General features: G+C 45.9%; 6 protein-coding genes across 7 annotated transcripts in view; 4 read left to right on the top strand and 2 right to left on the bottom strand.

Moving 5' to 3' along the window:
• Positions 1 to 19803, top strand: part of LOC119442639 (phosphatidylinositol 3-kinase catalytic subunit type 3) — a 34571-nt gene extending 14768 nt beyond the window's left edge. For both annotated transcript variants that reach the window (XM_037707583.2, XM_049662273.1), the window contains exons 9-21: positions 281 to 630; positions 2319 to 2463; positions 3393 to 3460; positions 3616 to 3721; positions 7004 to 7120; positions 9178 to 9447; positions 12630 to 12699; positions 14621 to 14770; positions 15095 to 15169; positions 16058 to 16226; positions 16911 to 17001; positions 18303 to 18428; positions 19071 to 19803. In XM_037707583.2, the coding sequence (XP_037563511.1) occupies positions 281 to 630; positions 2319 to 2463; positions 3393 to 3460; positions 3616 to 3721; positions 7004 to 7120; positions 9178 to 9447; positions 12630 to 12699; positions 14621 to 14770; positions 15095 to 15169; positions 16058 to 16226; positions 16911 to 17001; positions 18303 to 18428; positions 19071 to 19085 (1752 nt within the window). In that variant the 3' untranslated portion in view covers positions 19086 to 19803. The remainder of the gene's footprint in view (positions 1 to 280; positions 631 to 2318; positions 2464 to 3392; positions 3461 to 3615; positions 3722 to 7003; positions 7121 to 9177; positions 9448 to 12629; positions 12700 to 14620; positions 14771 to 15094; positions 15170 to 16057; positions 16227 to 16910; positions 17002 to 18302; positions 18429 to 19070) is intronic.
• A 2612-nt stretch (positions 19804 to 22415) lies between these two features.
• Positions 22416 to 30061, bottom strand: LOC119442640 (uncharacterized). The gene is made up of 4 exons (XM_037707584.2): positions 29672 to 30061; positions 29401 to 29610; positions 25224 to 25422; positions 22416 to 22752 (listed from the first exon to the last, which is right to left on the bottom strand). Exons 1-4 carry the CDS (start codon positions 29752 to 29754, stop codon positions 22684 to 22686), a joined length of 561 nt encoding a protein of 186 aa, XP_037563512.1. The 5' UTR covers positions 29755 to 30061; the 3' UTR covers positions 22416 to 22683.
• A 79-nt stretch (positions 30062 to 30140) lies between these two features.
• Positions 30141 to 38248, top strand: LOC119442638 (ribitol 5-phosphate transferase FKRP). Its single transcript, XM_037707582.2, has 2 exons — positions 30141 to 31273; positions 31593 to 38248. The coding sequence occupies exons 1-2, from the start codon at positions 30437 to 30439 to the stop codon at positions 32391 to 32393; spliced, it is 1638 nt and encodes a 545-aa protein (XP_037563510.1). The 5' UTR covers positions 30141 to 30436; the 3' UTR covers positions 32394 to 38248.
• Positions 38249 to 42220: 3972 nt separating this feature from the next.
• LOC119442637 (protein FAM219A-like) lies at positions 42221 to 51546 on the top strand. The gene is made up of 5 exons (XM_037707581.2): positions 42221 to 42821; positions 43346 to 43430; positions 46327 to 46420; positions 47764 to 47847; positions 49428 to 51546. The coding sequence occupies exons 1-5, from the start codon at positions 42672 to 42674 to the stop codon at positions 49612 to 49614; spliced, it is 600 nt and encodes a 199-aa protein (XP_037563509.1). The 5' UTR covers positions 42221 to 42671; the 3' UTR covers positions 49615 to 51546.
• Positions 51547 to 57947: 6401 nt separating this feature from the next.
• LOC119442636 (cytochrome c oxidase subunit 5A, mitochondrial) lies at positions 57948 to 62152 on the bottom strand. Its single transcript, XM_037707580.2, has 4 exons — positions 61995 to 62152; positions 61198 to 61436; positions 60386 to 60534; positions 57948 to 58052 (listed from the first exon to the last, which is right to left on the bottom strand). Exons 1-3 carry the CDS (start codon positions 62071 to 62073, stop codon positions 60388 to 60390), a joined length of 465 nt encoding a protein of 154 aa, XP_037563508.1. The 5' UTR covers positions 62074 to 62152; the 3' UTR covers positions 57948 to 58052; positions 60386 to 60387.
• Positions 62153 to 63448: 1296 nt separating this feature from the next.
• On the top strand, positions 63449 to 142098 carry LOC119442635 (uncharacterized). Its single transcript, XM_037707579.2, has 2 exons — positions 63449 to 63963; positions 141787 to 142098. Exons 1-2 carry the CDS (start codon positions 63592 to 63594, stop codon positions 142081 to 142083), a joined length of 669 nt encoding a protein of 222 aa, XP_037563507.1. The 5' UTR covers positions 63449 to 63591; the 3' UTR covers positions 142084 to 142098.
• Positions 142099 to 143349: the final 1251 nt, after the last annotated feature.

The following is a 143349-nucleotide window of genomic DNA, read 5'->3' as shown; positions in this document are numbered from 1 at the left end:
TTCACTGCTGTGTCATAGCGTGTGTCATATATGCAGTGATATGATGAAATAATAGTTTCGTGTTTGAAGACAGCCATCACAAGAGATATTCTGCTCTGCTTTCATGCTCCAGTTGTATATCTTGGATTTTTCATTTTTATTGGTTTGTTTTTAGGTGCCTTTGAGCTCACTTGGTTGATGTTTTTGTACTATTTTAATTAAAGGAAAACAAAACAGACAGCTGTTTCAGCATGACGCTGTCATCATCTACGCCACTTTGCTTTACATTGTACCTTTGCAGGCCCTTGCAAAGTTTGTAAAGTGCGTCAACTGGCAGTCCGGCCCTGAGGCACGGCAGGCTGTGGAGCTCGTGCGGACATGGCAGCCCATGGATGTGGACGATGCACTAGAGCTGCTTGGGCCTCAGTTCGGCCACCCCGCTGTACGCCGCTATGCTGTGGCTCGGCTACGACAGGCGCACTCCGACGACTTGCTGCTGTACCTGCTGCAACTTGTGCAGGCCTTGAAATACGAGCGCACGACCACCAACAGTGACCCTCATCTAATGCGTGTTTCTACAGCTGGCACTAGTGCTTTGCCAACAGTGATTGAGGCTGAGCCAGGGCCTGTGCCTGGTGAGCGAGGAGACAGGTCAGTTTGTGGTCTGCGCTATTCCTGCTCTGAAATTTGCTGCATTAGCAGTACTGTAACCTTGGAAGGGTCGCTAAGTAGAAAAACAAGTTTAGCTGTATTAGTAAATTATCCTTCTACAATACAAAAAAAAAAGCCACTCTAGCTGTGAGAGGAGGTCTGATTAGCCAAAATAAATGCAAAACGAAAGATGGGTGGCGATGCTGCAATCAAGGTTGTGTGCCAGTTTGCTCTGACGTGGATTTTCATGGTGTCTGCTTGGGCCTACGTAGTAATTTTTCATCAGTAATTATTGACAACAGTCTATGTGCCAAAGAGTGAACCTAGCAAGTTTCTAGAACGTTTATTGCATCACACCACCCCAAATAGAAAAAATAAATTGAAATTTCTGATGGGCCACTGACGTACTGGCGCTGGCATTTTGGCACCAAATTTTAAAAATGGAAGTGTGGCCTCCATTATCTCTTTTGGTGATTGGCCTCTTACCATGAAATTAAGGAAAATGGGCTTCTGAAAGAATGCTTTATCAGTGTAAATTGATATTGTGTTTCTCTTTAATGTCCCTATTTAAGAGTGTGGAAATAGGAACTTCAAAGTAAAATAGCATGAGAAGCTGTTGTGTATGAACTTTAGCAAAAAACTCATCTTAGACAGCGAGAAGCCCCATTTTTCTCACATTTCTTCCAGCATGCCCTGGCTTGTTTTTGATCCATTATAATCTAGTAGCCATCACTAAATCAACAGTGACAATAAAGAGGTAGTGGCTTGAGCACCTTACTGCTAGGCTTTCGATGTGCATCATTACATTGACATCTAGCGAGCATGGCATGACTCATAAGCACTGCCCTCAGATTGGCAGTGTGGAGTAATGCTCCATGTTCGAGATTTTGTGGGCGATGTCACAACTTGCTATACCATTTTGTGTGGCAAAGTACTAGCTGTGTGGGATTAGCTTCACAACGGAATGCTTGTCTTTCATTCAGTGGACCGAGATTTGAGTTGGGCCTGTGGTGAGGTTCCTTACTGTGACAGCAGTTAACAGGCCAAATCTGTGTTTTCATGGGACAGCTGTCCCTTCATCTGCCTGTTCTATTACGCTGCAGCATGAACTGTCGTAGTCGTTGGGTTGTTGTCACACCATTTCTTTGCCATATGGCGAGGGGATGGAGAAAAACAAGAGACTTTGTCCACTTCCACCACTGGGCATTGAATTTGTGTCAGTGGCACTTAGAAGCTGGACGTGTTAACCACTGAGCTATTTTGCAACTTTCATGCTTGGTAGTTCGTCTGGGGTTTCTAGCAGTGTGATACAGCCTCGGGAATGCTGCACATGTATTTTGGAGGTGTCGGAAAATTAACTGCTTTATTAGTGTGTAACATGTGTAGCCATGCTCCCATGTTTCAAAAGGAAACCGGGTAATGCATTACAAACATCTATTCGGTCTAAAACTGCTTGAATTGAGCAGGACACTCAAGAAAAGGTGAAAGTCACAGGATTGCTATGAATGGTGTTGCTGCTAGAAAGAGAACACAAGCTTCTGCTTCATGTGCCAGCTCCAAGCAACACATCGAATAACATTTTTCATAAATGTTTGACTAATTGCTATGCACACTGTTTGTGCGGACTTTGCAAATCTGCTTAGGGGCCTTCCAAGTTGACCAGGGAACAAAATGCTTTTCCTTGTCAGGGGAAGCTTCACAGCATCATCAGAACTGGGAGCTAGCCACTTGGACTCCTTCTCGGACAGCCTACGCAACCCGATGTCTTCCTCAGTGGCTGGTGCTGATGATGCCTTTCAGCAGGAACCTTTGCAGCCTGGCAGTGAATCTGATGTGTGTATATCTTTAACAAAATATTTACATAGTCTGATGTCTCTGCTGTTTGTCACTCTGCTCTGGCAGGATTTGGCGTTAAAGTGACGCATGCATGAACCTTGGAAGTACAGTAATCATGTTTACAGTTTATCTTTTGGCTAGAATTACTGTCGAATCAAGCTGACACATCTTTAACCCTTTATTGACGAATGTTGCCTACAGGCAGCATACCAAAAAACATTCTTTTTCTTGCCAAGTTTTGGTATTGAGTATGAAGTTTCAGGCTGGATGTCTTCTGCCAACACTGAATGACAGGCAGCAAGCATCATTTGTTGGTTTAGAGCAGGAACACGAGATGAGGAAGGAGTTTGGCATGCGACTCACTTTCTTTTGAAAGCACGGTCAGAGACAGACTGATGCAATATCTCCGGCTTCAGTGGTGTCACACACGTGATGTAAAGCAAACGAAATGTACAACGAGAGCTGTCTGTACAAATTCCAAACGAAGCCATGGGTAGCTTGGGGTGAATCCCACTTCCAGATTTCTGCTTAGTGTTTCTCCCCTATTGCTGAATATATTTATGCAAAATCTATGTATATATATATTTAAAAATTTTTTTTCGGTGATTATGCTTATTCTTGATGTGTTTTGCACATTTAAATGGAAAATAAGAAATTTTTCCGGGTATTTATATGTGCCGTTTAAAGGGTTAATAGGACTGCAAAGAAATTAGTGTGTAGCATACAGGCAATTTCTTTGCAGGAAGGGCTTAAGAGCCAGGAACTATAGGCATTGTGCTGGGGTCACTCAAGCAAGGTACAACCATGAGGGAAACAGCCTCCACGACTGTATCAGTGGCATTATGCGATATGTGACACTTTGTTGCGGGACCTGTTGAAATAAATACGGGGGAAGCTTTAACAAGTGCCTTTTTTTCTCCTTCCAGTGTGACCTAGCAACGTTCCTCATCAACAAAGCTTGCACAACTGATGCACTTGCCAACTATTTCTACTGGTATGTGCGGCTATAGTCGAGTGAATGGGATTTGAATAGCAATAACAAACTGCTGTTGTTAAGCATCATTGTACATTTGAACACTCGAACTTGGACAGCTGCGTAACAGTGCAAAGACTATTTTTGAAGCATTGATTACTGGCTTTTGCATTCAGGTACCTGTATGTGGAGACTGATGACCAGGACAGTGTGGTTAAAGACTCCAAGGTGAAGGAGATGTACACAAATGTAATGAAGAGGTTCATGCATCGCCTTCAAAAGGTTGGTTCGTCTTTTCTTTCATGCAGCGTTACATATACCTTTATTATGTGGAAGCCCAGTGCAATGATTAGAAATGACACCGATAGGTAAAGCTAGCTGAACGATAGGCACTTCTAACAGTGTTTTGTTTGAATTTGTTGAACATACTGTGTGCACTGGAGAAAAAAAGTTGACTTGGACACCAATGCATTTTGCCACCCATATTTGGACTTTAAAGTGTAATGCTATGGACAGGCATGATTTTTGCAGCGGGAAGCACCAAATTGCTGAAAGGAAAGAAAAAAAGAAAGGGCCATGAAGTTAGACCAACTCGCCCAAATCACTATTCTTGTTCTACGCACAGGATTTGTATCAATATGCGTTGTGAACTGGGTGGCTTCAATATTGCAGTTGTAATGTGCCCCTCAACATTGTTAATTAGGAGTTATTTAGTGAATAAATAAAGAGTACGTCCAGTAGCAGTTATCACAGAAATGCTAATGTTGACCCCTGTGAATTATAAGTTGCTGAAAAATTCATTTCTTAATGTTTGCTGCTCTCCATTTAATAATCAGTTCAAATCTTCCTTGGATCCCTGAAACAGCCAGTATAAGTCATTCAGATGTGTTGTAGCAGTGAGGCACAGAGATTGAATACCTAAAAATTTCACTGTACTGGTAACATTTGAAACATTGCTCAAACTGTTGGAAATGCGAGACCCTGTTGGTAGGGATGATTGCTTATTAGTCTTAATAAAATGAACTTCAAAAGGTCTTTCTTGAACTTTATGGGAGACAGGGCTGCACAGTCAGGTGCATCAAACTTTTATGCCATAGGGCGAACTATTGTAAAAAAAAAAGGAATTAAGAGTGTGTTAGTGAGAAATGAAAAGTCTTTCAATAGATGCTGACCCTCTAGAGTTAAAAAAAAAACAGTCATAGTTTATTATAAATGATGAAAGCCCCATGATGTTCTAGCAGATTTTCTGCTAGGTATAGTCGATCTTAGGCTTGCTTGTTGGAAAAGACTCACTTTTTATCGGATTTCAAGTACAGTAAAAGCTCGATGATACGAATCTCACGGGGTCACGAAAAATATTCGTATTAGCCGAAATTCGTATCATCGAAACACAATTAAAACTACTGTCAAATCTCGATAATTCGAACTCGAAGGGGCCCGAAAATTTGTTCGAATTAAAATGACTATTTTTGAAGTATTCGTGCACCATAGCACGATGCACGAACGGTGCGAGTCGTGAAATATCGCGGCGCGCAAGCGCATAGCAAGCGCGGGCCACGAAACTGCCCACGCCGGCTAACGGTCGCTTCCCAATAACGACAGAAAACGAAGCTTCAGGGAGCGAGCGGGCGGCGCCGGCACACGGGTGCGCGCGGAGACCGTCGAAGGTGAGGGAGGAGGGCGGCTGGGAAGCGGATTTGGCCGTGTCAACTCCGCCGCTTCGGTGGCTCCCCTCGCCCTCCCTCTCAACTCCCTCGTAGCTCTCTCACCTTCGACTCCGTGCGCGCCCGCCGCCGTGCTGGCGCCAGCTTATTTTAGCCGCCTCCTAAAGTTTCGTTTTCTGCCGTTATCGGGAAGCGGGCGTTTGTGGGCGTGGCAGTTTCGTTGGCCCGACTGTGCCTCCGCCGCTGCTTCCCTCTGCGCTGCTGCCGCAGCGTGCAAGGTCAACATGTGACTAGAAAATAGAGGAGAAGGGTTCACTGCCATTTTATCCGCGTGGCTGAGACGTCAGCATAAGTGTGTGCTAGAATACGGTTGTCTAGAACACTCTAGTCGGCACGTACACGCTTGTTCCGGCGCGATGCAGAAACGGCGACCTTGCAATTTGAGAGAGGGGGAAATTTCCGCCGCGGGTTATTTTTTTTCCCCCGTTCCTTCGCGCGCGGCATTGAGGGGTCTCTCCTGAGCTTTTGCTCTACGGCGGTGTCGGAGCAATGCCGGTCGGAGGCGCCGCCGCGTAATTTGGTGCGCTGCTAAGAGCATTGTCGGTGCGCGGTATGTTCGAAATAAGCGTGTTCGAATTAACGAGATTCGACTGTAGCTAAATTAAAGAGTCAGAGGTGAACTCACTCAGGCACATGTACGTAAAAAGCATTTATTTCTTGAAGCGCCACCGCTTCAAACTCTTCGCGCCCAGTCGCGGAGTCCGCGCTGTCCGGCGCCACGCCTCCGCACCAAAAGAGAAGGAGAGAAAGCGCGTGACTGCACGCTGTTCTCTTTCGCGGCCGTCGATGGGGCGGCGTTTATTCGTATCAACCGACGCAGGCTGAAAATCGATTCGTAACAACCGTTCTCTAGCACGTTGCCAAGTAATGGGGCTCGGCCGGGACCACAGAAAAATTCGTATCATCGGGAAATTCGTATTAGCCGTGATCGTATCATCGAGCTTTTACTGTAACTATGAGGGGATAATGCAACTTCAGCATGATATAAATGCTCCTAGCATTTAGTGAACTGTAAGTGCATAGATAACAATTCAGCTGAGCGACATCAATAAGCTTTCTTCAGAGGGCTCTCTGAGAGTAGTTGAAGCACTTGAAACAGCATTCTCTGATAGCAAAATGCCTTGACTCTCATACTCACGACATGAGTTTACCAACTTATTTTGATATTGAAAAGTGCCCTTGACAAAGCATAACTACACTAAGCTTCATCATTCTCTGGGTATAGGCTTTGAGAACTTGCGCACCAATAAGGCCCCGAGTTTCAAGGCTCTACTGGAATGCACTGAAGGCCGCAGACTTGCCGGGCAAAGGCCATGTGTTGCAAACGTGGCTGGTTTCTCGATGTCTAGGCCCACAAGTGCACTTGTTAATCTTTGCTAGCATAATCACTACTTGTGCTTATTAAAAATGTCTGCTTGCCATATTTTATGTTACTGCATATTGGATTCTTTGTTGTAGCAGACATTTAACGGATTCTAAATGTTGTTTCAGTGTAGCATCTATGAGAAAAGATGGCAGCACTGGATGGCATGCTGACCTATGTTAGGGAAGAGGGAGGGTAGGAAAAAGCCTCTTCGCAGAGATGCCAACCTCGTTGGCAAAAATCACACATCAATTGTGGGGCTAACATTGCCTTGTGAGTGATGGTGAAATCCAGTGAATGTTATTGAAGGGGTTGATGTGCACCAAAAGTTTGTCTCTGGTTTTGGGGACACAATATGGATGCATGAAAAAAAAAGCAATCTGAATTTGTATTTCTGTGCCTTTGTGTGCATTTGTGTTTGTTTCCTTTTATTTATTTGTCTGTTCAACGAATTATTGTTTGAATTGCTTACTTCAGGGCAACTGGGAGTATCGACAGAGACGATCCATGCTGGAAAAGCAACAGGTCTTTGTGAACCACTTAGTGAACATCATGAAGATTGTTGCCAGGGAGAATGGGAACAGGCAGAAAAAGGTGATTTACAAATATCGGCATGGCTGACATCTGCTGCTTTTTAAATACAATTGAGGACTGATCATCGTGATGAACACTGTAACATGTAAATATTGTGGAGACGCCCTACAAGATATAGCCTCACAAATCTTGTTTTAATGATAAACATGAAAATATATCAGTCAGAAAGTTTCTGAGCATTTATTTATGAAAGTTCGGGCAGACCCTAGAAAACAAAATGCAAGGAGGAGGAGGGGGGGGGGGGGGGTTGTCTCAATTAGTGCTTATGTACTCTAAAGCAGTGGTTCTCGGCCATGGATGTGTCGGGGACCCCTTGTGGACCGGTGGAAATGATGGGGGACCTCTTGCAGTGATGGGGCGGGCGGTGGTTTGATAGGTTTATTTTCCTTTTGACGAACAAAATTGGCAACGAACATTGTGACGTCTTTTATTTCTTTATTATATTGTACGGATTGCTGCCGCAGTTCCGGGAGCAGGTCCCGGAACTGGGAATAAGTCAGGGCTAAACTGGCCTCCAAAAAACGTGCAAATCTTCTTTTTTTTTTTTGCTTTTTTATTAAGGTTGTGAGAATATCAAAATTTTGGATAAGAATCAAATACAAATACTTAAGCTTCGAATATTGAATCGAGTATCGAATAATAATATGCACATGCATTTATTACCAAGTTGGATTATATTTGATATGTTGTAACATTGCAGTTAGATTTTCAGTGTTACAAAACTAGATAAGTAAGCCATTGTACTAAAACATTATGCATTTGGCTTATGTTAACTTGGAAAATTGAGTAATTCCCACTAGCTGTCTTTGCCAACCTGTGCCTTATTATACCGCATCACATGCCCGTAAACTCGGAGGCATTTGACCCTGTTCCAGTCGTCACTCATCGCACTTGCTGTCAAACAATAAGCACAGAATTGGGGGTGGCGCTGCAAAAAAAAAAAAAAAAAATTGCACCCTCGCTGTCTGCAAACCCATGCCCCTTGCTACTGAGAGGCTGGCTTTCCCGCAAAGTTTAGATGTTCAGTGGCTAAGTGTTATTTACAGGCGAAATTTCGCCAGCAGCATGAAATTGTCGTAAAATTCAGCACAACATCGCCCCAATATTCTTAGATTAGATAGAAACAAATGTTAAGAACCATGTTTGCTCCCGCACAGCCAGAAATATATTTGATTTGATTCAGATATTCGTATCCAACCGAACATTCAAACATTAAAAATATAGTATTCTATAATATTAAATCTTTTCGAATATTCGCTCCCCCCCCCCCCCCCCCTTGCTCTTTTTTTTTTTTTGCGGGGGTGGGTTTCGCGGAGTCCCAAAAATGGCTCCGCGGATCCCCATTTAAGAGCCACTGCTCTGAAGTATCTAATGTGTAAAAGGGGGTTACAATTATAAATTGAATTGACTGGTTCCGTAAAGTGTCGTAGAGAAAAAGCTAGCAAACCAAGTTTGCATCAAGGAGGCACTTGGGTGCTCATTTTAGTTCTTGTGACAGATAGTTCTTGATTCTGGCATTATCTTGTTTGACAAGTTTTTTCTTTTGTCTTAGGTGTTTATTTCTGTGGTTCTATAGCAAACAGCAAATTTTTTTAGAGATGCAGAAGTCTTTTTTTACGATCCGCCATTCTGTGTGAATCTACAGGATTGCCACAGCAAATATGAGCACGTGGTGACCTTCTGATGACCTTGTGATTAACCTGTCTGAACCTTGTGACACCACTGTGTCTTTACCCAAGTCTGGTCAGATGAATCAATCTAGGCAATACTTTGGTGATATTGATTCTGAGTGCCTGCAATAAAATAATCTCAATTGCTGGGGAGGAGCCTGTAGCAGTTATTACTGTTAAAAAAACATCATACTATTGGTGACAGGTTTGTGAGATGCCCAACATTTTATTGAATATTATTGAAGACCCCCTCGTGGCACCTTCACATGAGCCAATGTTAATGGCAGCAGCAGCGAATGCCTCACCATGCTTCACCCGATTTTCATTATGGTTCAAACGGCACTTATGTTTTCACAAGACTTGTGGTGGTGCTCTTTGAATGCACAGATGGAGAAGCTACACGCGCTGCTGTTAGAGCAGGAGTCTCAACAGCTCATCCGATTTCCGGAGCCCCTGCCTTTGCCGCTTGACCCCAGCGTGCGGGTCCGTGGCCTGGTGCCCTCCAAGGCAGCTCTTTTCAAGTCAGCCCTCATGCCCTGCCGCCTGAGCTTTCTCACCGACGACGTCGATGGTGGCGAGTACGTTGCCATCTTCAAGCATGGTGATGACCTACGCCAGGACCAGCTCATTCTGCAGACCATCACCCTTATGGACAAGGTCGGTTTGACACTTTCTCCTCTCTAGCATGTCGGCGGAGGGTCATTGGTCACAAGGTAGCCAGTTTTGCATATTACAGTAAAACCTCGTTAATTCGGATTTGACGGGACCGAAAAAAATGTCCGAATTAATCGAATGTCGAATTATTGAAGGTATCAAGAAAGCAATGAACAAATGCTTACTATGTCAACATGCTTTTATTTACTGAATGAATCGGCAAATCCCGTTTCTATTTTGCACAAAAGCAGTGTGAAAGCTGCAATTCTCGTCATCTCATGGTTGATTAGCGCTTGCAGCGGTGATAGCCTCGCGACTTCCTTCACACCACGGCCGTGGCGCGTTTCTTCATTTGAGACGCTTTTCACTACCGCGCGCACATCCCGATTATTTTTTCGACATTGCCGCCAGGTCGCTGCCTATTGCGATGTAGACGGTGCTCTTCATCCACGACAGCTTTGCACTGAGTAAAAAACGAAACTAGTGTTTGCTGCAACCGCTGTGGACGAACAGCCACTGTCAGCGCGATCATAGACAGCGACCTTGCAGTTTTGAAGGTGCGCAGCCGATGCAAGCACTCAATCAAAACGAAACTACTGTTTGCTGCAACTGCGGACAATACATCGGACGCTATTGACGCGATCATGGATGGTGACTACGCAGTTACGAATGCATGCGGCCGACGCATGTACCAAGTCAGAACGAAACTACTGTTTGCTGCAACCGCTGCGGACGAAACGGTGGCCACTTTTGACCCGATCATGGATGGTCACTATGCAGTAATGAAGGCATGCAGCCAACTCGGTGCTACGTGCTGAGGTAAACACAAGAATAAAGGATTTAAAGGCACAAATAGGCATGTAATTCACGTACCATTTCCACTGATGACTATGGTGATGCGAACTCCACCGCTTCGTTTCGGTGGACACTAACGCCATTTTTGCTCTTTTGCGGCGCACATTTGCGGCGCTCGCCGAGCTCTGAGAGTTGTTTGAATTAACCAATGTGCGGCCAAATAGGTCCGAATTAACAAGAGTTTTATTGCTTTAAATAATGCATACGCATGCCGGGACCAAGGGACTTGTCCGAATTATCTGATTTTCCAAATTAACGGGGGTCGAATTAACGAGGTTTTACTGTGCAAGTGGATGTGGGCTTGTTGGACTTGTTGGCAAACCATAGCATTGACAATAAGTGCAACAAAATAAGTGGAGGGGAGAGAAGAGTGAAAAGAGTGCCCACTTCCGTGTCTTCCACTTATTTTGATAAGAAAACGTCAAAATGGCCCATTAAGCCAAAAAATTTTGCCATTATTGGATGCCTTTCTTACTGTTTTAGTTTTTATTAGTTATTACAGTTAGCACAAGTTAAGTCGTAGGCTCGGTTTGAGCGGTGAATTAAATTTTATGCGTAAGCGTCAAATGACCCATTGAGCGAAATGCAGCTCCACCAATGTGAAACCTGGGGAAGTGCGACGCATGCAGTGATGCACCGCTAATGGGCTCATGCTGCCTTAAGCAATGGCTCATAAACCTGTAAACGCGGCCTTCCCATTACGACGACAGAAGAGAAGTGAAATTCTACGCTGGAATGATGAGCGCCAATGCAGACAGCTGTGGAAGACGACGACGAATGCGGGAGTGCTCGGCACACGCTCGGCACAAGCACGTGCTGCTTGCTTGCTGTGACGACGACGATGACAGGAGACATCGACAGCCCGAGCGCATAAGGTGCTTCGCACCTAAACACCGGCGATGTCTGTAGCAGCGAAACTTCCCATTGACTGCGATGCCACGTCATGCGCTTATGACACTGGCTCGCGCTTGCTGGCTTGGACCTCGATGGAGCAGAGCAGGCGAAAGGGCACACCCGCTGCCACGGTATTGTACGAGGGGAGAGGGCATCGCCGCTATGCCACGTGACCCTTGCTCTCACGAGCCTGTGTTATCCACGTATTCCTTGTCCACGCAAGCTCTTGCCTGCGTTCTAACTGCACCTCGCTAAGGCTAAATCAAAACGCGCCAAGTGTCTGAATGCGCTCGCTTCCCCACGAGAAGTTCATGACTCGAAGGACCGCTTTAGCGCCGTTCAATTGCACATTAATGCTTTCGCATTCACATTTCATAAGAAGTGTTTAGGTGTCTTCTTTTGTTGAGCTTATCGTCAAGACAATTATGAATGGGCTAGCTTGCATGATTATCTTCTAGGATTCCACATGCTTCTTGTAGCATTTCTCCTTCTCTGAAGCTGTTCGGAATTTGGCTGCACTTTGTGCTCTAGTTCACGTTTTGTGAGAGACATGCAGCAGTTGCCTTTCTCACGGTAATTCCATGTTGAGTGAATAAATTCAGTGAACTTTCAGTGCTGTCATCTGCTGTTAAGCCTTTATGTTGAAAGCTTACTACTATATGGCATACAGGCTATGTCATTCTGCTACTGAGCACACTGTTATCAGTTCAGTATAGGATAGCACAAATGTGCACTGATATTTCGGTGCATGTTGACGAAAATTAAAATATTTCATAGGCCCTGTGCTTCTTTTGGATGTTGAACCTAATAAATCAATCAAATAAACTGTCTCTTACATCAAGCTTGTTTCTGACGTCCTTATGTTTTAAAATCGTTTGCCCCAAGACATTAGCTTGTGAACGGTGAGAGCCTGAGTCTGAATTTATGAGACACAACAATGGACTTCATTTAGGTGCGAATTTTTTTAAAAGGGAAAGAGTGATGCTGTTCCACAGATACTGAAAATAGAAAGGCTTCGGGAGGAATGCGCTTGCGTTAAAAAAAAATTTAGTATTCAGAGTTTTTTTTTTGGGGGGGGGGGGGGGTGATTTAGTGTAGTGACTGAATTCTCACTTTTTGTGGTATGTGTAGTAACCAAGTTTTCGCTCTTTTTAATACAGTGGAATCTTGTTGATATGATTTTGCATAATACGTTTTTTGGAATAATATGTTTCTTATTCTTTTCCTGATAATACGATTTGGTTGGATAATGCGTTGCATGATACAATTTTCGGACGATATGCTTTATTTTCCGGTTCCCGTGAAGATCGTATCAACTAGATTCCACTGTAGCTTGTTCACCTGAATAGAATACTATGAATAAATATTTACATTGTCGGTGCTTCTAGTGTGTGCTTACTGATTTTTGCTTCACTACTTTTTGTTGTTTTTTTCAGTTGCTGAGGAAAGAGAATCTTGATTTAAAGTTGACTCCGTACTGTGTCCTCGCTACAAGCACGAAACACGGTACGAATGTGTATTGATCTGCTTCGTTTATTTATTTATTATTTATTTAGGAATACTGTAGCCCTCACTTGAGGGCCATTACAGGAGAGGAATTGTCAAAGAAAACATAAATATAAATATCATCACTGACACTGTGAAACACAAATTACAGGGAAAATGAACAAGGTATACACATGTGAGGACTGTTAGAAATGCAAGAAATAACAGAAAGCATGATCAATTCTTGTGTATCCCGTTGCCTGTAATACAATTCTACTTGAGTATAAAACTCTTTAACATTTTGTGCTGTTACAGTGCAGTCTGGAAGGCCATTCCATATGTTAATACTTGAGGGAAAGAACGAGTGTTGGAAACGATTAAGGCGTGTTTTATAAGGCTGTATACTGGCACTGTGGTTTAAACGCACATTGTGTTCATTGCTGTTTACATATCTAACATACTGGTGTAGTCTATTTTTGCATGTTGCAGCTGGGCAGTGCTACTATGTATGCTTAAGGATCATGTACGAAACTGATAAATGGTATAAAATTTTCTCTAGTGATATGTAGGCCATACCATAATTAATGGTGGTTATTTGTCCAACCGGTATCTTAACACAGCTAGGTTCCTCGGAAAGTTCTAAAAAATATGTTATCAGGGTCATTGCAAACATTTCTGCTGGACATATTTACAGCACTCCTTGTTTTCCGTTAAGGTTTAACGAGGTTGCAGATACTTTCGAAGAGTTTCAATCCAGCTACCTTGCACAGGAAAAACTTCTTTGCCGTGCTGGCACAGTCTGTCCATCAGGCAAGAATGGAGACTGATACAGTGGGCTTGTATAGAATGTAAGCAAAAATAGGGAAGCATGACAGAGCTCCTCCAGAAAATATTTGGTCTCACTGTGAAACAAAGTTTATCCTTGTTGCCAAGCAGGCTGTAATCTGTCGGCAAGCACAAGGAGGTGAATTTATATCAAAAGGGACAGCTGCCTGTGCATGTGTAGCTTGGAAGAAACTAGAGTGGTTCCATATAAAGCCAACAGACAACGAAGCCGAGGAAAGCATCGGGGAAATTAAGTGTAGTTGAAATTGAAATGTAGAAAATAACGAAGAAAAGGGAAATGGAAAGTGGACGAAAAGATAACTTGTCGCCGGCGGGAGCCGAACCCGCAACCTCCGCATTACGCGTGCGTTGCACTACCAATTGTGCTACAGCGACGGCCATCAATTCGTCCACTAACTTGGGTATTTATGTTTACTAGATCTAGCCCTAGGAGTGTTAGCCAGCGCCACTCAGAACCATGGTGGGCGGACGTGGAACATCCTTTTTAGCCCATTTTTGGGCTAAAAAGGACACAAAGGACAGCGATTGCAATTTGTGATTAGCGGCAGTACAAAGGACAAGGATGAAGCGAGACGTGCTTGTCGTCTAAGTTTGTCCTTGTCCTTTGTGCTGCCGCTAATCAGGCATTAACTAACAACATTTTACTGTAAAATTACAGAAAAACAAGCTAACAGAAGAGAAAGAAAATGTTACACAAGTTGCTATACTTTGCCTGTTCTTTCTTTTCTTCTTTCACAAAAAATTTTTAGCAGTACTTATGAGCACAATTGAGCATCCCAATGTGTTGTCTGTTTCTGTAATAACATGCTAGAAGTGGTTGTTGCTTTCTCATACAGAAACAAGGAGTTGTAATATTTTTGCGTGCTAGCACACAGTATTTGCTCAAGGTTTAACAATAACCAGTTGCTTTTGAGTGATGTGGGCAGTAAGAGAACACTTTTGTGCCGAGAACTTTGCCATTTCTTTCTCTCATTCTCCAACCAGTGGAAAATTTCTGTGCCTGTGTTCTCAATGTGAAAAGGTGTACCATGTAACACCAAACTGATTGTTCTCTAATGTACGTGTGTCGCTTTCTGTACCATTGTGTTCTTTGCAGGCTTTGTGCAATACATTGAATCAACATCTGTCGCCGACGTCCTCAGAACAGAGGACACCATTCAAAAGTTCTTCAGGAAACATGCTCCCTCTGACACGGGCCCATATGGCATCTCTCCAGAAGTGATGGATACATACGTCAAGTCATGTGGTGAGTCTGCAAGCTATAATCTGCAATAACATGTAAAGGATGGATACTGTTTTCGATTATTTCAATTCTGCAGCTTTAAGGACTCCCAGTCAATGCAATGTCTACTAGACTGGTATTCTCCAGTACTCTTAGGTACTGTGGTGTACTGTGGTTAGGTTTTCTAGGACACTTGGTTTGGAGAAGACTGTACCTGACTGCATGTGGGCTTGGTTAGATTGCCCTGCGTTTGAGTCACTAGTGGTTTCAGTAAGGATAGTTTAATTTGCTTTGGCCTCCCTTGCTCCATGCTTGAAATTGCTTGTTCCCACCTTCATCTTTTTGCAGCTGGTTACTGCGTCATCACATACCTGCTCAGTGTCGGTGATCGTCATCTTGACAACTTGCTTCTGACAAAGACAGGTATCGCATCATTTGACTACCTTGCTGGGAAGTAAGATTTGTGGCATCTCTGAAATGTGCAACTTACTTTTTCTTGGACAGCAGGTGCACTCGTGTGACTGCATGTGCTGACTGCACAATTCTTGTGTGTGAGCTTCACTATTAGAGAGCTTGGCATTGTTGTGTTGGCAGCAACATCGGCAGCCAGGAGGTGGGAAGGGAGGGTGGGGGTGTTGTGCGTTTGCATCTTTTGGCTCCTCGTCCTAAACACTTGCGATTTGGAGTCGTCCATATCGCTACAGCAGTTTTTGAAGCTTGTGCAACAAATTTTTCTTGTTGACTCCTTGTCCACTGATTGATGAGCTTCTTGTCCACTCTCATTGACATGTTAGCCTTTCACCATATCAGGAATTATACTAGTATAAACAGTAAGAAAAATAAAATATAAACACATTCCAAAATGAAACCAGAGGCTTGTGGCCCTGTGTGTAAATGGTTTGATTTTTAGACCCACCTTTTCTACGAAAGTTGACCATAATACAAGACAGTGTTTTGACATTATGGATGAAAAGAACGCCTTCATGAACTACATTTCAAATGTTGTGAGATGTCGCACTTTAGGGTCTGACGTGAACGTGAGAAACTTCCCCATGGCGTTACACCTGTGCATAAGCTAAAGTGACTTTTACCTGAGCAAACTTTGAGGAGACAGTCACTTTGCCCATGCATGTTGGCATGCTGTTGCTGTATGCAGATGTGACATCTGAGCAGACAATCAGTTCTTCACGTTTCTAACATACCAGATAGCGATGAAAACTGACTCGCAAGGGTCACCTGTGTCGCTGAGCTTTTGTCGGGTGGCACAGGAGGTCAAACTTAAAGTCAGAGGGCGTTGATTTTTCTCTCCAGGAAAGCTGTTCCACATCGACTTTGGCTACATCTTGGGCCGGGATCCCAAGCCACTGCCACCACCCATGAAACTGAGCAAGGAGATGGTGGAAGCCATGGGAGGCATCAATTCAGAGCACTACCAAGCGTTCCGCAAGCAGTGTTATACAGCATTTCTGCATCTACGCAGGTGAGCCAGCGCTGTGGTGGTTTCAAGTCAATGAGGTGTTAGGCTGCTGTATGCAAACTCAGTGGCTTGAGTCCAATCCACATCAGATGCATTTTGATGGGACTGGGTGTCAGTTAAAATTCTCATCTGGTTGAGTGAGAGCATGTGAAGGGTGAAGTTTTTTAATCAAACTGAATGGCACCGCAACTAATCTATAACAGTAAGTCTCATTAGCATTATTTGCTTTTGGTGCAGTGCTGTTTTGAGATGTATTACTCAGCTAAGACTGCAATAAAGGTTACTGCCTTTATATGTGAATATTTTCAGGTGGTAGTGCTTGCAGTATCTGGAGTGTAAGAAAAATAAGACCATGGTTTCGATGGTTGCTAATTAGACCATAGTGATTATGCTGACCGTGCAGTTAACACCGCTGCTGTTTTGTAGGAAATGCCAAGATGGGGCTGCTATGAAGATCCATGCAACTGTTCAGATCTTTGTATGGGACTTCTTGATTTCACTAGCAGTAAAGGTTTGAGTATAAAAAAATTTTTGTGCAGCTCAGGCTGAAGTACCTCATATAAATTTTCAGTGCAGTGAAAATTGCCCTTGGTAACATTCAAACAGTCTTTGTGATAGCTGTAACCATTTCCAACGTGGAAGGAAATAGCTGACATGCAAGCATTCAGACCCTTGTTTTGTTTTCAGGCATGCTAATCTGATCCTGAACCTGTTTTCGCTGATGGTTGATGCAAGCGTACCTGACATTGCACTTGAGCCAGACAAGACTGTGAAGAAGGTAAGGTTCTCACAAGCAACATATTCTCTTTGTAATACCAAACATTTCAGCGAAGACAAAGCAATTGTTAAAAATGCCACAGTAGAGATAAACATGTTATTTTTCTGGCAACACATTATTTGTGCTGGACGACATCAAAAATAGTCACTAATAAATTTTACTTAATTACTCTAGGGCACACTTTGTTGCAACTGCAGAATTGAGGCCACTTGTTGCTCAAGGCAAGTCTGCATGGTAGCAGTCACGAGACTAGCATTGGTTCCGAGATATTCTTGCCACAAAATACATTCGTTCTAAGCTTCGTATCTACTACCTTTCTTTTCTTTCTTCTGTAAGAAAATTTGAAATGATAGGTGTTATTAAACTTGAAAATGATTTATTAGATGTGTAAGCATTTCTATGCTTACCCAACGAGAAAAACCGACCGTCCATCCTTCCCGTAAGACAATCGCTTTCAAGATACGTGCTTGCAGCAGCGAGTGAATTCACCTTCGTGCTGCATCTTGCTTCAACGCAAACTAAGCAGTGAAATCAAATTGCTCAAGACGCTATCAGCACTCACCGCACTCTCTGCCCCCATCGCATATCGCTTTCAAGATAGTGGCATGCGCGTCTCGCTTCAACGCGATCTACCTATAAGCCAGACTAAGCGGTGAGAACACAGCGTGCATGAAGCTATCAGCATGCGCCGCACTGTGTCCCTATCTTAGATCGCTTTCAAGATAGGGGCCCGCGCGGCCACGCCAATGCCACCGAACGCCTGGTCACAGTTGAGAATGGTTTGACGCGGATGGATAAGGCGTTTAAGAGTGCTACCGGCTTATAATGATCGGAACATCATCAGTGCATCTGGTGCCGCCATCTGCAGTAGTTTACTTGCCTCATCAATTCACCTTGCGCCACTGTCCACAGCAGTTTGTCTCGTTGCAGCACTGTCATTTATACTGCTCGGATTAAGTTTCATAACATTGATAACGACACTGGGCTGCATGGAGATGAGCAAGTGACACAATGCTTACGCATCTTAGACAACTCACAGAGGAGTTCCTGCGTCAATTTTCTTTCATTGGGGTTTCACATCCCAAAACAAAACTGTGGCTGTGAGAGACAGCGTAGCAGAGGTCTGCATCACTTATGATACTACAAAGGGCATTGTAGGGCTGGCTTTTTTCTTTATACGAGATTTGTGTTATTTGTGCTAAGGTGACCTAATGTGTTCTGATCTGATAATGTCGTGTGCTACAGGTGTTTAGTTGTGAGAACTTCAATCCATTCTTCTAAAATTCCACCTTGGTGTGTAGGTGCAAGACAAATTTCGGCTGGACCTGACAGATGAAGAGGCAGTTCACTACATGCAGAATCTGATTGATGTCAGTGTCTCGGCCGTCATGCCAGCGCTAGTTGAGCAGATCCACAAGATTGCTCAGGTGAGAGCTAAAGGTTCAGCACACATTCTATGTTGGAACTTAAGCTGCAGACAATGCATTTTGAAACTTTTGCCATTTGCAAATTCATAAAGGACTCAAATGTCAATGCATTATATAGCATATTTCGGTGCATATAAGCCACACAAGCTGCGGAATATGGCATTTGGATATTCATAAAAGCAACCTCGCACAAAGCAAATGTCTATGAGCAGTCTTCTTTTATATGGTCAGTCTTCACTGTTTTTATTTCTGCTCTATGGTAAAGTGCATTGTGGCTTCACGGCAAAACAAAACACGCCTATATTGCAAATTTAGGCATCAGTTTAGTCCTCACAGCAACATGGAGTGCGTCACATTCAAGCTGCACCTTTTGCCACAAGCTATGGCATATGCAAAAATGCAGTAATTGTCTTGATTTTTACTTTTGTGTATTTTACAACACTATAAATGCTCGCAGTATGAGTGGTCCTTTATTCTTTTATTAGTGTTCCTCATTGGCCGTGAAGTGTAGAAATGACTCTGGTGTCAGCCAACATTGTGCACTTGTAGCCTGTTGAGTTTAATAGTGTAAATTTCTAAATATGTATGACTGTATTGAGAAGACTTTGAACAGCTGTGCTCATTTGTCTCTCCTGCATGCAGTACTGGAGAAGGTGACAAAGGCATCCTAGGCACAGACACCATCAGAAGAAGGCTACCAGACAACTGCCCCCAAGAGCTGCACATAAGCGGGGTGTGCATCGCTCAGAGAAACTGCTGCTGGCGTCCCAGCACTTCCATTGTACATATTTATTGCCACTGTACAAATAACAAAAAGAGTGATACCGGAGATGAATATACAGGCACTGATGTGGCCACCCTTCTTTCTCCTTCCGCGTGTCTGTATCATTTGGCCCAACCAAAGATAGCAGGTCTGCAGCCCGAATCGACTGATCTCGCTACACTTGGAGCATGTCCGCACCTGTCCTCCCGGCACTGATACCAGTAGCCCTTGCCGCTCTTCTGTTGCATTTAGGCTAAAGGCAACCTTTAGCAGAATGCTCAGGCTAGCTGCGGTGTGGGTTTGTCAATGTATTATTGTTGGTGGTGGGATGGAGTTATTTCGCCATAGGTGTGTCAGCCCGACTGTGTTCCTACTGTACAATTGTCCTATCCTACTGTCGATTTTTAATCTGACGCTGACGGAACATGCAAGGAGGGTTTGAATTAATGGAAATGTTTAACAACCGTGCATTTTTCAACATGCATGAATAAAAAGGTGGGTTGAATTAACTGACATTGACTGTACCTGCAAGGCTATTTGTTGATGCAGTTGGACTGCTAGTCTGTGTTTAGGTTTCACTGATTCTTCAATAAACAAATTGTTATGCAGTTTTATTCGTAGCAGTTGTTCACAGAATCGAGGATAGACAATGATATGCCTGATAGATTTTATTAGGACATACATTGGTTGGCCAGGCAGTATCGCTTAAGTTTAACATAAGTGAGTAGCTAATTGCACAGATTTTTTTCTTTTTTTGACCCTGAGGTACAGATAAAACATTAGTATTAACAAAATGGCTTGTGACACAACATATTTGGCTGGCAATCTACAGCCAGTCATTTGTTTTAAAACTAAATGGCCTTTCTGTGTGCAAGTCGCTTCCATAGTACTTCATTTTTCCAGACCCACTCACAACTGCCTGTGGCTGTGAAAGTGGCTTTCTGCTACCCAAAGCAGTGCCCATGGGCAACACGTTTTTAATAATGTGAAAACATCATTCACCATCCTATTGATTATTATTTTATTGTATAATTATTGAGTATGATACATGGTACACCTCCTCACAACAAAGTAATCAGGTGAACAAGAAAGCTTGATCATAAGCACTATTTTGATGACCGTGGAGAAGTTCAAACACAATTACGATGCGGGAAAGGCCATCCAGTACTCCATTAGCATTTGCTAGAAAAAATACTGCAGAGAGTGGATGGTTCATGGGCAGTGTGAAAAAACTTTTACTTGATTAAGCGAACTGTACAGGGTAGACCAGTATGAAAGAGGACATGTGAACAGTACTCCAGCAATAATTTCTGAACAAGTATTACTTCAGACCTCATGCTCTGATACTTGCTAGCTTTCCTGCAATAGAATTTACCCCAAAACATAAATTTCAGTACAAAAAACTAGGACAGATAATCTTGAAGCAGCAGGAGCTTGATGTGGGTTACTGTATTTTTCCGCATATAACCCGCACCCCCAATTACAACAGCCGGGAAAGAAAAAAATATATCTGCGCGTATAACCCGCGGTAATAACTGCATGCAACAACGCTCAAATCTTTGCAAAAACAGTCCTTTCACGGATACACGACTCGTCCACATCATCGTATCATCGGCCAGCAGCTCTGTTCCCCCCCCCCCCCCTTTCAGCGATGCTGATAAAGCTGGATTCACACGACAGACCCCATTGCGGACAAATCAGTCACGTGACACCCGACGCAAATCGGATCACTTCGCAGGCGCGGCTAGCATTCACGCGACTGAGGATAACAGTGCGGCCGGAGCAGCACTCGTATCAGCAACGGCGATTTGGTTATCAGCCGTATCACGAAGCGCTTCACGTGAACCGAGGGAGCGCCGCGGGAACGGGTGACGTACGAGTTCGCCAGCACCTCGTGCATTATTCTCTATATGCAAAATGTCAACATGTAAAATGGAGGGGAATGGACGACCATGATGGATGAGAGAAGGGATCTTTATCACGCAGTGGTGGGGAGTGGGTAGGCTTTCCTAGGAGATAGCGAAACTAAATGGCGGAGAACTTTGCCTCGAGGTGTGGTGTAGCCACCTGGCCGTGAAGCCACACCTCCAAGTAAAATTCGCGTATAACCCGCACCCCAACTTTACCGCCAACTTTTTAGAATTTTTGGTGCGGGTTATACGCGCGAAAATACAGTAGTTGGTGTAACTATACTTAAAGAAAAATAGCCCAAAATGGTTGAGACAAAAAAGACGTACAACGGACGGGTGGTATAGTGCCCGTCTATTATACCTGTCTTCTTTTTGTCTCATATATTTTGCACTATATTTCTTTAAGAATGATCTTGAAATCATTTGTTCCCTCTCATGCTGGCCCACTAAGTACCGTTTGGTGAGAATTTCCACTAAATGCCAACGGTGTCTCTGCTGTACTGCCTTTCCACACTTCATAAAGCTGTGTCCACCAATGATGCACTCTTTGCTCTGTTGCAAATATTGAATTGGCAATTCACTATATGCTGCAGCCATTTCAGTGTGTTTTTCCAGGATCAAGGCATGTTGGTGTGACATCTGGGCAACCCACTCGCAGGCCACTACACATTTTCCCCCGTCATCTTGTTAAAAACAAATGATAAGGCATCTCTACAAATCTCCTCCAAGTGAACAAGTCTTGAGCCAAAGAACATACAAAAATAGCTAAAATAAAAGGCCCAATGCATGCTTTTTAAGAACAGTTGATTAAAAAAATAAAAGGGGCTTGTGGACATGGCATCCTAAGGATTATACAGCAAGGAAAGAAGATGCTCATTAGGAAGTTGAATGTGACGTCCATGAGGGCAGTAGATGGTTTAATGAAATTGGCGCACTTGATTTATAAGGTTCATGGAAAGAGTGATCGAAGAAAGAGAACCATGGTGCTTCTGTCACTGGCTTGTTTGACAGTATTATCACAGGTCCGTTAAAACATTAGTGAAGAGCCAGACAACTTATGATACAAGCTGCAACTTGTGCTGTGCACATAAAAATATTTCCAGTGTGCGTGCCACTCGTCAGCAACACTGTTTCTGTACTGGTGTCTTTGCGGCACTTATTGCTTATGCAATGTGTTGTTAGTCTTGGACGTCTAAAAGTGGCAGTGCCCACCTTTCACCAGGTGTGGTCTTCACAATGATAAATAGCTTTTGAATGCACATACTTTGAATTAAGTGATAACTTAAGTTACTTAGACCTGTGTTGTTAGACCTGTGTTGGGAGGAGGGTTTATGAGAAGTTACATGCCTATAAATTTGTTCAGTTTTGCTAGCAGCATGGGGCACCCGTGTACAGTTTGTGGCCAAGCTTACTGTAGGGCTTTCTTTCTTTACTTAAATATCATGTGGCACGATGACATTAAAGTCCACTCTTAAGTACCAAAGATGTGCAGTAGTGCTGCATCAGTCCTAAATGCAACAATAACCACAAGCAGGATACTTGAAAAAAAGAAGAAGGCGCTAGCTTCTCGTGGCTACTTGTCTCAGGCTGTGTCGTACCATCCTTCTTCGTCAGTATCAGTATTCTTCTTCCTCGTCTTAGTCAGGTGTTGCTAAAATGAAATTCACAAACATATAACAGTGCAAAGACAATGCAAAAGCAGTTGTCATCAGTCATAATAATAATAAAAACTTAGAGGATGCATAAGCTTCGCCTTTAAGAGTGAAATGCGATAGCATTCAAAGATCCCTGGCTGCTTATCAGGCTTCCCGGCAACTCCAGCTTTTTTGTCCAACTTCGCCTCCGCGTGCGGCTGCCGAGGAGGCGAGCGCCATCTCGATGGTATTTTTGCAAGGAAGAAACCGCGGCGCGCCGCTGTATGAATTGTACAAATGCTGGAAAAGGGGTTTGTGTTTGAGTTTCCGCGTAAGAGGATTATGTTTTCTCGTATATTCAAATTGCAATCTGACGCTATCACATCTATAGGTTGTGGTTCAGTCGTACTTCATGATTTTTCGGACAAATTTTACTTCGAGAAATTCAATTTCATTCACTAACGCCTTGAGCCACACGGAGGGCCTGCACAGTCAGGGTGGTTCAGGCTGATTTTCTGAGCCAACCACACCTGCGCGCCCGCGCCGACGCTGGATTTTCTGCGACACGGGGCCCTTAACGCTCTCACGTTAATAAAGTGGTTCTGTATTCAATATCCAAATTGTGCACTAATGTCTAAGCACAATAGCCTGGTTGCTCCATGCTCGCGAGTGCATTGCCCCCCCCCCCCCCCCCCCCCCCCCACTTTAATCTGGGCACCCCATAACACCTAGAACAGACCTAACTTCGCAACAACTATCATGCCTTTGCTGCCATAAATGATGTCAGTAGTAGTGTTCAAATATAATCTGGAGTCCTAGTGGACTGATCCTAGTTTTTTGCTTCATTACCCCCTCCCTCACTTTTTTCTTTACTGTGATCTTCTGATGAATACACAGGAAGGAAGTGACCATAAACACCATAACAGAAGCAAGACTGAGAAGTCGTACTCCCAAAAAAATCTGCTGGTGAAATGCACTACAGCTCGCCTCAGCCTTCTTATCAAGCCTGCCTTGGACCCAAAAGTACAAAAGTAGAGAGGCAAGGACTGCAGGCATCATGGCGTTAACAGGGAAGGTATGCATTCGCTCTGAATGCAGTTTAAGTCTGTTTATTCCTGCTGCTCTCTTGTTGTACTTTTTGTCTCAAGGCAACCTTGGTGAGCGGGATGGTGAGGCCAGTTACACTGTTTTTTCAGTGGAATAACTTATGGATGCTCTGTTGCAGATGCTGTGGGATGCTTCTAAAGGCTAATTTTATTGTGCTGTAATGGAATGAAACTTCGAAAGGAAAATACATTCTATAGCCGGGCAAATAATCTTATCAAACCTAGTCAGTCCATCATGCAATGGGTACAATGGCGTCCTCTCGGCTGTGCACCCAACTCCATATCTTCTCTTAGCACCCCCTGCCACTTTGTAGCATAATCTAAATCAGTCTAAAAATTAAATTATATTCTGAGGTTTTATGTGACAAAACCATGACCTGATTATAATGCATGCTGTAGCAGGGGACTCCAGATTAAATTTGGACACCTGAGGTTCTTTATTGTGCACCTAAATTTAAGCACACAAGCGTTTTCCACATTTTGCCCCTAGCAAAATGCGGCCACTACGGCCCAGATTAAAACAGTCGCCTCAAGCTCATCAGCGGAATGCCATTAACACTGGTCTACTGTGGTGGGGCTCGTAAGTCAATCTGTCACAATAAAATTTTGTAGAGGAAATGAGACTATAAAACTACAGTAGTCATTCAGTCTACTGAACTGCTACTAACGTCATCTTTTGTGGCAGCAGTGAAAGTGAAACTGACTGCTAAATCTGTTTACTGGTCATGTGCATCATGTCATGTGTCAATGTGCACTGTGATCCACTGTTAAAGGCAACGCTTTAATATGTGGCTCTTGCTTAGCTGGCATTTTAGCTTCAAGTGCTAGCTGAAGCTATGTCAATGTACTGTACAGATGTGTAGAAAGTTGTCCGTGCCACTAATCACTCCACAGCTCCATAGCCGGCTGATTGTACATCTGCCAGAGGGACAAATTTGCTTGTGCCCTGCAGTCATCTGTTCCCTTTAACAGTGGACTGCAGTGCACACTCCATGCTTGCCCGTTATATCTGTACCAGCACTTCATGGAGGTAGAAGTTCGAACATGCTAGCTCCTGGATGCGCATAATGCAAAAAATGTTTGCCTCCGTACGGACTCCACCAGCAGTGCCAAACAAACACTGCGAAGTGCCGCTTATTTACCAGTTTATTGACTCTGTTGTTGACATTCTGCACAAAGAGCTCAGTGAGGCAAAAAGTTCCCTATCCATAATTTTCACTTTTACCGTTACACCAGGCAATAACTTGCAACTAATTTTAACAAGTACCTGGACCAAGAATAAAACACACTTGTATATGCTACATTGTATGTGCAGGGTCACTTCCTTAGCTTATACAATCTGAGGAAGTGACAATACTGAAATTCTATGTTGCATCACCAACCTTGTCAATCTTGGCCACCATGACATCAATTTCAGCACTGATGCTTTCCAGCTCTTTGTTCCCTTTGGCAACTTGTGCTTCTAATGAATTAGTTTTCTCTTCACATTCCTTCAGTGTGGCAGTCAGGTCTTTTAGGCACCTCTCGTATGGTTGCCGTAAATGATCTTGAACGTCCTCATCTGGATTTCCAGACGGCCGCCTTGTCAGAAAAGGGAAGCAGTGGAAACATTCACGGGTAAAAAAACTTTGTGCAGGAGCCATTGACAATGAATGTCAATGTAAGCTAATAGCCGAACGCTTCTAGAAAGCTATTCACTTTATTAAAGGAATGATGTGCTTGGCATTGTGTACTTGTTGCAGTGAGGCTATTTACGTAGCGTTTGTTGTTCAAGGTGGGGTGATGAAATTAGGAAATTAGCAGGTGGAAATTTGAATCAGCTAGTACAAGACGGGGGTAATTGGAGATCGCAGGAAGAGACCTTTGTCCTGCAGTTGACATAAAAATAGGCTGATGATGATGTTCAATTATGTATTAAGGCGAAAGCCTTATATGTCTCATGGTGAGGTCTCCGTTTCAAAGTCGTTTCAAAACCGCGTCGTTGACATGAAATGGTCCTCTTAGGATAAGAGGCGATAATGCACATAAAACCGCGATTAAGGGTGGAAGAATGATTAGGCAAGTGAACTGAAGTGATAATGGGTATACAGAGAGGTGACTTAAAAGTGAATTGATAGTGAATTAAAGGGGTTTAGTGGGTGATAGGAGTCAAACGAAAGGTAATGATGCGATAGAGTGAGCTAAGCTAATGAATAGTGAATGAAGGTGGATCAAGTGGTGATAGGGTGAATCAAGAGTGATGAAAATTGGAAATTTGGAGTAATAGAGCAAACCAAGTATGATGGAAGTAAAACCAAAATGATAGAGTGAATGAAGGTGAACCAAGCAGTGATAGGGTGAATCAAGAGTGAATCAAGTGTGAATTAAGAGTGAATCAATGAGTTATAGAGGTGGGCAGTGACTTGCAAAAAAAATATGAGATTTGAGGGTCCAAGTGAGAGTGACTCATCAAAAAAAAAAAAAGTACAGAGTCACAGTTCAAGTTTGGTGAATCATAAGAAGGGTGACTTGCAAAAACGACTGTAAATTGTGGTTTTATAGTGATGATGACTCAGCAAAAAAAGTGGTTGTGTCATTGAGTTAGCGGCGCTCGGACTTTCGCTTTCAAGTCGTCTTAGTTGTAGTATAAGGGACCACTAGTAATTTTTCCATAGAGAACAGGCATACACACTTCACAGAAGTGAAGTTAACCAGCGCATCTGCAGCAGTAGCATAGGTGGCTATACATATTATCTGATTTGCCACATGCGTATTGTCTCCAATGGCACAAGTATCGGTGTGGAAGGCGACTGCCATCCTTCTCTCCCTCAGCCACCACAGTGAAGAGAGTTCGGCGGGAGAAGAAGGCTGTCCTTTCCGTGTGCTCCACCACAGCATTTAAACCTTCAGATGCCACAAAGCTGCCTTTACTCTCCTGCTCTAGGCTGTACATGCAAGAGAGAGAAAGAAAAGGTGCGACATCAATTTTGCCAGCCTATCAGTGCCTAAAACTCAGTCTTGCATGAAGTACCTATATTTGGCACCTAAAATGCGCTTTTTTAGTAGCAAGGAAACTTGGGCTAGGTGTTGAATGTTCATACTTGACAAAACAGCACTATAACCAATGAAATGTGTGTATATATACCTTTCTTCATTTGTTTCAGCGCTTGATGAAGTCATTGTAGCACAAATGAAAACGAACATAAAGAACACAAGACTGGACACCACTTCGGTCTTGTGTTGCTTGCATTTTTTTTTTAATTAGCACTACACTGGCTTAATCAAGTATCAACGAGCTAGCCCAAAAACAAGTTATCCAAAGTTTTACCTCTGTTTTGTGAAGTATGTATGCTTCTCCATACCAATACATCCAACCTATTGCTGGGTTAGTTGGTGAAACATAGCTATTAGAACATAGCGCTCATTCTGTCTATACTTCATTTGTGTATGTAATTTGTGCCGCTCTTCTAATATCTAATCAAACTACTTACTACAATGCTAAATGGCTGTGCTGATTTCACCACATGGGAGATGTCATTCATGCATGTTTCTGTTATAAATGGCCAAAGAACACAGTGTTTGGCGCTAGTGTGTTTTGTTCATTAGGGGAATCATAGAGTGGAGCAATTTTCAAGTAGAGGGAGAACAAGATATATGTAAAGACAGGCACGATGCTGTTGCTGGCCATAGTGGTTGTGACAATGTTGAGCCAGAAAAGGCAGGCAAAGAGTGATGCAGTTGACATGGTCTGAGAATGACCAGCATCCACAGAGCTCAGCAGCAATGACAACAAAGCCCATCCACCATTCTCTTGTGGAAGAAACAGGCGGTGGCAAGGCTGATGTAAGCCAAAAGTTGTCAGACGAACTGAGTTGCGTGCAAATCCACCAGACTTGGCATCGATCTTCCGAAGGCACATCCGTATGTTTGCTGATGAGTGAGTAATTTATCGAATTGTCAATAACACATCTGACCAAACAGCTCTTCAAACTGACCTAACCAATAAACAAGACTGGTGTGATGCTGATGACTCTTAATCCTAACAAATGCAAACTTGTGTCATTTAGTCGCACTGTTAACCTCCTCCATTTTCCTCACACAATTCATAACGTCCAGGTGGATGCCGTACAGTCATTTAAGTATCTTGGTGTCATGCTATTAAATGACCTCGCTTGGAACTCCCACATTACTAACATTGTATAGTCGGCTAACAAAACACTGGGATTCTTAAAACGCCATTTACGTATGGCTCTGAAACACGTGAAGCTACTTGCCTAGAAAATGCTTATCAGACCAAAACTAGAATATGCATCATCCATCTGAAACCTGTATCAAGACTACTTTAAAAAACTGGCCACCATCCCGCCCTGCGAACATGAATGTCCAGCGAAGCTGTATCAAACACCACACATGGTCGAGCATTGTATTCACGCTGTTCTTCTGGTGTTTTTAATTTCCGTTGTCTACCCATGGCAGTCTTAGAATGAACTCAATGAGTTGCTAGATGGGTCTCCCTTTTATATATGAGAGCGTGGTGACGTCACTAAGTATATATATGCTGTATGCCTGATTGCAAAGAAAGATATGCCGTTTGCCTTCAATTGATAACCCGGTGTTTTGTGTTTACACCACGAAATTTTCCGACCAACGAGAGGTATACAGCTTCACTGTAAAACGACTTCGAATAACTTCAAAACCATACAGTCAGGTTCATTCATGCTACCTATATTCTTACGACACCAGTGTATCATCTTTGAAAGCTGAAAGAAACTTATGCGTTCTTTCTTATTGTCGTCATATTGCCAGCCTCTGTCTTTTCGTTAAGTTTTTCTACAGCTCACTGAACTTATCCCTTCTTTCTTATTGTCATCAAATTGCCAACTTCTTTTCAAGTTTTTCTACAGCTCACTGCACCAGGCACCTTACATCATCATACAAACATTATGGCACACCCGCCACCCACTTCAAGTTTAGCCCACGTTCCTGGACTACTACTTTTTAGCCTCATTTTCTTCCCCGGGCAGCATCAGACTAGAACGGCCTTCCTCACCAAGTTGTATCTATAAATTGTCCATCGATGTTCTTGCAAAGGCTAACAGAACTTGTGTTTCAATAAAACAACAACATGTAACCCGACCCCTTATGTAACACCCCTAACTGTAACATAGCAGTGACGCTACACACGGATGGTCGGTTATAAGGGTTTACAGTGTTCCCTAAAATACCCTTGCAGAACAAACAAAACATACGTAAGACGGCAAACTTGCTACACTCGAGCGAGAAAGAGAAACGACTATCCAAACGACGAGATGGCAAAAACAGTTCGCACAAGCGACGAGCAACTAAAACAAAAGCAAGAGACATCAGCAAGCAGAAGTTAGGTGCAATTAGAACATAAAATGGAGGAAAGACTAACTGGAAGTATCAAATACGTACAATCATGCAAGACATCCAACGCTACGGAAGCAGCCGGGATCGCTTTCGTTTGACGGCGCTAGTTCTCAATGGGTGCATGCTATGAGTCGGCATGTAAGACACAGCCACCAACAATGAGAGAAACACTAGTTTAATTTTTCTTACCACACAGGTGTCCCTTTGTATTTTTCTTGCTCTTCGATCAGGTGGCTCAGACTTCTGAACTTCTCGTCCAGTCTTAGGTCGTCGATAATGACTCTGCACTCCGCGCTCATGTGCGACAAAAGCTGATCTGCGAGGCTGTTAATGCACTTCTCCAACGAACTCTTCTTGATGCCATACTTTTGAACTTCAAGCGCGTTCAAGCACTGCTGCCTGAAACAAACCAACAGTGTTACACGATGGTTACGCATGCATACGCGTGGTTGTTCATCACCTGAACTTTTCGCACAGGTCTTTGGAAGCTTTGTCTACAGCACGTAGAGATTTTTCAGTACGGTTGCAGTACTGTCCATCCATAATTTTTCCGTTCTTGTTTTGCAGTTCACTCAGTTCCCTCGGTCCATTCTACAACGCCACGAACTTTACCACTTCACCTTCTATTTGCGGTTCGCGCGAAAACAGCAGCCATCAGTCGGCTGCGATTGCGGCGACCGTTGCCTTTGGCTAGAACAGTGCAACCGTGCAACTGTCCACGGCTTGGGTAAAAACGTAATTATAGATTATTGTGTTAAAGTTCACAGTTATGAAAAAAAAGAAAGAAAAATTAGACAACCAATTGCGTTTTATTATTTGATATCGTACCTAGATTAGCCAAGTCAAAACAAGTAGGGTTCGGTCGCAACCGGCGAACAGCGTCTGTTGTGAAAAGATGTGCGGTGTGGAACACGCGAAACTCGGTTGGTTTAGTGCTGTTTTGATTCTGTGTTGTCGAAGCAGTCATGATCTGAAATAATCTGCTAGCGAATGCGTGTTTATTGCCGTTTCGTAGAGTTACATCTGAATTGTCCGGCGAAATGCGTGAGTGCAGCCGACGAACTCGGTGTACTTGCTGTCAAGGGGGTAGCTATTCAACACTTTCGATTTAGGGTATCTGTGAGAATTTTAACTCGCATCTTCTGAATGAGCCTCAAGTTCGCTCATCAGTTTCGTTGAGTACGCGTTGCTCTGAGCTTCAGCCGGGACCTCTTCGTGGCCGTAAATGATGCGCCATAGGTGGTGCCGTATGTTTCTCGGTCTCATATGCGTAAACTTTTTCTCGGTGTTTATTATGTGGATATATCTCGACAGCAAGTGCCCGTGCTACGAGACATCCCGTGAAGGCGGCGACGTCAGAGCCTCCGGGGAGGCGGCCCGGCAACATCAGCGCTCGTTCGCCGTGCCTCAGGGCGATCACGACTACAGTGCCGGAGGAGCTATGAAGATGCGCAACGCGGCCCCTCTCGACGACATCTACGACCTGCCGAACTCCCTCGTTACTCTCGTGCTGCGCGAGTTCGAATTCTATGAGCACGACCTAGTGGAGACCGTTCGCTCTTTTCACACGGTGTTTCCGCGCATGCCGATCGTGCTGTTTGCAGACGACGTGCCGTATCCGCCTCTGAGGTTTCCCCGAGAGGAATTCGGCCCGAACATCACTGTCGTCCCACTCGCCAGGGATCCGGGCCGCCACGCCAACGCTACGCGCTTGGAAAACTACGTTAAGACGGACCTGGTGTTGTTCGTGCCCGATTCCGTGCGCATGACGCAGCCGGCCATCGTCACCACCATGATCAAGCGCATCTTTAAGAACCCGCGCCAGATGGTGGCCGTTCGAATTGCGGGAGAGATGCGACGCTGCCTGAACCTAGACGTCAACTTGCGCGAGTGGACGCTGGTGTACCGCAAGGCGTCGCGCACGGCCGAGTCTCATTGCGATGCGTTTGGAGGCCGGCACTTGCTCATGGTCAAGTCCGAACTGGTGCTGTCGCTCAGCGAGCCGCTGGTGCGTCCGTTCCCCGAGGCGCTGTACGTACAGACAGCGCTCAGACACGTGAAGGTAATTGATATGTTTACGTTGCTTTCATTTGTTGAGTAAGGCCGGTCGCCAAAAGTGAAACAAGACGTATAAACTGCTGGTGATCAGTTGCATTTCCTGCTTATTTCCCACACTGTCATTAAGGTATTAGTATTGTTTAGGCTGCATTACTGCAAGCTCTTACAGTCGCATCACCTTACTGCCGCTTACTGCGTGCTAGAACAATTGTGATTTTGTTTTTCGTATTCTACATTTTAAAGCAGTAAGCAGCTGCCACTCATTTCTTTCGCTCTTTTATTATACCTTTAGGTGGGCTCATTTGTATATTGTTTCCACACAGATTGAAATCGTCGACAGCCTGGTTGCCCAGAATGGCCGCACACTGTTCACAACAGAGCACAATCGGGAGAAACTGCGTGCAGCCACTACAAGTCGTCGGTCGCAGCTCTACACCAACTTTGGCGTGAAAAAAGTCCACCAGCCCGGTGGGGAAGTCACGTGGCACGGCTGCAAGCGGGAAACCTCTCGTTGCTTTGGCACTGTGGTGGATGAGACACCAGATTACCTGTACAAAGGGCGCTGGACACCACCGTGTTGCCTGGAAAACTTGCGTCGCACAGCCAGACACGTGTTTGCCATACTGGAAAGGTGCAAGACCCGTTACTGGCTAGAAGGTGGTAGCCTCCTTGGTGCTGCCAGAAATCACGACATCATTCCATGGGACTACGACATTGACATTGGTGTGTATAGCGACGATGTGCAGCGCTGTGAGTGGCTGCGGAACTCTCAAAAAGGTTCTGTGATTGATGCTGACGGCTACGTGTGGGAGAAGGCTACGGAGGGAGACTTTGTTCGCGTTCAGTACAGCACTACCAATCGAGTGCATGTGGACATCTTTCCCTTTTACTCCCGAAATGGTGTCATGACTAAAGACACGTGGTTCAAGAGCCATCCACAAGACAGGGAGTTCCCAGAGCATTTTCTGAAGCCTCTATCTAGCATCCTCTTTGTAGGAGTGTTTGCATCAGCACCCAACAATATCACTCAGTTTCTGGAGTTGAAGTTTGGGAAAGGTGTTGTAGGAAAGCCCCAGTATCCAAACCCAGCCTTGTTGGCCTATCCGAAAAGCACTGGTGCTTAGCACTGGACTAGAGCAATTAGTATGTGAATTTAAAACATGGTGATAATAGTTTCGATAGCAGTTTATTGCAGGGTTTCTGCCTAATCATCATGGAGCATAACATTGTGCATTAGTAATTTTTTTGTCCTCTTGGATTTTTGTAGGCTTCAGCAAACTCGGTGCAGTGCTTAACCTCCATAGGTGCAATGACTGAATATTAAGCATATTATCAATCTCTGATTTACTTATGCCTAGCTCACTAGTCAGCAGAATTTGTTTGTTGAACCTTTAGAATGTTTTGTAAATCTGCAACCACTGTAGAGGGAACCTTTTAAAACAGAAAATACAAATTCGAAAGGTAAAAGCTGTGACAGTGTGTTCTCATTGCTGTCATACCTATCATATATATCACCAGGCCGAAAATTTTATTTTGTTTCAAGAGAAATTGGCACTCACTGACCATGTGTAAAAATAATATCATGTTTCGAAGTCACAGCTTTGTTTTTCATTTGCTGCGTCCATGGCAATTACACAATCCTTTATGGCTTGGCATATGCTCCTGTTTGAGATACAGTTGAAATTTATTATACTGAAGTCTGATCTATATGAAAATACTTTCGTCATATCTGATATTTGTTACATGCTGATATTGGTGATAAACAATTTAGATTTCCTTTGTTATATCCAGTAATTTGGTATATGTTTTCGTTACATCAAGGCTTGACTCTATATGTTTCTGAAGTTGTGCTTTGTTTATGCCCAGTTTGTTTGTATGGTATGGTGCAACTACTACCCAGTATCCAGATAGATGATTATGCAGGCAGAGAGTCATCCTATTGGGGGTGCGGGAGGCGGGGGGTGGGGTGGGGGTTAATTGCCACATGCCATACCCCCTACCCCTCTTGTCTCTTTAGTCGCTGTCTCTTTAGTCGTTTTGTGCAGTGTGAATACAGGAAGACTTTACTTGAGTTAACTCCAATGGTTAGAAGGTACTCAAAAAAGCAGCTTGCCCACCTGAAAGCTCATCCAAGTGAAACATGAATTCGTACACTGTCTAACTGCACTGGGACATTGCACCTATTTGCCAATCTGAATAGGTCATTCAATTGATGTTAAAGCAAGTGATATTTCATAATGGTATTTGACTGGGGTGGTTCGGCCAGGTACTACGCTCACTGGCTGTGTGACCAAAATGTGTTTTTGGGACCCCTTTATTGCGGGTGAAAATAGCAGGCAAGACTATCTTACTGCATCATGTAGCAACTCACAAGCCATTTTCGCCTATCACTGCATGATTGTGTTCAGATCTATGGGTTTAGGCAGTTTATTGCAAAGCTTTGTCAGATACTGCATAATTGTGTTCAGAGCTATGGGTTTAGGCAGTTTATTGCAAAGCTTTGTCAGACACTGCATGATTGTGTTCAGAGCTATGGGTTTAGGCAGTTTATTGCAAAGCTTTGTCAGACAAGGCTCATTAGTTTAAGAGACTGAATACTTTTTATAGCGAACATTTACCTCAAGTTTCGCATTTCCATGATCAGTGCTGGAACCAGGATTAAATTCGAGGGAATTTTTTCCAGCCTGCTCATAGCCTGTTCCACTTTCTTGAGAGAGTGTTGTAAAATTTTAGGAGAAGCTATGACACTGAAACAAACTTCGTGGCTATGCCTGCTACCATGATCATGTACAGAAAACTTAAGTGCTGAGAGTTACATGTTTTCAGGCACGGCATTGTGACTAGACTAGTACATAAAACAGCTTTAATATTTTATTTATTGCATGATGTCAAAGGAGTACTGACATAGGATTTCTTACATGTCATTTCTTCTTTTCTTTTTTTTCCTTAGCTGACGGTTCAAATTCTCTAAACTTTAGTAAAAAAATACTGACCGGCATCAGAGTGCTCTAATTTAATACAATGCTTGTTTCTATGAAGCAGTTTCAGTTTTGGTGCCGAGGAGATGGATGTGTCATAATATCATGATACACCGGCTCGCTCCGTTCCGATAATCGCTGCAGCTGCAAAATGTGAGCACAGCCTGAAGCAACACACGCAGCACTCTTTTCTTTATATCAGCAACACCATCATATCTAGCCTTATTGATACACAACATCAGCAAATGTTGCTCTTTGTCACGACGTCATGGTAATGTAAGGTCTGGCATTTCAAGACAACTTAAGCATCAAATTAAAATATGCCTTCAACCTTCATACTTGCTAAATGTGGTCATTTTGTACAAGAGAAATGTGTGGCTGAGTATTTACAACTTTGAAAATATGTCAGTACTCCTATAAGCTTTCATATATTTATCTGCTGAAGGGAAATGTGAAGCTGGTATGGTGTTCACAATATTCTGTGAAAAGAAATTGCATAGACAGAACACAAAAAGCACAAAAGTAAGGGTAACCCAGAAAAATGTCTAGAATTTATTGATGCTTCAACTGGAGCAGCAAAGAACAACCACCACGAGGCATGTTTTAATGGGTGATACAGTAACCCAAGTTTTGTCTAGATAGGCTCTTAGTCACATTTCATTAGTAAGGTAGATGATGACTCGTTTGCAGAATTTTATTCAGTCTATAGATGTCAGTTGGGTAAGCTATTCCAATTGTTTATAGCATCCGGAAAAAAATTACCTTTGGCTTATTAGACGTGTGGCTTCAGATGCGCGTTATAGAATGACTGTGACTGATACGCAAACGTGTCCTTAATGGTTGTTTTAGTAGTGCGTTCCGAGATGGTTTGGTTGTAATAGAAGGCATGTAAAAAGCAGTCATGAGATGATGCGGCGTGAGGTGAGTGTCGGTTGTTTTAGTGATAATTTTAATAGTGTGATACTGGTATCCTTTTCATGGTTTGATGTTATAAAATGTACAGTACGGTTCTGAATTATTTTTTAGTCAGTGGTGAGGTAAGACTGTTATGGATGCCAGACAGATGTTGAATACTCCAATTTCGGTCGAATGAACATTGTGTGGGCTAGTTTTTCCTACTTCTGGAGATGCATTTTTCAGATTGCGTCTTAGATAGCCACGTGTGCGTGAGGCATTTGAGTAGATGGATTCTGTGTGGGACGTCCATGATAAAGATGGGATCATGTGCAAGCCAAGGTATTCGTACGATTCTGCACAGTTGATGGGAACTGAGTTGGTGTAATAATTGTTCTGGCTAATTGACGTTTTTGATTGAGTCTATTTGAGTTCACATATGTTGCTGTTGCACTTGTTGACCCATGGATTCCTGGAATATTCCGTGTCTTTAAATGTTTCGTTTCTTTTTTTCTTTTCATAAAGTGTTACAAGTAAAGCTTTCTAACTTCCAACATAGCAGCATCTCTATTTTTTTTTTTTTTTTAAGAAACATTTTCTTTTCTGTGTTCTATCAGCCATCAGTTATGTTATTTACATTAATCAGATGGTATTTGCCCTATTTAGGTGAGCAGTACCACACAGTACTATTTATATTTCCTCTTATTGGAATGCTACCTGAGTTTTCAGTTTGTTTTATACTACTAAACTACTGTTGTGTCTTGCTGTGTCTTGGCATTTGCTGTTTACTTAGTGCAATTTCTAGCATTATAAATTTTTAGGGAAACATTTTTGCGCTATCTTTATATTTGATAAGGTTCAAAATTTGTGCCCTATAATATGGGCTTGAGGTCATAGTTATTTTACCTGAACTGAAAGTGAATTTCTGAGCAGTGCTTATTATTACACTTTAACATCACTTCTGTTCCATGTCTTTGATTTGTTTTTACATTGCAGATGCACTCTGTGCTCACTGCGCAGCTGTATTTTTGTTGGAGTATTTGTATGTGTATGTGCCATTTTTAAACTTTAATGATGTTGAAGCATTTAAGTTCAATTGCAGTGCCAAGTGTGCCCCTGTGTGAACTCTTGATGCAAGACTTGTGGATTATTTTCTATTAATAACTCAGTAATTCATGTCTGTCAATTTTCTAGTCGTTTTGTACAATGCTTTTACATAAGAAAAAAAAAAAGAAATATATTTAGCGGCCTCTGTCAACTCTGTATGGTTGGTGTTGTCATTTTACTCACTGCAGTGGCTATGGCATTCTGCTGCTAAACACAAGGTTACGGGTTCCATTCTTAGTAGCGTTTGTCCGCACTCTGATATAGAAGAATGCAAAAGTACTCGCTTGCTGAGATAGTAGTGCTCGTTAAAAAACATCTTGGTCCCAAATAAACCCGAAGCACCCACTAAAATGTCTCTCATAGCCAGACCTCCACTTTGGGCTGTAAAACCTCTGAAGTTATGTTTACTATTACCGATACCGCTATTTTCTACCGTTAAAGGGGAGGTACGATAAGGGGGAGACACAATAAGATTCTTAATCTTTCCAGTTTATACTTAATGTTCTGTCATTTCTTTTCTCATCGTGCATGTTGAATAGGCTGTGATGCAGTTTATTAGAACAAAATAAAGTAGGACATATCTGTGCACATTTTTTTTTTCTATGCACTTGAAAAATGCCATTCACCTCTCGGTGCTACATGCCTACACATGACAAAAACCCAAGCTACATTACTTGATGTTCTGTTGTGCCCTGCCTTTTAAGGACGTATAAGATATACAATATGAGAGAAATGTAGCATGTTTGTGTGTTTAACTATGAGATTTTACATTGAGTTTGACAGTATCGTTTGTTTTGTAGAAGCAGACCTGTACAACTTTATAAAAATTAAAAATAAAACTGAATGTCAAAGCTTTGGAGAAGAAAATTGGTATAACAAAAAGAAATAAAGGAAAAACAAACCCGAGCAATATGATAACAGCATTAAACGGATTTGTTGCTTGGCAATTTGGTGCAGCTTACTGTACATTCATTTTAATGGTGAAGAACAGACACCACACAGGAAACATGACACACAGGTGCTTGTGTGTCTCATGTTTCCTGTATGGTGTCTGTTCTTTGTGCCATTAAAAAGAATGTATAGCATGTACAATGATAATTGCATTTGTCTTAAAATAATATAATTCAAGTCAGATGCAGCAAAAGGCATCACCAGCCACATACAATGTTTAGGGAAAAATACAAACAGTAGCTGGCAAAAAAAAAAAGGAAGAGTAGTCTGTGATTGATACAATATCATCAAGAAAGGAGAAGGTTCATGTGTAGTATGTGGCACAAATGAAAAATCAGCGCAGCTTCGCTGACTTAACGTCGTGAAGACTGATGAAACAGCGGAGCTGGTGGCTTCAACTTGGCTTTTACTTCCCGATGAGTCTCTTCGTACCGCTGCCGTAACACTGCTTCCCTCACTCGTAACTCGGGGTCTTCGGATCTTCGCCGTCGCTTAGCCTCGGCTTCCCTTGCTCGGAACTCTGGGTCGCATAGGCGCCGACTACGGGGGGGCTCCGGGGCTCTCCCCCCCCCCTCCCCTCTCCTAAAATGTCAGCACCAGAGTACTGTTACCCAAACCGTTTATGGTTTCTTTTGAGTTGCCTCTACATTTGCCCTTAAAATGTGATAGTGGCTAAAAGCTCACTGCATCATCGTTGATGCAGACGTGCGCAGCTTTTATTCATAATTTCGCTTTATTTCTGAAAGTCATGGCAATAGGAAAACAAGCGCATTAGAAGCACCAACAGCGGCTCCCTCATCCGTATTTTTTCACTTCAACATGTTATTTTTATTTCCACTGTGAACACCATACACAGACACATTATATTTCAATGTGTACACAGGACAAAATTTATGATATTTTGAAAGAGAAAAACGTAGCCAACTAACAATTATTTCTAATGATATGGATAGTCTATGTCTAGAGAATCAATATGTTGCTGTATGTTCAACTCGCTACAAATTGCTTTGCACACTTTTTTGACACTGAAAAAGGTCTGCAGACTTCAGTGATGCCTTCGGCAGAGTCTTTTATCAACGGTGTATGAAAGACACATGAATGATATGTGTCTCAGCATTGCTTCTCTTTCCAGTAGGTAATGCTAATGACTTACAATAATTTACAACATTTATTGGGGATGGAAACATTGCAGCATGCATGCAGAGGCCATAAATATATATAATTAACTTAGTAACCGAAGTGAGGCTGAGCCGGATTCACACGAAATCAGAATCGATAGCAGTCATGCACAGCAGAGCTTCTACTAGGACTCAGAAAAAAAAAAAAGAGGCTGCAGTTTGCCGGAAAGGTGAAGCTGTATTAATGATAGCGAAGCATAAGACAATTACACGAAAAAGATTCTTCCCGTATAAATCTGTGTAAGAGCTGCACCCCCAACTTAAAAGCGAATATTTTTTTAAAATCCAACCGAGAAGCAATCGCGTTCAGCGCGATTGCATTGGTGGATGCTCGTGTGCATCCACCTTTGAGGGGCAAATGCCGCTGCCTTCTAAAGTTGTACACAACGAGAGGAGGCGATCGCGGAGGTTTACAGCGGATTTCATACTCATAGTTGGAAAAATTTGATAAAATGGCCCGGTTCCTTGTAAGGCTCCTCAAAATTGTGGCAAAAAAGTGCGGCCCTCACACGAGTCTGTACTTTGGTTATATAGCCTATATGAATTGTAGTAACATATACTCACTGATTAAAATAACGAACATCATGCAATGCACGGACCATGTAAACCTGTAAATATCCCGCTGGATGACCACGAGCAGTCGCTATCACAACACTGGCATTATGATGAACGCCGGCAGCGGGGGCGAACGGTTCATACAGCCATGCGATTCACCGTGACTCCAAAAATTAGATTCATCATCATCATCTGCATATTTTTATGTCCACTACAGGACGGCTTCTGTCAGCGATCTCCAAATTACCCCTGTCTCTTAACTTAGGCTATGCGATCTGCAACACTTGGGGCGTGGAAAAACAGTCTAAGAAGGAAGACAGCACGCATGAAGTTCGCAGCCATCCGTGCTCACTCTTGATCATTGCACCCCCCAATGATCACCAACAATTGGATACGGCACGCGGGCTGTGCAAACGTAAACCGCGCACAGTCATTCGCAGTTTCGGCAGGGCTAGATGAAAAGACGCGTGCTCTCCTCCCCACGCACGCATTTGGTCACGTGACCTCTGACTAACCCGAATATTGAGCGTGTGGGAAGATAATGTCCATCAAGCCGCCATCCTTTTCGGCTCAGTGTTAGGGGCTTTTTCTCGCACCCACAGTGTATGGGTCGCTCACTCATATCACGTTTGGACTTTATATGGGTTATCACGACGACAGCGAAAATTTTCCTGGGGTGTCAATACAATTGCTGTCGCAATAAAAGGAGAAATAGAAAACAGGTGTCGAGCTCGCTTCTACTGCGGATGTGGACGTTGCAATGTGCACCTGCTACAAACATAGCATGAGCACCGATGACAAACCCAATAGTGGGCACCTCGCTTATCGGTACTTCGCCAGAACCCGTCTGACGCTGAAAAAGAAGCGTATTTTCCACCGTATAAGCACCAGCGGAAACATAACACTAGGCGCGCGGGGAGACAGCGCACGTGAAGGGACCAGCCATCTCGGATGGCCCAAGCTTGAACTCGGCGCAGATTAACTCCAAAATGAAGCACGTGACCCACATATGTATGGCAGACGCAGGAAAAGTAGAAGTTGAGGACCCGTGTGTTCTAGCCGCTAGGCGAAGGAAGACTCCACGCCGCTATCAAGAAGGTTCCTCAGCTCACGTGTTTCCATCAGTGAGTGACATGTACCACCAGACGTTCTATGAAGTACTTGACACAGTGCTGTCTTCATTAAACAGGTATCCACCTGATATGTGGCAGCATAAGTCCCACATTGAGCAGCTTACCATAGGGAAAGAAGACGAAGCATATATAACATAGTTCTACGGTGACGACCTTGAACCAGGCGTAATAGTTCAGCGGAAATCCGCTAGGTGGAGATAAGTAATTAAAGAGAAACTGAGACATCCACCCAAATGTAGCAATTTGCTACTATGGAAACCCAACCGGGTTCCTCGAAAGAAAGCCTCGCAGTTGAAGAAACCAGGACGAATTTTTCTTCAACTGCGAGGCTTTCTTTCGAGGAACCCGGTTGGGTTTCCATAGTAGCGAAATGCTACATTTGGGAGGATGTCTCAGTTTCTCTTTAACGACCTTGAACCAGTACGCATGATTTTGCACAGAGATATGCTGATTGACATTTTAAGCCAGCAAAGGTCGGCATCATTGCACACATTTGGGGATGTCGTGCACATGTTTACGGGGGGCAAGGGCGAAGACCTGCGAAACCTTTTACCGGAAATGGCCAAGCTAAAAAAATTGCATTGGCCATACTGGTCTCGTCGACCACATCCGACAGGTCCTTTTCTTGCCTTCGGTGACTGAAAATGTACTTGTGGTCGACGACTGGACAAGCCCGTTTGAACCATATGGCAATTTTTTCACGTCCACAAAGAACTCTCCCGCAAGATCAATTTGATTAAGATTGCCGAAGGCTTCATTTCCAGATCAAATGCCTGAACGAACACTTTTTCAATGATGGTGAAATCATCGCATCAGACAACGAACTGATGTCTTTAATAGGAGAGAGAAAGGCACCAACTTACAAGTCAAAGCAAACCACCTGGCTTAGAAAACAACGCAAAAAGTTATACAAAGGAACAAAAATGGGGTCCATAACAGTGCAAGCAGCGTGAGGGCATTTGGGTAAGAAAAGACGCGTGGTTGCACTATTTGTAAAACTCCCTAGTCTATCTGTGCATTTTCCTTATCAATTTTTGTTTGTCATATGCTGCATTTGCCTCTCAATAACACAATCCACGTTATTCCTATATATTTGCTATCGAGTCCTTTCGCACTTTTGAGGTATCGCTGTCTTATTCATTTATTTGTTTATATGTTTATTTATTTGGGCACCTGATAATTTTTACTCTATAATCCTTTGTTATGCCTCCGGAAAATAAATGAAACCAGTGGCATAAGGCATGCTTTAACATGTAATAAAACTATGGCGTAATGGAATCACATTATACTTATGCTAATAATTCTAGTCATAAGTTGTGTTCAGAAATTGTTATATATCGCTTAATGTTTATATATGTTGTATCTTCTCAATAACTGACCTTTCGTCAGGAAAAGATTTCTTGATTGTATCTTTTGTATTAAATCCTTTACAAGGCGTCACATTGCTTTTTCATAGATGTGTACTTATGCGACTTAATACGCACAAAACACATGTATTTCCCTAAAGTGTTTAACTGAATCTGCTTGTCGCATGGCTCAACCAAGAAACGGTGCAAGGGGACTCGGGCTGTAAAACTGAATTGTCTCCTACTCTGAGGTCTTGCAAACACTCATATAAGCTCGTCACTTCAGTGAACAATCTTTCAAGGTCACACGCAGTTTCTATTAAAGGATATATATATATATATATATATATATATATATATATATATATACATGGGTGGGGTTCGGAAAGCTGGTCAGGCCCCAGCCACCCCCAGAAGAATGAAAACTTTCTGCCAATGCTGGGTCGGCACGTCGTCGTTGGGCCCATGCTCTAGCAGCTTCCCGTCGTCGTTCCTGCCGCGCCCCTTATTCTTCCGGAGACAGTTGCTTCTTCGTCCTCGCCATATTCGTTGCCGAACGTCGGAATGCCCTGCGCCGACAGTGCACGCTTTTATACTGCTCGGTTTATACTGCTCGGTTTATACCCAACCATTGCAACACCCAACCGTTGCCGTATTCCTGCGTACTTGAGACAGTAATAAGAATTTTAAAGGTGTGTTTCGCTGGGTGGACCAGCTAGTCAACGAAAGACGGCTTGACTTTTCTCTTCCCCTAAAGCCGCCGACGTCAACGTCGTATTGGGCACGCACCTTCATCTAGACTGTTCGTACTTGTCAGAGCTAGGCAAGTGGAAATTGGACAATTGCAAGGTTTTGCTGATCAAATGCGCAAACGTCGTTCCCACGCAAATTGAATTTGGCGCCAATTGTCTTGCCCGACGTCAGCCAAGGGGTCGCGATCAATGGCTAGCGAAGCTCATCGTCAAAACAAACAATTATTACGCCGTCTTATCGACTCATACTGCAAGGTTTATTGAGTGCACAGCGATCCTGTCTTCCTCGCATATTCCTTGCCTTCAGTACGCTGTCATGTGTCCTGCTGCACACCTGTTGTCGAGGCTGCAGGCAAAGCCACCCGTCTGCAATGTGTTGATGTGATGCCTCCGTAGCTTCGCGGTTCGAAAGCGTAGATGTGGGTAGTTTAGCATAGCGAATGTTACAAAATGAGGTATTACACGTGCAACCAAAGGCTAAAAGCCTCTCGCTAGCGGCCTTGGTACCATGGAAGACAGCGGGATCGACAGTGATTCCAAGACGAACAGCTGTAATGGTGGCGATCGGCCGCAGCAAGATCTACCGGTTCCTGTGAAGAAATTGGATGGCTGTGAAGTGGACATGAACGAAGCAGAAGGCGCCGAGGAAAAACCACAGGCTTGTAGACTTGCATCTTTACCGTACCTTGAGGTTGTTTCGGTGTTACCGTTCACCATTTCCTAAACCTTCGTCGACGCTCCACAGCACACGAGGATGCTGGTAGCAACCATCTGTCTCAATCGGCGTGTGTTTTCTTGTTTAATGTATTCTTTAGGACTTCATTTTATTTGGCCTCTGATTGTGCTTTTCCCGATTACTCAATGAATAAACAGACGTGTTCTTTTGTCACCTCTACATCCGAGAACATGTTTGCCTTTTAAGATCCTGAAAAAGTTCATAACTAACAGATCATCGCACGGCTGTCATCGGCGTATTGCGTTTTGACATTAAGGTTACATTGCCGTTCTGACGATTTGTACAGTACACGCCTTTGTCAATTTGCACAAAAACTATGGCCTTAAAAACTGGAGCAAGCAAGCAGTGGTGAAGGCAGTATATTCAGCTAGGTTCTCATAAATTAGCTTATCTTTACGATTTACCCATTAATTAAGGCATCTATATGCATCTATACTGGGTTGCAGGAGGCACCGTCAGAAGAACCGCAGAAGACACCTGAGGAGCAGGCTGCATCAAAGTCACGAGCCCTTCAACTCCATAGACGATTAGGTATGCCATCACATCACGTGCATCATTTGATGCATCCTCTTCAAAACATTTAAGATGAGGAAAACAAATTTATTGGCTGCTACACGGTTGAAGCTTGTGGTGCAAAAGGTAAGAGAAAAAAAAGAACAGCGGGACAAAAATCACACCACCTCGTAACTAATTTTATTTAGTGAAAAATGTATATATGTTGAATGCTTGGATGCACAGATCCAAATAGAGCGACAAAAATTAATGTACGCAACCCAAAACACAATCGCACAGCCATATAAAAAAATTGACTCGCTCTTGTAAAGTGAAACGGAAGGTTCACTGATGTATAAGCCCCCTTTCTCAATATAATATGCTTCTATTAGCTTACATGCCCTTATATCATGGCTTCTTGCGAGAATGCGCATGCCCTCAACCTTAGTGCACAGCCACATGAGCAACAGTGGAAGGGTAGGGGTAAACCAGTTCCATTCTTAATCGAAAGGACATGCTAACATTAACACACCAGCTGGTTTGGCCGATGTATGCCTTGCCACAGCTCAAAGGTATTTCATATACCACGCCTACAGCGCTGCGCAGATAGGGCCTAGCGTGCTTCTCGCATGACATCTTGACCTTCTTTGTCAGAATGTGGGCACAAAACCTCGTCAACTTGTTTGGTGCTGAAAACGCCACAGGCACATTGTGCATGGTTGCCTCCTATTTCAGGTTGTGGGCGATCTCGTGCATGTAAGGCACTGCCTGGGGTCTTCTTTTGGGTGGAGTCTGGCCTACTGCCACAACCTTTCAGCCTCGACAGCTATACACCAACTACCCCAACGTAGTTCTTTGCTGGCTGCAACACAGAAGTAACATACATCAAATTTATTGAGCTGCGGCAGGGTTTATGTCTCTTTCACTCACGAATTTGATTGTTGATAAATATGTCCAAGTTACACAATATTATTGCAAGGCACTGCAGACTCCACTGAAAGAAAGTCAAGGTGATAGAATGATGCTTTATGCATTTTCTAGCGAGCCCACATAATTAGTATATTGAATATAAATTTATTGTGCAATCAATTGATCATTCTTTTTTTCGTTTTTGTTTTGTTAAAGTAATTGGATCACCAACACGAAGCACATGCACAAGTTAATTATTGGCTGCAAGCATGACAAGAAAGGAGGAAATATCCTTTCGCCATAGCCAATGGAACACGGCATGTCAAACACCCTGTTGAACGTGATAGTGTCTTTAACAAAGTAGTTGTGTGCAGGAATATTCAGCTGATTATCATGAAATGGAGCCACTTTGAGTATTCAGGGAGTTCAACATACGCGGAGTGCAGAGTTTGTGGTTTTTAATGCTTGTGCATTGAAGGCAAACTTCATCCACTTCGGAGTGACAGTGATCAGCCCATATTTTCTAACAGCACATATGGGCTGATCCCGAAGGCAGTGCAGTTTAACGCAGCATTTCAAACCACTAGCTATCACTAGGAAAGAATGCGAGAAACTGGCATGTGACGCATGCACTAAACGTTTTCATAAAAGGACTTTGCCACGAGAGAAGCATGTGTGGGATTGTGCCCTAATGGTTAGAGTATTGTGCTGCTGTGCTGGAAGACAGAGGTTTGATCCCACCAGCAGTCGCGCATGAGCCGTCATACATGAGCTGTCAAGACATTACAATCATCACAACCTAAGCATGTGACAGCATACTTAAAGAATTGTGGTGCTGAGTTCTGGCCTAGTTTTTTTTTTTTTCCCTTGCCACCACTGGGCATGGGACTGTATTCTCGGACGATCACTTTCGGTGATACTGTCACGTTGACGTAACGTAGTGCTTGACTTGCCAATCAGCTCATCTGATTTTGCTCAACCAGCCGATCAGCGTGCACCTGATGGCTGAGGCGATAGTATTGCCAAGAGGGATCGTCCCAGAATACGTCCCCTGGACTGCGAAAAGCAAATTGTGTGCACCAACTTGTGCACCGTGACTGTACGGTATATCGGACAAGAGGCAGGTACACAAATGACAGGCTTCTTGAGCACATGAACAGCGCAAGGGTAAACAAAATTGTGCAGCTGCCTTTGCACTGCAGGAAATGTGTGGGTGGGAGCCAGTCTTTCACGACACAACTGTGCTAGGACATGAAAGTTATCAGGTTGTTAGCTCATGGAAGCAATGCATGTTATTAAAGCGGGAAAAGTATGTGAGCATTGCCTAGAGGTGCGTGACCTGAAATGCATATGGGCTTCACTCCGACGTCACTTGATATGTACTGTGTTTAACTTGACAGTCATCAGTCACGCTGTTCTGAAGGCGTTGTCCTGTACCTGCAGAACATTGTTGTGCAGGCTACTTTTTCTCAGTAAATTTAAGCTGTAGGAGTGTGCTCGTTCAATGTCCACTTCGCTGTGTTTTGTGTTTTTGCACTTTCTTGTTATTCATGAAGAGGTGTGCTCTTTCAAAACGAATAAATGTCTCGTGAGAAGGTGAAACTAAAGAACTTCTAACAAGCAGGAAAGGTACAGAGTGGGACACTGCAAAAGGCTTAGTGGAGTGCACAGTCAGTGCAGTCTGTATAAGTGTTGCCTCCTGCTTCTATTTTATTTGTTTATTATTACTTTCTTTTGTGTGTGTGTAGAGCAAGCAGTATCACCTTCACTTCCATGTGTCCTTACATTGACTTCAGGAAGTTCATTCACATTTTGTTAGTAGTGCTTATTCTTTGATGTTTGATTGAGAAAGTGCTTAATTAATGCGCAGTCACATTGTTCTGCAGTGTAAGCTTTGAACTGCACATGGCTGCACAGATGCCCATAAAAATTGAAAGAGAATTAAGGTTAGGCCAAATTCAATCTGTGCTTGCTCTTTCTCCCCATGTTTGTTATACTGACTGCTCTATTCTTGCATTTCGCTCAGAGCGGCACATACAGCAGTCAAAGAAAATTCGGCAGCAGACACGAAATGCGTGCATCGACACTCAGCCCAAAAAGACACTCCTACCACGAAGCAGGTAAAGTATGCTCACGTTATAGCCCTCAAAAGCCATACTCCATGTCACAGACCCCATTCAATGCAGCTAGACCTTCGGAAGCATGGGAAACAGCAGAAAAATAAGACACAAGTGCACTGACACTTTTGAAAACACAACACAAGTGCTGTGTTGTGTCCTTCCTAGCCTCGGTCCAATTAAAAAAAAAAATTTTTTTTTTGCCATTTCCCATGTCTTCTTAGATAAAGCTGCTAGCCCAACGTCACACTTCCTTGCAGGTAAATTATCAAGTTGAATCATCAACATAGAAAAATCAGGACACTTTCGCACTGTATCAACTGGAACATTGAAGAAATGGGATGAAAGTAGAGACAGACAACACGAAGTTGTTGGAACAGCATTGTGTGTTGCTGTGTGCCTAATTCACTCCTTCCTTTTCGCCTGTTTCTGTACTGTTCCAATTTAGATGCAAGACAAGCTAGCACAGCCCTTCTGAGTTATATTTTGTTTTCCGAAAATGCTTGAATGTGCGGTTGCCTTGGCTGCAGATACAGACAGTGCTTCTGACAGTGGCACATGACACTGTGTTTGGAGCAGATGAAAAATGCACTGCATATGGCAGGGTCCGGGGTCTGTGTTCTTGATTGCTTAACCCTTTATTGACGAGTGTTGCCTACACAGCTAAACATCCTCGGCCAACACTTAATGACAGGCAGCAAGCGTCATTTGTTGGTTTAGAGCAGGAACACTAGACGAGGAAGAAGAAGTTTGGCATGCGACTTAATGTCTTTTGAAAGCTAGATTAGAGGAGACAAGCCGGTGCGAGATATCCAGCGGCAGTGGTGTCACACATGCGATGTAAAGGAAATGAATGTACACCTATGGTTCATATATGATGAGAGCTGTCTATACAAACTGAAAACGAAGCCTTAGGTGGCTTGGGGTGAAGCCCACTTCCAGTTTCCTGCCTGGGGTTTTCCCCCTATTGCTAAAAACATTTCCGCAAAATATTTTGTCTTTTTGTTCATTATGCTTATTCTTCATGTGTTTGCACGTTTAGATAGAAAATAATTTTTTTTAATCGAAATTGGCTTGAATTTGCAAAAAAATTTCGCTCTGAAGTATTTCAGGAAGGAAGATCAAGCATAGTAATCTTGCCTTGTCTATTTCTTTCTCACTTCATGTGTATTGCACTTTCCATTTTCAATATGCCTGATCAAATGCCCTGAAGGAATACCCTTCTAAAGTTTACAAATCAGTTTGTCAAGAAACTGAGACTTGTTTTTTATTATGGGGTGAAACAGCATCAAAAGTGCATAGTGTACTGATTGCATTTCCCTTTTATTTTTTTCTCACATGAACAGGCTTCCTGTGCCCAACAAAGGCCAAGGGTCAACTGCTCAGCCGTCAGGAGACACTGAGCCTTTGGTTACATGGAAGTCTGACAGGTGAATGGGCTCTGTTGTCACTTCTGTGAAGTCTGTGCCACCCAAGTTTTGCCCACTTTAGCTTCAATCAGTGGGGGGCAAGGCCATAAAGCTGCTTTGGCTTGTTAGCACTTGCACTGTGCACTCACTGGTGAATCGATGATGAATGTATAACAGTAGGACCTCATTGAAGGCCAACTGCAACAAAATTACACTCATTTGCTTATAAATGAGTAGTGCTATATAACATTCAAGCAATGTTGATAAAGCTGCAGGGTTAATGGTTTTGTAGCTTTCTCATTAAGAACCTTTACATAGTACCTAAGCAGACAATGTGTGTACCTAGTGCTTAGTGGATATGAAGCAAATCACAGCACAAAGCCTCTGAGATTTTTTAGTGTGCCACGGGCTTGCTGCGCTCATTCTTAATCTTCAGGGTTCTGTGTCATTTACATTAATCGATAATGGCCATGTTTTTCCAGTCTTGGTATTCATCATTGCGAGCTATTTGTGAAACGTCGACTCTTACTTCAAACGTAAAATTTAGCACTGAGGTTGCTCTGTACACGCTGTCTGAAACTAACCTTTTTACGCAATTCAAAATTTTATTGGAGCTGGTCGGTAATGTATTAATGTAAAGCATTCTTCGGCTCCTCCTAGCCACATTGCAGTTAGTTTGCATCTCTCCTTGTTTTGGGTCTCTTCAGTAAAAAGAAAATTCACGTTTCCGATAGTTGAATCAAACCTGACTCTCAGCACAGCAGCACGATGCTCTATCTGTTAGGCCACAATTGTGTGCATGTTTCTCTCGTGCCAATGCCAACTAGCTCTTTGAGACGACTGGAGTGTACCTCACGTCACTTAGCACGAGCGAGAGTATGTGTGCCTGTGTCAATTTACCACTGTCTTTCCCGTGCATCACGAGCAGGAGTGTGCCAGTTTCTCCTATTCTTGGATCATGACAGCTAGCTCTTTCAGGCTCTGTGTTAGACTGCGCCATCAGGAACAGCCTACATTCCTCAGTCATTTCCTCGTAGCAAATAATGCTACGAAGACGCTGTGCAACACTCTACTGCCTTCGGGATCAGCCCCAGTCGTAATTGAACAAGTTGTAATGTCTCTTTGCCGAAGTAAACGCAAAACTCCCGTCTTGCTGTTGTTGTCGTTTTGCATCTGTCGCAATACACAGGCTCATGCCACACACACAATTGCATGCTTTACACAAACATATTGGTCCATGAGGCAACGCTTTGAAGAACCCCAAATGATGCTGGATAGCTGGCTACCTGCAAAATGCTTTGCATAACATAGATTCCCACAGTGCATGGGATCTGCATATTTTTTTCCCAGTTATAATGCTGCAGCAGTCCAGTTTCCGTAATGCTAACAGCATTATTTACACAATATGCTTCCTTGTTGGATGTGACTTCGTCATACCAAGGTCCCACTGTATATGCTAGAGGGAAGCTAAGCCAGTGGGTCTCAGTTTTGAGAAAGTCTTCCAGATTTTGTTCAGTAACTAGTACACATAAAAAGCTTGTTAAATTTTTATTCAGCTGGCTAGTTGACTGACAACCAAATTTTCTGTCATTTCATTACAGTGAAGAGGATTTTGAATTTCAGCCCACTTCTAAGGCAGCTGCCCGTGAAATCACTCAACAGCTGATTAGAGATGGGTATGATCTTGACCTGACCCCCGACGATGATGATCTAGACCTTATTCCACCGAAACCACTGACTCAAAGGTGTTCCTGCTGCAACCCATCTCAGACGTGCTCCGTTATGTGACCGGCTGTTGTTGTTTTGCTGACATGACCATTGCTATGTGGAAAAGACGGTCTTTTTCTGGAACGTTTTTCTGGAACGTGACCATGGGGTGCAGGCGTGAACGGACTGACTGTTCGGTTTAACATTCCATATTTTTTTCTGCTGCTGATACCACTCGCTACATTCGTGTTGTTGTTGCAGCAGCTATAGTGGGTGAACTTATAACGTATCGTGATGAGTGGTGCGTGAAATTGTGCAGAACTCGAAATTTTATTTGCTGCCTTCCTCCTAGTTGGGGGATGCTTCAAATCTCAAAGCTGTTATTAGACGATTCCACGATGTTCAGTGGCATGCATTGTGTGAGACTCATTGCTTTTAACTGCCCTCCACTTGCCAGGGGTGTGCTTCAAATTTTTGAACCCTGATTCCTGAACTGGGTCATAATGTACAATTTATTTAATTGCAAAAAATTTTGGAATCTCACGATTTCCAATTCTGTACATAATGCTCACTATGCTCTACCAAGACAAAAAAATCCTACAATTTGTGCTGTGATACATTTGCTCAGCACTGCACTTGAATAATGGTATTGCACAAAAGATTGGGCAGTAGTGGAACCTCGCTCGTATTGAGGGTGAGCTATGTCTGTAGCCGTATGGCACATTCTTATGCCTTGGCATAATTTTAGATTCCGAAGCAGATTGAATGCAAATGTTGCCACCAGAGGGATTGACGCAATGATGCATTATTTTTTCGGAGCTGATAAGGTGATTTGTGCCGCGTTAGTGGAGTGCTTATAGCCGTGCACAGCTAAATTTGAATCTGAGAGTAGTATTAGAGTCACATGATGTGAAACCTTTGCGAGCAATTTTTATGAGACAAAGGCTTTGTATTTTGCAGCAGTCTTTCTCGATTACCTTTGAACACGTGAATCGAGTTGTCGGGTAGCATAACCTAAGCTGAAATGTTTTGCCATTTACTGTAGATTTCTGTTGTAGTCAAGATTGTGCATGTTAGTCAAAGCATTGTCATGGCAGAGTTTTCACAATGGCAGCGTTGTTTACTGTTACGTAGAAAACATTCCAGTGCCAAAACAATTTGTACACCAGGACTAAGAAATTACTTGATACTACTTTCTTGCCTTTAGTAGTGCCACACAAGTTCAGCGAGTGATTTCCTATGTGGATGTCAGACTGTGTGAACTTAACTAAAAAACAATTTTTATTTCAAACTTAAGTCAGGTGGCACACGAGTTGTGCACTTTAAGTATTTGATGCTGGAACCTACACTGCTAGTTTTGAGACAGCGATCCAAGTTTATCATTGTTACTGTGCTACAATGGTGTTTGAATTGACTAATCTGCACTTCCTTAGAAACATGCATTTATTGACATTTGGTGCTCACAAAATGTTTCATGACACTCATTATGCTTGCACTTATGAGCGTTAGCCAAAAGAATGGCCCTTCATGTGTGTGCATAGCAGCACATGTCACCAGTTCTTGCGATTACCAGTTCATTCGCATATCAGAGGTATCAACCCATACTTGTCATTATTGTAGCGATCAGTTATACTGATCTGATGTAGAACAGCTTTGGTTATGAGAACGTGGCCTAGTTGTAACTTGAAAAGTTACTCTTGGATGTGCTAAAGATTCGTAAAATGATGCATTTCTGTGTACACTCGTTGCACTGGTTGCAATGACAGGATCTGTGCACGGCACTAACATTGATCTTATGAAGAGTCGGTTTTATTATCCTGACACTCAGTGATACTACAATTGCGAGTTGATGCTTGTGCGTGGCATATTTTGTTCGTGTGAGCTTCATCAGTATTGTTTTGCTTCAGAACATTTCCATTTACTCTAGTCAATGCCTGATGCGCAATTTACTTGCCCACCTTGGACGCATATGTTTTTACGTAACTGTTATGCATTAAAAATGTGGTATTTCGATTTCTGGTGCTATGAATTGTGGGGATGCTGGACTCTCACGTGTTTCCTGGCGTTCGTCTTCCCCGCATGGCTCTCACATCTTCTCACGTTTGAATTCCCTGCACGACACACGCAAGTGATCGGGGAAGTTGGTGTTTTAGTTAGTTATACAGCTGCGACAAGAGGTGGTGTACATGTTCCAATGTGAGCGCCACTCGATGGTGTTGATAACTCAGATGCGAGAGTAACCTGCGTCCTTCTCTTTGGCTTTGCATTGTTGGCACGCTCATAGGCGTGCCCTCAGGGACTAACCTGCAGGAGGCTTCCCATTTGGCTTTGGAGTGTGGCACTGGCTTGGCCAAACACTATTGCGCAGAGGTGGTTTCATTCGCAGAATCGCACCTGCGGACAACTTTGGTGTTGGCGTCGGACATGGGCAAACAATTCCTCGGTATCCTTGGACGGTGAGTCGAACGTCAGTTCCTCAGTGCGTCTTCATCAAGGAGCTAGTCCTTGTATGTTGTTTGGCTAGCTGGCTTGTTGTATAGAAGGAGCAATAAATGCTCTTTTTTTATGTTCGCACTGCTGTGTGATGTGTTCTTTGTTACCAAGATCATTTCAGACCCCATAATGTTTTTGCTGACAATGGTCCCACTCGAGTATGCCTATGCTGTGATAATACACATCATCAGGATATCTTCGAAATGCCAGTGTTGCCAAAGTAAGCTTTTCTTTTGTTTGTTTGGTGCACCGATTACCTGCTCAGACGTAATTCGCTGACATGTCAAGACATGTAGATGTGACTTGAATATCAAAGCTACAAAAGGCTAAAAGCAAAATATCAATTCTTGTTGGCCGGCTGAACAGAAATATTGCACACATGGTTTAGATTTTCACTTTGCCATGTGTGTGTGTGCAGCATGCAATATTTATGGAGTACTTGGCTGCCACAGAGTGTTACACTGTCGCTAAGTAGAATGGTAATTCCATGCTGTTTGCCACAGGGCTCTTTCTGTCATCATTCATAGCGGGAGTATGAACATACCTGTACCTTTGAAGGGACACTAAAGGCAAACATTGAATTAATTTGGCAGTGTTAGATTATCCTTCTGGAAACCTGCCAACATGTATGCTGGGAGAATGACTTAGTTGCAAAGGAAATCATGATGGAAGGTCTGCAATTTCTAAACAAATTAAAATTGCCTCAATGATCGGAGTTGGTCATGTAGGAGCCATGAGCTGCTGGGCACCACTGCCTGCTTTGGGTCATGCCTATGCAAGGAGAGCACCACACTGCCGCAAATGGTAAATTTAGCATATTGAAGTTAAAGATTCCACGTTTTGCTATCACGAGCAGAACATCTTAGACATGCCGACACATATTTTCGAAGTTGTAAAAACTCTACCACATGCTTCTCACACAAAGAGATGATGCGTAGCTAGTATGAAAGATGGGAAACACTATCTTAATTTGATGCTACAGTTGGTATCAAAATGGCGTCATCAACATTATCACGACTTCTACACCAATTCAGAAGCGAAACAATCAGCATAGTCTAGACACCTCGGCGGAAGCACCATGGAGTGTTTATTTTATTTTTTATTTTTTAGACGTCTTTTTCTCTCATCACGTATACCCCCTGGATGCTAAAACCGAAACTAGTTCCTAGAAACAAGTATTGTAAATTATTTAGGATGCTCTCACACTTACCAGTACTCTTCCTCGGGTTTAGAGGGCTTGGACCCATCATTTAATAAAAACTTTTCGCGGAACCCATCTATGATGACTGTCGATGTTAATGCGATTAGCATTCAAGCAATGTAGCCACAAACCATATGCTGAATACATCTTTATTCACAATCTGTAGTGGTGGAAGTGGACAAAGTATATTAAGTGCATTAATACACAGAGTGCTGCCACATACCACAGAGTGTACACCTTGAGACACCACAAAGAAAGTTTCATTAAACGGGCCAGTTTTGTCCCGTTGGTCTCTACAGACCACAGCTTCTATACCTTCGGACGCTAGAAAGAAAGTTTTACTAAACGCAGCCTTCCAACCGCAGCCAGTTTTGTCCCACTGGCACTGTAGAATTAGGCCTCAGCATATCTAACTTCGAATTTGAAGTAGCATCGACGAAGCCGGTCCAGAAGCAAAGACATTTACTGCCCATGTGCGAGGCCTTATTACCGCCAGCAACAGTGACGTCATGAAGTGCCGTGTGCAGTTCATAAGTTTGCCCCACGTTCTGCTCTTCATGCTTGCGCTACAACAGAATTAACTACAGCATGATTGCATAGGCATGATTGCTATTTCAGGTGTCAGCTAGAAGAGCAAGTGTTCCGAGTTGGCCATGCACCTGTGGAGTGCGCTTGCAGCAATTGTGAAAGAGGTTATACATTGGTAGACCAAAAAGTGTGTCAAGTGTCCAAATAATGCTAATCGCATTAGAATGACAAGTCATAAATGTAATGTCAGCACTCCTCTAAAGGTCAAGGCAAGACAGCAAAAAGAATGGGCCTGGTGGCACTTTCTGCCACCCCCTTTCTAAGGGGATGCTCATATTATTCTTATAGCGCTGGCAGAGCAGTATGAAGAGGTAGCGTAGTAGGTTCTGTAGGTTATATGTCATGGGAGTTACAGAATGTATGCCAAGAAAAGGAAAGCACAGTAGAGGACGGTAGAGAACTAGGTGTAGTGATAAAATTAGGATATTTGCAGGCATAAGATGGTGTCACGACTCAGAGTCGATGCTTTAGCTCCTCCTGAGAAGTGACTTAAGGGGGTGGAGTCTGGTGCTTGGCTTTCGCCAATCGCCGTCGTGAACGAGACAGAGGCCGGGTCAAACAAGCAAAGAGCAGTAATTTAATATGATGGCTCAACAATAATACCAACTGGCGTAATTAAGTAGTAGTTGTGAAGATGTTACAGATAACAGTAGGAAAGGGGCAATGGTAAAGAACAGTTGTAACAATACAGGACTTTTACGATGTACAATTGTAACATGAACAAATGGATGATATATGTATCTCGGTACAAGCTAAACTTCAAACAATAATCGGGAAATCAAAGATTTAGAGTCCACAGAATCAAAAGCGACATACAGTAAGCCGGGCGCGTCGACAGTCCGTCCACAACGATGCGGCACGTAAGGGCCCCTCGAAGTCGGCACGGCGGAGGCTGGCTTCCACGGCGGCCGGCGGTGTTCGGTGTCAGGACGTGATGTCGACGGCTTGTTTTCCCGGGAGTTGCTCGGCGCTCCTTTGCGGTCCCCGGAGCAGACTGCCGAAGTCTCGGATCGGCTCGTTTTTATAAACATTTCGAGGCGCCGGCATAAACCTCTATCAGACGCACACGTGAAGCACACACGCTCACACAGGTTCTCGCCGTGGTTCAGGCTTCACGAGGGGTCACCTTCGCCGGCAGGCAATTTAATCACACACAAAACAAATGGCTGTGGATGAAGTCGGCGTCACGTAGGCACGGCGTGCTTCCACCCTAGTTCAGACCCGGCTAGCAGGCATCTTCACCGGCCAGCAGTTTAGTCACACACAGAAAACAACAGGCACAGACGCACTCAGCTTCAAGTAGCCCGGGTGTGTACAACTATGGTTCAAATTCTACCAGCGATCACCTTCTCCGGCGAACAATTCAATCATACACAAAACAACAGTCATGTACGCATGTAGCTCACGTTCGCCATCGTTTACGCGTAAAGGAGCTGCACATAGACTCGCGGTTTACTCTTAGAGGAGCGAAGCTCAAATAGGCGTGCATACTTATTAGGCGGGTAGATGAGGAATTAAAGGAATAATGCGACTTTTGTGACAGATGGGGTCAGCTGACGCAAGACAGGGGTAATTGGAGATCGCTGGTAGAGGCCTTTGTCCTGCAGTGGACATAAATAGGCTAATGATAATGTCATAGGAGCTGGTGTCACACCTTCAAAGTGGTGGTGTCAATCTTGGCTTGCGTTAATTTTGCAGTTGGAAGAGCTGTTTCTTGGCATCATTGACACCTTAAGGTGCTAATTTAAAAAGGAAAATTTCTGAATTGAATGCAAATATTCGAGAAAAGCAACCTTTGAATATCGAATTGAATAATTAATATCTTCTCATTTATAAACTATAAAGGTAGTTACAAGGCTTATTTACATCATTTGATACATGTCATCTGAGGTTATGAGAAATAATTGAAAGTTCGTTGTATATGGCGCATCATCACTACGGCAGTAATCGAAACAGGAACAGCATGTCACCAGATGCATGTAGGGTGCATTCTTGAAGGAAACAACAGTAATACTACTGAACTGTGCATTGTTTTAAAGGGATGTGAACATGGAGAGATTGTCCAAGTAATAAACTCTTTTGCTTAAATCAAGAAAACAATATTGTAAACTGCCCAAAAGCAAAGCATTCTTCTTGGGTGACTGGAAATAATTAAGCTCTAAAACTAATGCCTCTGAGCAGTAGCTGTGGTTTCCCTGCAGAACCATTCACAAGTCGCCTCTTGTATCTGTCCCTTTCCCTGTAGACTTCAATAAGTGCTGTTATGACTTATATTCAAACAGAAATGAATATTAATGCTTTTTTACAGATGCAGGAAGTTATTTAGTGGCATTAACAGCTTTACTGAAAAACCCTTCAGTGTCATTTTTTTTTCCAGTTGCGACGCATCCTCAGCATCGAGATTTTCTCTCGGATATTATAAAATGAACATAAGGTTTATTTTTGGTTGTACAGAAATGAAAAAAAAAAAAAAATAACACAGTCAAAGGCAAATGCTCTCTTGGTGTGGTCCTCACATTCCCATCTGACAAAAGGAATGTCAAAAAGAACATGGCAGGACAGCAATGTTCATGAATGTGCCTTTACTCACCACTTTTGTTTTAATTTGTTAGAACACTATCGCCATCTTACCGACTGCGCAGGGCAGCCCAGACTGTGAGAACTGCAGAATTGTGCCGGAGACCATAAACCACATGCTTTTTTGCACGCCTACTGTGCTGGCAAGAGAGACAATGAATGGCTGGACCTTTGCTACGCATTAACAGACCACTTTCCGAGTCTTTTTGGTCCACGGTCAAAATACTGTGTTCGGCCATTGTGGATTTTTGAAAGTGAACTGGATTGTCAAAGTGGAAAAAAGTGTGTGTGTGTGAAGTGTGGGTAGCCAGTCACATGGTAGAGAGGGGATGGGAGAGCTTAGAAGGGCGTGTATGTGTATAATCATCATCAGCCTATATTTAAGGCCACTGCAGGACTAAGGCCTCTACCTGCGATCTCCATGCATTGGCGCTCCAGTTACTTTTGTGCTTCAATGCATAAAACGATGTTTTGTTAAGAAAGTAACTGGAACACCAACGCATTTCTCCACAAAGTTCGGAAATTAATATCTCGAAACTGGCATCATCCTGAGAATTCGTTCCTATTAGACCTGCCTTGCAAACTCCACAACTAGAATGTTTAAATTGCAATATGGGCCATAAGGTAATTAGTTAGAAAACTTAATTAGTGAATTTTTGTTAACTGTTGATTATGCATTTCAATGTTTTGTGCAAGTAATGTCCACCTCTTCAAGTAGACTAGCTCATAAACTAGAATTGTGCTATCTGCCACAGGCAACCTTTAAAAAATTAAAATGTTCGCTGAAACACCCTGTATATATAGTGCAACCGACGGTAGTCTGCTCCGAACCCCCGTCAGTTGCACTATATATACAGGGTGTTTCAGCAATCACTGCTCCAAACCACCGTCGGATAGTTTGCGCCTCAATGAGGCAGGACTTGCGTTGAATGAGCTCCTAAACAACACTTGGCACACTTTCCAATGTGGTAAACGTGGTTTAAATCATGGATCCGGAACCTCAAAGAAGTGCAACGAAATGCTAACGCATTTCTCTTTCATTTACTGCTAAATCCGCCACTGAATTTTTACACAACTTCAAATAGAGAAGACATTTCTTTTCGTGTTCGTACACAAATAGCGCTGAGCTTTTACTTTCTCTTGACTTGATGTTTGCCATAAGTACTGTGTTGCGTGCGGACTAGTTAGTTCATAGTGAATGAGTAACGTGCTGCAAAAAATACACGAAGGGTGGAAAGAGAGGTCTGCACTCTGTCCTGTCTCTTTCCACCCTTTATGCATTTTGCGCAGCACCTTTCTCGTTCAGTTTAGTGTGTGCCTTTAGCATCTCTTAAAGAACATTGCCGTTTACAGCCACAAACTACATTGTAGGCATAAAATGCTTTGGCTAAACCTAAAAAATATGACGTCTACACTTGATCCTTTTGCTGTTCACCATGTGAAGAGCTGGTTATCACATATGCAACTCTGTACAGCAACGTGTAAATGTACCAGTACAGCAGTGACGCTGAAAGGGTTAATGAGACCACAATAAATTGCCAGTCAGACATGGAGAAACTCTTGCCAGTGCTTCATTTATTTTGTTAAGCCTATGCAGCAGAAAAACAATTGTGCAGACTAAGCCGTGGCAGGTACCATTCTTCCAGCATGCAGTCCAAACCTGCAAAGTAATAGAAGATGGAATTAATAAGGGTTGAAGTTTATTTATTCAGGAACTTGCTTTGCCCAGTTGGGCATTATTGCAGGGGGGGGGGGGGGGGTTGAAACAATAACCAGAATGAAAACATGGAAGCAAACAGGCATAGCTGTCACTTGAACATTCAACTGAAGCACACATCTTGAAAGGTGAGGATACATATTTGTGGGAACAGCAACACTTGCATCCAACTGATTCCATTCGCTAATTGTAAAATAAAAAATGTGCTGACTCATTCGTATGACATCTTATTTCTTGACCCATTTTAGCATGATCATTGCTGTGCGACATGTAGTATAGTCTCATCATGTAGAAACATAATATCAGTTTCATCATACAAAATGGGATGGAAAAATTTTTACCATGAAATTTTCCTTCGCAGCTGAAGAGCTTTCCAACCTAGTTCATTGTTAATGTTAGTTATACTGGTATTAAGGTTATAATTACAATTGACAACGCACACAGCAGTTTTGCATGCGTTCCAAGTTTATAGATTAGCGTTTGGCCGTGAGGATCCCATACTGCACCATACAAGCAAAGCCTTGAAAGGCATTAGGAATGTGAAAGCAAGAATTTAAAGTGCATTGAAAGTGACCAGACTTCCACTCTACAATTCCTGCAGTAGGACAGTATCGCTACACTAAGCGGTTAAAGCCCACACCAGTGCTTTTTCTTCGGAAATGGATTGCAAGCAACTAATGGCCATGCTAGGCAGATCTCGTTAAATTTGTGCACATTTTTAAAACGGTAACTGCAGAGCAAGCTTGTGACCTACTCTATTTTAAGCATGACATTGTTGAGCAATGGCACATGTATATTGAATGCCATTATATATATATATATATATATATATATATATATATATGTTCATTTCTTTGGCTACCCTACCCCGCTTTGGTCTGTCTGTCTTCGATACGATGACCATGTAAAGAAAAAGAAAAAAAGACAATCTAGCCCCTACAAGCAGCTATCCTCAGCTCAACACCAACAGTTGAGAAGGAGCGCAGAATACATGCAACAGTCAAGTGAAAGAGCACCGCCACCAACGTGCTATCACAATATCAAAGCGCATGCGTGGCGACACATGGAGGGTTGGAAGGTCTTGAGAGATGTGCTTTGTATTTGGCTGCAAAAGTGACACAGCCAGACAGACACACCATCACGCTCCACTCTATCATCCAGAATGCAAGTTGAATAAAGTGTGTGTGCTGTGCGAATACTCTTGCATTACTTCGATAATCATCGTAGATGGGCTTTGCCAGAAATATGTTGCACAATAACCATTGCTGTTATTGTGGCGGAAATGGCGACAAATTGAGGGTATCCACTTGAATGGCATAACTGTGGAGAACGCATTGTGGTCAAGATTACAACTTAAATCAATTGGCACAACTAAAAGCTAAGCAAGCCAGTCCATAGAGCACAGTGCCTTGTGCATATAAAATTTGTCTAGTGGAGCAGGCAGCATTGCAACAGTGAAACAGTGATACCAATTGCTGTCCTTACTTAGCAGTGGCATATATCAATGCGTCGAAATTTTTTGCTTGTCGTTCACCGAAGTAGGCGTGAAACGTGCACATTACATTAGACTCGAGTCAATTCAAACTTCTACAGACCCTAGACATTTTCTTCCATTATTGGAAGTTATATAACATATCAAGACAGAATTATGAGCTACACCGATATACACACATAATTTTGTACAAAGCAGAAGAGTTAGCAACTGGCTGCCACTTGGTTCTGCTGCAGACAGAAGAAAAAGGGTCACTTCACACGCACATGCAAGATATCAGAGCTGTGAACCTGGGCCGCGATTTTGTAGCGATGCCTTATGACTTATTTTAGAATAGCCTTATCCACCGCTCACGGCCGGCTGATCCTGTTGATAACGCGAGTGGACCGTCGCTCTGACCACTGACAAAGCGCGAAAAGGCATTATTACTTTAAAGTCATCGCTACAAAATACCGGCCCTGCAATCTGGTTGGTGGCACCATCGTGTATGGGGTGTCTGCCAACATAGATCTCAATATCAAACATGGGCACGTTTTAATCCTTTCCAAAGAAGTGTGTTCTTGCCAGCCTATTCTAGTGGCACTGCTCTGCCTTTGGAAGGCTGAAAGCTTAATTGTTAGCTTTGTTTGAATTTAGTGGCGCACTACAAATGTGGTGGGTCAACACATCTGATGTTTTGAGGGTTGCTTGGAGAAACCAGAACTTCGAACTATTGGGGTTTGAATCATCATGAACGGTAGTGCACAGAAACTACCAGAAATGGCTGCAAGCCTGCGTGGCTCACCTCTACGTCTCATAGTCCAGAGGCACGTAGTACTCGGGCTTGTCGTATCCTAGCTCCTCGGGGGTGCTGATGCCCAATTCAGTGAGAGTAGGGCGAATCTCTTGAAGGATGTATGGGTAGATCTCCTTCACCTTGCTGCCACACTTGTACTGGATGGGAATGATAAATTTGTGACCATCAAAAGCAAAATGTCTGTATCAGGTCACCAAAGATACTTTGGTGATGTATGGGGCTTTAATGATGCAAGGGCCAATAAGAAAGATACTTTAACACACAACTACAAATCAAATTTGACAAGGTATGGCACTTCAAACACAGGGGATACACATGTTCTTGCTTATCACACAGTCTATAACATGACATTTATAATCTATTGCGCTATATTTTGCCAGCCTGTGTAATGGTTCAGAGAAAACATTTTCTAAAGTTGAAATGCTGCTTTTGAGAATAGAATGTGTCCTGGCACAAAAGCAGCAAGAGGTTTCCAGAGGTGCTAGCTCGAATATGTGACATTTTTTTAATTGCACACACACACACACACACCACACACACACACACACACACACACACACACACATGCATGAATGAATGTGCCACCCGTATCGTAAGGTCAGGACTGTTTCCCATGTTCATTAAACACCGAATCTTAGGACCTGAACATGTCAAACGTCACACAAATGAAATAATTTAATGAAAGCTCGAGCACTCTGGAGAGGTCTATGGGGACAACTTTAACTGATGTATCATTTATCTAATCGATGGTTTCGATAACAGCACACAACTATCCGCCCATTCGCGACGCTCAAGCTCACCTGAATGGACTCTAGGAATCTAACAGCCAGAGCGAAGTCGTTGAGCCGTCGACAAGCCTTTAGGGCTGCGATGACGATTTTGGGTTCGGGTACCACGTCAAATCCCTGTAGGTCGTTCATGGCCTTGCGAATCTCCCAGCTGTCAATGTCTTTGCGGTTGAAGTACGCTTCGTAGCGGGCGTCAAACTCCTCATCTGTCTCCTGGCTGTGCTTGGACATCTGCCGCGCAGAGGCAGTTGCTAGAAGAAAAGTGCACATATTACAATTTTTAATTAATTGCGCCCATTGAGTAACGCCTCGGTCTTTTCGCCACAAGAATAGGAGACGTTACGATACGCCGGCGGTCAGTCAACAATCGATTATGTATACACAGGTCCTGTGAAGGTCACGTTGTTCGCGTGGGTAAACCAAACAACCAGCGGAACGACCGTTACCGAATCTATTGGGCGCAAGAAATGCTGAAAATACATTTCATATCGCACATGTTCAGGATACACAAGGTCGCGGAACAGAACCAGCGAGCCGGCGTAGCACGCAGACTACTAGACAAGGTGCAAAATAACAGCTAACGAGGTCCGCTAGCAGAAATCTCCGGCTGGAGAGGCACACAAAGTGAAGCACGTTCCCGTGGGGATGAAGTAACGGGTTAAATTCGAGCGTTTTCAGCGTACTCCTCTCAATGATAAAAATGGGGTGTAAAAATGCGTACTGAAACCGTGCACACCACGGCCAGGGTTAGCGGCGCTGAACGCAACAACAAAAAAACCCGAGGTCAAAAACTATCATCGTGTTCGTACCAATTGGAAGAACTGCATTTTTGGGGATGGTGGCGGCTCGTAGTGCGTTCACACCGGAACGGGCAAGCACAGCAAACATTTTGCACGAAATATTTCACTTCGACCTACACCGTCCCTCCGTATCCTCTGCTAGGACGAGTGACGTCACGCCCATTGTGGTCTGGAGCAAAATCCTTGCAAAATCCACCAGCGCTAAAGCTTTTCTTACAAATAAAATATAATACTATCTCATAAAAGTATCTATTACTCTAATGCAATTAATAAATTTTTATTGCAAATAGAGGACAGAAGTAGCATAGGTTATTGTGTAGTGACCTCAAAAAAGAACCGAAACCGAAACAAAAATTTAGGGGAGTGAGTGGAGTGCCTAGCTCGGCGCTCTGCAGCATTTTTTGTCCCATACGATTATAGAATTTCATGAATGAAACTCTATGCGTCTTCATTTCGTCGTCGTGCTGAAAAAAAAATGTTCGAAATGAATTAAAAGTATTATGCGGGTTTTTGTTTTCTGTAATGAGACGAATGCTTTTTTTCCCGAACGCTGATTGGTGCGGCTTTTCATCGAGTTTTTATATTTTTAAAGTGAGCGAGCTCTTAAACAAAGAGTATTTGGATCATTTAACATCGTTTCTTATAAAGTATGGCTGGGTCAAAAAAGAAAAATGTTTATTAAGCACTCTGGTTCATAGCAGTAGCGAGAAATGGTAAATGTTTGCGAAACCGATGTGTTGTGATTTGTGCCTTGTTGTGTACATGTTCTCTCTTCTTCTTCTCTAAAATTCTCTCGTTTAATCGCGCGAGCTTAATCTTTATTTTTTTTTCAGCTTGCGGTAAATCGGCGTGCATCGGGCGCACATGTACATGTTTGTGCGCTGAAGAAGGAAGAAGCGAGACACATTGGCGAAGACATATGTAAGGCCCTTGCGTTCGTAAGTATTGTCAAATATTCTTCGCCAAATTCTTTTCCGACGGCTGTCATTTTAGGACAAACGAGCACGCATTTTACCAGTAGAATGAGCTAAGTAAACTTGACTTAACCCAACGAAGCAAGGGCATTTCACGCACAACACTGTAAGGGTCGGTGACTGGTGATGTGTCACTGACAATCAGTGTGACAGGCCGGCCTGAAGGTTAATTAAGGAGAAAACGCGGGGTGTCTCCACGGTGAATGGGTCGCTGTTACGCTCTCGGAGCTCGCCGAAGAATCACGAAGCAGCATTAGAGGCGTCGGTGACGACTGACGGCGCCGCGGGAGTCTCTGTTTAAGCTAAGGCATTTCTACCAAAGAAAACCAAAACAAAAAAATAAGAGGTTGGGGAGTGCGTCGTTTTGAGGGCGGCGTTCTCTTCAGAAAGAGGAGTGTGTGCGTGCCTGTTTGCTTCATATTGATGTCGTCACAATGGCGTCGACCGACTTGCAGCGCCCTCTCTCTACGCATCACTTTTCCCATCCGCTCTCCGTGGGACAGGCCTGACTATATAACCATCGTCTGCTCCAGCGCAGCGCCAAAAACGACTTGCGGCGTCGAGCGATCGCGAGCTTCGCCGGCGCAAGCAAGCAAGCGCAAAAAGTCCGAGATCGTCGCGTGACGACGAACATGGAGCGGTCCTCGCTAGCCGAGAAAAACGAGGAGTGGATTAAGATGGACGACCGCAAGGACAACCCGAGCAAGAAGCAGTCGCGGTTCCAGGTGGCCAAGGTGGACTTCGCCGTCGAGAAGCACTCGGACGACGAGAGTAGCAATGAGGAGGACGATCACGATCAAGACGCCGACGGCCAGCCGGACGGCCAGTCGTGGAACGCCTGCTCGTACGACACGCACAATGTGCGCAGCCTGCGCCACTACACGCGCGAAGCCCTGCCGCGGCTCGACCACTACCGGAACATCATGTCAGTGCACGGACACATGGAGCGGCCCACGCTCGACGAGCTACACAACGCTACGCTGTCGCTGCTGCCGGACCAGAAGGTGAGCAGCTGGTCGCCGATTCTGTCGCGCGCAGCGCGCTTGTCTTTCCGTCGAAGCTGCCTCTTTCCTTTTCCCACTTTTTTTTATCACTTTCTCCTTTTTTATTATTATTATTCTCGCGGTCGTTCGTACGGATCGCGTAATCCGATACACTGACTCGCGCGCGCGCACTCACTCACGAGCTCACCGCCGCAACTCGTTTCAGTCGCTGTCGCCCAGCGGCGGCCGTCGTTCAAAATGCCGGTGCGCGGCGCAAGCTTCCTGGCCCGTCCCCTTTCCCCGTCGCCGTCTCCACTTGCCGCCGACTCATTGAGCTGCCGCTACTGCTTGCACTGTCTGGGCCGATCGAGGGATGCGGTTCTCTCTCGCGCGCGTTTTATTATCGTCCGCGATGCCACCACACTCGGAGAGACCAGATCCCCCCTCCACCACCACTCCGGGACATTTCAGCCCGTCAGCTCCATTTATTGTTTTCTCCTTCCTTGCGACGCGCAGTTTTTTCCGACCACATGCGCGCGAGCGCCGGCGAGGAGATTTCGGCGTCTACGTATCCGATCTCTCTCTTTCTCGCCGACAAATAGAACCCGGCAGGAGCGAGGAAGGAGCGGATTATGATCGCCGTTCAAAAGGCGGACGAGGAAAAAGAAATGAGCAGACGCCGCATTACGAAAGGTGCAGGAGAGAGATATGCGCCAAAAGTAAGGCAACGAAAAAAAGAAACAGCAGCCCGACACGACGGGTTCATCTTTACCTTCCCTTCGTTCATTTAAAACGGAAGTAATAATAATAATAAAAAAGGAACTGGGACAACGTGTACAACGCGCTTCTTAAAACGGCGTCTCCCGGCACGTTGTTACGTGAACACACACAGCTGTCTAGAAAGGCAGCTACACCGCATGCGCCGGGCACTCGGGTCGTCGTCGCTGATGCCGGTGGCAACCGGAGCGCGGGCGCGAATATTCAAGCGGACATAGCCACGCGCGCAGAGCGCCAACCCCGAGGAGGTCCCTCAAATCTTCGCTTACGCGCGCGCTCGCGCGCCCGCGAGAAAGAGTGAGCGACGTTGCGAGAGCGTGATGCACTTTCTTTTTCTTTCTTTCTTTTTTTTCAACTCGCGGTTTTTGCTGAAAGAAGAACGACGGCCTTTTCAAAGCAAGCGGGCTTGAGTGCTCTGCTGCTCCCGCAACGGCGGCAGGCAGCCACGCCGATTCAGAGGAGGAAAGCAGTCCGCTTTACGTCGTCGTCTGCTACTGTCGTCTGCTGTTGCTGCTGCTTGAATGGCCGCCGCGGGGAGGGCTACTGCCCCCCTCTTCCTTTCATACTTTTCTTGTCCGTGTGGGCACCCCCCTAGTACCGTGTTTTCCCGCGCGTAACCTCTCGGCGTCTGTTTTCGATGAAGCCTCGCCACAATGATGGGACGAAGTTATGAAAGTGTGTAAAGCGCTTATGATAGTGTTCTTCCATGATATGTGTAAACAAAGAAATGCGCTCTTCTGTGAAAGTGTAATTAGCATCTTCGGTTTGCTGACACTATGACTACTGCTCTCCCATGCACCATGAAACGGTCAAAAAACAAATCCTGTAACTGCGCCGCCGGTTTCGCTTTTCAGCTATTTATCTGAACGCATCTCGCCAGAGTGGAGGGTTGGGGGGGGGGGGGGGGGAGAACAAGGAAATAGGACATTTCAAGCACAACTGTTGCGTCGCTTATTGCGTATTGCGCGCAAGCCCATCTTGTTTGTTCTTATTCCTTTAAAACGAAAGTATAGTAAACAGTGGGTCAAATGAGCTCCTAGCTGTTGGCTGTCCACGGCACGAAAATCGTGCGCGTTATAGGCCGTCTTGTGTTCCGCAGGATACGAAATTAGAACCAATGGACAATATTATTCCGAGTTTAATAAACCTGACGACACATCCTATTTCATCGCCACGATGCTGGGAAGTTATCATAACTGAGCACATAAAATTGATGCTGTGAATCTGAGTTTCTAGAACAACATTGACTTGATGGACAACTTCGTTGAACTGGCCTACTAGCCTCCAGTGACTCGAATCTCAAGTGTTTCACATTTCAAGTGAAAAAAGAGAGAGAGAGAGAGAGAAAATAAAAAAAAATTAAAAAAAAAACACTTAGCAGCATATCTGAACGCCACCTCTTTTTTTTTTTTTCTATAACGCCCAATTACATAAACATACATGTATTTTCTCTCTATTTTTACTCTGTTTGGTGTCACTGCCGAAATTTATTCGTAACATATAATTTCTGACGATCTAACTACGTTTATATGTTCTTTCTTTCTAATTCGTAAAAGTAAAAAAGAAACACTACTTTTACGTCAGCTTTACGCTCACAAATGATTATTTAGTCAATGTATACAATGTCTACTCACGTTCTTTATGGGCTTTATACAGATTGTCTCTAAACAGTCTATGGACTTATAGAAGCTTTTGCTTTTTGTCGACAAATATAGACTGTTCGCAAACAAACTGACCTCAAGTATGTAGGCCAAATGATGTAGACATTTAGCAACTTTTGTGGGTAGGCAGACTTCATATAGATAAGTAAAGGAACAAGTGTCTAGAAGAAGGCAAAGCAGTCTTTACGAGGAGTGTGCGTACAATCTATATATAGACTGTATAAATTATTAATTTTTTTTAACTGTAAAGGGACCAAACTAGAAAGGCTTGGGGCAGGGGAGTCCGCACTTTAAACAGCGGAAAATATGTCTGATGACCGGAATTTTGATTGTGTGTAGAGTCGGGACCGTTGGTCGTGACGCTTGCTTAAGCTTGTGTGGGAGCGAAATCGCTTGCAAATGATTAGGTGGCGCTCTCACTTGGATGACTATCGAATGACTATTGTAATCTGCTGTTTTCGTACGCACATCTCAGGCGAATTTTAGATTCGCTTCCCGTTTCTTGACCAACTTTCCAAAGTCGGATTGGTGGGCAACCCCTCGGGTAGAGTGTACTACTCTACCTCGGGCCTTCTTTCAGGATTAGGTGCGGGCAAACACCTTGCGGTGACAATTTCGGAGGTGCGCATTTGTACTGAAAATGCACACTACAATATGTGACGAATATGCACACGAGATCAATATTTTATCTTGTTTGCTTTTTATTTGATAACTTAGCGCCTTTTATTCTTTAAAGTTTTCTGGAGGAGGAATATCTGCAGAAAAGAAAGCACGGGACACAGCTCATTCGCGCCACTCCGCGGTTGTACAGGAATCATTATGTGCCTGCGAAACGCCTAATTTGAAGTGGCATACACATGTGAACGTGTCTCCGCATTAGGCTATTGAGGATGCCTGCTTCAGGTATGTGCGTATATGTGTGGATCGGAAATGCAGCCTCCGACAGCCTCTTTACTACAGAGTACTACTACCGTAGCTCTATGGGATATGCTCAACTTGCAGTTGTGTGCGCTGTAAAGGTTGCCGTGTGTCTATTTTGTGCATGTATATTCAAGCAAGGATTTCTTAACACTTACAATTAAAGGCGACAGTGAAAAATCGCAACATTCCGAAGGGTGGTAGAAGGACGTTTTTCGTGTATTAGCGCCCTCCATTACACCTATATAAAGCACCAATATGTAGTCTTAACATACCATAATAAGAATGTGTGCCAGAACATCTAGACACAATAAATTTTAAAAAAATTCTCACCCATAAGGGTGCTGAATGGGTGTTTAGAATCTATAGCACAAATGTTTTCATGGCACCGGCTCGAGTCAGTAAAAGGTTTCAGCTGTTGCGGTGCTGACGCCAAATTGTGACGTCATTTTTAACCAAAGTGAGTAGAATTCTCATTGCTGGCGTAGAGGTGTCCGCAGGCAGGCTTGATGATAACGAATACATTTTATGTTAGTTTTTTCGAAGAATTTTTTAAACAAACGTACACCTGCAGTAGACGCAGCACTGTATAGACAGCGTTTTCAGAGGTGGACTCGTGTTGCAAGACTCGAGGGGACACGTCCGGCCCTCCACCTTTCGCCTGCAGATGATGGCCTGATATATATATATATATATATATATATATATATATATATATATATATAGGCCCTTGGTGAAACTATTCACAGTGCGCTAGTTTGCCGAGGAACGCTGGAAGTTCGTGCATACTGCGTATACTCTAGTGTGACATGGACGGGACAGATGCCAACCGGAAACTCTAAGGCTGTAACATCGCCTGAAAACGGTAACATATCACGACCACCGCCGTCTCAATACTACGTTACTTTCGCTCCAAAGGCACAGGCAGGGAGAGGGGGGGGGGGGGGGGGGTAGGCGAGCCGGCAACATTTTCCCGGTTCCCGGAAATGTAGTATATTCAATTCAATTCTCTTTATTTATTTACCAGAAATTATTCTGGCTGGACTCCTGGGCTAAAAGCTGCAAGAGTACAACTTGACGGGGCCCAGGAGACGGGACAGATATGTACCGCTACGCACACTTATGGCACAGCCCGTCCCGAAATGAGGGACACTCCCCGTCTGTCTCCCCTTTCCTAAGGGGAATTATTCTGCATGGCTACGCCACCGCTTATCTGATCGAACCACGACAAAAGGAAAAAGAAAAGAAAAAGTTACGAACCGCATTTTCTACCTGCGCATACAAATGTGTGATCAATGAGGCAACAAAGCCTTACTCGTTCTTTCTAATGGTGCAACCCTTTGATTCTATATAGACCTCTCCCTGCACGTGATCTGCCCCTATATATTGATTTGTCGCACACCTACTGTCGGCCTTCCGCCGTAGTTCCGCGTATAGTATGACCTTGCGGATAACGCACACGCTGAAGCGTCCTATACTATGGTTTCTTCGTCAGGCGCTGAATACCGCGGATGACACGGTACCGGTGGTTTTCGGCCACCGTTCTTCGGAGGCGCGTCGCGTGCAGCGCTTCGAAAGCGGCGCGTTTCTGGTACGAGGGCGCGGAATACGTTCCCGACACTCGTGAACCTTTCCGGCACGACGGCTCGTCTGGTATCAACCGAATCCCTCGCTGTATAGCGCTGGTCGTTCACTGTAGGCGCTACGTGCTCGAGTTAGCGTAGACACCCCGCCGTTGTATGGCACACCCTTGAGAACGGGAGCAGAGGGGTGGGGGGGCGTCATCAGCATCGTTGGCGCTGCACCGAACAGAGTGTCGAGGAATGCACCCACCCCAATACCTCCCTCTTCTTCTTCTTCTTCCGAAGAGCAGCATCTTCTACCCGTCTCCGTCCTCCTCACCCCAAAGCCGGAGCGGTCCCCAAGGGTTCTTCTCTGGCGTTTTCTGGTCCGGGCTGCTTTGGCGCGCGCGGGTCACTGTTTGTTTTGTCTCGCCGCCGCCCGAAGAGGTGCGCCGCCCGAGCACGTGACACAGTGGGGAGGGGGGCTGCCGCCGAGCACCGGTCTTCCCGTTTTGGGCGACCGCGCGTTTATTTGCTCTATTCCTTTTTCTTTCTTTTCCGGCGTTATTTTCTTCTGCCATGTCTGCGTCCCTTTCCTCGCCCTCCTTCACCTTCCAACCCCATCTCTTCGTTGTTCTATTAATATAGTCTTTTACGCCCCCCCCCCCCTTTATTTTATTTTTTTTATTTTATTTTTATTATTTTTATTTTTTTTTGGGGGGGGGGGGGGTTCTGTCCTCTCTGTTTCGCGGACTCTGCGCCGACGCCTTCCTCCCTCGTACCCGCGGCGAGCGAGAGTGGTATAAATAATGAACCGATTCCAAAAATTTCGGCACTCTTTCCTTTACCTGCGCCGTGCCAGGGTCAGAGCGACCACTTCCACTTATTACAATAAGCGGATATGCGCTGGTCGTTTTTTCTTTTTCTTTCTTTTGTGTTTTTGTGGGTTGTTGGATCATTCCTTAATGGAAAAAGAAAGAGAAAGAAACAATATGGAACGGTCTTGTGTTGTCGGCTTCTTGAGCCCTTTCACATGATCAAGGCAATTGAAACGACGAATTACAGGTGCTCGATGGCGCTTAAATTCCACAGAACTGATATTTTTTATTGGTCGGCAGTTACCGCTATCTCTTATCTTTGTGCTTATCGTTTTTCTTTCAGTCAGTCCTTGCTTGCTCCCGTATAGTTGCTTGTCAAGCTTATTATTCATCCCGCAAGTGTTTTGGGCCGATATATCTCAGTACGTGCACAGTAAATAGAGCGCTTATGTATAATTTCTATTTCAAGGGGTATCGATAAACTAGCGTCAATAACATGGGAGCCGCTGCCTAATGCGCTATACAACCTATTTTATTCTTCGTGAGATTTCCTTCTTTTCCTCGAAATATACATGTGACTACTTGGCTTAGCTAAGCTTTCCAGTGCTCCAAGTGTCCGACTACCATTCGTTAAGTGCTGTTCCCTCGCCAGCCTATTAAAGATGTTAATCTTCTGTCATCACTCCTAGTACATGGCGGTTCGTGTCTTCGATTATTTGGTACAAGTCGTCCCCAACGTTACTTAGTAGGACAATGACGTCTCCAAGCCGCATGTTGCCGAGATGTTTTCTGCTAATCCTTACGTCTAATATTTCCCACTTTTGCTTGAGTCTGGATAATTTCATTGATGGAAAGCTCTTTCGCGATATGCCGCCGCGTCTCAGAGAACCACTCCACGTGTGTAATGGAAATCCGTGTGCTTGTCTTAGTTCATGCCGTCAATGTTCTCGTGCCTGAAACGTCCCTTGCGAAGTTCCAAAAGTTGTTGCGATCGGTACTATAGGTTTGAACCGGTGCCTGGTATATGCTGCGGTGCTTGTCAGCGCTGTTAACCTCCAGTTCGCTCGCTTTGGGTGCAAGCTTTTTCAAAACTTTTGCAGCCACTCCGCGAGCGAGTGGCAATATTCGTGGTTAGGACCCCTCTGGTGTAGCTTGCCTGCATGGCGTTCCGAAGCGCAGGATAATGAGGAACACTGTCCCATTCAACCCTTAGAGTATTGGAGAAACGAAAGCTTTGCACTTGCACCCTTACCGAATTTGTGCGGATCACAAAAGAAACCATTTTGAAGTCGATAAAAACGCAGCGCCATATTAATACAATATTAGAAGCTGTCAGAATGGGGAGGGGGGGGGGGGGGGCGTAGTGTATGTAACGGTCGGACGGGTTCTTCAGGTCTCGCGCACAGTGGTTAACAAAAAAAAAAAAAAAAAAGAAAAAAAAAACAAGCTTGTTGACAGCCTATACGGGTAGTCAAATATAGACACATATACTCGTTGTTCAAGCAGCAATTCTTGCAAAGGCTATAGGTTGAAACCTCGCCTGCTGAGTAATGGTAACCTAGTTTCCCTGCACAAGAATGTGAGCCGTCGTACGTTTCCTATTTGAACGCTGAATCGAGAGCATTTCAAAGCCTTGAATGCCCAGCAGGGAACGTGTTCTCGGTCAAACACTTTCGGGAATATCACTTTCGGTTCGCATTCATTGTGTAGACCAGCGAACAAGATGCATGCTCGACGCTCCAATGAGGCTTCGCGTTGGACGTTGCGTAGCTCAAAAGTTAGCTTCCCTGAAAGTGATCGATACGTAGTGCAAAGGTGAAAGTATCCTTGAATATGATCGATACGTAGTGCAAAGGTGAAAGTATCCTTGAAAGTGATCGATACGTAGTTAAAAGGTGAAAGTATCCTTGAAAGTGATCAATAGGTTGCTCAAAAGTTAGCTTCCCTGAAAGTGATCGATACGTAGTGCAAAGGTGAAAGTGTCCTTGAAAGTGATTGATGTGTAGTGCAAAGGTGAAAGTAGCCCTGAAAGTAATGGATAGGTAGTGCAGAGCTGAAAGTGTTCCTGAAAGTGTTCCTGAAAGTGATCGCTACGTAGTGCAAATGCGAAAGTATCCATGAAAGTGATCGACCACGAATACAAGGTACCAGGTGTTCCCTCCCACATTGACTTCGCGTGTAAGTGTCCATTAGTGAGCGACACGAAGGCGAACACCGGGTTGGTTGTCAAGCAACGATTACTCGTCACCTGTGCATTCGAACGTGGCATTCGAATACGTGCGAAATAGCTTTGCGTGCAGTGAATACTTTGTCTCGTAAAACACTATAGTCCCAAGTAGTGTACTGGAAGTAGGGCCAACGTTGTTTGTTCGAAGTAGGACCAGTGTTCCCCAGCGCTGGGCCTTGAATTCCCCCGATTGAGCACATTGGCCCTGCTTACAAAGCTGCTGTGACTGTTACGTTCGGCGTGCTGCATGGTTGAACCAGTGTGACCTCTTGCATGCAAGTCTGGTTGCTCCCTGTCGAACTGCTCCGTGTGAGACATCACTTCACCACAGCGGAATCGAGGCTTCCAAACCACCACGCACTCCTCCACTCGGAGCTGTGCGTCTCACGATCGCAGCAGGGAAGATGGCGTTGCCCCGCAGCGCGAACCGGTGCGTGAAGTCCGGTGCTTCCAGTTCATGCCCACCCTCTCGGTTTTGTCGGCGGCCGCCACTTTCTGGGAAGCGGCCGGCGGCCCTCCGGAGGTCTTTCCTCCTTGTCGATCGCTGCCACCGCCGCAACTCGGAACAAGGGACCCGGTGCGGACGTTCGCAGTTGCTACATATACTTGTTTTTGCTCGGCATTTGCAAAAGGTGAAACGACACTGACCTTGAAGTCCTTGTCGGCGCAGTCTTTCTCTCCCAACCTACCCCCTTCCCCCCCCCCCCCCCCCCCCCCACCCCTGCTGCTTTGGGCGCGGTCCTCTGTCTGTACCCTTGCGTGTCGACGTCTTTGGCGGGGGCGCGGCGGCGGCAGCGGCCACGGAGGAGCTCGACATCATTTGGGACTCCTACGTGATGTAAATGTGTGCCTAGCGTGTCTAGATTTATTCCCCCCCCCCCCCTCTCACCTCTTTCTTTATCGTGGCCTTCCTTCTATTCTTTCTTACCCCCTCCCCGTTACCCTCCTAATTTCACGCAAGTTGGAGCGCGCGAACCTCGTCGGACGCAGACGAAAACGGCAGAAGCAGCCGTGTAATAAACGAAGTCAAAACGATCCTTAAAACGATGATTGTGATTCGCTCCTCCTGGATTTCAAGCTTGCTCTAACTTTAATGTTTATGCGCGAGCAAGCGTATAACACACCATTTAGGGTGTAATTATGTTCCACGACAACAGCCGTCGTTCTTAAGCGCGCGTTCTTTGTTGGATGCTGAGCAGTGTGGTACGTTTCTTTCAGGAACCTTTTTTTTTTTTTTTTTTGCGTGTCTACGTCGTTCCTCGCAGAAATCCACAGGTGAAAGATCGTGAGAATAAGCGGCCCACGCGAATGACGATAGTTACTGTTGGGGATAAAAAAAAAAAATTACATCCCAAAGGGGCTATCGTTTACTCTCAGCATCCCAAATGTTGGAATAAAGTTTGTTTCGATTTGAATTAACAAAAAGAGTGCTGACGACTCTTCTTCGCTGGAGTAATTAGCTGCTTGTCCCATATTGAACTCGGTCGCCGGAGAGTTCTCGTGGCCACGAGATGGAGCACGAGCTCGAAAGTGCAGTTTTAATGCGAGGCCAAGCGGGTTACTCTCTAATGAAAGAGTAGCACTCTCTCTCTCTCTTCTCAGGTTATGCGGGGCGTCAAATTTCCTTTTATTCCGGGCCTTTGCACTTTGCCGCCGGATGTATACCCACGTATTCTGGCGATTCGTTCTCTGTTAACCGTCCGCTTTTCTTTTGGCGGGGTTTCCCACCTCCACGAGCAGATTTTAGCTGAGCGTGTATACCCGTTGCGTTGTGTGTTATACGTTTTTTTTTTTTTTTCAACGCGCGAACTCTGGTCGTTCTGCGTATAACCTTTCGCCGCAGCGGTGAACTGGGCGAGCCAGCAGCCTGGCTTTCACTGCTATATCCCACAGCTCGGCGGCAACCCATTATTGCGCCGCCCTGTACACTGTTCTTCGCGACGTCGTCTCTTGTTCGTTGGTTGATATAATGACGGGCGACGACGTGTGGAGTAATCGTTTTTGAACTACGGGGTTCTCGGAAAAAAAAAAAAAAAAAAAGGGAAGGTGGAGGCCTTCTTTGTTGACTCATTTGTTGGCTATTGTTCTCGGACTTCACGTGGTGTGGCTGGTGTGGCATACATAGTCCGGTGCTCCCGTGTGACTGTGTAGAACACGCGGTATACTCACAATTACGCGCAAAGTATATAGTGGCTTGCCACGGTCGTGAGGCTGCAGTTCAACGTTTGAGTTATAGTTTGAAGAGTCACGGGAACATGCCGCCCTGCGCCTTGTGCGGTTTAACAGATCGCCAGAGAGAGAGAAAGAAAGAGGGAGAACGAAGACGGGCAGTCAGATTTTCGGTCGAACAAAGGCGATGCCACGCGTTCGTCGGCTAGCCCCTCCTTTTCCTCAGAATGACGTCTTTCGTAGCTTGCGCAGAATTGTTCTGTATTGCATTAAATGAAAATCAGTTGCGTGGAGTGCATTGAACTTGACCTTGCGGTAACATCTGTGGTATTTTAGGTAACGGCCGGCGCCTTGTCGGCACACTCTATACCCATTGGGGATTATCTTGTCCCCAACAATAAACGTCAGCAATTTTGCGCGCTTCCTTTATTTAACACTCCGCGCTCGCTACACCTATATACTTTCCTGTCAGGAACGCTATGTCGCGCTTATGCGCGCGTGCGTTCGTGACCTGAACGTACCGGGCGCGCAGCGTCAAAGAAAGCAAATGCACGCAAAATAGTGACAATTATTATTGGGGGGGGGGGGGGGGGGGGCAAGATACGCCCCGAAGAATGCAAGCATAAGAACAAAATTAAGTGCCGGGGACTCCTTTTGAGGGATTCACCAACACCCGTATTTGACTCATTTTCGTTTGTACACGTCTACTATACTTGATAAGAGTATAAGCCAAATCTCGAAATCGGAGTAAAGCATATAGTTACTTCCGCAAAAGGAGTAAGCAACACTCCCCGTTTGTTCATAGTGCCCGGCTATCTATAACGACTCCGAATAATATTCATTTTACCACGTCGTGGGCGAAAGCTCGGGACGAGCCCATTCTACAGAGCCTTTGCTGTTTTTCGAAATTTTCATCCTCCTTTGCATCATTGGCCTGCGACCTCGGTACGTTAGTCGTTTAATTGCCTGCACTTGGGCAATCTAATGATTCAGGCGAGCGCAGAAAAGTTGGTTTTACTCTGGACTGATCGGACGCAAGTTTTCGGGACAATGCGAAATTCCTAGAGATAGAGCCCCGACATTCAGCGCTATATATGAGAGGCGAAGTGCAATATAAACGGCGATCAGATTATAATGCGTGTATTTCAGCGCCCTCACACGTCGTATAGACAATAACAGCGCATGTACGCAAGTCGAGTTGGAGCGTAGAAACGCTTTCGGCAGGTTGCCAATGCCAGCTATATACTTGTTCTCTTAGATGGATAGCTTGTTTGTCTGCGGACCGCTGTTTTGTTGAGGACGACACCCGGAGCAGTTTAGCACCGAAGACGTTTGCTACATTCAACTGCTGTATATCACCATGGAGAGCGCCGCGAAACAACCTCACAGCCGTCGCCAATGTCCGTAATTAGTATGTCGTCAAGCTATTATAGATGGCTTTCAACGTCATATGTTCGGCAGCTGCTTCTTGATTTTCTGGGTACCTATATATAAACGACATTTAGGTTGTTTTGAGGATGCTCCGCCGTCGAGATTGCAAGCGCACATTTAAATGCTAAATAAAAACATTTCAACGGCAAAACGCAAAGCAGAAATAAAGGGGCGACGCGCAAACCACTCTGGAGGCAGCAACTTGCCAGGTCCCGACGCATAAGGAAGCTGACATGATTCTGTTGAGGCCTTTGGACGTTATAAACCCCCATCTGTCTAAGGTTTTAGACTCCGTGCTTGATGAAGACGGTCCGAGATATTTCTAAACTGTACAGGGTCCAGAATATATGCAATACTATTGTCCTAAGTTGAATGGAATTTAAGCTTTTGACTCGTGCGGTATCACTCCCTCGCCGATCAGTGTTATCTAATACTCTCGAGAGACCATTTCGTTCTGCACTTGCTGTAATTACATGTAATGAGCACAAGAACACAAAGGTTTGTCTGTGTGTAGGAAAGTTCTCGCATAAACGGGCGAATCGCAAGTGACTCACTGTGGTTATGCGGTGTTTTGCTGCTGACCACGAGGTTGCGAGTTCGATTCTGAGTGAGTGAGTGAGTGAGTGAGTGAGTGAGTGAGTGAGTGAGTGAGTGAGTGAGTGAGTGAGTGAGTGAGTGAGTGAGTGAGTGAGTGAGTGAGTGAGTGAGTGGTAGGTCGCCCGTGGCAATGGCGTTTAGCCGCTCGCCGATAACAGCACGGGTGTGGCGTCTGCGGGATCTGCCAGCGACACCTACATCACAACGGCAGCCTGTCGTTCGATACTCTATTGTTGCGTAACGAACACCGCATCCGAATCACACTACCTGTAGTGTACATTGTGTGTAGAGTGTGTACGTTTCTCAGCGTGCGTCCGGGCGTGCTGTGCGTGGAGAGCTGAGCCTTCTGGCGATGGATCCTGTTAACACCTGCCTCCGCGTGCGTGGACAGTCGCGACGTTCGTCACAACCTGCACAGATGGTCACTCGACGCTCTTGTTGCATCCGCCGGGGAACGTATTTATGAGTCTCCTGTCTGTCTGTCTGCATAAGTCATCCGATTTATCTGTATGTTCACCGCGGGTTAGCCGTCGTGCTAGCCGTAGCTTGGCAAAATCACTCACTCAGACTCACCAATATTTTGTCCGCACTCACATTCGTGTACACTTGTACTCGTCAGCACTAACTCATGCTCGAAATTGTGTCCAATCACACTCGTTGACACTTACTCGCACTTCAAGTCCAAGTTGTTTCCGGCAAGTGGAATACCGTCAGGCAAGGATGCCAGGGCGGGTATTTTGTAGCGATGCCTTATGACTTATTCTATACTAGTCTTATCACCCACCGCTCACGGCCGGCTGATCCCGTTGGTAACGCGAGCGGACCGTCGCTCCATGGCCACTGACAAAGCGCTATAAGCGCGAAAAGGCATTATCCCCGGAAAGACATCGCTGCAAAATACCGGCCCTTATTTGGCTCCTCTGCTTGCTCCAATTGGCTGCTACTGAGCCATGACAGTCGAGCAAGGTAGCATGACGTCACGGATCGAAGTGCACCGGCCTTGTGCTATCTAGGAGACGTTGGCCAAGCGTCTCAACGCGCTCGCTTGCCGGCGAGGAGTTCATAACTCGAAGGGTCGCCCATCGGCGTTCAATTGGGAATTAATGCTTTCGCATTCACAACTCATAAGAAGTGCTTCGATGTCCTCGGACTTTTATTGAGTTCTAAACAGCATGTCAGATGCTTTGCACTATACAATAGCAGCGTGCCCTTAGCTACATATACAGAAGTATGTCCAGTGTCGCGTTAAAACGCAGTATACCTCCGCTTTCGCTTCATCAGTTGGAAGGCTTATGCGCATTCAGTGAGTGATGCGGAGTGCGCAATGTGCCGCGGTCATTTAAGCTCACAGCTTGCCTTTATAACTGTTTTCCTCGGTCGTGGCCTATAGGGATCATGACCAGCTTTACAGCTATGTACTTTGAAGAATTTCGTTGCTGATTTTGGTACTTAATTGTTGACTGTGGTACCAGCCCTTGATCGCTTGTAACAGATGATACGTACAGTTTGTTCCACGTAACCTCAACGAAAGCTTCCCGCTAGAATTTTGCCTTAAAATGTCCTTAACATTCGAATAAATAATGTTATGAAATTGCATAATTAGGCACAGTACAATGGTAATCAACGAAGTTTATATATGCTGGAGTGGTTCGTATAGAACAGGCATCGGCCAACCATGACAGCAATCATATCATATTATGTATATAAAGCGGCTGATCAATGATGGTCAATTCGTAGTCTTACGAACAAAAAGCAAATTCGCTAGATATTTAACTGCACCATTTTAATGCGCAGAACATTAAGTGAAAGTCCAGGTTGTCGAGAGCAGCTCTGCGGAACTGCAGTGATAGAGCACCCGTATACATATATTGTCTTATTCAAGGTGGTAAAAAATAAAACAGAAAAACACACGCACAAACAAACAACATTTATTCGACGGTGGATTCGCGTGGCGTTGTCATTAGGGCGCTTGTATGAGATAACGATCAATTGTGTCTAAAGGGGCCACGACGTGCTGCCATACTATGAATGGCCCATTTGCTCGTGCCCGACATCGATCACTTTGAAAGCGCGCTTTGTTCACATGCATAGCACATCTGCATATACGTTGCTGGCTTTCGCCACAAAGACCGGCCTTCAAGGCGGCATTTTGCCACGAACTCTTAAAGCGATTGAGTGCAAACTCCTTCTTTGTGCGGGAGTGCCATTGCTTGTCCCGAATTTGACTCCATTTAGGAGAGTTACTCCCTTGTGAAGAAGTTGTATCACTCCCTTCGTTCCAAGAGTGCACAGTATAACGCGCTTTACACACCTTCATGCTCGTGCGTACACTTGCAGTCTGAATGACGACGGTCAATGCGTAGTCGTTATGTAGTGTCTGAGTTCGCTGAATATTTGCGTACTTGCGAATTAATTGATAGTTAACGTCAATCATCTCCCGCCCTCGACAGCGTTGCGCTTCCGTGGGCAGCCCTTCTATCACTTTGATAGACCAACGGTTACCTGAACTTACCTGCTCCAGGCATTACAGGCCTGCCCAACTCCATTTTTGTCTCCTAATCTCGTTGCACGTCGCGAATATATCTGCATAATCGTACTCGATGTAGAAGCAACACTCAAGCTGAAAAAAGGCGCACGGTATAACGACGCCGAGGGGAAGCATTCGCGCGAAGCCTCAGAATAGCACACGACGCGCTTGTCTGCGTGGGTGCGCTTGTTTTGGGCGACGCGGAACTGTTCGATAGACACAGCAGGGGAAAGACATAAAATACAAATAAAAAGCAGGGTAAAAAAGAAAGGGGGGGGGGGAGGGGGGGAAGAGAGAACGTAAGGGAGCCGATGGATGGGCCGCAGTGCACATGGCGTTTACTAAGAGGGAAACAAGCTCTCTCTCTCTTCTCTTTTTTCTCTCTCTCTTTCTCTCTCAATGCGGGCTTCCTCGTGTGCCTACAGATCTGGTCGGTACTCCGGCCGTTTCATTTCTATTTGTTTTTCGACGTCGTTGAAAGACAGGACGCAGGGGTGTGCGGGTATTGAAAGTTTCGAATAAAAATCGAGTGTCTGCATGAAACTCGAATTTCTTTTTCCGATTATTAGATTATTGCCGAAGAAATATTTGTTTTATATGGCTGTTGGACCCATGCCTGGTCACGAGAAGGACACGAGCTTATAGCCAACCGACCGCTTCAAGAGCCCGCTGTAAGCCGGCAAGGAACTGGGGTCATCGTTACACCTTTTGCTAATATGCGAGGCGAGCTGTCCACTATATATATATATATATATATATATATATATATCATATGACGGCATATATATATATATATATATATATATATATATATATATAACGGGATTGCTAGCACGTATGCGTATATTGAACGACGTAAGTCTCTCTCTTTTTAAACTGTCTTTCTAACCCATATATTCTACCTACAGTAGCACAAATATATGCGTTATTCGATTCGGCATTCGGAGCCAGTATAGTTTTCGTATGTTCGAATAATAGCGAGTGGGGCAAGTCGGTGGACGTTCGTGTCGAAATAAGGAGGAACAGCGCCGCAAGAACAAAACTGGGATACGAACTGAACAAGTAACTTAGCGCAATAAAAAAAAAAAAAAAAGAAAAAAAAAAACAGACACAAGAAAGGGAGACAAAGACAAGCGCTGTGTCCCTTTCTTGTGTCTGCGTTTTTTATTGCACTAAGTTACTTCTCCAGTTAAGGAAAACCAACTAGCCCAACAATTAATTCTTCTAGGAATACGAAGGTACGGTCAGTGCTTTCTTTTTGGTCTCCTGCAATTCCTGCTTTGTCCTCGTCGAGCTGTTCCTGCTTTGATGGCGAATTTTCGTGTTCGATTCGTATTCGAAATTTCGGATACTCTCACACCACCACGCAAAGCGCCGTTTGCGGTCGCCGTCGAGTCCGCATACTCGGCGGCGGGTTGAGGTTCCAGCGCCGACCTCCGCGGTCGGGGCACCACCGCAGCACTTTGGTCAGCCGCGCGATGCGACTCCGGCGTGGCTTCGCCTCTTGCGCGCCATACGCAGGACCCCAGCCGCGTCGTTGCGTAACCGGCGCAGTGCCGCTGCACACGTTTCGTTTCCCCGCCGGTGACGTAAGCGCGCGTTTCTTTCCCCGAGCAGCGGTTGCAGCTGCCGCGCTGCTTCTCCCTCTGCTGCCACCCACAGTTACAGCGGTATCTATTGAAGGCTCTTCCGGCTCGAAAAGATACCACCATCTTGTCACTATGCAAACGTCCTGTATTGCTTTATTGTGAACCACAGAATAACTAAATGAATGAATGAATGTGCAAAATATTGAAGAAGGTAAGGCAACACTTCGATTCAGGGGAACCTATTCCGGACTACCGTGATGCAGGCAGGTCTATACGCGACGGCGGCCTAACGTAAAAAAAAGAAAAAAAGAAGAACTATTACAAATATGAAATAAACAACTTGATTGATTGATTGATTGAAAAGTGTGGCCACGGGACACAGCTGTGCTCATGGTATTCACTCGGTGCATGCTTGTTCACTGGAGATGCTCAAACTAGCGCTCGCTTCAAGGCGTCCGCGTTACCAAGGTGCATCGCAAAATGTCAATCGGCGTCGCAAAATCGCGAGAATGACGGCATTGCACCTATAGCCTTCGTTAAAGGACCGACGCGAATGAGCGCGTGACTATACCCGACTCCGGGACGTGTACGTAGTACTTCTATAGTTAACCAGTAGTGTTTAGAATACTCGGTGAGGGGGAGCCTAACTTGCGTTCTCACTCCACGGATACTTAGTTCTAGCCCCATAAGTGCCATACAGGCAAGACCGGACCCCGCCAGGCCACTATATATCAGCGCCCAAGCTCCAAGTGGCTTCTTTTCCCTTTGACAATTGTCGCGTATAAACGAAACGCGTGGCATATAGCGCACGGCAAGTGTGCGATGCATCTGCAGCTATAGCATCGCGGGGGGGTGTGTGACCGTGAACCACGGATTCTTGACCTCTCGCTGCCTCGTATACAGAAACGGGGCACGCCTCCTTAACTTATCGGCGCAAGCGGCTGAGCTGTGCGTACGTCGGCTGCGCGCGCGAGGCTATTGCTCGCAGAGAATTCGAGCCTCGCCGTCGAGGCTATATACCACGTTTGTCGCCACTCGGGAGCGCGTTCTTTTTCCGGAACTTTTTTTACAGCGAAGCTGTATATGGCTAGGATCCGGGAACATATATGGCGTCCGCGCGGAAAAAAAAAAATCTCCCCTAAAAAGCGAGAGTCAAAGATCCAACAACAAAAGCAAATGCACATTGACACTCGCGTCGGAGCTCGGTTTAACGGCCACCCGTGTCTAAAACGACGCGTCTCCGTGAATGTATGACGTAGTGCGTGATGTAGTGTGCGCCTGATAAGGCGACCAAAGGGAAAAGGGTTGGCGCCCCTCGGTGCAACCGCGAGAACGCGCTCGTGCCCCTGCTCCCGCGTTCGTCGTTGTCTTCTTCCACAGGTGGCCACGTTGCCGCTCATCATTCCAGCGTACACAATTTCGCTTCTCTTCTGTCGTACTAATGGGGAGGCCGCGTTTACGGAGTTATGAGCCATTCATTGTCTTACGCGACGGACGCATTTAATAACAGAGGTGATACGCGAATGTGTGTGCGTACCTATCGTCACGATAACCACCGATCAGGACAATAAATATGTTCGTACCCTTGTTCAAAATTTTGTGTCACCTCTGTGTCGTGCGCTAAACAGCTTTGCTGGTCATCCACCTTCACAGAGTGGAATGGCTCATTAATTTTTTTGAAGACGGTATGCTAACAAGATTCAAGATACCGATAACAATAATATATATAGTTGGTAATTGCGGCTGTTTGGACGAATTCGCACAGCGGCTGCATCCAGCGTCCCTTTCAGCCGAGCGCCGCGCTTTCTCCTTCGCAGGTTGCAGGGCGTGACGTCACGCATATGTGGCGGCGCTTTCGTCGCATTCCGTGCAGTCAACAACAGACAGCGTAGTCGTCGGTGTACGCGCTTGTAAACTTTGTTTATGACCTTTTTCTACACGCTGAATGCATGACGTGACAGTGCAACTATGTTTGTCGTCGAAACTTTATGGAGAATCGTCCGAGGGACATGCTGTGTCGGAGTAGCTGTATTCTCTTGACCAGCGTTAAAAAACTTTCATTACGCAAAGCGGTTGCACGTGAGGCCCCTTCTAAGAAATAGCAATAAGTCACGCTTTATTTTTTGTTTACAGTCCTTTGCTGCACGGAAAAGAATTTGTTTTCCTGTTTAGTCAGCGAAACGCGTTTACGCCTGCTCCGTGTTTTCGCACCTACGTGGTTGGCGCAGTTTTCCGCTCGTGTTAGCAAACTTGAGGCAGTTGGGCTGTGGGTGTAGAGACCGATGTGTTTCCTTCTTGAGGGAAGGGAAAACTGATTGATTGGGTCGGTTTGGTTTGGTTTAACGTCGAAAAACGAGAATACCCGAGGTGATGAGAGGCACCGTAGTAGATTGCTTTGTTTTGGCCGCCTTGAGGGTGTTCCTTTAACGCGCACCCAAATTCACTCATCCACTCCATCGCATTCCACTCCACCGGAACGCGGTCGCCGCCGCTGGATATCGAACCAGCGACCTTGCGCTTAGCAGCAGGACGCCAATATATGTCAGTCAGCCGCCGCAGTGGGTAAATGAGAACTGTAAGGAGAAACAGTCTATTCTGTAGCCCCTTTCCCTCCTGTCTCCTCCTTCGTTATATGGGCAGCTGGCCGGCTGCAGAGATGCGCCGCTGAACGAGCACTTCCGTTGTTTACACTGCGGGGTCGAAAACGCGCGTTCCATGCGAGGAATGTTCGCGCTGGCGACCTCTATCCTCGCGCTTGCCAGCGCACGCACGTTCCATCGTTCGTTCCCTGTAATACATGACGGCAGACAGAAGGCTGTTCTTCGAAAGATGTTATATGTCCACAGTTTGCGGCTGACCGTTTGAACGAAGTTGCGCGCACTTCCCAGAAATGTCATAAAAAATGTTACCGTGCGCGTCGAAGGTACCGCGCCGGGACACGTCACACACGAAAAAAAAAAATGAAAAGAAAAAAAGGAAGTTTCGTAATACCGCGAAGCGTAGAGAGATGCTCCGCGGTGCATTGCACGGCCGCGCAGCAATGCCCGCCGCGCAAGCAGCGCCGACCCGTGGGTGTTGAGGTGTGGTGGAGACCGGTTGGGCGAACGAACGAGTAGGTGTGCGTCCTCCGTTGAGAGGAATTTAAGATTAAAACGAAAAAAAAAGAGAAGAAAGCTCGATAAGGCAAGCATGGCTGGCGTGAAGAAGCAGCAGCGCATTCGTAAGAGGCGAAGCGAGGGTGGTCGCAGTCGCCTACAGCCGCGGCGCCGCTTCCTAGCAACGGGGTTGAATAATAATTTCTTGGACACCCGAAGCTCCGCACGCCCCCGCCCCGACACGAAAGTCTATCTGCGCCCAGCTGAGACCATTGCAGACTACACGAGATAGAGTACAATGGGCTTACTTGAGAATTAAAAAAAAAAAAAAAAATTGCAGCGTTAAACATATACCGAGACTGCGCGCTGTATAGTGAAGGGTTCCGCGAATTTTAAAACACCCAGGATGCTTTAACGTGCACCCAAGGCACGCAACACGAGTTGGTTTTTGCATTCCGCTCACAACTGAATGCGGCCGCCGCGGCCGGGAATCGAACCCAGGACCTTGTGCTCAGCAGAACGTAACATCCGCCGAGCCATCGTGGTGGTTTCTCGATGAGAGAATAACAGCGGGAGCTTCGCTTTAGAGAGAAGGCGAAGATCGGGCGTTGGTCGTTTCGTTATCGCTGTTATTTCACTATAGTTGCGACGCTTTACGACCGCTTATCTTTCGGAGAGAATTGCAGTGCATACACTCCTTGCTATTTCTGTTGTCTCGAAGAGGCGTTCGGATAGTTTTCTGGATCACCCTTTTTCTTTCGTAGCCTCGTACCGAGGCATCGGCGAACAACGCATAAACAGTGCATCAGCCAAACTTGATTACCTCACATCATCCTCGGCAGCCATTCGCTTCTATTGTCGGGGCAGTAATAGCCGACGAGTGAAGCGCGCGTCGCGGTGAGCGCGTTTTGTTTTGAGTTCTCCGTGACATCACGGTCCTTAACATACCGGCATCTCTATGGTGTAAGCTCATGCGGATAGAGTTAGGATATGCGCAGAAAACGATGACGAAAGTTCTACCTCACCGGTTTGAACGCCACAGGTTCTCAGTGCGTCGCCTCGCGGCGGTTTGTGTGCACTGCATGAGAGGCGAAGCAGGATTAAATCGCTGCCGTGCGGCAATTTCCGTAGTTCCGCGACATTGGGAAGCTCTGCTCCTTCGTAGTCGGAAGGCGTGAACTAAGCGTATAATGTGACTCTGGCATTAACCGTGGATATTCGCTGCGTGTCCATTCGTTGTGGGCAGGTCGATCTTTAATTTTTTTTTTTTTTTAGCATTGTATGCTTCACCTTCTAAAGGACATCGCCTCTCTCATCTTCGCAAGCGTGGAGAAGAAAAGTTGAACAGAAGCCATCGGAGGATCGTTGTCAAAGTCAAGCGATAGCTTCCCGGTATAGACCTGTTGAGACATGCTGCTGGGGACACACTTATTGGTTAGCTCTCTTGGTTAACGCTATGGAGGCGTGTGGGTTGCATGTGACGTTGCATGCTTGGATGATCGGTGCGCGTTATACAAACCACATTAGAACGCCTTCGAGGACCCCTGTCATGCGCTAGCATCGGGATCGGCCCACCAACACCTTTGACTGCACTGCATCTCAGATCGACCCAGTTTACTCAGTCAGTCAGCCCTCCACGCAAAGTGGGTACAAGAGCCGAAGAAAGCTTCGCTTAACCCCACACAGGCCAAACACCACTGCACATCAAACAAAGTTATTACAGCTTGTTCACACTTATTTCTAGCCATCGACTTAACATTCATACAAAAACAAGAATTGAATAAGATTGAGTAGAACGATTAGTATTTATTAATTAATGGCTTGCTGATGAGTCCACAACTGAAACGTCCCTCCAGCTTATTAAAAGCGCTATAGTCATGGGTTTCGCGTTAATCTTACAGGGCTTAAATATAAATTTCGAGGTAAGTGCAGCGTAAAAAAAAAAAAAAAAAAAAATGTTGCGTTGGGCTTTGCGGGGTTATAAGAACAGTATAACGATCCGCGGCTGAGGCTTTTCTCACGCTATAGCGCGTACGTGCGAACACGTGATACGCGCGTTGTCTCCGCGAGTGGAATGTTTCTTGCCGATGGCCCTGCAGCGGCTGACCTCCGGTATCTTCTCGTCGCCTATATGCAGCTGCTCCGCGGAGCGATAGCACGCAACCTAGAGATTGCGCCCGCGAAGGATGGCAGTAGGCGTTGCACGTGCTCTAACTCTACGTGCTATAAGAAAGTCAGACTTCGAGATAACAAAACCGCGCACACAGATAGGGAAACGTGCGTAACGTAATTACGCATACGAAAGATATGCGAGTTCCTCGCTAAGCGAGATCGTATACCGGTTGTAGCTTTATGTCTTAGAACGACAGAAACTGAGCACTAAACTTTAGTAAGAACGATAGAAAGCTGTGCGAGTTGGTAGGGAGTCACACATTTAAAGAGCAGGTGTATAAAACCAATCTATCTTGTGTTCATTTGTTTAATGTCACGCTTGTAAAACCGACCCGCTACGGTAGCGCATTGCGCACTGCGGCTTTGTGCTGCAGATTACTAGGTCGCAGGTTTGACTCCAGATAGCGGGCTTCATTCGCGAACATTTCGCTACACGTTAACCTCAGGATGGTCAAAGTTGATTAGAAGCGAAGACCTCTGCTACGCTATCTCCCATAGCCCTGGCGCAACCTCGAGACGGTTGATCTAAATACACAGTGTGGCTCGCAAAAGCTGTGACAAAAACGGTAGGTAGAAAAAAGAAATTATACATGGAAGTGCCTACTTAAGCATTTGAAGGATCGTGGAGACAGGGGAAAGAATAACAATAACACAAAGGAAGACTGGAGAGAGAGAGAGAGAGAGAGAGAGAGAGAAAGAAAAAGAAAATGTTTTGCAGGACGTCTGGCTTTTCCCTGTATATGCATATCGCTCTTCGAAGTGCGGGGGCAATGCACTTAAGCTCGAGTGGGGATGCCGGCAGTCGCGTCGTTTCTATCGTCTTTCTCACGTTTCTGCAGATGCATGTTCCGTTATGTTGAAACAGGGCGAAGGGGGAGGGAGGGGGGGGGGGGCAGTCTATTTCGGCACCCGCCCGGACTCCGTGCCCTTGAAATAGCGCCGGGAAGAAGAGAACTCCTGCAGGGCGGAAGAGACGCTCCCACGTGATCCCCCCCTCCCCCGTCGGTTAAACCGTAAATATTTTATTTACCGTTTCTATATCCCGTGTTCTCGCGTAGTTTAAGGGCCGCAGAGAGATAGCGGCGCTGTACAATACGCAGCTCGGATAGCTCGGTCGCCACCGTGCCGCACATAATGTGTAGTAGGGTCTATGGCTTATAACACTATGAGCCGAAATGTCGCTTGCTCGATTCCCTGTTGAGGCAGTTACATTCTGATTGGACGGAATGCGAAGTTGTCGTCTACTTGGACAAAATAATAACGCAGTGTCGTCCGCTATATGATTTCTCTCGTAGTCTGTGTTGTTCTATAGGGACGTTATGCGGAGGTTTGAACTCCAGGAAGTTGAGCTAGTTGGTATGTATTCATCGTGAGAGAAGGTAAGGCGTGCACACACGGACGCAAGAGAAGAGAACCAAACAACGCAAACGGCGTTTGTATTGTCCGTGTCTGCATGCATTACCTTCTTTAAGGATGATGCGGAGGTTTGCTTGACATTAAAACTCCGCCACGTTTGTATTTTGAGCCAATCGGAGCTGACACGATGATATTCGACAGCGTCCAAGTTAGCGCTCCTGAAACGAGAATTGCAATGTCCGGTGGCCGCCTTGCTGTCCATTTAGCCGTATATGCTGCGGAGAATGTTGGAAACACGCCAATGGATAAAAGTTGACCTCTAAGCTGCGGCTGTCTGTTCATCCGTTCGATTTCGTTGTAAGGAAAATAATTTCTGCGCTTATGACGCAGAAAGACCAACGGCGGATTCCGCTGGGTTGGCTTCATCGCTACTGGAAGACCGTGTCTTGCGAGTGTCTGCAGTGCGGGGAAGCGCACGACGGTATGACTTATCCTTCTGTGTATTTCACGTGGTCACGTTGGTTAACGGACGCCGTGTACGCGAGAGAACGATGCCGACATTGCGGAAGCGTAAACAAAATCGTCGAGCGGCGGCGGCTCTAAATATCCGCCGGAAGATCGTAGGCGCCGGATAAGGGCCGTTCCCTCCTGTATCGACTTGGCCGGGGGTATAGGGCGTGCGTCTTTCCTGTCTTGGCTGTTCGCGCGTGGCCTTGACATTTTCGTTCGATTACCTGTATAGCGCGCTGCGGATAGGTGCCTGTTTCGCGCTAAGAGCCAGTTACAATAGAATATAACTGTCCGAAGTTACACAGGAAGTATCACGTAGTAAAGAGCGAGTGGTTAATACATGCTGAAAAGGAAATTGGGTACCGGACAAAATAAAAGAAAGTAAGCGATTCGGCTTCCTTAATTAAATTAATGTTTTGTTCACAACGGGGCGGGCAAGACTTCCTAATATATGCTGCAACATGCTCGCAGATACGCCGTAATGCAGGGTCCGTGTAATGTTTACCACGTGTCGTTCATCAACGGGCACAACAGCGTTTCTATATTTCGCCCAATCAAAATGCGGCCGCCGTATATATAGCTGGGATTCGATCTCGCAACTTCGTGTTCGGTATAGCAGCGCTGGTACAGATACGAAAAAAGAAAAACTTGCAGAGGAAAGTTTTGAACACTGTGTCAAACAATAACATGCATGCGTACATCTATACTGTAGAAGCTAGCAGCTGCGTTACGTAAGTACACTGTAGCTGCACAAGTGCAAGAGTATAACAAGCCACAATGTTCAGCTCTCTTTCAACACCAGATATTAAACAATGCTGATGGCGCGGTTCTTTTTTTTCCTTTTTTTTTGTCATCGCGACCGATTTTTTTTTTTAAATAACTGCAGAAGGCGCGGTGACACATGTTGCGAGCACTTTGAATGTCACATGGAGGAATTCAACGATGTTCTCTTTCTTGTTTATTGCTTTACTTTGTTTAAAGGCTATTGCCCTTGCAACGTAAAGCGGAACACAGCTGCATCATAGCTTCTTTGGTTCAGAATACATGCAGCGGCGATAGGGCTCATATTGCCGATGAGTACGCAGTCGTGACTCCGATTTCAAGACGCGGTTGGCTGCACCCGATGATCGCGATTTCGGTGCTCGTCGAAGCCACGCACATGCGAAAATGCACGAATCGAATTTTTAGGGGATAAGTACTGGTACAAGCGCACAAGCTCACCGCGATGAGGCTCGCAATTTGTAAAAATTAGCGATACTCGGCGGCAACCTTTAAGAACTCAGCACAATCTCCGCCCGCAAACACGCACTGCGAACGCAACGCTCAGCGCTCTGAACATACAGGGTGTTTCATTGTAGCTGCATCAAAATTTTTAAAATTGCCGTGGCAGATAGCACAATTATAATCCTTGATCTAAACTACTCGATGAGGCGGCCATTACTTCCGTGAGAAATCAAGACGCCTAATTAAATAATTAGCGTAATTACGCTAATTAACTTCTGAATTAATTATTTTACGGCACATCTTTCAATATACGAATTATAGCCGCTGAGTTCGCAAGGCGTATCCACTGGGAACGAATTCTCAGGACTGAACCAGTTTCGATATATTAATTTTCAACGTGCCCGACGAAATGCATTGGCGTTCCAGTTAACTTTGTGCTTCAATGCATAGAACAGCGTTTTCCTCAAAAAGTACATCCACGTTAAAAAAGTACATCCACATTTCTTCTTTTATAATACTGATTAATGGCATACCATAAACCTTTCATCCCCAGTGGCACCCTTATGCATATCGTGACGCAAAAGAGGGCCATAAAGATTGCGAAGGGCCCGAAACGCAGCGAAGGTCACGATGAGGACTGTTGCAAGGCCCTGTATTTAATAAGGTGCAATGAAAGAGACAATAGAACGTTATAGCGGATTCGTAAAAATTGCCACACGCATCTGCAGCTCTAACGTTACCGTTATACCACTGCTTCGTACAAAAATACATCGTTACTTTCTTTAGAACCCTTTCCAACTTTCTATCAACTTTATTAACATCCTATGGCGCTTGGTATAGGCAGTGTAGCGGGTAACGCTATGTGTTTCCTGTTCGTTTAGCGCTGAATTTAAAGTGTCGCTTCAAGTTTGTCACCTGTATAGTTAAGTGTGGTTGCGTTACTTCAGCCTTCTGCGAAACTGTGCGCGTGTGTGTGTCTGTTCGAACTCGTTTTCGTGCCTTCATTTCACAAGTTTGTGGAACTCATCATGCACATTCGTGCTTTTAAACTGTTCTCAATTGTTTTCGAGTGCTTTCAGCGTTAACGTTTCTTTCTTTCTTTGTTTCTTTGTTTCTTTCTTTCTTTCCTTAAGGTGCCTGTTAATCTTTCTTAGGGCTTGTTGAAAGTTTAGACTTAACACGATTCGTGCATCTTCAGCATCGTTAAAAGCATAGAGCGGCAGAACGGTTTAACAATTTCGAATTTTTTCCTTTGGGTTTTGTAGAGCGGTTCTCGAACATCAACTCCACGCCTGGACTCTCTGAGATACTTGAGGTACACGAACGTTATCGAATATTTCACGCGTATTGCGCAGCGAGAAACTTCAGCAGTTTGTCTAGCGCAAGTGATTACTATCAAGAACAAGGGACGAATAGCTTCCTCGCCGTGGCAGATGCTCACAGGCCCCGCAACGAGTTGGTTACGTGGGACCTTTGTTCTCGCGACTCCTCGCCCTCGCGCTTGGTGGACCGTTACCCGGTTAGTCCTAGCGCATGCCGTACGTCTATATTTGAAAACACTCTCGTCTACAGCACATACGGCGCATACTAATAAATTTTTGGAGCACAGGACCAACCGGAAATGTTTTAAGATGTACGCAACGCATTTTAAACATCGCTATTTTCATTAGCGCTTATGATTTTGAGGCGTTATCTTGACGCCTGAGGGGGATATATAGCACTTTCTCGAATATAAGCGTTACATTCCCTCTTTTTTTTAAAACTAACGCTGTGTTTCAATTTTATTCTGTGCGGAGCGACCACACTCCTCACCAGATTACGCACCTTTCAGCATCATATGGGTCACATTGCGAAAGCGGTGGAATCGGGCGTGCGCGAAGCGTCGACTTGAAAATGAGCGTGGCGCGGCTTATACACTCCGGTCTGCTGTATAATAATGAACGGCAAACGACTGGACGCGAGGACAGGACGTCGAATAGCCTTTATTAACACCCTTGCGTTGTGCTAAAGAAGTTTGCAGTTCCACACATGCTCATTTAGCGACCGATCGACCTTCCGAAGTTCTTACCGGCCGACGCGCCAAGTCTTTCTCTTTTTGTTTAAGCTCACCCGTATAAGTCGACGCCAAGCACTGCTCTTACGCGCAAATGTTCAGAGCCCTCGCAATGGCGTATTCTATGTCCAGTTTCGATAGGATGGTTTCTTGATTGTTTGTTCGTTCGTTTGTTTCTGTTCGCATTTCTTTGTTAATTTGTTTGTTTTCAGTGTGCGTTCGAACGTTCTACCGCTTTGAATGTTTTCTTTTATTCGGGAAATCACGCGCTTTCCTCTTTGACAGTCTCTCTTTATTTGATTCCGAAAATGGCCTCCTGGTGCACTTAAGAGCTCGACCAAGGCCAGTCTTCTCTATGGTGCATTTGCGGGACCGGTTCTGACGCATCCCGTGCTGTAAATAGTGGAGTTGCGTGTTTCTGTTTTAACTTTTGTCGCGCTATCAGAACTGGTCGCCGCCAAGAGGGAGAGATAAAGAAAAGAAAGACTCTTCTTCCGTGTTCGGTTATCATTACGTATCCCTTTCTCAAGTTCATTTTTGGTTACAGAACGGTTAGCTTCCTCGCGCCGATGGGACTAACATCGGCTTGGCTGCGAACTCTGTTGTGTTTCTTATCTGTCTGCGAAGTGCCAAGTGTCTGTAAAGGGGCGCATACTCTTATAGTCAGACGATGTCTTCGTGCTGGCTTATCGTCTGCGCCTTAACGTGGCAGAGCTGCCGAAATAAATTTGAATTACAACCAACTGCACCAATACGGTCGCATCCGGGTCGTTCGGCATTCTATCAAATCTGCGATGCTTTATGTTTTGGTCCCCTTCGTCTGAATTTCGCCTCTGCGCAGTGGTTACATTTAGTTCCATCTGCAGCCAGCACAGTTATTCATTATTTTTTAAATAATACTGTCTACTTGTTCCGCTTTCGGGGTCCTTACAAGATGCACTTAATATTAAAGAACAAGTTACGTCCGCATAAAGAGAATGCATTGGCGGAAGCACTTGTTTGGGCATATAGTTGTACGTTCCTTGATAATAAGTTCCTTGGTATCGTTTCACAATTCGTCGCCAGTTTCCGAATAACGCAATTGCCATGTGGTTCTCCTATATGTTTACGATGGCTTCAGGCTCTAAGGTTAGGAGATAAACATTCGACTGACATCAGTCAAGTTGGTAAGCCTGATTAGTCAGTCTGGTTAGAGCTTGTGGTTCTAAGCATCGTTTCTGCGTAGCCACAAGGTTGTTTGCGCGACATGATTAATAGATAATGTTATATTGAAACGTGGTTTTTAAATTTAAGAAGTAACGCAGCAAAACTGTGCACCGTATAATGTAATGAAGAAATGTCTCATATTAATGCGTTTCTTTTCTGCAAGAGCAAGTAAACACCAAGCTTGGTTTTGACTCTGGACGAGTTATATCAAACGCAATGCTGTAGGAAAGACAAGGAAGGCTGAGCACCGTCTTGCCTTTATTAGCGTATAGTGTTTCAGCGACCTGTGACAGCCATCTGACACCCACCGCACACGTGCTGTCAGACACAGTGACGTTGTATAATCTGCGCAAACAAGGCCGTATTGTCTGGTGGACCAGCGATGCAGACGCCCAACGCTAGCATTATTGCTGCTATAGATCAATCAGCATTAGGTCTGCGTCGACGTAAGTTCTTCTGTCGTATTACGCAACGGCAAACGTTATTACGAAGGAGCAGCGCTGGTTTGTTTATTTCTCGCCGTCGGCCTGTATATACGAACGTCCACCTCGCCGATGCGATTAACCGGCAGCTATGTATTCGTGACGAACCCCATAGGCGTTCTTTAAGCTATACTCGTTGGAGATACTGTATGTATAGTGATACGCTATGCATAAACGACGCTGGCATAGTGAGTGATGCGTTGGCTTGATCTTCTTAGATTTTATTCGAATCAATCAATATCAATCAATCAATCAATCAATCAATCAATCAATCAATCAAAGAAAACTTTATTACATGATTAGGAAAATTTCATACAGATATATTTGGATCGATAGGCTAAATCGCTATGGTGAATGGTCCAATACAAACAATGGCTGGAAATACTGTACAAACTGTTACTGGTAATGATAGGGGAGCTAGATCTAGCTCGCTATACTGGCAATAAAGGCAAACGTTTGCTAAACTCAAGAACTTATTAGTCAACAGTTATTTGTACAACACGAACAACCATGCACATGATAACCAGCAGTTTCTTTTGGACAAAGCCGCATTCAGGAAAGGTTAGGCCGGGGTAAAGAAGTGGTTCTAGTGATGTGCGGGGCACTTTTCAAAAATTTAGACCGGTTTGTCTTCTTCCTCGTGCGAGAAATTCACGGCGAACATTTGTAGCAGCGGCTCGTGCCATAGAGTTTTCAAGAAAAACATTTTGTGCCAGAGGGAACCCTAGCGCTGTGGTCGTTCAGCAAGCATGGAAATGGCGGGTGGATTTGTCTAATCTTCGTGCTTATGACATCATACGTCTTTGTGGCGTTACTTATTACGCTTCATCTTTCTAAATTTCGAAGAAGTCTTGCTTCTCTAAAACGCATGAACACAAGTTTCTGCGTGTGTGCAGAAATCATCGCTTATCGTTGCATTTATAGCGCCGTGTTTTGTGGAATATAATGAATTTGCAATGCCCTTAGACGCCAGAATTAAGGACAGTGTTGAGCCAAATATCCATCATTGCCAAATACCATTGTCATAGTATTGCCCATCATTGTCTTTGCCATAGTACTGCCCATCGTTGCCATGCTGGGGTGCTATTCTGGACATCGGCGAATTCCGCCATATTGTGTAATGGCGGAATTTCGAGCCAATCAGTGGAAGCCGCAGCAGTCCTCTGGACCAATCAGAGCAGGCAAGATGGCGAATTCGACAACATGGCGTAATTTGACAATGACTAGAATAGTATTCCTGGCTGAAACGCCATATATTTTCACCTCCCGTAATACGCACTACAGCGCCAGTATTTCCTCTAGTAACTTTTGTGGGAAATTTTGTGGCTCGTGTCAACACCATGCACTTAGACAACGCGATCACTTTAATATTAGGAGAGCAGTGACACATGCTCTCTTGAGTCCGAACCCACTGTTACGTGAATATAGCGCGGTACTATATATAGAACGACAACGCGTACAGAAAAAAAAAAAGAAAAGAAGCTGGACAAGCGTTTGCCCCGCCCCTTCTATTCTGTACGTTCTCGTCCTAGTGTTTTCGGACTTCGGTCCGGAGTCCATGGGATCGAAGGTGGCACGCCTAGAAGCTAGTAGCAGTGCTTTCCATTTCCGTGGCCAGCATCCGTGCACACTGATGATTTCTCTCGTTTGTATACTTAGCACCTTGCGCATTCTACATCTATATATGCCTCAGACGTAACAGGTTAAACTTGTGGGCGCTTTGGTATACAACTCGCACTGACGGTGTGATCGCCTGATTGTTTCAGCGCGCCTCCAGCAGCTCGTGTATGACATCATAAAAGCTTCATTTTACGAGGCGAAACCGCCTCCAGTGTGCGCAACGAAGAATAACGATCACTCTTTTGAGACCACTTACTTTCGAAATACAGCCTGAATGCTGTGTATGGCAAATATTCGTACCTTCGTGTCGGAGCGATGCAATACGACCTGTCGAACATGCCACAAGAATCGTGTTGTGCGGGACATGCGGAGCTGTCTTCGCTTTAAGTTTAGACTGTCTCAGACGTGTTGTCGTTTGTGCCATGCGGAATTTAGAAGCGCGGTCAAGTTCATCTCTTCTCGAAGGGTCTGTCGCCTGGCCTCATGCCTGGGTACTTCTGTGGTACCTTTGTTGCTGAAAAGCCCTAAGTACTGAGAAAGCACATTTGTCCTCGTACTCATGCTCTTGGGAGTGCCAAACGTACTACTGCTAAATGTCCTGAAGTCAGGTCTTGCATTCGCGAGGGTTGCTTCGAAACTTTCGAAGGACTGCTCTTTCTGGTGTTTCCCAGTTTGAAAAGATTGCGTGAACGTATTAGGATTGTGGTTACGCTGCATGCGGCTGAGATGATGTTCCAGAAAGATATCAGCGCGTGATAAGAGCACGTGGCTCGTGATCAGAGCAACGCATTTGTTTAGAACTTTATGTACCGCCCACGTCGCCCAGGAAAGTTATTGATCTCTTGCCAGGAAGCAGGGGGGGGGGGGGGGGGGTTGGTGTTTTCCACTGATGCACTTCCGCCAAAGAACCGGAAAGTTCCACAACACGTCACTTCCCCTTTTCTTTTCGGCAGCAATGCACATGATGCACTTCGACGCGCAAAATTTAGACTTCCCACTTTTATTTATGTATTATATTTGCTTGCATTTGTGCCTTTTGTAGGAACATTAAACTTCCCCACTGCATAGAAGTTTTCTTTTTCTTTTTACGTCTTAGTGATATTGAAGTATGGATTGTACTGATCGGCTGGTCGAGCGAGCCCATTTGGCACGGAATAGGGACCCTCTGCATTCTCTATTCCTCCCTATCTTTCTGTGCGGTATGCATTTGCTTTATCAGGCTGACGTAGCGATGACGTGCTTTCGAGTCATTTATTCTGCCATTGCTTGCATTCGGTGACAAAAACGCAACAACGCTTTTTCACGAGACAGGTCGGCGCACGCTATGCAACGGGCCTACATAGACACTGTTTCTAATAGGCTTTCATTTCAACCTATTTTTTTCATTCGGCATCTGTGTTGAAGGAAAAAAACAGGGTCTCAAAAAGCGGCTCACCTGAATGGTACCTGTCACGCATGCCAGATATATAGGTGCGGCGTTAATGTACTGGCTAAGTTACTGTTTGCCACGCAGATGCCGTTGCGCATACGTTCAACTGTCGATCATCGGCATCGAATTCTGCCGCAGCCAATTGTACCACAGGCGGAGAGTTCAGCGTTCGACGTCGCATTTCCTGCGTCTTAGACAAAAACGCGGTGCGAATGGACTTCCGAACCGTTATGCGCGCAAGGTGGGGGAGCAGGTTCTGAGTCAAGGCAATATCGAACTCGAAGCAGGAAACTGGGCGGACCCTATATGAAAGAAAAAGTAGAAGCGATAATAAAAAAAAGGTAACCGAGGAAAGGAAAGTGAATGTCGGGAACATAAAGAGATAAATAAAAAATTAAAAATAATGGGCGCTCAGCGGATGAAAATTCCATCGGTGGAAGAAGCGAACTTCAGTGGCACGCAGAAAAGAAAAGGGTCGCGGGAGGGGGGGGGGGGGGGGGGGCGCCTCGACCTTGAGTGAAAGCCCCCTCCGGGTCGGCCTTGGGTGACGTGTCGCTGCCGGCGTCGGTGACGGGGGGCACTTCCAGACGTCGTGTCGAGCTCGCTGCGCTGGCGGTGTGCCCGCCGCCTCCCCCCCCCCCTCCCCCCCCCCTCCCCCAACCCTCCTCTTCCAGCGCCGCCGGCGCTACAGGGTGGTGGCACCTCGCCTGGTAGCGACGCTAACGTGGTCGCCGCCGCGCTGGCGCCTTGCCGCTCATTTCGGTGCGGCAGAGACAATGAGCGTCCATCTCCCGATCTCTTCGCCGTCGCCGTCTCTCTTGCTCGCCTCGTCGAAAAGGAGTGGCTGCCCCTCGGTGACGTTCATGCGCTATACGTGCACCCCTCTCTCACTTACGCCACCCCTCACGCTCTAAATCTCCGCGCGGAGCCGTTGCTGCGAGCCGGACGAGAAGAGAAGGAAGTCGAAGATTGTGCGCGTAACGGGCTTTCGCGCGGGAGGCGCGGCGCGACCTTTTGATCGTCATTGAGCGTGCCAGCGAGCGGCTGGGCATCTCCGTGCGTTGAGCGCGTCGCGAACGAAACGCGACGAAGGAGGTTGACGATGTGCCGCAGCTCCGGTGTGCGAGGAGGTAGCTGGACAGTGGTACTATAGTTGCGGCGCTGCAGTAGGGGACAGGCATGATGAAATGTGAGATTGGCCGCGAATGTGAACCTTTCATCATGGATGTAGTTTTTTGTGTAGTAAGGCCAGTTGACGTCCAGCAGCGCCAGTCCTGTGTATTTCGTCTTCCGTAGCGCTGTGACCATGTGTCGTAATGCTAGTAACTCGCTTAGCTTTCAGCGATAGTATAACGAGGGACAGATGGAAAAAAGAACAAAAAGCACAATAACAAACAGAAACGGTGCAAGACCAGACAATTGACACTGCGCTGGTGTTGTCCAGTCTTGTCCCTTTTACGCACTGCCCCTTATAGTATTCGCTATAATGTCCTCTAGTACCAGAAAGTTAATTTACAACCGTTCTAAAGCTCGCTTATTTGTCCGTTATATTCGTCTATCTCGTACTTTGTGATGGAACTGACACTATGACCCTGTACTGTTCTAGCTATGTACTATACCGAAAGTGTCAGTGCCAACCGCTAGAGTCCGATTATAAAAGGGGTACGAAGAACGCTTCCAGTTTCGGTTATAGGTAGTCGTATATATAGGGGGGCTCTACTTGAAGGAGGAAAAAAGACACAGTAACTCTCTCGAGCCAAGGACGCCTCAGCCGTGGCCAAGAAAGCCAATTGACTTAAAGAGAAAGAAAGAGAGAGACCGGAGGAACAAGTTATGAATTTAGTGCACAGAATCGATGACTTCGACCGCGACGTAGTCGCCCGTATCCTTCCCGCTGGCGCCGATTGTTCGCTCCGTGTCATCGTTGACCTTTATTGCGAGGCCGAAAGAAAATGCGCACAAGTATGCGAGAACGACATCGCGCGGCAGGTCACCTTGGCATTTAGGCGTTGCTGGTTTCTAAGCCCTTGCGGGCGAGGTCGTCGTGCGACACGTCGCGTAACCTTATATACACATTTCTAACTGCTAGGCGGCACCTAGCTCTTCTTTTTAAATTTCAAAGAACCGTATTATTTCATCTCTTCGTTCTCACATATGCGTTGCTACGCGAGTTTCACACAATCCGTGATTCGTCGGTAGCAAACTGATATATGCTGGGGGTCGTAGCGTAACAGGCATTGCTCTCGCATCGTAACAATAAAATAAAATAGCTGATAATAAAATACGAAATGACGTGTGAAGATTGAAATAATTCACAAAAAAAAATGGTCTGACGAATTAACTGTTCGAAGATCATCGACTACCTGATCGATGTTGGGGATACCTTACAATGTTACCAGGACATGCAGGAGATTACAGTGTTACAAGTTATACAATGTTACAACTTACAATTACACTGTGGCAAGGAGATTCATTTTCTACAAAGGAATAATAACCGTGCGTAAATAAGCTTCAGAACTTTGGTCCCACCAATCACAGATTTGTTTTGTGTTTTCTGGAAAATGGGAACTCTGTACACCTCCGCTTTAAGTTACGCCGAACAAACTATACATAGCCCTCTGCAAAACATTCCTTAGATGTCAGCGGTATTATGTAGTACATAGCTCGTCATTTGCTCATCGTATCAGCGCGCGCTATAATAGCGTGTATCAGCACCTCGCGTGTCATCCTCGCCCGCCTCCTTGCTTGACGGCGGGCTACAAAGGAGCAGTTTCACGATCGCGGCAGGGCGCTCGCCCGGCGGCGGGAAGAACCGCCCTTGACGTCTGTCGGCGTGCCTCGTGCGCGAGTCACCCGCGTAACCGCAACCGGCTCAGACGACGGGCGCCGTGATGTGAGGCGCTCGCATCCGTGCCTGTCGCACACGCGACGTTACATAAATCCGTCGCTCGCATCTGCGCGCGTCTTCTCGGCGCTGTATGGTAGAGCTGCGCACAGAACGGCGGTCATTGCCGTTGTGTGTAACTACACAGCGTTACTTGAATACATTTAGTTGGGTGTTCTACGGTTGCCTGCGCTTTCATCTTTAATTCATGAAAGAGAGAGAGAGAGAGAGAGAGAGAGAGAGAGAGAAAAGACGTCGAACTGCTGATTGGTCACTTGCGTGGCTTGTCAATATAAAAATTGAGCGGCGATTCAGCGTTAGATGCGAGACAAATGCGTGAGGCATTACGTCGGACCTCATTGAGGTCCCCGATCCACGACTGAAACCGCGTTCACCACATTGCGAGGTGTTGTTCAGGAGCTCACTCGACACACATGTCCTGCCTCTTCGAGTAGAGAGAAGTGCAGCTGACGGTCATCCGGAGCTGACAACCGTCAGTAGCACTGTATATATAAAATTTCCTATTTTGACACTAATGATGATAATGCATTAAAAAAATAAAGGCCGTGCGTGTGAGGTTCCTGCCTCCGCTCACGGCAAGAGTTACCTTTTTCGCATTCCAAATATTCAATCTTCCTTACCTCAGCTTGGAAGACGCAAGCGAGCCCAACACTATAACGTTGTCGAGAAAGGCCACGGGAAACGCAGTCCCGTGTCCCCCGTTGTCCCTATTAATGTTATGCTCGTCTATGTCTTTCAAGCACGTGCCCGTGGCGATAACTTTGTGGCTATGGTATTGGGCTGCTAAGCTCTAGGTCACAGGCTCAATCGCGGCCGCGGCGGCCGCATTGTGAGGGGGACGAAACGAAAAAGGAAGAAAAGCTCCCGTAACTTAGGTGCACCTTAAAGAACCACAAGTGGCAAAATTTAATGCGGAGTCCCCCTATACTATGGCGTGCCTTATAATTAGATCGTGTTTTAATCGCGCGAAAGCCCAGAATGAAAGTTTAAGTTTTTTTTTCTTCAAATGTGTACTAAATCGCCCAACAATGCATATTACCTCAGCCTATCTCTTTGGCGTCCCTATAATGCAAGTGTCGCTCTTTTCTGTTTGCTTTGTCTGAGCGCTGGTCATCCACAATCTGAACCTCTAATGCCGTATTTCGCCAGGTAATTTCCTTTTTCTTCATTCTGTCTTCTATGTCATATTTCGGCTACTTGTCGTAGCTTCGTCATAGCTCCATACTTCGGCATTGTGACGACTGTTGTACTGCTGCTCGACCAGAGAATGAGGCGTCGCGCTTTTCCTCTATACACGTGCCAGACCTTTGTCTCGCGATCCGACGGTCACGCAGAGACAATTACCGTCTCCGCATGATTACATGGTTGCGCACAGCGCCGGGGGTGGCTGCGAATCTCTCAATCAACGCGACAGGCCGCACCACCGCCGATTGCGATGGCCCGCAAAGCCGCGTTGTCAATCCAGAAAGAAAGAAAAAAAGAAAGGCTTGGACCTTTCGGCGACGTTGTCTCACTCCATGGAAGACCACCCGCTGACGTCACCCGTTAAAGTAGCATGTAGACGCGGCCGTAGCGCCAAGCTCCAGCTGTGTATAGCGTTTCTTTGAGCCGTCCTTGCGCTACACACGCACGCACTCGGCGTGAATGCGTTCTCGGATGTTTCGCTTCCGTAATGGCTTTGCGCCGCTTTCACTTCGCCCCCCCCCCCCCCCCTTTTTTTTTTTTTTTTCTGTTCTTGTCACGGCTGGTCACGCGGTTGCCTTTCTTTCTCTTTTCCGTGTCTCTTGCTCCTGCTTCACTCTTCGCAACTCTTTCATTCGAACTCGCCTCCGCCTCCCGTCTCCGTCACTCCCATTTAAGCGTATTTTTTTTTGTTCTATTGCTTTTATATAGCTTCATCTATCCTGCCTCTTTTGTGTGGCGCAGGTGTAGCCTTGAGTTATGCAGCACATGTCGCGACAGTGTGGCGCAATAGCGCTGGCGTGCGCCGCAACTACATTGATATACCTGCTCGCAGGCATGTAGTGCGAAATTGTACGGCGTGCTGAAATGAAGCCATATAGCAGGTAGTTCATTAGCAGTTGAGTTTCATTTCCGTAAAGTTAAGAGTGGCGAGAGAGTTGAATTATGATGTGCATCTCCACGCCTCATAGACTGACACGGAGGCCGCGGGATTATCGTCTCTATGTAAGAACTGAAAATGATGCGAGGAGCATGTTTTACACGGGAAAACGATATTTCTTTCGATATTTTGTAATTTTTATTTCCTGTTTATCCGCCATATATTCAGGTTGTGACGGCGAATGCTTTGTAACATCCTCGCTGACCACTCCACGGATTGCCAACTGGAGCAGCCCATTTTGTACGCTATACGACCCTTTTTCATTTCTGAGAAAGACGCTGTTGAACCTATATATCGCCCGTCCTCGGGCGCATTAGTGACTAATCCGTCGTCTACACAATCATTGTGCGCAGCAATCTCGTTTGTTTTTCTATTTCTTTTTCTTCGCGTGGGCGACTCAGACTGGCTGACCGCCGGGTTTCTCTTCTCTGTGCCGTGTCACTTTCAAGTAAAACAAACGCGCTTTCGCGTAGAACACTGAGTTGGACTCTGTCGCCGGTTCATTTCCGTTCTATAAAACGAAATCTCTTCGTCACACAAAGTGACGTCAGCTTCCCGAGCAGGCACTCTCGCATAATTATAAAGCGTCTGTCTGTATACGTTCTATCTTACGCCGCGCGCAGTTAACAAATACTCTAGCAAGGCCTGTTTCCGTTAAGTTTCCTATCCGCAGCTTGCGTAACGCTGCCTGTAACAGGATGGAGATAACACGCAGCGTTTCAGTAACATTATGGCGACTGCGATGACGTCAGTGCGCATACTTTATATCCAAAGCAGGAATCGTTTAGGAAATGTTTTAAAGCTGCGCGCGAACAGTGTATGCGCTACTCGTCGTTTCTGAAACTATGGGAAAATGGCTTGCAGTGAACCGGTGAGCGCTGTTGCTCATGTCTGCACGTGAATACATTTAGCAGGTCACACTTGCTGCGTTCGAAAGTGTCCATATGTAAGTCAACTAGAATTTCTGAGCCCGCGTGGGGGTAGCGGAATCTAAAAGGAAAGTGATCGACATAATGTACGAAATATTTATTTGTCGCGCGCAACCGGCGTTGTAGCTGCCGCAAACATTTGCGGTGACGCGGTATCCCGCAAACGGTAATGACTTTATGCTATCAAGCTAAAGCTCTAACAATTGTTGGGATGCAATACGTTCGCCATGTCCGATAACGTATTGCTTTCGGACAATGTCGGCCAAATGAGTGACCAGCGAGGAGTCGAGAGGCTGATGAAATCTCGCTGGTCGAGAACAATCACGAAAAAAAAAAAAAAAAAAAGCGTACGCCAACTAAGGCGAAGAAATTAAAAACTTGACGTGTCGACGTCCGCACGGGAGACTTTGTTCACACTAAAGGGGAAAAAAAAATGGGAAGGGCGCGATCGAGATTAATATGCGGTTCAGCACATGATCGACGTAGGGTGCGGGCGTAGTGTTCCTACACAGTCTTGTCCTAGGTGCACTCTATAGAAGTTCTCTAAAGATCACGTTATTAAAAAAAAATCCATGCAGAGAGAGAGAGAGACAATATAAGCTTTAATATTTGAAGGAACCTCGTCCAGACTTCCTGCCCCTTTATTCAGATAGGCTTTTCCGATGAGCTCGATGGTGGCATGTATTCTGTTCGGTGAGGAGTCCGTCAGTCACGTTTTCGAGAAGGTGGTGTGCAGCCTGTCCCTGGCGGTGGGGTGGCTGCGGCTTTAGTGCTGGGTTGAATATAGAAGCGAAGAATACAAGAAAGTTGAAATGTGTACAAATTTCCCGTTTTGGAGTCTATAGACTAAAAAAAAAAAAAAAAAAAAGTGGTGTTTTACGTCCCGAAACTGCACAGCCGGGCTACGAGGGACGCCGTAGACTTCGGATTGATTTTGTAAACACTTTGAGTTCTTTAAGGTGCCCATAAATCAAAGTATTACACGAGCGTTCCTTCATTTCGCCTTCATCGAAATGCGACCGCAAATCCGACCCCACATGCCTCGTGCTCAGAAGCAGAATGCCATAACCATGACGGATGAATGTAGATAAAGGTCTATAGAGTCCTTGACATAGTTCGCTCGCGCAAGGGTTGTACGTCGTTGTCCGCGGGTTAGTCTACAGACGTCACCTTACGGGCGTCGTAGACTATACAGACCAAAGTTGGCTCCCGCAAGGGTTGTACGTCGTGCTCCCTCTTCCCGGCCCGAAGCGCGAGCGGCGGAAGTCACCGAAGGATGGAGACAGAGAGAGAGAGGGATGGGTGGGGGCAGGCAGAGAAGGGTCGTCGTCGTCGTCCAAGGGTGGCTGAGCCGTCGGAGGAGGGAGGCATCCGCTGCTTTTCCCCGAAACTGCCGCTTCCGGTCACGAACGCGTGGCGCCGGCTCCGCCTCGGGCGCGATGTGGCAGCCACGTGCTAAAGCGTGGGTTCGGTCGGGACCCGACGCCGCGGGATGGTCGGTATATAGTCTGCAGCGGCGGCACGTCGCACGCAAGGCCGTTGCTGCGCGTAGCCGCCGCCGTATACTACTTGCATGGGTCGCGCGCATTCATGCTGCTGCGTGGTGTGGGCCTTTTTCGAACACGCCTGCTTGGCGCACGCAAGGGCAACGCGCCGAACGGTCGTGCTTATAAATGACGTCACCGAAAGGGGGCAAAAGGGCACGCAGTCGCTTCTTGGTGCATGTTCGGTGCCTTAGTTGCAGAAACAGTGGCCGTTGCTACGTTACTGCGTGGCGCCGAACGGTCGTCTTTATAAATGACGTCACCGAAAGGGGTCAAAGGGGCACGCAATTGCTTCTTGGTGCATGTTCGGTGCCTTCGTTGCAGAAACAGTGGCCGTTACCACGTAACTGCCTTTCCTTTTACTCCTCTTTCTTTGAGCACCGCAATTTAGATTGAGAGAGATATAGGGAAAGTAGGTTGATCGATCACGACAAGATCTTAAACGTTCATGGATGTTGACTTAGTGTACCCGGCTCTAGTAGAACATTTTTCTGTGATATTCTGGAGGGTCCAGAGATTGCACCTAACGAGTTTATAGAACTTATCCTGCGCCAGAACAAGTAGAATACCAGAAAATGCATCAATATGCGCGACGTCACAGGTTCCGGCATGTTAGTAAATAAAGAACGAAAGAAAGAAAGAAAGAAAGAAAGAAAGAAAGAAAGAAAGAAAGAAAGAAGAAGGAAGGAAGAAGTCGTTTGACCTTATTTTCTCCTCAGGTAGTCAAACCTGTTACGACGAATGAATGGAAATAACACTTCAAAAATACTTTACCATTTCCCTTTATTTTTTTTGTTCCGGCCATCCATTATCACTGCGTTTTGTTCAAAGTGAGCGGTGGCTGTGCAGTCCGCGACGCTACGCTGTCGTGTCGCTGTGGTTTGCGAGTGAAGAGAACGTTGAAACTACCGATGACACACGAGAGATCTGAACAGCTGAGACCAGGCACGTCCATTCGCCAGCATTGTAAGCGCTTCTCGGCGGCAGTTCCTGGGTGTTTGCACTTCCCCGTCACGCGTTCTGCAATCAGCTGTACGCACCTGGCAATGTCCCCCTTTCTCGTTTTTAATTACTCTCGGTTTTGTCGAGGTACGATTTAGCGAGGATGAATATGTGCCGCTGTTTCGAAATCAGCAGCGGAGAGACAGCTCGGCGGATTTGCCCCGAGGCAACAGCGTGCGGCACCCGGATATCCTTGTTTCTTCTTATCTTATTCCTTATCTATGATACGTTCAGGGCTAGAGGCTATATGGAGAAGGGGTTACAGCAAGCAAAGGCATACTGTTACTGGAAGGAAGAACAATGCGGATATGCACCCTGCACAGTCTACTTCGTCGTCTTCTTGACAACACCCGATGGCCTCTTATCCCTTACAAAACGGACTAAGAGTGTGAAGAAATGCAGTGAGTTGCAAATGTGAAGCAGAGAGGCTCATGATTATATAGTTTCAGCCAAGGCTTCAAAACATAGCGGTGAAGTAGCTACAAAAATGAAGGATACGTAACGTGCACGAATGCAGCTGGTTACGAATGTGGCTTACGCAATGTGAGGCTTAGCTGATCGAAATAATTGGTTATGGCTGATAGATACATCATCCACGGGAGGATAGTTCCAATCAATGAATGAACGAGGGAAAGAAATGACTGCAGAAAATATTTAGTGTGACATATTACTTCGACAAATTCAAGGAGATATTAGCTGTGGTTGAAGAAATGCATTGGGAAATGTGGTTGACAAATCAGAGATACTCTACGGCCCCTCATATTTTGTGTGGTTTCTGCCCTTTTTATTTTACTAGAAATATTCGTGGGTACAATTTAGCATTTTGCAGCGAAAATACTGTTCTAATCGCCGGACTCATTGAATTGATTTTTCTTTGTCACCTTGAACAAAACATTACAAGGAAGAAGTAGCCCAAAAGGTTGCTTAGATAATCAGTTTGGTGTAGTTGCCCCTTTACGCAACAGTGTACGAATGCTTATCAAACACTTAACGGCGTATACACTGTTTGCGCAAACAGCTATATATATATATATATATATATATATATATATATATATATATATATATAGTACGTAAACAGTGTACGCACATAACAGCTTTCTTGAAGAGAATTCTCTGCAGGAGCCAATTCTCATTTTGAAGCGCCCTCCACCTTTCGGCTCTCCCTGATTTTATCCCTCGCGGATCGATAACGACAGATATAGAAACGTACAAACGACACGACGTGTCTCTTTCTGCGAGCCCCCGATGTCCCGCGCAGTATATTTAAACCAAACTCCACTCGGTGACATCGCACCTGGCCACTCTGCATCCCGATCTGCGTGTGCCAATGCACGGCGTCGAATGTGATACGAAAGCCGAGATAAGAGGTTCTCTATACGTGCGAATGCTTGGAAAAGCCGCACACCTGGACCTGGGCTCGACTGTGCGCGCGCGTACTCGCGCAGAGGCGCCTGCGAGGCGCCTCTGCACAACGACCAGGTGTTTGCACTGCGCAGAACGTAGATAGCCGGGGACGCGGCAGCGGGGACAGGTGCTCTCAGGTAGCCTATGCGTGCGCGCCCTGGTACCCTCTCCTTACCAACCGACATCCCGTTGCCCATTCCGTAATGTTCCCACAAACACGCACGCACTCCACTCGTTCACTGCGCCGACGTCCCCGTTTCTTTTTATCGCGTTAACGCGCTGCAGGTCGTGTCCGTGGAATGTGTGCCTAACGGCGAGTGTGCTCGGCCTCTGAATAGTCGTCGTCGGTAAACGCGGACGCCCGGTCGGGGCCCTAACTGGCGATAAAGGCGCGCGCGGTCCGTTACAGGTGTCGCGACGGTTTTACGAGCTCTGGTTGTAAACGCGGGACCCGCCCATGTGCTCGTGGTGGTACAATGCTTGAGGGTTGAAGTGTTTGAGAGGCCTCGCACCGCCAGACGCCGGCCCGTGACCACGCCTTTCTCTAACTGCGGTCCGCGGACTCCATCGGGGTCCTTCAGGAAGTTTCAAGAAGTGCGCGAAGATCGTCCATGCAGAGCCATCAAATTGTTGAGTTTGTGGGACGGCCTGTCATAACCCGGTTGTTCCGTCGCGTTGTCCACGTAGGGAGACGCATATTATTCTTGGTTGTTCCGGGTGGTGACGACAAGACGAAAAGTGCGAGCACAGCGCGGAATATAAATGTCACCTTCTAATAGAAAAAAAAGTAATAAATATATTAGAACTGAGAGTAATGCCAAACAATGTTGTTTTAGGAGCTGTACAGTAGGTTTACCTGAAGTTCGACGTGTTGCATTGTGCGAACTGATGTGATGCAGCTAAAAAATGTCCTTTCTTGTATCAGGAAGCTTTAAGCCAATTAATAACAAGCGCGCCTGCTTGTATGAGAAAGGTTTCGCATCTTTTCGGGAAATAGCGGATCATCATTGCTGGCGCAATATCCGAAATAACTTTGTAATTATGTCGACTGACCGCAGATGGCTTTAGATTTCATGCTAAGGGATCAGTTTTATTTCTCTTTTTTTTGTCATATCTGCAACAAATTTCCAGAAATTTGAAAGCCCCAATAACAATCGGTCATAATTCATGATTGAAGAGGAGAATCATATATACGTGCTTGTGCGTTATCAGCGTACAGTGATATCGGTGAAACCAAAACCATACAAAAACAAAGTTGTGTCTATGATAAGACTTTCAACTGCCATTAGCGCCAGTTGGCGTCGGCACCGTTATTTTCAAAGTGAAACTAACATTTTGTACAGGCACAATTATGTCCGTTCGCGGTAGGTGTACATTAGGTGGTGTACATAGGTGTACATAGGTGTACATAGGGGGTAGGTGCCCTTAGTCGTGACCTTAGCATCTGTAAATAGCCATGACTTCAGTTAATGCTCTACATTTTGTGGCGCGTAAGCCTTCGCATGAGAGCGATTTTCTCTCTGGTGAAGATAGAGAGAGATAAACTTTATTTTTTTAACGAATCTCAGTCCGAGTCATCACTGTCGGAGTCCAGCTGGGTCCCGCTATTGGTGCTAAGTCCATTTATCTGCATACACTGACGTGTTTTATGTGTGCCATTGGTCATAGTGTAGGACGCAGCTCTTGCTGTAGAGTGTTCCAGCTCTGCTGCAGGTGTAGGGAAAGCAAAGTGGAATGTTTGAGCGAAAAAAAAAAAATCGCGGAAGACACTGCATCTCCCGTAAGTATATATGGGTCAAATGGAGAGTCTGTCGCGTTTAGGATTAGAGCAAGACAGATCTAAATCACAACGGAGAGGAGAAATGAAAAAGAAAGAAAGAAAGAAAGAAAGAAAGAAAGAAAGAAAGAAAGAAAGAAAGAAAGAAAGAAAGAAAGAAAGAAAGAAAGAAGCTCGTTGCGATCAATTGCTACAATATGCCTGACTCATTCTGCTCAGTGGCACACCTCGAGCACCTGTTGGAAGCATCGCCGCTATAGTAGATGTAAGGTGGTAGGTATATAGAATCTATTCTTACTCAGGAGCGAAGCTGTGCGCCTTTGCGTCGAAATAATAGTGGTTCTTCGTCGCCTTTTTAACGTGCCGCTTCTTTTACTGAACAAGGTCTTGTTCGTGTGAGAACGATTATATCCACGTGTATGAGCTATACTGTGCTTTCTGCAGCACAAAACGTATTGTCCGTCCCGACGTAGGAGAAAGGATGGATTCAAGGTCGATGATCGCGTGGTCCTTCTACTCTTGTCCGCGTTCCCAACTTTGTGATGCCTAACGTCTCATAATATGCTACGCTGTTTTGATACCTCAAAAGTGTGATTTAAGCACGGAAAATTTTGCGCATAGCCTATAGTAGCGGTTAAAGTTTTCGGTTATGGATAGCTTATCAAAGCGTTTACTAATTAGTTAAATTATTAATTAATTTACTAATTAAGTAATAACTCAATAACCTTTTAGTATTTTTGTTGTGTGTGTTTGCAAAATAAATCTCGAAGGCGAGAAATAAACGGCAACAAGTGTTTATAATTTTCCACTATGCGGACGTGTGTTGGAGCACTACAGTGTTAAATGTGCCGACAGGTTCGAAAGTTAACGGGATGCGGGATCTGAGAAAAAAGCAGTATATTTCCCGCACCTGGGCGCGAAGCCTGGATTTCAAATGTGCTATGTGCACTATATAGTGTTGTATACTGTTTTAGTAGATGCAAGTTAAAACCGGGCTGACCTGCGACTTTTTCGCCGAATCCGCATCCCGTAATGTTTTGACCCTGTCTACGCACTAAAGATAAGCGTGTAATCAAGTTTAACTAGTACAGTACTCTTTCGGTGCTGTTTTTGTTTTTGTTCTTCGTGGTAAGGTAAAAAAGAAACGTTGAAAATAAACGCTCCCGAACTGCGGCACCGGCGACGTTATCGATAACGGGACATTCCGTGCCGCTTTTGCGTATTTCGATCTTTCGTTGTGTGCAGTAAAAGTCTGCTTGAAAGCTGCCGAGTAAAGCTTTAAGGAAATTTTGAGTGCACTGTAAATATGTCTTTTTGTGTTGCACAATCGGCGCACCCCGTTCAGATGTTGTCACATCTATGACGTCACGAGCTCCCGCTAGTGCGGGCCTTTCTCAACGACGTCGCCACCCGTCATTCTCTGTGACGTCATCGTCTGGCACACTATCTCCGCGCCCTCGGTAGAGCTCGTTCGTTCGGTATTTCTACAGCGGAGCAAACTAATCTAGCTTATCTGAAATACTTTATACTTATACTGTCCCTTTAATGAAGCCTGTTAAAAGATCGCGCCCCATATATTGTCACTGTTGCGATGTCCTCTCTTCTATTTCTCTCTCTCTCTCTCTTCTACTTTCTAACCCACATTTTTTACAGCACCAGATACGAGACATTTGCGCTTACTTCAACGCCCATGTCAGTGAGGCATGCTCCTGGAAGATGCAGCGACGATGTGTTGCGCATGCACACAAACTCTATATCAGTCGTACCCATAAACGCAAAGTTGGCAGTCGGGTCTCCACGTTCACACGATAAGGCGTCGAGAAAGCCATGACTGCGGGAATATGTGTCACAGGAATAGCTGTTGCGCTGACACCCGGACGCCTGCGTGCATGTGCGCGCTGCTGCATCGATAAGCTCACGTGTCGTCACAGGAGAGAGCAGCGGAAGAGTTCCAGGATTCCAGAGCGACCTGCGTGCGTGGAAGATTGTTGTTATTGCAGTATTGTCGTTAATATTGTACACCTCTCAGCTGTGAAACCGCTTTCGCATATCGCGATGCGCTGACAGCGTTGCCTGCTGTGCACTCGCACGCTTACCACATGTAGATGGCACGGTCATTTTGCGATCTTATTTCTATTCTGCTTTTATTATTATGCGTGCCTATCTCTTTACAAGCACCTGGACTGTATGATGGCGCTATTACACGGTATAAAGTACGCGACATTATAAGCAGCGCTGTTAGATTGAGCTTTTTTCAACAACACGCTTTATTCAAAGGTTACAGTAAAGGGGGGCTCGGAGTCGCTGGCCCACGCTTCTTCCACCAAAATGTAGCTCATTTGTTATTCCATTTGCACCGACATACGTGTGTACTCCCCCCGAGAAAACGTTTACGGACCAGGGATTCCGCGATAAAGATTTTCTTTGTTTTGCGAGTGTAACTTGAAAGATTTTCTTCATCTGGGTGTAACTTGAAATTGAGGACTGCACTTCAATCTTGGCATTGCGTACTTTCTTGTGCACTCGTCAATTTCAATTTGTGTCTTAATTACGAAGAAAGTATTGTTTTTTTTCGGCGAGCCTGTGCTCCCTATACTAAACTACTTTACATACATACATCCATACATAACATACATACATTATCATACAGTATCATACATACATACATAATACATACATACATACATAATCATACATACATACATACTTACTACATACTTACTTACTTACATACTTACATACATACATACGTACATATGTACATATGTACTATCGACCAGAAAAGTTTACAGACCACGGTATCTCAGAAAACGCTAAATATCTGAGCAACCTTTAAAAGTAGCCAGTAAAACATGCGTCACAATGTGTTCGCATATATCAGTAGAGGCTGGAAATGGGAATACCAGGCTGCGTTTTGAGGCTGCGGAGATATTCAGCTTTTTGTCAGATCCCTTGGTCCGTAAACTTTTCGGTCGATAGTACATACACAGGCATACGTGCATACAACGTGGAGCCTGTGTCCATGAAGACTCCCCATCCTTCAGGCAAAGGGAGACATTACGCACTGCTTAGAGACTAAGGAGTTGTCGCGGGATCGAATCCCTGCCACGGCGGCCGCATTTTATTGGGGCGAATTGCGAAAACATCCGCGTACTTAGATTTAGGTGCACATTAAAGAACTCCAGGTGGTCCAAATTTCCGGTGTCCCCCACTACGGCGTGTCTTATAATCAGATCGTGGTTTTGGCGCGCAAAAACCCATAATTTATTGTTAATTTTTTAGAGACTAAGGAGCTTTTGTTGAGGCCTTGATTTAGCAACGGGCATAACTCGTGCTGGCCGAACACTACCACCTACTAACAGCCGTCACTCTACGGCCTCTGACGCACCACATCGCCAGCGAAAGCAGAATTTTCGTGATCAGGGCATACGTTTATAAGATCTCCCTAAAGACGCGTTCCAATTACGCTGCATGGGTGGTTTATACCGCTATGTGAACGCTCTTTTGAACAGCGTGAACATGTCTTGATGGTGCAATTTTCAGCTCTCTCTCTCTCTTTTTTTCTTTTTTTAACACGAAAGTGTTTTATGCCGGGGTCCACCAAGACTTCACTGACGTATTTCCGTCACGGAAATACGTCACACGAACATACACGAACATAATACAAAGAAAGAAACCAGAAGAAAAAGTTCCACAAACATGCAAAATTTGGAAATCGAACCCACGACCTCTCGGTCCGCGACGATAGATCGCCGAGCGTTTAACCCATTGCGCCACAAACGCATTTGCAGAGAGTTACACAGACGCGCCTTATATATCTAACACTCCTCCGTGTACCCGCGCTCTTGCTCGGGGCGGTGCCGCCGCCTACGAGCAGAAAAGAGAAGTACTGCATTATGACACTAACGCGCACCGACAGTGAACGCTTCGGTGGTCTCAGCACTACGACGCCTCGATGCCAGCATTCGAAGGGACGCTGGCATCAAGAAGCACTACCAAGCACTAGGTGGCGTTCACCGTACTCAGCACAGCGGAGCGTGGCCTCCGCAATTAGCTCTGAAAATGTTTCTGAAGTTGATCGCGGAGGCTGCAATTACGACGCGCTGTACGCGCTGATTTGACTCGGTGACGATTCAGTTACGTGCTTTGTCTTGCGCGTTGTATTAGTGTGTCAGTTACGTGCTTCGTCTTTCGCGTTGTGCTAGCGTGTGCAGCGTAGTGCAGCTTCCATATGCACGACGGTTGCTCATGGTCATCGACGTTGGTAGTCGTGATGGAGGAGACGTGCCACCAGGCGTCAGCGTGGGTGCATCAACGCCTAAGGGCGCTTTAGCCACAAAACACCAATAGACATTATATATCAATGTGCAATAAACATTACACTACTTCTGTGAAGACACGTTTCACTTTCGTGTTCTATACCGATTCCTATATAAGAGGGATCAACCACATTTTTTTTTTTACAGAGGCGCGCCAGAAATTCTATACCCAGCACATTACGCGCGCGGCCGAGTCATCGTCAAGGCGAGAGGCCTTTGACGCGGGAGCTCAGGTTGCGTACTTGCTTGTTCCGCGTGCGGCTGGCTTCCGCGCAAAAGCCGCTCCTGGACGGCGTGTTACGGTACTTTGTGCAACGGGCGTGACGTCACTGATGGATGAGACGTCTCAGGGACTCCTCTATTATGCATATGCTCTCTGACGGTCGCTAATCCCTAAACTTAAGAATCGGGCAATAAATCTCCAGGAACGCGCCGCTCTCTTCGTTTCACACACACACAAAAAAAGAAATATATAAAGAGAAGAAAACGTGGAAGAAAGCTTGTTAACCCACTAAATCTGCGAGGGAGAGAGTGAGGTTGTTTAGAAGGGCGGCGGATTGGACTATAGTTGGTATTTCATAGTGATCATAATAGTGGCGTAGCGCGAAGCAACACACGAGGTTTGTCCTTCTGTCTTGTTTTGCTCAACCGCTAATCTCTGTGAAGTATCCAAGCTGGAAGGCGGAAGGCTTAGCGAAACATTGCTATCCATTGATATCAGCAATGCGCAGTGTCCGTTCCTGCGGTGCTGTCCAATTTGTCTGCTGCATTCTAGAAAAGCAAGAGCCAGCTACATCAGTATATAGAACCATGAGCGTTAGTGCCTGTAGTGGTGTTGATTTATATGACGAATCCTTTACAAAGCTAGATACATTGGTCCTCTCATGCTTCACTATGGTGACAGCTGAAGAATCGATCCACGTAGTGCTTCAACTCAGTGTTGGAGTCCTAATAACGTATATCTAATGCCCTTGATTTATTTCCGGTTTCTATAAAGATTCTGAGTCATTCAGGCAGGTAAGCGGTTTATTCAGGCAGCCGAAGCTTCAAATGTGCGCGAAACTGCGCTCTCTCTATCTCCTCCTCTCTCTCTCTCTTTTCGTCCCTATACCCCCTTCCCCCGTGCAGGGTAGCAAACCGGACGTGCGTCTGGTTAACCTCCCTGCCTTTCCGGTCTTCGCTCTCTCTCTGTCACGCGCGCGCTTTAGTTTTATATTGTTTAAGAATATACGCATGCATATACGCCGTGTATACGCATGTACGGCGCTTTCCCATAAGTGCCGCAATACTTTAGCGACGCCTTCGCACATTGCCGAAGACAGAAGATAAAAGCAACAAAGCATTCATAAGGTGATTTCTGCGAACCATAATTGCTGCAGCAGTTTTAGCCTCTCGATCGTGCACGAAGCGCAGCCAATTCGTGTCGTGTATTTGCCGTGCGTGCATATAGTGACTTGGCCGCGTGTTTTGCTTATAGCTTTCTTTGGCGCCACAAGGTGACGCATGCGTTTTCGTTTCTTTCTTTGTTTCTTTTCTTTCCGAGACACGCGTTCATTGCGTATTCTTCGCCGTATTGATCACGCATCGATTCGAACGCCTATAATCCATTCTCGCCGGTCAACCGACAAGGTTTTCAAGGAGACTGTCTCCTTTCATAGTCCCTTCCGCGGCCTTCTGCTCGACTGTTCATTTTTTGTAACGAGGAAACGCCACCGACGCGACCGATTTCAGTTCGTATTTTCACGTTGACGCAGTCACAGCAACGCGCAGTTGCGTAGCGTGGGTTTTTATCCTAATACCGGTTGTGTCTCACAGTAGAAAATAGCTAGGAGGATGAAACAAGGGCGGGAAATTCGCTTGTGAGCAGGTCGGAAGCAAAGTACAACGTAGAATTTATAACTGTGAAAGAGACGCTGCTTTGATGCGACAACGTTATTGAACGCGCATAACGTGTGGCCTATGACGTGCAACTCTTTAATTCCCCGCTGAGTATACTTCTGCCGCGAACTATACTTGAGCATGCTATGCCAGTTCCGAATTCCGGGAACTTTTGTGGGCGAGTGTCGCAGTGCTGAGGTCAGCATTGGGTACACAAGACACGCCTCTAACCGGAGCCTCAAACTCCGGGATTCATGCTTCCAATCGGTCCAATGTTAATAATTTTGTCCCCATCTTCCCGTGATGCATTTGTCGTGCTAGTGATCTAACAAGGGGTGTCTCAGGCTGGAGCCAACGTTTCAACAAGGGTCTTCATCAGGGCATGTGAATTAATTAAGGAGTGAGTTGTTTCTTTGAGGAAGAGAAGTTCCGTCAAGCTGTGTTCACAGCCTTTTGTCTTGTCTCCTCCTACCAAGGAAATAAAATTGAATTGAATTGAAACGGTGGCACTCGGCGCGGTATACAGCCCAGTGGCCTCGGCGTTGCGCCACTGAGCTCGAGGTCGCCGGTTCGGTTCCGGCCGCAGCGGCTGCATTTCGATGGCGACGAAATGCAGAAACGCTAGTGTAATTAAATTTAGATACGCGTTTAAGAACCCCAGGTGGTAAATAAAGTAATCCCGAGTCGCCTACAACGGCGTGCCTCATATTCAGATCGTGGTTCTGACACCTAAAGCCTCAGAATTCAATTAATCTAATTAATTTTAAATGATGCCTCCAGCCTGATACGAACCCTTGTTCGACCACTGTCTCGTCTGGATTTGCCGCCTTTGTGCTATTTTATGGGTAGTATATAGAGCTTTGTTGATCGAATAGCGACCAAACGAATCAGCATTGTATACATACAAGAGGGTATAGACGGTTAGTCGGTAGGCTATGTATTCGCAGTGCGGTGTTTAGAACTAGCTCTACCACTGATTTCGCTGAATGGCCTTTCACCGTAGCATTGCCGCAGAAATTGAGCGTTCTAAACATGTTTCTTGACCGCACGGCTGCGCAATTGACACGCAATGTACTTAACTACAGAAATGGAACTTCTTTCGCTGGAATGAAGATATGTTCGCAATAACCAAGAACAAAGTGTGATAAAAGACTGAGAGCAGACGATATATCGAGAGAGACATAGGGAGAAACAGTCTTTCGAGCATTGATTCTAGAGTGCGTTCGCGTCAACATCCGCCTACATGAAATTCCGTTATCAAACATTTACGGGCGCCGACGACATCGTCTGGCAAAGGTTTCGCTCTATTCTGTAAGTCGGAGTGCTCATCGGGTCAACTCTATACCTCCCGTGACCTTTGCGATATGTCGTGTGGCTTGTTTGTGCAACGTTCCCTCCGCTGTATGTGTAGACATGTCTCCCCAGAGCTTTCTGGTATGCAAGCACTCACCCATAGCACTCATAATGCGTGTCCGCATATCGAGGTAAAGTGGACGCTTTCAAGCGAGTGATTGCCTGCTTTTGGCTCACCCGACAGGAACTCAAGCTGTCGTGGACGGAAATGCAATTGGGCAGCACACGCGTTCGCAGTGTGAACGCATACGCGCCCAGTGGACGTTCTTCGTCTCTTCATACAACGCTCCACATCCGCCTGGATTGTGAACGCACTCTTCTGTGTCCGTCACAGCTGTCGCAGCTGGTGCCGTCATATTTCTCGAAGCTCATTACTATTAATGATTTTTTTTCAAGTCTACAACGTTAGTGCAGGTCACTTGGACATCGGAGAGGAAAACGGAGTGTTATGTTTTAGGCCAGCTGCTCCGCTGTATTGCGTTAACCAGGGCGTCAGTATACGAATTCATTAATAAACGTCAGGAGCAGAACGGAACCATAACTGAGATGGAAACGATTGAGGTGGAAACGCCAGAGGACAAAAGCAGGTCGCATCAAGTGGATGTAGATTTGCGAGTGGCTCGGTCTGAATTAGCTGACGGTGTTACCATTTTTTGTTGCTTATGTCATGCTATCGCGTATAGCTTTCACGCTGGGGCACTTGGCAGCATGCGACTGATTAAACTTTCTCTGTGGAAATCCACAGCTCGATTCTCACTTGACTGTACTATGCAGCTGCTATTGCACCATGCGCTTTAGCTTCTTCGGCTTCAGAGGTATGGCACATTCAGCGGCCCCGCCCTGGTTCAACCACGCGCGTTTGTTTTTCCAGCACTCGGAGAGCTCGAGACAGCGCGTCTCCTACAACCAATGTTTGGTTTCGCCTCTTGTGAGGAGATTCGCACAGGCGCTTTAAAAAGCAGGGAGTACATGGAAATCGTTTCCGATGTATTTCCACCAGGCGTCAGCACGTCCCCTTCACGTCGCGCGATAATTATGCGCCCCTTTATGGCTGATATACATATACTATTGCATTTATGTTTCGATTTATATAGCGACATGGAGAAGATTTCCACCCTGCATTACATCTATTCATTCACCGAGCTGCTTTGAATGAACGCCGGGTGACAACACGCGAGAAATACGACGAAAATGCGCCCTTTGTGGGTTAATTGGCCCTTTAGTGCTCGCGAAAAGTGCTAGTCACTGTATCGGTTCTCAAGGGGCGCTGTGACGCACTAACTTCGTGTTGTGTGGTCCGTGGCCGTATTTGAGATGTGCGCTGCATATGCGCCCGTGTGTCTCACGCGCCGGTTCGATCTGGTTCCACGCCGGCAGCAGAGACACGGGCATGTAAACACACCTCGTGCTAATTCGCCGCACGCTGCGCGTATTCCTGCGGGTGGACGCGAAGCCTCCTCCATTCCTCTTGACGCACACACGTACAGACACACGCACACACACGTGTACTCGTGGCGACCTAAAAACGGGACACCTCCGCATACTAACTGCCAAGTTGTCTCTCATGTCTTTCTCCCCCCTTCGCATAGGAAGCTATACGAGTACGCCACGGTGTATTGACAAGCAAAGGAAACACTCGCGGGGGAGCACCGACTGCGTAACCCTGCCTTGTCTGAATTTCAAAATTCGCTCTCTCCTCGCGCGCGCCTTTCCGTCCATAGTCCGCGCATTAATGCGTCGCGCGCTGGTAGAAACCAGCCGTAGCCCGCCGGAGACGTCGCCGCGCCCCTGCGTGTGCACGGCCTGGCGGCGTCGGCGGTCGGTTTCGCTTCTCCGCATCCGAGGATTGCCACCACGCTTGCGTGCACGGCGTGGAAGAAAACTGCGCCAGTCTTTTCTTCGTCTCCGCAAGGACCCTGTGCCCGGTCGGGCATGCGTGGCGCTTATCGGATCACCTCGGCGGGGTCGAGCCTTTCTTGGGTGATGAGCGCATGAGCAACTTCTGTGTAGTTGAACGGTACTTTTATTTTCTCTCTCTTTCTCTCCTCCTCGTTGCGTTTGCTTACGCTTGCGAGATGGAACGGAAAGCGATAGGCCTAACGTTAAGAGTAACGTTAAGAGGTAGATAGCTGTTGAAGGAACTGGAGATGGGGATTCCGGTGGATGACTTTCTAGTTGGCATTAACAATAAGGAGCAGAGATGAGCAGGTGATTTGATGCGTAGAACACATATCCGGTGGGCTATTTGGCTAAATGAGGGATTATACCAAGGGATGGCGATAGAATTGGGGGCTGCGAGGGATTACTTGGGGCGATAAGAAATTCGCAGGTTCAGTTGACGCAGTATAATTGCAGGTATCATTCAGAGGTGCCTTTGTGCTGCAGTGGACCTAATATGAGCTACTGCATGGTGTTGCTACTGCTGCTGATGATCACGGTACGAGTAATGGTAGTAGTTCTGTGGGGCAGCCGGAAGTGTATTTTTTTTCCTCCTTTGGGCAAGACATGCACTGCAAATACTGATAACGGGAACCCTAACCCTGACAGCTCCGTCCGGCGATGAGATAGACGTGAGTGTCTGGCGAAGCGGTTGTCGTTGAGGGAGGGGACTGCTGAGAGGTTTGCGGCCTTCGAATGAAAGGGTGAGGTTACTTGCGACTACAGATCCTTTACACAGGCTCGTCCACTATTCCTATAAGGGATGAAGAACTTTAATACGTGGTTGTGTCTCTCACATCGCTCCTCAAACATTTAGAAGTAGTACAACAGCACCGTCTAAACTGATGGCAGACACTACCAGACCCTTTAAAATGTTTTCTTTCTTTTTTCTGCATGGCACAGATATACACATGCATTAGTGCAGAAAAAATAGGCAAGAAAGAGTTAGTCTGAATGTTTTATATAACAAGAATATCCATCGCAGTTTATAGGGTGTCCCAGTTAAGGTTAGCCAAGCTGTTATGAGAAAAAAATGAAGAAAGAACCAATGTGCAAGATAGGGTTACAAGACCTACGGCGCTCTGTCTTCAGATCTGCGGCGAACGAACACCGTAGGTTTTTAAATTCTACCTTGCACCGTGTTTTTCGCTTCATTTTTCTTTCAACAACTTAGCTAACGTTAGCTGGGTCGCACGGTATTTACTAGGTGAAAAAACACATGCACAGAAAGAACGCGGCCTCGCGCCAACAAGCCCATCACAGAATGACACTAAAGGCAACCTCTCGCATAAGTGTGTGTCGTTCTGGATGAATCTAAAGTAGGAACCGCCGTCAGGTTCCACTTTCTCCATTTGGGTTTCCTTTTGGCCTTTTACCTGTCCTCGCCGTGCTTGTCTTTCGTTTGTATTTTATATGTTGGCAAGACGCCTTGTAGGCTTTGTGTGATGCGTATCTCGCACACAAAGAGCCGCCGCCGATGTTTGCTTGCCACGTTCGCACCGTTTTGCGATGGTGTAGGCTTGGAACGAGACATCCCGGAGCCCTTCTCGCGAAAGATAAGCTATACTGTTTGGAGCGAAGCAACACTCGATATTGATAGGTCAGTGGTTCTATGTGTTTGCTCCCTGCACTTAGCATACGAAGGAAGAGTGGAAAAATCGTTATGTGTTACCCTTTTTCGTCGGTATACCTGCGTATGCCACGAACGATCATGCTATGGACGCTTGTACATGTATAACCGGTGAAAACTCTTAGACAAGACTGAAGAGATGACGCAATGTGTACTGTTAAGTGGCATAGAAAAGAGAAACTGGACTGAATAGATAACGTCTAAAGCATGGCGGCCATGACGTATTTTAGTCGTCTGCAATCGTTTCCGGCGCAAGCAGCCCGCAAAAGCATATCTTTCGAGATCGGTTGCTGGTACTCAGTGCAAGCCGTCGCTGCGGCGTGGATTTTGACATCACCGGCCTATACCAAGAGGGTGGAGATATGTGGGCTCGTGGGTTTGCTTCTTCTACGCGGCTTTTTCTCGAAGTCCGCGGCGTGGATTTTCCGCGGGTGCTTTCAGCTAACACTTTACTTTCTTTACCGCCAATAAGTGCGCATGCGCGCAGCGTTAGTCACGTGCATTTTTTGCTCGTCGTGACGGCCAGCTCACAAGGTTTTCTCTGCCTCCTCCTCCTCAACGGCCTCCCCTTCCTAATTCATTTTGGCCGCTGACTCGCGCATCGATTTGATTCTGCGCCGCCGCCGCTATCGACTGATTGCGTCACCCACCGCGCCGGGAAGCAGGGAAAGTCCTCCGGACTAGACGCACCGGTCATTCTTCTTCTTCTTCTCCTTTTCCTGTCTTCGCATGCCTTATAGTATTTTTTTTTCTTAGATCGCGCTGGCAACCTTGACACCGGCTGGTCAGAAGCCGAGTAGTCTGTTCTTTGCGTGCGCGATAACCGGACACCGCGCAGGCGGAGAAAACGTTGTTAGAAGTGGCTAACGAGAGGAAGAAAAATAACCTCATCGAGGCGAGGAAGAGGAGAATAGCGTGAGGCTCGCGCGTGCTCGGGCGAAATGCATGCAAATACGTATTTCGAGTGTGTATTCCTTTCTGCCGCAGTCACGCGAACGTGAGGGGCGGTTGTTCGTGGCTCGAAGCGACGGTTGTGGGCGCTTCATGGAGAGCGCCGTTTGCGTGGTTAACGAGGCCTTCTCTTTCTCCCCTTTCCATTCTTCTCCTTCTTCCAGCCGTTGAGGTGGCTCCTGGATGTGAATGTTCAGGCCTACGATTCTCGCCCAGTATACTGTCTGCGTATGAGGCACCTGTGTGTGTGTGTGGGGGGGGGGGGGGGGGGGGCACGTCCTAAAAGAGCGTGCAGGGTGTGTGCTATAAGATACAACTACTGAGTTATATCATAAGAAGCCAACAAACAATGACACAAAGGACAACATAGGGAAAATTACTTGTACTTACTAATTAAATTCAATTATTAAGTACAAGTAATTTCCCCTATGTTGTTCAATTAGTAAGTACAAGTAATTTCCCCTATGTTGTCCTTTGTGTCATTGTTTGTTGGCTTCTTGTGGTATGATTAATAAAAATCGGGCCCCTCGGTTCACTTTCTTCTCTTTAACCACTGAGTGAGGCATACGAATTGGCACATACGGGAGCGCTCTCATTGTGTGTCTCACTCAGTCGTTGCCTTCTCTCGACACCGACCTGACCTCTCGACACAGTATATATGAATCGCCAACTCGTCCAAGCAGCTACACTCCTACAGAAGAGTGTTCTTTCCTAAACACCATTCGGTTCAACTCGCTTACACGACAACCAGACCGGGCAGAGGATGCGAACATCAACCATTCACACAGTCCCGCATCGCTGCCGTACCCGTGTACGTGTGATTTGGCTTGTAAGAGAACGCCAACAGCGCAAAATTCAGGTTTTAAACTGAAGCCTAGGTGGTGCATGTAACGTGTGGAAGGCATAATGTGTAATCATTTAGAGTATAATAGTTGCGACGGCCTATAGGGAAGAGTCCGTAGGTTCGTGGGATGCATAGACCGGCTGCGGATGGCTCAGTGACTGCGGCGTTCCGCTTCTGAGCACGAGGTCGAGGGTTTCATTCCCGGTCCCGGTGGCCGTGTTCCGATTGGGCCAGGGATACCAAAACGCTGGTGTTTTTGAGCGCACGTCAAACAGTGCAAGGAGGTCCCAAATAATCAGTCGCTCTCCACTATACGGCGTCTCTCATAACTCATCGTGCAGTTTGCGGACGTTAAACACCACAACATAATTTTGAGGGAAACATAAATAAATTAAGGGACGATATAGGAATTTATGGAGCGCCTCGGCGTATATGCATAGGCTGGATGGATGCGGAACGAGGGTGATTGGAGCCTTGGTTGCAGCAGTTGCACTTGAATAGGGTGTTGACGTCGGTGCTGATGGTGATGATGATGATAGTATATGATGATGATGGAGACACAGCAAGCATCTGCTACCCGTGTGCGAGTCCGGCGGGACACATGCATAGAGAGCGGTCGGCGAGGATAACCGCGCAGCGGGAAAAAGACGAACGCATCGAGATCGACGCCCTCCTCACGGGGCAAGGAAGAGGCAGCCTGCTACGTATACGGGGCCCTTAACGCCGCCTAGGAGCGGACGCGTCGACGACAATCGGCCGCGATAAAGGGCTATTACTAGGCCCCCGGCCGGGCGCCTGAGCGGCTTTCCGCTTCTGTTTCGCTTCATCCCGTCCTTTCAGCTATACCCGCCCTCTTTCTCCACGTCTCCACGGCGGCGGCGGCGGCGGCGGCGGCGTTCCGCCCCTCGCAATCGAAATGCCTGGACGTCGTCCTTCGGGGCGCGTGTCGTGTTATAATTTTGCTGCCCCCTTACTTTCATATATCTTTATTACTTTTTTCCTGCCTCGGCGCTGCGCGCGCGAGCGGCTTCTAGCGTTTCGCGTCGTTGTTTTCGTCCTGCGGTCACGTGGCGCCAGCGAGGTGCGCGTGCGTTTCCTCGCGCTGACCGCAGCGCTGACCCCTCTGGCGGTGACGGCCTTGTTTGCGCGTGTGTGCCGAAAGAGCTGGCGGGCGGGCCGCTGCCGCGAAGCGGGCATAGCTAGCGCCGCCAACGCAGAAAGGACAAATCGCGCGCGCCGCTCGTGTGTGCGCGCGTGCGTTTGCACGCGTTCTGCGGCGGCGTCAGTATGAAGCGTGGAAAATTGTATACGTTTCAGAGAGCTGGGGCCCAGCTCACATAGCTGAGCTTGCAAAAAAAAAAAAAAAATTGTAGCTGCTTTAACATGCACATGACAATGAATAGAAGGCTCATATGGTGGAAGACAGGCCCGCAAAGGCTAAAGAAACAGCGGAGCTGATCGGAACCTAACTGGCCCTGGCCTTACGGGTTATGCTTTTACAGAATTTATTGATTATTGGTCGATTATCAATTACCCATTGATTGGCTATCGCAAGGAATTGGCCACGTATTTGGGCTAGGCTAAGCACTACCAAGTCATCCCCAGCATTTTCTCCGGACTTTATTGATTATCGATTAGCTATTGATTGGCTATCGATGATTGACTAAGCTTAAGTAGTCCCAGCCATGCTTATCTAGACTTAGGCTCAGCTTCGCTAGTTCACAGGGGCATGTGCCATCGCGCTTGGACCCTCTCTGCACTGCCGCCAGGATCGGCCCACAGTTTTCTGTCTACGACAGACAGATTACGCTCGGCATAAACAGCTCCACTGTTAAAAGCGAGGTTGCAGGAATCGGGCGAATGCGAAGAGGCGCGTACAGAAGCGTTTTCTTCTGTTTGCTTGTTTGTAAATTACTTAATTGAGTCTTGTACAGAACTACTACGGACCGTGGTCACGCATTGCCCTTTGGTGGTGGTATCACAGCTAAATGAATTCCTGGACCTGCGCTTCCTGGATGAATTCTAAGAAGGTGTCCAATGTTTTCTTTCGCTTCGACGGCCGTCCCATGGTGTGAGTCTACTGGCGGAAGGAATGAGGTCGTTGCTCCATAGGTAGGTCATCGATTACCCAGTGGCAAATATCACAAAGGCTCGAGCACTTCCATATAAGGCTCTCAAGGTTCACTTGTCCTAGGACCGGGTACCGGAAGCCTGTCTTACAAAAGCGTTTGTGCGTTACATTTCCCACATGGTGCGCCGATTTGTTAGCATATGGCGCGCTGACTCGAAAGACTTCTCCGTCGTCTGCGTATTTATTTTTTCTTTCCGAGGTTACTTGGACGCGGCCTTCTTGGTCTGGTATTAACGAAAATATGTAGCAGTGCTAAATGTCAGTGTTCACACAGAAGCAACGATGTGCGGTTACGTTAACGATTATTAAAATTACGCAATGTGCGATGTCCTCGACTGTAACGACACTGGCAGGTAGCTTCACATAACAGTTTGGGGCCTCCCAGGAAGCGCTCACTGTTGGCGAGGTGTCTGCATTCTTTATTTCCAGAACGGTCGGTCGGCACGGCGACAAGCTAGCGGGCAGGAGAGAGACGATAAAGTTTTCGGTTCATGGGCGGTTGCCATGTTGGGATGTAGCACGAACACTTTCTCAATCTTGTGCGTATAGTGACGTCGAGTTATACAACACGGCGCCGTGAAACACCGAAAGCGTCTTCTATATCATATTCAGACAATGTAAACGATCGAAGCATTTACCGTGTCATTGGTATAGCCACAGTTAGAAAGCACTCATGTTAACAACCAGCCATAGAGGCACTAGAATATCTCTGTAAAGTATAGCGTAAAATGCTTAAGTTTACATTGAATTCGTGCTTTTGGCGGTCCCATTTGTTCTTGCGTGTGTATGCAGCTTTCATCCAAACATCTATTTAGCGCACTTGCTCTGTACATGTGCTGTCATTTGCAGGGCGGTCACTCATAACCATTTATGCTCGTGCTTCAGTACGCGTTAGGCCTTCACGATTGCGGTGGGGAAAGCGAATGCTGTGTCTACCGTCTCATGTACATATATCTCATGCTATGCGCCAATCCTTGGGGTCACTACAAGCGCCGTGCACCTTTGCACGTTATCACCCGAGGCACCGATTGCTACTGCCTATACTTGCTGTGACGGTATCTTCGCGAAAGAGAAGTAACCGGCTTGGCTGGTTCGGAGAGTCGAGCGTGGTCGTCGGCGGGCCTTTACGCATGTCCTTTGTGCGGCATGCCAGCGCCGGCACCTTAGGCTTGCGTTGCCTGGGCCGTTTTCAGCTAGCACGCACACGCACACACACGCACACCGGTGGGAGCTCGCGCGTACACGTGTCGCTCGTCTCTCGTGTGTGGTCGTCTCCGAGCGGCTTCTGCCGCGTTTCCGCGTGTTTCCCAAGCGATGGACGCATATGCTACGGGTACTGCTGGCCCGGAGCCAGACTGGTCTAAGCTTAGGCTCATCCTCTGTGAATGGCCCCTCCCGACCGCTCGTGTACGGGGCATGCAATCTTCACGCCGGCGCGAAATGCTTCGCCAGCGCCTCAGCGGAGACTTAGGAATGACGCCTTTTGTTTTTTGCTGGCTATCTATGGAAGAAAGAGCAGCTATCTATGGAAGCGAGAGAGAGAGAGAGCTTTATTGAAGAATAAGAAGCGAAAATATAAGCATCTGTTTGGAAAAAGGTGCACGGTAAATTGCAGCGTCTATATACCAGTGCTGTCCTAGAACGATCATGTGTTTGCCAAGCTCTTGAAGGCGAATGTTGCAAAAGGGCTGAAGATTGTCATAGTTGGGCTATCGTGAAAAGCTCAACTCTATTCTTGTTTGCGGTGTGTTTGTACCCCTGGTTCAACTTTTTCAAGCTGGGTTGTCTTTGTGTAACGAGACGAAGTCTTAAGCGAGTCGGAGTGATGGTGGGATTGGAAGGGGCTGTCATTAGCGTGCTACTAGGAAGAAAGCTTCGTGTTTCGTGCAAGACGCGTAGGAAAGCAAACCGTGATAGAGGCTTTGATTTGCGCATACGGTGGCAGACCGGTGCTGATTTAAGCGGTTGGGAACGTGGTGCTCTAACTTTCTTCACTGTGGGGTGTCGTTGTGTGAAACTTGACTGTTATCGCCCATCTTTACACGATGGTAATACAAAACTATGACATATAGCCCACTGTGTTTACAATATAGCCCACTGTGTTTACACTGAGCGTCGACATAAAACACATAACCGATCATCGCAACCAGCTCATGACTGCTGAAAAGATGCCATCGCTCACAAGAGTCTGTAGTTTCGCTGTGTGCTGCTTAGCGTCTCTCTCGTCACTTACGAATACGACACCATTTGCTTGGCGCTCTTTGGTCATGACTGGCCCTTGCGCCATAAAACACCACATATCATCATCATCATCATCGTCAACGGATACGACGTACACTGTTAAAGCACAAGTCGTTTCATTCGTAAGTGCTGTTTGCCACTGGCTGGTTGCCTTCGCTATTAATAGGTCCGACATCGCGATCGGCTGTCATCTGCTTTGTTAGGAACAGTTCTAGCGTAAGAACGTTTTTGTGTATACGGGGCGGGGTTCTTACCGCCTCCTCTCCTGCACGAAACCGAAGGAAGAAACCGAAGGACGAAGGTTACAAGAGCATGACCATGCAACAAGCGCAGGTGAACCGAGACGTATTCGATTATTTATGCTGCCTATACCACCCGACGCGCTTGGTCTCCGATATCTCAAAAGACTGCTCCAACTGCTTCGAAAGCTGCTGCCTTTTCCACGCGCGTTCCCATTGGTAGTATAGCATGCCCGATCTCATCTCGGAGGCGCTTGCGTTGGGGACCAGCACACTTGTCCGGTTGTTGCTCCCATCTCCATGGGTGGCACGTGCCGTCACGCAGCAAACGCGCAGAAACAAATCCACTTGTGCACAACGCCGCAAGAAGCCGCGAAGGTGGGCAGCCAGATCCCATGCACGAGCCGACGGCAGCCGCCGAAAGACGTCCGCTGAAGGCAGCGCGAGCGCGTGTTCTAGCTACAACCATTACGGAGAGTCGTTACGCGAGCCCAGAACCTGCACGTCGGAAAGTGGAAAGAGCGGAAACAAAAACAGAAGAGCCGATCATCTTTCTCGTCTCGAAAGTTATGTGCAGCAAGTGGCAACCGCGGAGAGGCGCCACTGAACGATCGTGTTGATAAGACAGCGCTAATGCTGTAGTGTCCATTACGCTGACCGCGTCCCGTTACCTATACTACCGCTCGAAATGTTTCTGCGCGCGTATAGATGACTCTGGAATACAAATGACAGCGTGATGGCTGTTTCGCATGGGCGGAAGACAAGAGAGACGGTCGTATAGAAAATGCGCCCATCTAGACGTGTGCGGATGTTCTTTCGCTAGTGGAGGCTAGGCGAACACGGCTCGAGGGATCGGAGTAGTCAATGTATCCTATTTTATTGTGACCTCCCCACACAGACTGCATATTAAGCATGCCTGTACCTAAGTTGCGATGTCCCATCTCTCCCTGTCTTAACGCGTGCGTGTTAGAGATGTTGAAAAAATGTTACAGAAGAGTCCACACAAAAGCTACTGTACCTCTCCGGATAACCACAGGGGATGGGATTTGATGAAAGGACAAATTTTTGTTTCATTGAAAAGAAGTTATTCCGCGATGCTTTCTCATCGTTTGCTGAATGGTTGATCGTTCCTTGTGGCGATCAAGAAAACTAAGAAACATGGAACGTGCTAAGACCATTTTTGAAGACGCAATGGAACTGTATGTCGACCAACTTCGATGTTTCAACTGTATGGAGCATGCATATACAACTAGCGATCTAGTATTAAGATCGGCTCGCTAATTTTCTTGAGGGTGGGGTGATGGGTGGCATGCTTGTGTTGGAAGGGCAGTCTGAAGCAACGTCGAATAACTTTTATTGTAACGAAGAAGGAGGACACACTTAGACAGTCGCGTCGCCGTCGCGGCATTCGCGGGTCTCGGAGCCAGTTCGTCTATCTTGCTGAACCCTTGTGCAGCTGCTGCGTTTCTTGTTGCCGCTTGACGAGCAGAATAAACCTCTTCAAAATTGCTGGAGATGCTGGTATCAGACAAGAAGCTTGGAACTCCGCAACCGGAAACTCCAGCGCGTCTTTGTCGTGCCGGAAGGAGATCCTGGACACCCTGCTCGTGCTCGTAAATGTAAAATTCTGATGTAATATAGCAACATGGCGCGAGACCACCCTGTTTTTACCTAGAACCACTAAGTGTCAAAACTACGAGTCACACAGAACCGCTGGCGGATCTTGAGGGAGGAGGGGTCCTGTGGATCCGCAGGAGGTGCTGAAGACGCAGCTTGTGTTGTGTCTTCTGCTCTATTTTGGCTTGAGTTGTCCGGATTACGCTTTGCATCATGTGGCGATTAGCCCGTGGTTCAACCGTCACTTGACAAGTACCGTTTCCTCAGTGCATGGAAGTTCCGGAGGGCTAAGTGTAGCCCGTTCTCGTTGCATCAGCTTGTGGGAGCCAACGCGCCCAAGGGTAGCGAAGAAGAGCCTTCTATGCGGCCAGCGCTCTCTGGGCCTTTATTGCCTATCCTTGTCCAGGTGTGCGCGCGCTCCGCCGCCGACCAAATGGAGATAAATGCTTCGTCCACGGCCGACAGTAGCCCGCGGTCTCTTTCTTTCGCCAGCAGAAGCAGCACGAACCAGAGGCCTAATGGTCACAAATGGTTGTTGCTGTTTGAACGCAGCTGCAGGCACACGACTTTCTCTCTGGAGGGGAGGGGAGTGGGATGGAGAGAGGGGAGTAGGGGGGGGGGAGGGTGCCTAGCGCCCCGCTGTTGTCCCGTCTGTTTGTCTACCCCACAGTTGTGCCTCTAATGGGGGTTAGAGAGGAGGCAAGTGCACGAGTGCTATGCCTAGCAGGGGGGTGCGCGGCTGTCCCCGTTCGGGACCCCCCTCCCACTTGCGTGCGACGCAATGGCGCATGTCGCGACGCCTGCAGGACGAAACGGTCTACACGACACAGTGCACTATACATGGCTTCAGAAACAAGGTTACAGTGCTTTTTTATTTCCGTTTTCTTTTCGTATTTTTTTTTTCGGGACGCGTTACACAAGACTGTTACTGACGACGCCAGGGTCCTTTGTATACTGCTCCGTGGCGGGGTCGCTGCAGTGAGAGTTATGTCCAGACTACATTGTGCCAAGCGCAGCTTTTGAACGAAGCTGCCGGTGAATACTGACCAGAAGGCTGGTGGTCCTTTTTTCCGGTAGCACTTGACCAGAATTTAAACAGCCTTAGAACCGACTTTGGTTACTCAGTTCCTTTCGCTTAGTTTTTTTTTTTTAGTTGTTTTATGACCCTGCATCAACTGTGACCACCTTATGGGGAGTAAAGCTTATTTCTTCGTTCCCGTCACTACGCTTTCCTTGTTGTACGTTGATTTGCACTAGCCGCAGAGATATGGCCTGAATGTTGAATTATGTCAGCTAGCATATTTGCTCACAGCTTCAACGTCCGCCAACCAGTGCTTCCCCCTAACCTGAAATACTGGCTCGAAGACAGCGCCAAGTTGTCGACGTCCTAGACTGTACGCTGCGACATAGTTGAGGACGCCACCGTGTGCGTTCCGTGCCCTTTTCAGAACAATGGAGTGCTGGAACTGCTCTTTGCGGGAGTAACTGCGTGCCTCACATTTAGCGCCATTCTCAGAAGTTTCGTAGTGCCCCATGGATTGCGTTAACTCTGTTTGCGTTCAGTCAAACTTAACGTGCTTAGCTGGAAAATAAGGCATACGAGAGCCACCGGAAATAGGGTTGAATTGGGTCCAAGTAGGTTAGGTTAGGTTAGGTTTCGAATCTGATGTCTCACTAATAGGGTTGAATTGGGTCCAAGTAGGCTATAGGTTATGTTAGGTTTCGAATCTGATGTCTCGCTAATAGGGTTGAATTGGGTCCAAGTAGGTTAGGTTAGGTTAGGTTATGTTAGGTTTCGAATCTGATGTCTCACTCCATGGCCCTTGATGCGCGCTATTCCGCAGGTGTTCGAGCGTGGGCTAAACGAACGCGAGTCATATCCCCCTGCTCGCGCGTCGCAGCGCGGCGGCGGCGAAGAGCGCGCATCAACGCATAATAGTTGATCCATTGCCAAGCGAAAAGAGAACGTGTCTCCTGGCCCAGTGACGACGCCGGGCCGCCTCTTGTCGTGCCCCGCTGACGCTGATTGACGGGCTGCTCGGCTGCGCGCGCGGCAGGCATCGGGCGCGCTGATGAGGCCACCGCTGCGGACGAAGGGACGCGCGTGTCTTTCGTGCATACGGCTTGCCTTCGGCGGGCTTGTCTGTTTACCTTTCTCCTTAACCCTTGCGTGCTGTCGCTCCTTGCAGAATGCGCCACGCACGAACGCTTGCACGCATTCGCTGGGAAACTTGCATGCAGTCGCAGCGTATACGCTTCGTTGCGTGCTCGACCGGTGCGAGCGGTCGCTTGTCGTACAACTTGTCGGGGAGGCCCAAACTTCGAGTATCGCTTGAGTTGGATGGAAGCACGGGGTAAATCGCGAATACGGCGCTTTTCGGAACTGAAAGATCGCAGTTCAGGATGAGAGGGAGCGAGACCCAAAGCAGTAACACGAAGGGCCAGTCACAACGAGTTGCGATATGGTTTTGTTTTTCGCCCCGTGGCCATCATATGGCTATGAAGTATGTCCTTGTTAGCGAGAGGGGGGGGAAGGGAGGGAGAGAGGCGCTCGTGAATAATTTAACTACTTGGTGTTGTTTAACATACGCCCCAAACTGAGTACACATACGTACGTTTTGCGTGCCAGACGGGCCATCGTAGATTCGAAACGAGTAGTAACGTTCCAATGAATACGATGTGTTCCCGAGCATGTTCAACCTTCACACTCACTGTTACTAGCCAAACCCACCCCCTCCCCCCGCACCTTATTATTATAATTTCTTTTGATGTCCATGCTGTGATACGAGCGAATAAGAAATTTGTGTAAGTTGCTGCTTTTCAGAAATGTCTCTCGTCTCAGCGCAAGAGACATGTGTATAGCCGCGACTTGTAACGGAAACGCAATTCCTTTGGAAGGAGCCTGTGTAGGCGAGTTTCTGCTATACTCCGTACAGCTTCGTACTGTTCTGTTACCGACTGATTCGTGATGCTGGGTTGGTTCATGATTTAGGCTTAATAACAGTGCACGAACGACATGGACGAGAAGGACTAGAGGGAAAGGCGCTGTCCTGTTCTTGTCCGCGTCCTTTTGTGCTATTCTGAAGCTTAAAGGGCCTGTTACCCAATTGGTCTGTCTATCTAAATGGGAGAAATAAACATTATTGTCGTTTATTATTCAGAAACTCAGCGGTTTTCGTCGGTTACGTGAGCTAGCGGTTCGACAGGTTTCCGGTGCACATAAGCAATACAAGGAAAGCTCTTCGAAGAAATCTAGGCCGTCGGCGTGTCTTCGTGGTATCAACGTGCGCACTTCATTGCGCAACACGCGTGCGTGCTTCTCCAGCGTTTTCCTCGTTCTGCCACCTGTGACGAGACTTGTTGGGAGTTTGAATGATTCGTGTACCATCTATGATGTATGCTTAGCGCGTTTGCAATATTTACTCACAGGGAGTCGGTCGCTTGAGTTCTTTTTGTTTTCGTGTCCGAAGGTTGTAGGCGTGCCCTCTAGCCATAACTAGCTATCGTACCGATTCTTGTAAGGGCACCCGTGTAAGGGCCGCACCTCCAACTTGGCAGTCAAAGATTTGGAGAAAAAAAATCCAACGGAGAAGCAGACGCGTTCGGTGCCCCCAACTTCCGCATGCTGCATACTTTCGCGTGCCGCTACTAGATGGCGAGCCATCTGTAGTAGCGGCATTTAGTACCTAGAGCCATCTTGTCCGTGTAAGGGCCGCACCTTGTCACAGTTGCGGAAAAAAAAAGTGCGGCCCCTATACGAGCCTATACGGTAATTCTAGGAGCCCTGATAAGTTGACATGTTAAGAAAAAAGTACCAGCAAGTTTAAACTCACTTTACGCTTATTTTTTCTTTATATATATATTTTTATTTATTTTTATTTTTTGCAATGGCGGTGTCCAGTGAAGAAATTTTCATAGTTCTGACGATTTCGGCGCAAAGCTCGGCAACGGATAAGTGCGTGAGGGCGAAACATCTGCAGGAAACTCAAGTTCGGCCTTCGGCGTTGTCCACGTGGCACATTTGAGCACCACCGAAACGCACAGCTGAGTTTTCAATGTGCCACACGTGGAACGCATGTAAACAAACCAACAGCCGCTGCTGTTGACAGCTTGAGCTTTGTAAAATGGCTGCATTTAACGACGGCTTCTTAATTTATGATTGGTCGACTTTGTAGGGGCGGGGCTCCGTTACCGTGCTGGCGACGGAAACGTAGAGCACCGCTCTGCGTCGCTGGCGACCCGTGTTTGAGGAGAAAACGACTCGATAACCCTCTCCCCCTGACGAAAACCGGTGCCGTGACGGTGACGCGACGATGCGTTTGACGGCTGTGTGAATAAGGCCTTACTTGCAACTCCTGTTATGGTGCCCTACAAAAGCCTATCTTAGTGGGAAGCACAAATACCCCTTTAAATATTTTATTGCGATAGCAATTATATGGACACTCAAAAGCAGATTTCTGCCGTCGGCGTCGCCGTCGCCGTCGCCGTGAGGTTCCGTATGACGACAATGGAGATGAAATCGTGGCCGCGCGCCGCCGAACGCTGTATGTGCGAGTGAAAGGGCGCGAGGGACGCGCTCTTTCACGGGGAGTGAACGCACGGCGGAGAACAAACGCGCGTTCTGCGCCGTGCTTCCTTAAGGGCTGCAGAAGTAGGCGTCTCTTTGCTCCTTTACAATAACCATATATGTAGAGCAAACGCGCCTTCTTCCGATGCGCGAGAGGCTGTGGGGGAGGGGGCGAAGGGGGAGGGAAGGGAGGCGACGTTTAGCTGCGGCACCAAGTGCCTATTTATATCAGAGGCTCCGGCAACAGTCACCAACGCCGCACGCATTTTGAGCGAACGCGGGCAAAACGCCGACGGCGTCGACAACAGTTCTGCGCGTTGCCGGTGCTGCTGCATGTCCAAGTTTATACAGCTGATAAAGCTAACATCATTACTCCGTATAGCTCTCTACAAATTTGCTATCGCAATTGATGTTTCACCTTTCAGGTGAAAATGCGACAACTTTTTTTGTGGAATAAACAAACGTTTACATTGTTCCAATAGATTTCATTTTAATTTGACAATTATATGGACACTCCAGGGTAATTTTCGCCGTCGTCGTCGCCATAGTCGTGATGTTCCAATATATATATATATATATATATATATATATGCTGTATGTTTATTATGCCGTATATGCAAAGTGTATGCGATACTATTCAACCGCCAAAGTTGATCAAGTGACATCTTATATTCTTGACTGAATTATTCCTTAGAATGTTTGGGAATTGTAGGACGCAAAACAAAAGTCACAGGAAGTTTCATTCACAGCACATGCCTTTTATTTTAAATTGTCTCAGATTATGAAAAAAAGTGCAAACCAATTTTTTAGCGCTCGCAATCTGAAAGTGGTGCAATTTCACTGGCCGCGCTCTCTTACCGGCAGTGCAGTGGCTCCTGTGCGATGCCATCACAGGCCTTAAACGGTGTGTGAGAGCTTTTAAGGATGCTTTTAAGTGTTAGCGCTCCCGCGTGTATTAGCCCAACCGCGTAGGTTAGCGCATCTACGTATAATTGCACCCGCGTATAGTTAGAAAGAACACCGTCCAAGGAGCTCAAGCGGAACGTTAAACCTTGTTATCGCCGACAGTGCTTCGCCCTTCGGGTGAAACTGCTAATGTTTTCTTCTAGTGCTTTCCCATAGCCTGTGCCTGACACGAACTCCGATTTCTATTGCATGGCAGAATAACGGGATCAAGAACTTGGGTGTTCGTAGTCGACCGTAACCCCGGCGGGGAGCCGTAAATCGTGCTTCCCCGCAGACACAAGTGCGTGTGGTGAAGCCGATAACGAAGGGGGAGTATAAGGTTCTCATTTGCTCCCTTGTATCGCTGCCGCGTGGATTCAGGCACCCTCACAATATCTTTAATACAACCTACCCTAGGCAACCCGGTTAATTTGATTTCTGTTTTACAGGCAGAAGCGTCACGTGATAGTGGCGTTCTTTTTTTTTTTTTTTTACACGCATTCGAAAATTTGTCATACGTGTCAGTAGACAAACGTACAGCGTTCATGCATAAAGAAACTATACTGGAAACTTTTGGCAGTTCATTGAACGTAAAAGGAATACACATATTCGCAATTACGAAAGAAATTGGTTTCGGGAATCAAATATTTAATATTCTGGACAAAATTACTTTGCCGTAGCAGAAAAATGATTTCTATAGTGTTCTGTTCTGTGACACCTACGTGCTGCGTCATCGCGCCAAATAAGGCACCCAGCACCTTACCGAATTAAGTTACACTTGCCTAGCCAGTACACATTTCCTCGCGTTTAGCACGCAAGTGTACCTACCAACAAAGGCTTTTTGCCGTTAGCGTTAGTTTACTGATCAACATTGCCGCCATGTTCTTGCGATTTCAGCAATGCGAGAAAGCCAGCTTTACGTCTTCTTCTTTCTGTTTACTTCCCTTTTCTTTCTTTTTTTTTCTTTTTTTTCAGCATGATATATTTTTCGAAACGTCGTGATGCGTAGATCTGTATGCAAACAGTGGCATAGTGGTAGACGCGACTTGTACTATACATCAAATTCATATCCTCAACCGCATACATCTGAAAGAGAGTGCCATCGTTTTCGCGGTGATGGTAATTTTCGCAGCTTCTTAGTCCGCTTGTAACCAACATTTCGGAGACATTGATGCCAAAGCTTCTTTCTTTGAAGCAATTCTCAAAAACAGATGTGAACTCTGTGGTAATATTAGAGAGCTTCAGCTTTTGCCTGATACAGGATGCGTTATGTGATCCGTGATACGTTAGACACTCTGCGAATGCGCAGCATCTCCGCGGAATTGTGGTAGACATGCTGAGAGATCAACGTTTTAGCATACCGTCGTAGCGTACCTTGATAAAATGTGGACTGAAATTAACGATTCAGTAAAGAGTTAGGCTATTAGAGTGTTCTTCATCGCCAGCTTATCGCCAACGCCAACGCTGTGGTGCCATCTGCTACTTGGAAATCAAAACACTTTCCCTGCTCGGTACTCTTTGTCTAGGCCTGGCAGCGTCGAAACAAACAGCTGATGTCAATAATAAGCAATCGCCAATACTCTGTCCTCAGCGTGATATGAAACTAAGTGATGCCTGAATTCACCATTTACTTCTTGCTGTTCGGCCGGAGAGCAATTAGCAAAGGCGGATTCGGGTTGAAGCGGGTGGTCTGGGCTGGTCAGGGCGCTGCCATGTTACGTAATCACGGTAACCTGCCACGTTAATGAGTGGCATAGTAGGACGCGCATGCGCAGTGGACCTAACTTTTCACGCGTCACGTATCACGCAACCCCCTTCAAGTTTACCGGGGCTGTTTGGTTTCCGCCTTCTATCTGCATCGGTCACTGTCCGCAACTGATTCAGTAGTTCTTCCCGGCTTATTTTTTCGTGTCCGAGTTAGTGGCTCCGTCGGAAGTCCGGCCACCGCGGGGTTCCTAGATTGACCATTTCCGCGCACCGTATTGATGCGTAGCCAAAGGAGACGTGATAAATGTACACAGTAGGGGTTAGGGTGCTTAGCGCGGAGGAGATTTCTCTACGGGGAGTCCGCGGAGACGCCGTCTAAGCCATTTATATCGGCGTCCATTGACCGACGGCTGCGCCGAGGTTGAGTTGGCCTGATAAACGTCTTTATTGGCCATCCAAAGTGCTTAGGTATAGGTTAGTTGTGCTGACTCTGAGAAATTATTTCTGAGCAAATGTTTGTCTAAGACGTACGAACATAGTTAATCTCCGTATAACATTAACATCACCGTATAGTGAAGAGGATTTACGCAGTGGAAGCGGGGTTATTTAGCGATACTGCTTTCTTTCACAGATGTTGCTGTCGTCTCCCGCTAGATGCCGCGGGAGTGCCCAAAAGCAACTGTGACGTAATATCTGCTGCATTTTTTTTAAAGAACAGTTGCGTCCTCTACTAAATTACGCCTAGCGAGCATATTTTGTTTTTTCAGCAATAGTGATCACCTCGAACATTCATAATTAGTAGCAAGTACGGCATTCTTGATTACGGAGTCCCAGCTTTTTATTTCGGCTATATAGCCTATCTATGAAGAGGCCCATGCCACGACATAAATTCGTAAGGTGAAGGTTACACGCACAATTCGTGATAACGATCTTTCTTAAACCACAGCATGGCATTGCGATGTCACGTAGCACTCCTGTTCGCGCGCCATGTTGCAGGCCATGTCGTGTCGAGCTTTATTCTCACTATTTTGCCTTCCAATAGAGAGCGGAGCGAAGCGTAGAGAAAGAAACAGCGGAAGCACGAAGAAGTGGTGGCACGTTTGCTTGTCAGTGATGTAGTTCACATCACGCACAATAGAAAAAAAAATTTACCATTTTATGATACTTCTTAATTGTTCGCGGAATAAATTCAGCGGCGATGTGGTGGTAAATGTGACAGAAATGCGCTGGCATTATGTCGCACTTCTTTGAGGTCTCACATCCACGATGTAAACCGCGTTCACCACATTGCAAAATGTTCAGGAGCTCACTCGGCACACGTCGCGCTTCTTAAGGAGCAAGACAAACGAGATAACAGCAAGGACACGAACCAGAGATAGACTGTACTCTTGCGAACTCACAGCCTTACGCCGTGCGATTGTGCCGGTTATGGAAATTTATGGTCCGTTAACATTGCGGAAACGTGCTGCTGACATCAACACAACTTAACCTTCAACATCCAGAACCGTCGGCGAGCAACTTTAACGAGGGTACAAGTCGGCAGTTGTTTGAAGAGGATGTAGACACGCTTGGTAACAATCGTTGCTGCTTGTCGTAGGGCAAGGACGCCGACACGAGCTTTTCTTGTTTTTGTTTTTTTGCGAATATTGTTGAGAAAGCTATTGGCCGTAGTCAACAACGACCTTGTGGTTCACTGGTCCCTCTCGGAACGTTGCCGATAGCTAAATATACGTCAATAAATCCATCGAAACGATATATACATGCGTAAGCCGAACAGAGCGTATGACTTCAAGATAAGAACCTCGAGTGCCCAGTGTATACTTGTTTTGATATATAGGTTCACCTTGACAACAGATGAGAAAGCGGCCTTTGTCAAGGCGGAACCTTTTGTATAACTCGCTCGATTGGCCGACAACCTTGTTGCACCTCCTTAAAAAAAAAAAAAAAAAAAAAAAAAAAAAAAAAAGAAAAAAAAAAAGACCACGTCACTTCCCCGAGTTTCTCAACGCTTTTAAACGAGACGAGAATCTGGCCTGCGACGGCGTGCGGGGGTGTACATACATATATTACAACGCCTCGCGTCCAACAGAACCTCCGGAATAAAACTGGTTGTTTATTTCTGTCGGAGAGCAGCGACTCGACCAGCCACTTATACCGTCGTAAACATGAGCGAAGGCTCATGTTTCCTGTCCAACGTTTTGGCGCTCTTACGATGTGAGTAGCCCTGAAGGACGCAAAATGACCCATTGTGTGACGCGCATGCGCACTTCTTTCGAGGAAAACGCGACTGACGCTTCCTTATTTCGCCAAGTGAACGGGGGCGTTGAATAAACTGCCTTGAAAGTTTCACTCACGCTGCACTATACGCGCCTCCGCGGGACGTTTTCTCTCGAAGTCGTAAAAGCCCCGTTCGTTTCCGAGTGTTCTCTGGGTTATTTATATTTTCCCCGCGAAGTGTATTTTACCACAGGTTGTAACTGCGCTGTGTAATAATGGGATGCAATTGATAAGAACCGGGTGGTATTACTTACTCCCTGTTCGTTGAAACTTGGATCACGTCAGTGGGTTAGCCTGCTTCCTTATCGCCGTTAAATTAAACCTCTCGCTGCCTTCGGCTGGGACTTGTCTTTCGTGATGAACTCAACATTACGACGTGTTATAGCTTCCAAATCATGTGTTACGCATTGCACATCTGACTTCTTACGTACAATATACGTACAGGTTTCGCCGAGAAAGTTTCGAAGCAACTCCTCACGTTCTCGAGTCAGTTAATTGTCAGGCTGCGTGGAACAGTCATTGTTTCAAAGACCTAGAAATCTTGCGGGACCTTAGACATTGCTCAACAAAAAAATCAGAAGTTTCAAGCGTTAAACCACGTGAAACTCACTCACTCACTCACTCACTCACTCACTCACTCACTCACTCACTCACTCACTCACTCACTCACTCACTCACTCACTCACTCACTCACTCACTCACTCACTCACTCATCACTCACTCACTCACTCACTCACTCACTCACTCACTCACTCACTCACTCACTCACTCACTCACTCAATCAATCAATCAATCAATCAATCAATCAATCAATCAATCAATCAATCAATCAATCAATCAATCAATCAATCAATCAATTGAGTTCATGTCATTCGCGTAATGTCTTCAATACGTTTCTCAAGGACAGTACATACACGTCGATTGCTACGTGACTTGTTATCCTCATGAAACTTTCATATTAGCCTGCACACTTCTGTAGCTCTAATATAAATTTAGCCATAGGCAGCGACGCCAGCAGCGCAATAAAACGGATCGTTGCCAAATTACCGTTTTACTTCACCGCATTGCGTCCGCCGATATTAGCTGCTTAACCGTCGTTGAGCTTTACTACGTTTAATGCTTCTTGGTCGTCGTGCGCGTTCATTATAGTTTGCACAGTTCGCCCCTGCTTGATTAGTTTACAACAATGGCGCGCTTCAGCGCCACTCATTGCACAGGCAAACAAAATGATGCGATGGCGTGACCAAGTCAATAACATTATAAGCTTGCGCTCGGGGTTTACCAAGGCGGAGCTTTCGACATCCTTTTTCTCTGCAGCGTACATCGGCCGACCGATCAAAATGCCTACGCTGGTTTAAAAGGCTTTCAAGCCGCCTTCAGGCCATTACTGCCGAACTGAAACGCCGGAAGGGTTCTGAGTGCAAAACGCAATTAACGGTGGCGTAACCACATTGCTTTGTTGAATACGGCTGGCTTTAATTTAGAGCCAGTCATGCGACGGACAAACATGATGTGGCCGCGTGGAATTACGAGAAGCGTCCGGCCGCTGCACATAAGAGAGGACGGCGCACGTTGCCTGTCGAGTGTTTTTGTTTGTTCACCCCGTACAATAAATCATTCGCAACTTCAATGCAGCCAGATCATTTTAAAACCCATTGTTGCCTAAACGGCGCAAGCATACAGGCTACGTTGCTTTTTTCTTTATTTCTTTTTTTCTTTTTGTCCGGCGACTGTAAGTTGATGAATGTTTGGTTACCGCTCTCGAAGCGGTTAATGTTTTCCGGTAGGAAGCATTAACCGGTTTGTTCTTTGAAAAGAACAAAGGAAAAAAAAAAACATTATTGTTGCTCAGGTGGATCGCGATCGCTGACCAGGGCACACATCTATAGTTTGAGATCCCCGGCAGCCGTGTCCATACGTCGATTGCAAATGCGCATCGAGGCTTGGCAATGGTTTCTGGTGCGGCGATGTGGTTGCTACTACGCCGCGGTCTCACTAATTTTGTGCAGCACTGTTAAACTTGCACGAGGCTTCAGTTCACCGAATGACCGAATCCATGGACTTTTTCCCATCCAGCCAATGGTTCGCCTATCAGATATCACGTGCGGTCTGAGCGAAGGTTGCACGCCGATTGCTACACGTGTCAAATTCCAAGTGATTTGTCAGTTTGTCCGATGATTGACCGAACACTGGCGCCAAACCCTAATACGGGAATGCCGGCTACTCCTTTACCCGATACTCTTACGCCTTGTCCCATATTCAAGTCCCTCTGTGAATGTTTCCGTACTTCTAGACGAATTATACGCTCGATATATTTGCGTACAATGAGAATGATGCGTAATCTGTTGGAGTTTGTCCAGCTTGCAGATACAGAATGATTTGTTATTTCAGTTTGAATAGAATGGGTCATGCTTCCCAAGAACCACTATACAGCTAGGAAGCACACTAGGTCCTATGCGTTCTGCTTCAACGCAACGTCAAGCTTCAAACTTTCTTTTCTCGTTTCTTCAAGACGCTGGCTCAATTGAGAAGTTCCAGCCTGTCTACATCAACACCATCACCTATACCTCACCTGTAGAATACACGATCATACATTTTCCGCCTTTTCTATTTTTTTTAAATTTTTAATTTAACCGCCCTTCTTTCCCACAGGGCCTTCCTGTCCCCAATGCCTTTCCACGCGGAAAGTAGCTATAGCATATTGACACGAAGAAAGCGGCTACATGCACACCGGCAGAATTCACTGCATTTTATTAGAGAGCTTTCTCTCTCTCTTGATGGTGTTACTAAAGCTCACCTGCATGGAGTTTAAACATAGGAAAACCGGTTACTCGCGCCGCAAAAATGAGTAGCCACTACTCCTCTTGTTCTTAGAGTGCACGCAGCTGTTCGACATCGCTACACGGTTTTCTCGAGTATATGTCTAGGCACAGCGACGGAAGCAGCCACAGCATGCTAGCGAGCCGGCGAATTCAAGCAGCGACCGCGCTTTCGAGCCCCGCATCCGCGTACAAGCAAGTCAGATGACTTTGTCCTCTTGCTTTTCTTTTGTCACATCCCCACGTCGGACGTCCCGCCGGCGGCACGCGCTCGGTCGTTTGCGTGCTAGTCTTTTTAACGAGGACTCCGTACCGCTCGGAGGAGGCTGCGCAGACAGAGAAAGAGTATTAGGAGAGAGTGACTCGCCGCAGGAAACGCATCTTTTTGTTTTTTCTCGCCGCGTTCAAGAGCTGCGCGGCACCTATAGCTGTCTAGGCTGCCCCCGCAGAAGAGACAAAGGAGTCGTCGCCGTCTGTCCGCGCATCTGACAGACGGCACCGAAAAGCAATTTGCCGTACGCGCGCCCATGCGCGCTAGCTCGCTTCTTGCTGGCTCGAACAAAACAGACGACGTGCCCGTCGAAGTCTGTTAGGAGGATGAACTCGTTTTGCTTTTTTCTTTTCCTTGGTCGTCGTTCTCTAGTTAAGAGTCGTGATCGTAGTCACGACATCCACGTATGGTGGATCTGCTATAATCAAACACAGTTACACATCAAGGACAATTATAACAACTTGTTCGCTTTCACGTTCATTTCTGGTAATGGAAAGAGAGTACACTAGGAAAGAAATTACGAAATATTATTAGAATTATAACTTAATCAGTACAGTAATTTATGATTGATAATTGGTTTGCTGAACTATCCACAGCTGCCAGTTGGGCGTTACAGGGTTAAAGGAGTACTGTGATGATACTTTTCAAATGTCATTTTTTCTTCTCTAAGTGAGGGTTTAGACCCCAGAAAAGATACTTGCTAGCGTCAGAGCGCCCTAAATAGTTAACTATAATTGCTTGTTTCCATGAGATAATCTTGGTTTCGGTACTAAGGAAGTGGATGCGTCATGACGTCATCGTACACGTGCTAGCTCCGTTCCTGCTATCCCTGCAGCTACCACTCGTGAGCACAGCCAGAAAAAAAAAATGCGTGCTACACTCTTGTTTATTTTGCCATATGACTAACGTCATCGGACGTGTTTATCTAGCCTTATTGCTTCACGACGTCAGTAAGTTTTTCTCTGTGTCGTGACGTCGCTACAGTGTCGATATGATGCAAGCTTAGGCATTTCGAGACCAATTTAGTATCAAATTTTATAATTGCTTCCCAGCCTTGATACTTTCTCAATGTCACACTTTTGTTGTCAAGTCTTCTCTTCACCCCTGCCGTTAAACAGCTCGCACTTTTACGAAGCGTTTCCTTCGTCCGTTCTTTGGGTTTTGTTTTTGCTTTCTCATTTCACGGCGTGCGCAGTAGTTTCTATTGTGCGCATATAACAAGCTTGTGGTTGCGTGGTTGTTTCGTGGAAACATCGTTGAGAACATCTAAAGTGCAGACGTGTGGTACAGTGCGTCCACATTAACGTGCCGTATGACCAAGTCGTGAAAAAAAAAATTAAAAGGGAAATTGGCGGAAGCTGCTCTCTTGGCGTCACTGCCGTAAAGTTTAGTGGAAACAAACAAACAAACACAGCAAGGAAGCAAGAAAAAGCTGAAAGGGAACAGAAAAGACGGCGTAGTTTCTTCTTCTTCTTTTTTCCCCCTTTCTCCTAACAAAAGCTGCAGCTGCAAGGTGTGTTTGACAGTTCTTCGCGAACGATTAGCCGAACAAAAGTAGAAAGCGAACAAGTTAGCTTTCTTTTCTTTGTCAAGTCTTTCCGAGCTTCCACGAAGAATGGAAACCGCGCCCCTACTTTGAACCGAGCGCTGTTTACGTGTCCTTATTGTACTTTACTCTCGGGGCTTCGCGCCTCAGCAACAGACGCTTTCTTTAAGTAGGTCAACTTCTTTTTTTCAAAGCAGTAGCAGTATAATGTATGCTACAGGCCGTGTCCACTGAGCCGAAGTTAAGTTAAATCCAGAACTATGGTTACTTGGTTCATACGTCATGATAACTTCAGCGCTACATTTAAGGAAATGTGAGGAAGCCAAGAAAATGTTCACGTTCAGGTGTGCAAAACTTACTTTTAGGGAATATTCTTTCTGTATGTGCGCGTGTGCCATGCTCAGTCTTTACGCAGCTCTTTAAGTTCGCTGGCTTTGGAGGAATCTATCTTCAAACGCTTTGGTTCAGTTGCCCGTCTGTAACGGGCGCTCTGTAAAAATGTTGTCGCATGCTTCCACATAGGTTATCAAGTTGACGCTGTGAAGGATCACAGTCAACTCTTTCGAATTAGAAACGAATTATAGGTAAATGCACTTCAAGTACAGAACCTCTTGCAATACCAAGTCAACTTTCCTTTTCTTGTTCTTTTCCTTCTTTCTTTTGTGGTTGTTACTTCTAGACATGTGAGGGACACCATAGGTAATCACAGACGTGCGTGTTGACGATAATAAAGCGGTGGCTAATGATGAGAATAATAGGTCACTAAGACTAACCAAGATGCAAACAACAATAGTGTTGTCTAATCTGCGTTCTTTTTTTCTTTCTCAGTACTTCTTAATTTTTTCTTTCTTCCCGTTATTGTCCTCGTGAAGGCTTTCGCGGCACTTGACATATGTCTCGGGAAGCTACACATAGTCATGCTTGGTCTCAAGTTGCTTTGAGGCAGGCCGTGAATCTGATGCTTCGAAGACAGGGTACAGGCTGTTATCCTGCAACTCTGTTCCTTTCACTAGTATGCTCATCTGTGAGCATGAACGGCGTTTCTCCCTGTTGACCTTGTGCTTAATGTCCAGAAACGCACACGAAATGCTAAAAGCGCATTCTCGGTTGAAGTAAGCCCGGCTGTCTAATAAATAGGACATCACTCGCGTCATCTTTTCATCCCGCCTTGCCAAGTAAGCTTCATCAAGAAAGAGAGAGAGAGAGAGAAAAAAGGACAGGTAATCGCCTAGGAGCTGGCGATTACCCCCCCCCCCCCCCAAAAAAAAAAAAAAAAAAAGCATTAAAAAACTGAAACAAGACCATGAAGTGTGCACATGTAGTAGTATAAGGTTTTTGTTTTAATATCACTGGTTACTTGAATGGTGGACTACCCGTGTGATTGTTTTTTTCAATGGTTTTGCATTGTTCTCGCCATCGGCTGGTTTCTAACCGTCTGCCTTTCCTCTTGTCTTGTGCGCAGCAATCTCTGGAGAAGTCCGCGCGCAACGCTAACGACGAAGTGGTCATCAAGGGCAAAGGAGCCGTCAAGCTGGGATGGATCCAGGGAGTGTTTGTGAGTGCGCACGCAGGCGACTGTTCTCTTCTCTTCCTTCCTCCGTACCTCCTCAGAAGTGAGCGCGCACGTGTATGTAGCCCTGTTGTCCCGAGGAGGGGTTTACGCCTCGCTTCATCCAGGACTGGACTGCAGCCAGTGTCGTTAAGCGGTTTAAAAGAATACTGCACCGTTTGCAGCTGGCTGCGCAGCTTGTCGCTGTAGACTAGCAAATTCGATGTAGCCCAATTTGTGTTCATGTATGTGTGTGTGTCACAAACGTAGAACAAAGAAGACAAAATTAAACGACGTGAACTTTCAGGTCCAGGCGAGTGGTACCTAGCTAAATGACATGAAAAATATATATATATATATATTTCTAGGGATAGCCTGATGTCATTTCCGGAGAGCAGGGTCACCGAAAGGCGTCCATAGGAGAAACGTATGGAAAATGCGTAAAAGGGAATTCGTAATTTAGAGATCCTTTAATAAATTAACGAACTCCGGTTTTCCGAACGTTAGCCCTGTAATGCCGAAACGCAATTGCGTTGCACGTCAAGGACAATTGTAGAACATTTTGTTCTCCTTTATTTCTAGCCATGGAGAGTGCAGTTGCATAAAAATATTATTTGATGTAAAACTTAATTAATCTAATAATAAATAATAAGTAATTCGTTTACTGAACTATCCACAACTGAAAACTCGCTTTGTCGTATCAAAACCGCAACTATACAGGCTATGCTTTAAGTTTCCCTTGCTTAACTCAGAGCCTTGAAGCATCAAAACAGCGTGGCATATTATGATACGTTAGCCATCACAGGGTTAATATACCTCTGATTACCTTCAGCTAGGCTTGTGAGGCAGGGGAATGAACTTAACCGAATCTGTTAAATCTTGAAATGGGGCAAATCAGTAGCGGAGAGTCGGTAAAGTGATGCCTGGGAGGTGCCTATGCGGGTTACGCTTTCGGATAAAACTCGTGCGAGGTTTCTTGTTGGCAACGTTTTCTTTTATGAATATTTATACAGCTTGCAGGACTCCGCAGAAGTAATTGGTTTACCTAATGAACTGGCATTTATTCGGGCGAGGTTGATGTGGTCAAACATGGTGTGGTAGCAGCAGTCGACTCGACTAGTAGCTTTAATCGTTCTGTAGTTTCCACATTGACTTTTTTCTTTTCTGTGTGCTGAATCAATGCGCACTTTCAAATTTATTATGAGTTTTGAGCAACGATGGCCTCGGGCCATATAGTCATTTATCTTAACCTACGCAAATCAAGACAGATTGTTCTCGTGGATTCAGTCAAAGGAGTGCCTCGAGATGAAACCTGTGTAGCTAACGTCATCCTTTTTTTTTTTTTTTTTGAAATGCACTTTTCCTGTTGCTATTTTCGCTAACTCTAGCGTATTTTTTCTTACTTGTTTAGCGCTGGAAACGAGTTTGTAGCTTTAACGTTTTTATTTGTAGCGAATTTTGAATCAAATCTTTTTA

Source organism: Dermacentor silvarum, chromosome 2, assembly GCF_013339745.2.
Source record: "Dermacentor silvarum isolate Dsil-2018 chromosome 2, BIME_Dsil_1.4, whole genome shotgun sequence".
Classification (NCBI taxonomy): domain Eukaryota; kingdom Metazoa; phylum Arthropoda; class Arachnida; order Ixodida; family Ixodidae; genus Dermacentor; species Dermacentor silvarum.
The sequence above is the reverse complement of the archived record's forward strand: the minus strand, read 5'-3'. Positions and strand labels throughout refer to the sequence as shown.

Excerpts from the sequence above, each read along its gene's own strand:
- LOC119442637 (XM_037707581.2), top strand. The coding sequence starts at position 42,672 with ATGGAAGACAGCGGGATCGACAGTGATTCCAAGACGAACAGCTGTAAT. Across the intron at positions 43,431-46,326 it reads TCAACTCCATAGACGATTAG|AGCGGCACATACAGCAGTCA; the intron begins GTATGCCATCAC and ends CATTTCGCTCAG. Across the intron at positions 47,848-49,427 it reads GTTACATGGAAGTCTGACAG|TGAAGAGGATTTTGAATTTC; the intron begins GTGAATGGGCTC and ends ATTTCATTACAG.
- LOC119442636 (XM_037707580.2), bottom strand. The coding sequence starts at position 62,073 with ATGTTTGCTGTGCTTGCCCGTTCCGGTGTGAACGCACTACGAGCCGCC. Across the intron at positions 61,437-61,994 it reads AAATGCAGTTCTTCCAATTG|CAACTGCCTCTGCGCGGCAG; the intron begins GTACGAACACGA and ends CTTTTCTTCTAG. Across the intron at positions 60,535-61,197 it reads GATTCCTAGAGTCCATTCAG|TACAAGTGTGGCAGCAAGGT; the intron begins GTGAGCTTGAGC and ends ATTCCCATCCAG.
- LOC119442635 (XM_037707579.2), top strand. The coding sequence starts at position 63,592 with ATGGAGCGGTCCTCGCTAGCCGAGAAAAACGAGGAGTGGATTAAGATG. Across the intron at positions 63,964-141,786 it reads CGCTGCTGCCGGACCAGAAG|CAATCTCTGGAGAAGTCCGC; the intron begins GTGAGCAGCTGG and ends TCTTGTGCGCAG.
- LOC119442640 (XM_037707584.2), bottom strand. The coding sequence starts at position 29,754 with ATGGATGGACAGTACTGCAACCGTACTGAAAAATCTCTACGTGCTGTA. Across the intron at positions 29,611-29,671 it reads GACCTGTGCGAAAAGTTCAG|GCAGCAGTGCTTGAACGCGC; the intron begins GTGATGAACAAC and ends GGTTTGTTTCAG. Across the intron at positions 22,753-25,223 it reads TGGTGGCCAAGATTGACAAG|CAACACCTGACTAAGACGAG; the intron begins GTTGGTGATGCA and ends ATTTCATTTTAG.
- LOC119442638 (XM_037707582.2), top strand. The coding sequence starts at position 30,437 with ATGATGCGCCATAGGTGGTGCCGTATGTTTCTCGGTCTCATATGCGTA. Across the intron at positions 31,274-31,592 it reads CAGCGCTCAGACACGTGAAG|ATTGAAATCGTCGACAGCCT; the intron begins GTAATTGATATG and ends GTTTCCACACAG.